At 48.7% G+C, this 136,332-nt stretch overlaps 1 protein-coding gene across 1 annotated transcript; it reads right to left on the bottom strand.

Annotated features, from left to right (window-relative positions):
- Positions 1-46,395: 46,395 nt before the first annotated feature.
- Positions 46,396-114,894, bottom strand: LOC149337077 (uncharacterized). The gene is made up of 7 exons (XM_089554318.1): positions 114,889-114,894; positions 114,106-114,192; positions 108,089-108,198; positions 91,382-91,571; positions 57,029-57,172; positions 52,627-52,718; positions 46,396-46,510 (listed from the first exon to the last, which is right to left on the bottom strand). The coding sequence occupies exons 1-7, from the start codon at positions 114,892-114,894 to the stop codon at positions 46,396-46,398; spliced, it is 744 nt and encodes a 247-aa protein (XP_089410444.1).
- Between the last annotated feature and the right edge of the window lie 21,438 nt (positions 114,895-136,332).

The raw sequence follows: 136,332 nt of genomic DNA, 5'->3' as shown, positions 1-136,332 counted from the left end.
GACGCAAAGACATGCGATACAAGATTATCGCTTTTAGCCGTGCGAAAGGTTCGTATTTTTATCGCTACGCGAAGGGCGTACAACACTTCTAGAGGAAGCTTATGTAAAGTACGTCGCACCGACCCATGAACGCTGAGGGAGAGGTCATATATCGAGAAGGCTTAACAACACTTTGCTGGCGAGGGCGAAGTTCGGAAGCGCACTGTTTCCGGTGGCTTTTCGTTCTTAATTTATCCACCGAAAATGTGGATGCCGTGCACTTGCGTACTTGCAGACGGTCTGCGAGGAATGCCGCTCGATGTGAAGGAAGCAGACGCCACGAAGCGGACGAGGCGCGCTTAGCGCAAAGCTGACCGGAGAAATAGAAGCCGCTTTTTATTTCGCAGCCTCTCACGCTGTATTCTGTATACCTTCGTGTTCAGCTTTTCATACGTTCGCTCTCCAATGCGTATTTTTGTGAGGGCGATTAAATTTTGTGAAGAAAGATAATATCTTTGTGAAGGAAGATAAAAAATTACACAGAATGATTACATCCCAGTCATTGATAAAGCACGCATTTGTGCTACGAAGAAGTCGACGATGAGCGGGCAGTGCAGCGGCATCAGCGGACGGAAGTTGATGAGGACGACTATCTGCAACCCGCAGCGCGAAAATTTGGTCCCTTTATTGGGTTATTTTCTTTTTACTCTTGGTACATGCTTTTTTTCTTATTTCGTTACTTACTCCAGCGCCTAAACTTAAGCTTGTTCGACCCCCCCCCCCTCCCCCACTCTTTCTCACCCTTAACCTCTCTGTCCCGGAAACTGAGTTGCCCACATTTTTTAGGCCATCCCATCTTTGCCACGAACAATTTTAAGTACAGGTAGTCACCGCTCGGTTGCGGCCAATCTCCCCTGCGGGTATATGCCATTTTTTGAGGCAAACAATAACAGATTTCTTCAGTGACTGGAGCCGTATCTCGATGTCGTGCTTTCTTGCCCCAAAAGGCTAAACTTCAACTATATAATGCATTATTTGCCCCGCACATGAGCTACTGTAGTTTAGTGTGGGCAAGCACGACAAGAGCAAATACTGACAAAATAATAGTTCTTCAAAAAAGGTACATTCGTAACATAGCTACCCTTAGCAAAAACTAATACGTTTGGAATATACGGAGGTCTATTTAAAATGTATTTTAAACATATTTTGTATTCATGAATGCACTAAAAATATGTAGGAAATACGTTTCTGAAATTTCATGCTTGGTATTCGAAATATATTTTTAAAATGTGCCAAAAATACCTCACTTAAAGCATACTTCGAGCACTTTTCAAATACATGAAAAAATATGCATGCAGTTTTAGCATCTTGTCAGTGTATTAAAAGTGTATTTTCGGAAATATGAAATTAATTCATCGAAAGTATACTTCAATTCTAGAAAACGGGCAGCCCCTGTAAACGTATATGTATGCAGTTTTAGCATCTTGTCAATGTATTAAAAGTGAACTTTCGTAAATATGAAATTAATTCATCCGAAATATATTTCAATCCTAACAAACGGGCAGTCCTTTTAAACGTCTTTGCACACTTCTAGCTGCCATGAACAGTCGAGTGCCAGAAATCGTGTTTCGGGAAATGGCATTTGCGTGTCGTCAATGTATTTGAAGTGTACTTCCGTAAATACGTAATTAATTCGTCCAAAGAACACTGAAATTCTAGCAAATTGGCAGTCCGCATTAGCATATTTGCAGCGCACTACAAGCTGTCGTTGAACAATCTAATGCTCAAAATCGAGTTTCGGGACATCGCATTTTGGTGCTGGCCATCTATTTAAAGTGTACTTTCGTAAATACGCAATTAATCCGTCTGAAGTATATTTAAATTCTAACAAATGGGTTGTCCGCGTAAACATATTTGCATTACACTTCAAGCTACCGTGGAACAATCTAGGGCTCGAAATGACGTTTCAGCGAAGAGTGAAAACTTTCCCTTTCTTGTCATCCTTTCGTTTATGGTAACTTCTAGCAGGAAGGTGATCACCACTTATACCCCTGCTACACGGGCGCTTCGAATGCCTTCCAGCCGAATGTCATCTAACGATGCTACATGTGTTCTGTCTAAGGGAGTGCTTGAAGATAATATTACGCCAATGAATATTAACCGCGTCAGCATGAAATTTCCCCGGGAGTGCGCCGATGAGGACGACTGCACTCATACTGTTGTTTACATCGCTTGTTTACATAACATAAAACGCAATCTGCGCTTTGGTTCTAATAAACAATCTGTTTTCTTTTTTACTGGTTGTACTCGTGATTGTTTACGCAGTGCTACAATGTGTGGGAAGCGATGATGCGATCGCACGCCTGAGAAAGCCGGGTTGTTGGCATCGCGCAGGACTGGCGCTTCTCGCTTCTTGTCCCGGCTTTCTCCGACGTGACCAGTACTTTTTTTTAAACTACTTTATCCAGAAGTATGTATGGCGACTGTTCGCTTTAACTGAAACGGCCTAACTTGTTATCCACAAGCTAGCGACGGCGACGACTGCTGCTGGCCGTAAAGCACGGTTCGGCAGTCTGGGTCACACCGGCGATTCCCGTTCATCGTACGCGTGCCCTGCGATGTAAGCAATAGTTTATTTCAGGTCACTGTTGCCAAAACTACACCTGGTGACCATTTGCATTCGCTAAAGCTTGTGATTCGCTCTTCACAACCGCCGAAATCACAGATCCAACCCTGCGAACTCGCTGGGCCTAGTCGTCGCGGAAGGGAACAGAGCCGTCGTCGATTGAAACTGATTTGGCAAGCGCTTATCGCTGGTGAGTGTTCAGGTATGCACACGTGAAATATAGCCGTTCGTTTCGCTCATTTAGAAGCGCGAGCATGCACACACCGCCGCCTCATCACCGTGCTCTCGCTCAGCCGCCGACAAGGCTGACCGTCCGCCGACCGGATTCGTCGGTGTCGTTGGCCTGAAAAACGTGTCCCTCTAGAATCATATTATAGTAAACTAGATATTTCACTATAATTACATGCTGTTGTTCAGCGTGATATATACTGTCGTTGTCGGACTAGTGTGACCGCCGTCGTCGTCGTCGCTGTACACTGAAAACGAGCTGAGGCTTTCGAATGCGTTTCGAAAGTGTCGTGCAGCACCGCGGCAGTCCATCGAGTCCGAATGTCATTCCTATTCTCGAATGCCATTCCACTCAATGTCATTCGAACATTTCCGTGTGAGAACGTGATAGCATTATACCAGCAAAAGCGCCTTGGGTACTTCTGGGTCCGAATAAGCCAGCGGATAGGACCCCGTGTGGCAGGGCAGACCGGCTCCCTTACACGCCCATGTATCTGTTGGTTGACAGTTCGACTCCTGACCTGTGCCTGACGCAAGTTTCAACTAGCAATTCCGTTCTCAATTAATCCCAGATTCGAACGCGACCAGTAGGGTACTTCTGCGATAATTTGGAAGCCCACAGTATTTGCGCAAAAAAAGGTATCACCGTGCAAAATAGTGCGTCGCTTTCGCTAGGTATATATACGGCAAGCCAAGTATAGCGCTTGTCGTAGGATTTGTTGTTTGCTGTGTCGCTGTCGTCTTCGTATGCTGTATGTAGGTATCTGCCGTTCCCATTCAATCACGTGACCTTATAATATCAGACTCCTGTTGATTAATGATAAATACCCGTGTACGATTTGTTCTCCAGTTGATGAATTAACCCGGGTCATTCCATGGAGCCGCCCAGTAGACTTTTTTTTAAGCCCGAGTAAACACATTTTTAATGTATTAAATGTATATTTTTAGTATATTTATAATGTATATTTTTATTATATTTTTAATGCATTACAAATATGCTAAGCGGGCAAAAATGTACTTTTCACGTATTTTTAAGAACGTTTAAAATATTATTCCTAGTATACTTAGAAAGCATTCGTATTGCAGTTTAAGCATAGGGACAAAAAAATGCGAAATAAATATGAAATTAATACAATACGTTTGAAATGCATTTTTAGCACATCCTCTTTTCGCTAAGGGTAACATTGACCGTCAGTCTACAACAAGACATTTATTTGCAGAATATAATATTGTTAGCTTTGACCATCACTATGAACATCGCTTGTTGCATGTTTTCTATTTTTCTCGACATGACATGACACTCAAAGTTTCCTTCTTTCTCTAGCGCTGCTGCAGCCTAGAGCTACTTCTTTAACTCGAATTTCCCAATCCTGGTTCGTTCCATTTTTTCGCACTCAGTACAAACTGCAATCATTAAAACACAACCTACCGGTCTTGCTAAATAAACTCAAACAAGTAACCTTCAAATCGCCAAAGCAACTACGAATACACTTTTCACAGTTGTAAATGAGAGTATGATTGCAATGACAAATATTCTACCATATCTTTATTTCCTTGTACATTTTTGTTCATAGCGTTGTGAATATTTTGTTGTGCTGCTCGGAACCGACGTCTGCTGTTGCCTTTGTAAACGGCTCCAGGGCCCAGTCAAGTTGCTGGCTGCAACTTTTAGCCCTGGACACCGTCCAATATTCTGGTAAACAAATATGAATTGAATTGAATTGAGATGAGGCGTGTTTGGCTGCCGCGAAAGCCTACTGGTCTCAGCCAATGGCGTTTGAAGCTGATTTGTTCGCGCCGACGCATACTTAAATCCCAGCCATGGGTATCGATGTTATTTGCTTGTCAGCCTCTTCTTCTGTGCCCTGGAGGTGCACATACGAGGTATGATTTTGTCAGACTCATAATATCGGGATTAGCGCCTTTGCACTGAAACTGACTTTAAAGAACCGTAGCCCGCAGAAACTATCTCGCTTCAGAGTGCACAGCTCCGCCGTACTGTACGTCTCATCTTGGGCGAGGCAGCCAGGTGCGCTCAGCGAGCGGCTTAACTATGATTTCAAAGCCAACTCTAATGGTCTCATGAGAAGGCTAAAATAAAAAATAGCGAAAACGTAAATGTGCAAGACAAGGCGAAACTCCTAGAATAGCTTTGCCGGAGCACATTGCTTGATCGCCAGGTAATGTTTTGTGTTTCTCTTTATTGGTCCTTTCTTTGCCCGGCGACTAGTCGATGTTATGGCAGTGTAAATAAATTAAAACATCACATGATGTACAAGGACACTGTAAAACAAAAGGGAAGATCAATAGTTTTTTTTTTTACTGCACTTGGAAATAGGATACTGTGTAGATCTCTTGTAAATTAGGCCTGCGAACTGCACTGTGCAGAGTAATGCGATAATAGCACGTACTTTTTAGAGCGCAGCTCTTAGGCGTCCGTTTCAGCGTTTCGCGGCGCCGCCGTTGTCTGTTGTAACCAGCAGTGAACACCCTTTAAGCTGCCAAAGCAATGGAGCGGGAGCTTGGAAAGGAGAAAGTAAAAGCGCCACTTCCTCCCCTCCTTAGCGACTGCCGTGCCGGTGGGGGACGTAGCTGTGCATAGCAACCATGACGTCACATAGTAGAGGTAGAACGAGCGCGCGTCCGTCGGCGGTGGCAGCTGCACCGCCGCTCCTCGCCAGACGTCTCGTTGCAGTCGAGTGAGTGAGACGCATGGCTCCGAAGCGGCCCAGTGATTCCGCGCCAAGCGGTTCGGGGAAGTGGCACTGGTTTGAGCACATGGCTTTCGTCAAGCACACTTTGGAATTTCCAAAGTGTCTTCGGTATTTTTTGAATACTGAGAAATACGAGTAAAATATTGTGGTGGAAAAATAATTTTGCGACGTGCGGGGAGCAGTGTTATTGCTTTTAAACGTGCATTAGTTTCGGATTCCGCGTTTCCGCTGCTTGGAAACGATAGGGTACGACTCTCCATCGACCACTGCTACTTTTTTCAGAAATCTGTAAAGATGACAGAGAAAAATCTGCGATTTTGATGGCTTTCTTTTCTTTTTCCGCACAGTGTAACCTGAACGCATACTTATGGATATGCCCAACTGGATGCTTATGCGTCCCTGTCTCATATCAGCGGAGGAGGGGGACTTGCCTGGACCCTAACATGTGCCCTTCGTCGCGGTTACCTTCCTCTGAGCGGCCAGTCTCATGTGCCACCAAGTAAAATGAGATGTCAATAGCCTTACTGAGCTGTTTAAATTCATTAGAAAAGTAAATGCATATTTGGTTCTTTTCGAAACTGTGCTCTTGTCGAAAACCTAGTTTCTCGGTGCGGCTTTCTCATTAAAAGATGTAATATGTGCGATGTAATGAGGTAGAAGCCCGCACAACTGACCTAGGAACAGAATATTAATATTAAAGCCGCGACAAAAGAAAGGACCCCATACATCGGTTGGAATTACAGGAGTCAAACCTCGCAAATTTGAAGGGTGAACTTGCAGACTAATTAAATGACAAACGCGGCAGCAATGATATAAGAACCTGGGGAAGGGGTAATAAAAACTAATTTATATAACACAAACGACAACCATGAAAAATGTTTAGATTCGTTTCAGCGTTCCGGACAGAATACTTGGAGGCGAATTATATCATTCCAACGTCCACTCGCGGCACCGCCTTCTCCAAGGCTCCAGCTGCTGACTTGGTCCAGTCAAATCACGGGATCGCATGAGGCGCGCTAATGTACGGGCTCGATATCCGGTATACCTGCTTTCTACTGTCGCTGGTATCTAGGCTGAAACCCAAATTCATATCTCAAGGACGATATTCATCACTACAGAGACGACCCAGTAAAGCCACCGCGTGAAAATCACACGGTGAAAGCTTGAAAAGAAAGATTGATGGGTTTCTGCAATTACCAGAAATAATTTATCGACAATGTGCTCTGAGACAGGTATTGATGATATACGAGGAAGCGCTGGTCTATTCTTTCAGAGCTGAGATTAACACAAACCTCGGGTTGCGCACTCGAATGCGGACTGTTATGAACTGCCAACCATTTTAACACGATTCGTGACAGAATTCCTCTCCTACCGTGCCTTTTGCGGCATTAAGTAGCCCTACAAGGAACCTAACTTCCCAAGCTGCGCGCCTAAACCCGGCAACCAGCACCACCTGGTTTTAAAATGATTAATCACGTTGTAGCAGGGGGCAGAGCAGAAGGTGTACTGCGGCTGGCATAGTCGCTGGCACATCTGTTTTCTGTCGCGTTCGTGGCCTTTATATCTCATATTTATTGTTAAAAATCCGCCCATGAAGTCGAGAGTACGGCGTAATCCCGTCTGGCCGGGGGATACATTTCAAAGAACACGGAAGCCGACCAGAAATGAGCAGATTTTGGTTCCACTTCGCGCGTAGTAATATATAACGCATGGACAGTGTGCGATGGTGCAGCAATGAAATGAAAGCGTAGAGTGCATTTTTCACCATGGCCAGTAGCCAGGGTGCATTCCGATTGATTGCAGAATCGGTAGTGCACTGGGTTCTCTCCTTTACGCGTTGCTTCAAGAGCAGGCAAGGAGGGGATCAGAACTTTTTGCTTTCTGTCATTTCTTTCCTGCGGGATATGTTAATTTCCAAACGCTAGTCGGCATCATTAGCCTGACAACGTCCACTGCACCAGAGAGGCATAACCCCTTACCTCTCCAATCAGCCCAGTCCTGTGAGAGTTGCGGCCCCCATTTTCTCTGATGTCAGAGAAATTCGACCTAACAATCACACGCGCAGACGAAGAGCTATGAGAAGATCTTAAAGAACTCTATCTCAGTTCACGCTATCATCTCATAGCCCCACTCCCGCCGCTACGACGGCCCCCTCTGTCGTGCCCTGGCTTATAGTTGTGTCAGCAAAACCACAGTGAAATTCTTAGGTCCTTTAATGATCACCGGGAATACTCTTTATTGCAAACTGAGCACATAGTTGCTTGTAGGTTGAACACCGAAGTAGACCAGAGACTGCAGTGGTGGGCAGCTAAGCTCTGTCAGTGATATAGTTTGAGACAAGATCCATCATGTGCCGGTGGAGAATGTCGGTAGCGTTGAAACTAAGTGTGAAATCTAAGTGACTAAACTCATGGTCCGGGACGACGTATCTGAGCACGAGCCCTTCCTAGAGTCGCTCGCATAAGCCATCGACGTCTTGGGGATTCGCGAAGATGTCAAGACCTTCATATACGGCGGCTGGGGCAGTAATCTCCTCCAACGGGTAAGTTGGCAGTGCGCCCTAAAAAAAAATATTCCGCTTAGTCGCTTTCTCCTCATCCATCCACGTTACCATTTCTAGGCCTAAGCTGAAGAAAGGGCCGGCTGGTGCGATTATGCGTTTGTGAAAAGCAAAACACATTAAATTAAATACGCAGACATCGACGAGTTCCTTCTCTGTTGGCGTCCGCTATAACCACAAGGCGGTTACATAGTTTTAAAAAGGTGAAGCATACACGCCATTTAAAAAATCACTTTAAAAGAATTTTTCACTTTAAGAAGCTCTTTTCACGGGGCCTGACTACGTCCCCTGCAGGGGAAAGGCCTCTCCTATGTCCTTCCAATTAACTCGGTTTTTGCCAGTTATTAGGATGCAGTAATGAAGCGAGCGGCAGTGATGTCTTCTGGTGTGGGCTTTCGTCTCAAATAAAACTATTTTTTCGCATTTACTTTTACAAAATAAATTACCTGAGGCTGCTGAGTGATTTAGTTTGCTCTTCTTTCAGTGAGAAACTTGTTTGCAAGTAAAATGGATCCAAATACAATTGTTTTAGTCCTTCATATGCTTGAGGATTTCTAAGAAATGCCGAAAATATCGTCGGAAATTGTTCACTGGCTACGGAGAAAATGTTCGTTACTGGCGCGAACGTTGTATTTTAGCAGACTGGTTGAAAGGGTGGTAGCGCAATCACAATCCTACGTTGGGCCTGCTACATAGCACCCAGTCGTTTCTATTGACGTGCTTTATACACCAGATACGGTCCCGTTTTTCTAACTTGCCTTAAACAAATCCCCAAAATCCTACTGTTTTGTTCAGGTTGTTTTCCACGTGGCTGAGGGCTAAATACCGGGGACATGCTCTTATATTGCTCAAAACTTGCGCCTCTTTTGTCGATTGGCCGAAAAATGAGGTAGCGCTGCTTTTGGCATGCATAAGGAAAGAATGAGATTCCTCCTGTCGTAATCCCCAAAAACAAAGGCGCGCCCTATTGGGCGCGATGTTGGAGATGCGACATTGCTGGATGATGGAAAGCTCTATATAAATCTCTTACACCTTGCGGGTTGTGGACAAGAAAGAGGTGATACATGGTTTCACTCTGTATAGGCAGAGTAAAAGTTCCACAGGACGCCTATATTGTCCCTATGATATCACTCTACAATATGTAGCTCCGTGGGAGGGTGAGAAAGACTATCCGGGGTCGAAATACAGTCAGGCCCAGCAATGTTTACGAGCTGCGCTGGCGGCACACCTCATCATACGTTGGATCCGAGCTTCTGGGAAGAGGTTGTGGCGCTGACTGCGTTGTTTCCGCCAGTGGGAAGACGGCCTTAGAGTCACCTATTCGCTGGGACACCAACAAACCGGAAAAGAGCAGCTTGAATGCATAGCGCAAAGTTCTTGTGCTATGGTCACTCACTGCTCAAGTTCTTTTTCTGACTGAGATCGCGCAGAAGCCATTAACCCAAAAAGCGTTGGCTGGAGTAGGTTCTCTGTGCAAGAGCCTGTTACTGTAGCTTTGTGCGAAATGCTTTGGGCGGCAAGTAATGTTGAAATCCCTGCCCTGCTGTAGCAGCGCCGAGCAAAAATATTGATAGTGATTGTTCATGAATGTACAGAGGACTGAACCCAGAAGTGTGATAATTAAATGAACCTTTTGTAGTACATTATTCCTGGTATGGAATAAGCAAACGCCTTTTGGAGCTTTTCATTGGTTTTAAAACCACAGAACACATTTTTTTCAAAGTCACTTTTGTATTCGTGTATTCTTGTATTAGTGTATTCTTGTATTCTTGTATTCTTGATTCTTGTAATTGTTTTTTTTTTGTGTCCACTCCTGCTTGGAGTCAGCTGACTCTGCAGTATTCCGAAATAAATAAATAAATAAATAAATACTCTTTGGCTCAAAAACATCATTCCTCAATTGACCGCCCATTTAGACACGTAATTGCTGTGGCCCACTCATATTATAATAGCTTGCAATACTCATACTATCACTCGGTTTTGAGGAGGCTGTTCTCCAAAATCCCTTTAATGTTTCTAAGCTGAAGTATTATTGTCAATTGAAGCTGGCATCCTCCTTGAGACCAATACTTTGGGTTTCAAATCTAAGCATGTGCCTACATAACGCGCTGACCAACACAACGTTCTGAGTCTCGAGTATATTTGCCCTGAAGTTTGGGAGCCTAGCTACTACGCTGATCAGGAAATTTTCACGCACAGGTTGGATTAGCGCAGAGGCTAATTGGACACCTTTTTCTAAATTCCTTGCCGCGCACAACACATTCCGGTGGCCGCTAACTGCGGCAACTTACGTTTACTGCAATGCTTTATTGCGAAAGCAATACTAGTTGCACTTTCAGCCCGTCGCGTAGCGAGGCCAGTAGCTACCATATTAGCATACTGGATTGGATTGTATAACCGATGCATCACCACAAGTCTAACCACAAGCACCACCACCAGCTACACTACCAGCTGAACCATGGCGTAGCTACGGATATTGCTTTCGCAATTACCGGGCTTAACCAAGCTAAGCCACGGCCATTTTTTGTTACCACCATCACCATCAAGAGCCCACGCAGTGTATGATGCAGTGATAAGTGTACCCGATCTCTCTATTTCAATGTTCTCTGTGCCAGGTAAGCATCCCACGTGCTAGAAAAGTTTCTAATCTCGTTTTACCACCGCACTGTCTGCTGGTCCTGTATATATTTCCTTACTTCCAGCAATGCTTAAACGAGGACTGAATGTTTCGGAGAAGTACATATGCTTATTTTTGCTGTGGTATCGTGGACCCACTGTGATGGACGGTGGCTAATCATCGCAGACTCAAACTGGAAGCCTGAATGGCCATGCGCATTATGTATTGTGTTAGGCTTTGAACAGCCGTAGGTGACCACTGCCTCCATTTTTAACTAATCCTTAACGACTGCTGCCGACCGGGATGAAACATGCATAAATACTCGAAAGGTATTTTTGAGGCATGCAGTCTTTCGGAATATGTCTACGGCGACGTATTTGTGCCCTCTTCATTCGTAACATGCTAAAAGTTTGGGGGGCCTCCACCAGCTCCACGCACCAAAAGGCCATCCCTTACATACTAAACTGTTTGGTGTTTTTTACTTTTTACCTAACGCAGTGAGATAGGTATATCCTCTGATAATGCGCACGTGCCAAGGAAAGCTGCCGACGCTGCGCTGTGAAGTTTGATATAATCGTTATTTTGATTAATTCGCACTCTACTTGCTCTGTGCCCCTCACCTGATGGGAGTTTATATGTGACCAATGCTCTTTCAAAATATGTACTTGCAGAGCGTTACAGGGACAGCGCGAGTGTTTAAAAAAATCGAATTTCAGATGTTATTCCAGTTCTTTGCTGCGTTTAGAGTTGTAGAATTCAGCGAGGTTACACATGTCAAAATAATCTAAAATACCAGAGGAGTACATTTACTTACCTGCAAGACTTTCGCAACGGCATCTCAAACAGACTAAAGTGAGCGTGGAATACTTTGAATTTGATGGGGGTTGTGCAATACAAAATGAGTAACAACAAAGATTTGTAGTGAAAATTGTTTATTTTGTAATGAACCGATCGTGGTCTATGAAACCGGTAGTATTCGTGTAGTCCATTAGGATGAAAGCCACATGAGGTCGTCGCACCTGAATTGTAACCTGTGGGGGTGAAAAATAAAATGATTAGTCCGCACTAGCTCTTCCTGTGATGCTCGACGTTTGACATTCTAGATACATTATACTAGTCATGGCGAAGAAATACGAACCAAATGCAGCGCACACCCATTTCAGAGTTTGAGAACGTGGTTTTAAAGCGGAAGCATTATAGTACCATTTCAGGAATAGGTAGCAGCGTATGTGTGTGCGTCTTGTGTGTGCCTGTACCCGCAGGCGGTACAGAAAATCCCAGCGAAGGCAAGAAGAATGAGGTGACGTCATCGATCGGCCGTATGACGCACACAGCAATCCGAGCATCGCTACTTTCGACAATGTTATACATGTCATCCCTCTTATATACCCGAATCTTTGTGACGCCTATGTGGTCCCAGATTATCCGACATCATCGGTATCAAAACAGTGAGGGAACCGTTTGTAGTAGAGCATTTGGGATGGTGTCATGCGCGCGTGACCGTGCGTGGATGGTGTCATACATCCTCGCTGTATTTCACTGCGGCCGGTTGTGAGAGTACTTGTGCAACGAACACTGAACCATCAACGAATACAGCTTCGACATCGGCACCGCCCGAAATGAAACGTGGTCGGCCGTGCAAATAGACAAACTCCCAAGAAACACGACAGCGTTTGATACGCTTTCGCATGCACACACATGTAAGCAGTCTGAGGTGTCCCTGCCAAGGTTATGGACGTTAGGAAACGGCAGAAGAGAGAAATGTCAATGGGATCACTGAGCACTTTGATGCAAACAGTGACCATGACATTAGCCATCTGTTCGGGCTCATTGTACGTTTCTCGACTCAACAAAAGCCAATAATTAAAGCAGCGCACTTGGAGAAGCAGGGCGGATCGCTGCTGCAATGCTGATGGGACTTGATATCACATTAAGGGAAAATTAGTTTCCATTAAACTTTTCTGCTTGTACGCGCATAACTCGGTCATGTAGGCAGAGATATCTGGACATGAGCGAAGTTTTAAGATCTACTTTGGATGGGAAAATTAGCTTCAAATTAAAATAACTACTCGAGAAAAGACGAGCGGGATTACATATACGGTTTCGGCAGTGCATATTCTAGATATCACATGTGTTGCTTGTTTGTGTAGCCATTGCTATAGTCATCGTCATCATCATCAGCCTGACTACGCCTGACTATAACTAATCCTGTCCTGTTCCAGCTGCGGCCACCTTATCCCAGCAAACTTCTTACTCTCATCCACACAGCTGACTTTTTGCCGCACCTTCTACAGTCCGCTCGTCTTGGAATCCAGTATGTTAGCTTAAGGACCACCGGTTATCTTGCCTTCGCAATACATTCACCACGGAAGCCCATTTCTTCCTCCTCATTTGGCGTGAGTGTCTGTAAAATACTGCTGTTATATACTTTGAAGTGATCTTGGTAGCTAAAGTCATTCATGATCTGTGAGAACGTGCCATATTTGCTCCAAATGTCTTATTCTTTTAGTTATTTCACTCCCGTGATCCGGGTCTACGACAGTACCTGTACTAAGCACACCTGTTTCCTGACCACATGAGCACCACGCTAAGAATTGTAGACTGCTGTTCTCGTCCGAGACTGATGGAGACTACCATGGTTATCTGCATACTAATTATAGACCCACACTACTGTTCTTGCTATCCGACTCAGCGATCATATTTCGTAGTTCACCTCTTGGATCGCTTACTAAGGCAGTGTCATCAGCGACTCACAGATTAATAAGGTATTTTCTATTAACACTTTCCCGAACTGTTCCCAGCCCAGGCTTCTGAATACCTCGTGTAAACACGTGGTGAATAACATCGGCGAGATGATGTCTCCCTGCCTGACACCCTTTCTTATTGGAATTTTTTTGTTAACTTTATGGACGACTGTGGAACACTGCTAATTTTATGCAGGACCCGCTATATATATCTTGCAGTATTGTTACATAAGGCTCATCTAAACTTTGATTTCGAAACGGTTGCATGATTGCAGTAATTCCAGCTGAGTGAAATGCTTACTTCTAATCTCTAGAGGTCACATGTAGGGGTTGGCCATACTCTCAGCATTTCTCTATCTCCTGATTTTGTGCATGCTGTCTATTGTCGAGTACCCTTTACTGAATCCTGCCTGTTCATTTGGTTGATTCAAGTCTAAGATTGTGCAGACCATGTTAACAACTACCATTGTAAATACTTCGGAGGCGGCGTACAGTAAAGTGAACGGTCTGTAGCTTTTCAAGTCCTTGACTTCTTTTTATGAATTAAGTTGATGCTAGCACTCTTCCGAAATCCTGGTGCGCCCGAGGTCATAAGGCAATCTGTGTACAGGGTGGCTAGACATTTAGCACAATCTCCCCTTCGTCCTTGCTGTTACCTGTTTCTAACCAGCGGCTTTCCGCTTTTTATTGCTTTTACAGCTTATTTAACTTCGTCTGTCTTTATTCGGGGGGGATGTCCCAGTACCTTACCCTACTGCCTTTCTGATGGACTTCCAGATTACATTGGTGAATGTATAGATTCATCTACTTTAACTCATATTGCCCGCTGGTGTTCTCAGGTGGCGCTTGAAAAGGAAGACGTTCAAGTGTCTCGAGCTCGCTGGCTGCCGTATTCTACTGGTTAGTGACCTGTCGCCCTATCACCCGTGACATATTTTAGTGCAGGTGCGGGGTAAAGATCTCTATAAGTGTCTCATACTCCTCCTGGTATCCTGGGCTCCAGTCCTTCGCTAGTGGACACCCCTGTTCACCGTGCTAGCCGGAGAAACCAAGGTCTACCTCGCGAACACGGGTCTTTGGAGTCTGCCGGAGCACCCTCCCATCTACCTGCCATGCCAGCTGCAGCCTAGTACACAATGCAGAATCCGCGACTGCCCAAACCATCCACTACAGTCAGCTCGAAGACGTCGTAGACTGGCTTGTCGAGTTTGCAGGCGTCGCCTCGTTCAACCAGTGGGACGACACCGCCAAGCTTCGAAACGTCTTCTTTAGTCTGGAGGATGGTGCACGTACGTGGTATGAGAACCGAGAAGACGCCTTAACATCATGACACGAGTTCCGCTGACGCCTGCTGGAGACCTACATCAGCACAGATCGTCGAGAACGGGCCGAACGTGCTTTGAAGTCTCGTGTTCAGATGCCGAACCAGAATGTAACCATGTACGTGGAGGACATGACCCGGCTTTTCCGGCCAGCTGACCCGGCCATGCCCGAAGAGAAAAAGGTGCGCCAACTTATCCGCGGCGTTAAAGAGAAACTGTTCGCTGGCCTCGTGCACTGTCCACCAGGGACTGTTGCTGAGTTTCTTACGGAAGCGGTCACGATGGAGAAGATGCTTCTGCGGCGGTCTACCACCTACGACAGGCCGGTACTCGCCGCTTCACTTCCAGAGCCGCTTCCTGCCGTCGGGGCTAACCCTGATCTTCTCCGCGACCTGATCCGCTTCGTTGGGTGCGAAGAGCTCCAGACGCTTCTCGGTGCTCCCCTGCCGACGGCCGGCTCTCTCTCTAGCCTCGTCGGCGAAGAGGTTCAAGCCTTCAGGCCTTCCTTCCTGTTTGTTGACCCGCCGCCTTTTCCCACGGAACACCGTCGGCCAACGTATGCTGAAGCCTTGCGACGTCCTGGACCCTCTTCGGCGCTGTATCCTCCGCCCAATCAACGCTCACTGTTCTCAACCCCCCCCCCCCCCCCACGTACATCGACAATCAACGGTCGCCCCAACGGAAGACGGACCTGTGGCAAGCCCCAGACCGGCGGCGTCTGTGCTTTCACTGCGGGGAACCCGGTCATCTGTATCACCAGTGCCCGTATCGACAGGTTTGGCTGTAGAGGTTCCCTGTCGACATGCCCCACCCACCAATAGATCAACAACCCCGGGAGATCGAGGACTACCTGGCCCAGCAGCGCATGGCGCCAATTCTTCAACGGCAGCCTCGGTCTCCATTAACACGCCGACGTTCGCCACAGCCCCAAAACTTCCCTTAGATGGCGCATAGACGGTCGCCAAGCCCCCGCCGGAAAAACTAAAGAGAGCAATTTCCGAGGGAGGTCGCTGGCAATCGATGCGGACAAGACCCCCCGATAGCGCGAACAGCTGACGAGCCCGGAGATCGATTCTCGTTGGATATACCCGTGCTTCTCGACGGCTATAAGGTTAGCGCTTTGGTAGACACTGGAGCTGATTTCTGGATTTTAAGCGGAAAGCTACCGGCGCTTCTAAAAAACGTAATTACGCCATGGTCTGGCACGCAGATTCGCACGGCTGGCGGATATGTCGTAACTCCGCTTCGCCTGTGCACGGCAAGAGCCCAAATTCGCAGCTGCACATTTGTTGTCAGCTGGCTAGTTTTACCTGACTGCTTCCGTGACTGTATCCTTGGCGTTGATTTTCTCCTGGAGTATGAAGCTGTTATTGACCTCCGAAAGCGCACTGTCACATTTTCTACCGAGAAAGCTGATGTTTACTCCGAGGACTGTCAACGCCGCGCCACCCTTCAAATTTCCGCCGAGAGCGTTTGGATTCGGCCACGCGCCAGTGTTTTGCTGAGTGTTTACTGAGACGGACTACGTGAGGGGACAGCGGTCGCAGAAGGCAACCTGTCCCTTTTGCACACCCACGGCATCTGTTCAGTGCGAAGTCTCATCTTTCTCCGCGACGGCTGGTCTGAGCTCCTGGCGACTAACTTCTCTAACAAGCCCTGGCATTTTTTTTTCGTGCTACTGCCATCGCATTCGCCGACCCGTTAGCGGAGATTTCTGAATGTTTAGCGTTATAAGCTGTTAGACCTGTGCGCCTATCCCTTGACGCTCTTGACATCAGTCCGGACCTCTCCGTGACTCAACAGCCATAACTACGTGCCGTCCTACTCGAATACGCTACCTGTTTCGCTTCTTAGTCGAAAGTCCGGCAAACGGCTCTTCTGAAGCACCGCATCATAACCCCCGACGATGCTCGCCCTATCCGTCAGCAGCCGTACCGTATCTCACCGAAGGAGCGTGAGGTGATCCAAACGCAGGTGAACGAGATGTTTTCAGATAGAATCATTCAACCTTGCAGCAGCCACGGGTCGTCACCTGTCGTGCTGGTGAAGAAAAATGGTGGGACACTCCGCTTCTGCGTTGATTATCAAAAACTGAACATCAACAAAAAAGACGGTTACCCGCTGCCTCGTATCGACGACTCGTTTGACAGCTTTCGTCCCGCTCGGTACTTCTCCTCAATTGATTTAGAGAGGGTACTGGTATATAGAGGCCGACGAGCGGGACCGCGAACAAACGGCTTTCGCGACCCCCGACGTACTGCGCGAATTTAAAGTGCTATCTTTTGGGCTATGTTCAGCGCCGGCAGCTTTCCAGCGGATGATGGATACCGTTCTCGCTGGACTCAAATGGCAGCCTTGTTTGGTTTATCTCGATGATGTCGTCGTATTTTCCGAAACCTTTGCAGAACAACTTGAACGCCTGAGGACAGTATTAGATGCCCTCCGATCTAATACTCAAGCCCAAGAAGTGCCATTTTGGGTACAAAGATTTGAAATTTGTCGGTCACCTTGTGAGTGCCGATGGCGTTAAACCCGACCCCGAGAAAACTGCTGCTGTCGCCGACTTTCCTGTTCCTACAGCAAAGATAATTGTGCAACGCTTTTTGGGTCTGTGCGCATATTACCGCTGCTTCATCGCCGACTTTTCAAAGATTTCCGCACCCTTGTACCACCTCACGCGCGATGATACACGGTTCGTGTGGGCCGCCCAGCAACAGGAGGCTTTCGCCGAGTTGCGCAGATGACTGCTAACAACACCTGTTCTTGCGCACTTTGATAAAGAGCCTGAAACCGAAGTCCACACCGACACCAACAACGTCGGCCTCGGCGCCGTACTCGTCCAAAACCAAGGTGGCGTGGAAAGTGTCATCGCGCATGCAAGCCGCACGCTTTATCGCTCTGAAACAAACTATTCGACAACAAAAAAGGAATGCCTCGCGATTGTGTGGGCAACCATGAAATTTCGTCCACACCTCTACGGCCGCCCGTTCAAAGTAGTTACCGACCACCATTCTTTGTGCTGGCTGGCCAATCTTCGCGACCGATCGGAGCGCCTAGCCCGATGGTGGTGGTGGAAAACATTTATTTACAGATAAACTTCGGGAGGTGAGGTATGAGCTGACCCAGAGGGGGCCAGCCCTCACAAGTACAAGGTGGAGGTCCCTAGTTCGGGACCCCAGTGGCGTCGGCCGCTGCCCGGGCTCGCGCGACCAGGGCCCGTTGGGCCTGTAGGTCAGAGCAGCCGAGCAGGGTCGCCTCCCAGTCCTCCTGGGTTGGGTTGGGGTGAGGGGGATAGCAGGGTTGGAGGGGCAGGCCCACACCATGTGGTAGATGTCCGAAGACTTCCCCGCACAGTGCGGACAGCTGCCAGAGAAAGAAGGGTCAAAGTGTTTGAGAGCTGCCGGGCACAGCAAAGTATTTGTATATAGGCGAAGCAGAAGCCGCTCCTCCGCCTTTGAGAGACCTTTACACGGGCGGGGATAAAGACTATGGGCAGATTTATAAAGTAAAGAAATGTCTTTAAACGAGTAAGCTGGAGTGAATTCGAGGTCCTGATCGTCGGGGTCGGAGGGGAATGTCCGGTGAGAGAGCGCGCGGGCGGCGGCGTCAGCTGCCTCATTTCCCTCAAGGCCCATGTGAGCAGGAGCCCAAACGATACGCCGGTGAGCGGGGTCCCCGGTATAGACGCTGTTTTGGAGAATGCGGTAGGCTAGATACGGTACCCAGCCCTGCTCGACGTTCCGACATGCCCCTCGCGAGTCGGAAATAATTGTTTTTGAATTGGAATGAGATGCAGCCAACGCAATGGCGACCTCCTCCGCGTTTGGTATGTCACGAGCTCGGAAAGTAAGGCCATTCACTCTTTTGGATTGGTGGACGACTGCGGCTGTGTACCATCCCCCATGGTGGTGCCTCAGGCATCCACGTAGAATACGCCGGGTTTCGATCCATAGTGGCGGGCCAGGGCTTCGGCCCGCGCCAGGCGCCGGCCATTATGGTACTCACGGTCCTAATGGTCCTCGCGGGAAGAAGGCGCACGTGGAGGGAGCATCTCCACTGGGATGGAATACGTACGCGCTTTTCCATGAGAGTGGTGTGTTGGATGTGTAGTCGGGCAAGAAGGCGGCGACCTGACGATGTCTTCGAGAGACGTGTGTATTGGTTGGTCAAGTGAGCTTCCCGGAGCTCCCAAAATGTGTTCACCATGCCCAGCCCCAGGAGGCGCTTGTTGGTCACGGGGAGGTCCAGAGACCGCTTAATAATTTTGCGGAGGATTACTTCGAGTGAATCCTCGTCTTGCTTCCGCAGGTGGAGGTATGGAGTCGAATATAGAATTCGACTGGTTACAAATGCATGCGCCAGCCGCAAGGCGTCCTTACATCGTAACCCCCCGCGCTTGTTAGAAACCAGGGCAAGTACACAGGGAAACAAGTACAACAGGGCGTCCTGTGTCGATAGGTTTGGTTTAGTTCATTGGTTTTTAACCACCCGAAGCAACTCGCGCTATAAGGAACGCCGTAGTGAAGGGCTCCGGTAATTACGACCACCTGGGTGTCGATAGCTGAGGGCGAAAGCCGAATTAAGTGTTAGGTAGGAGGTTGTTCTCTTCTAAGTAACTACTCAATCTCGTGTTGATGACCCTCTTTATGAGCTTCCCCAAACACGAGGTCAGTAATATCGGTCTCAGATTATCGAGTTTAAGGAGTTTGTTCGGCTTCGGAATCAACCGATCCTCGGCTGTCTTCGAGGATATTGGTAATGTCCCTGTAGCCCAATGCTGCTCGTTGAAGCATTCCACCAGCGAGGTGATGGTGTCATCGCTGAGGTTAAATAAGAGCTTCGCTGCTATCTGATCTTGACCTGGAGCTGCATTTTTCCTCATGGCAGCGATTTCTGCTTTGATTCCTTCTTTCGGGAGTGGGACGTCCAGCTTGGGATTCGGCATCCCTGAATACTCCGGCTCTTCCACGACTTGGTCGTGCACAGATACCTGGTCTTGAGCTTTTCCATCAACTCTGTGTCCGTACCCGGGGTGATGTGTACGATCTTCGTGAGCCTGTCTTTAGTGGCCGACTTCCTGCTGCTTAGGACACGGGAGAGCTTCCAAGTCTTTGACAGACCTAGGTTCCCCTGAAAACCATCGCAGAGCGAATTCCAGTTCTGCCTGGTTAAGGATATGGCGTAGGATTCAGCCTTTGTGTTTATCTCCTTTATTTTTTCTTCAGTGTGTGGTTAAGCCATTGTCTTCGCCATCTCTTTGTCAGTGAGTGCCTCGCTTGCCATAAATGTAGAAGGTGCGGATCGACAGCTGGGCAATCTTCTGTCGTGCAGACCTCTTTCGTAAAGGCTTTCAAAGTGTGCATGTAATCCTTAACCCATTCCTCTAGGTCGGTAATAGGGTTTGCATTAGATGCCTGGGCCTTTCTCCACCTGTCCCAGTTCGTAACTCTTGAGATAGCAGCGCACACGAAACAAGGACGGACAGAAAAGGGAACGAAACGCAGCGCTGGGAACGAAGCACCGCATGAAAAACCAACTAGCCCAAGAAAAGACAAGTCTTGAGATACCTATTTTGCGCTTGCACGCGTTTGTGGTTCTCTCCAGAGAGAGTGTGAAGTGATCGCTTCCAAGGTGCTGTTCGGTATTCTTCCAAATGGCGCTTTGTATGTTCTTGGTGAACGTCAGGTCCGGACGCGTATCTCTACTCACACTGTTTCCCAGCCTCGTAGGGTAGGTGGCATCGGAGAGGATCGATAACCCTTCTTGCGCCACTACTTCTTCCAGTTTTCTGCCTTTTGGTGTCGCCGCCGAGTAGCCCCATGAAGGGTGTCCTGCTTTGAAGTCGCCCCCAATCACGCAGGGGGCGCGGCCTGCCAAGTTCAGAAATTTCTTTATGAGGGAACCCAATCTTGCGTGCCTGTCTGCAGGAGGGCTGTAGGCATTCAATACGTGCGTGCTTGCCGGTCTTCTTTGGAGAGGAAAAATAGTAATAAAGCAATGCGCAATATCCGGCTCCAAAGGTTCGTGCAATATGGTAGTGCATAATTTGTGCACTAACGTGACAGTTAACTGCCCGTGCTGATAAGTCACATAGTCTTGAAGTTTAATAGGCATTAGGTGGGGTTCTTGAATTAGAATAGCTGCCCGTGGGTCAGATTCCTGAGATAGAAGGAGATTAAGAGCAGCCTCCTTTCTCCTGTATCCCCGGCAGTTCCTCTGCCAGATCATTACTCTAGGTTTGGCTGGCATGTTGAAACCATATCGGATGGCTCGTCCACGTGCATTGTACGAGCGAATTTGGACATATCTTTTGTACCCATGTTCCTTCCCAAGGGCAGAAATTGCCATCTCCGTGTATCATCTGTTGTTTGCAATCTGCTCTCAAATTTCTTGGAATTGGGCGCTCACGTAAATTGGAAAGGCTTGAAAATCCTCTTTGAAGGATCTCAGTTCTTGGATAGTTTGTTAGTAGACCTCGCCTAAGGCAAGCTGGGAGCTAAGTACTGCCTGCTGTTTTTGGTTTTGAAGAGTCGGCTGAGTTACTGGCGTTATTGCATTAGTGGTTGCTCGCTTAAGCTCTTGGTTTTGGGTTGTTAAAGCACTGACTTGTTTTTTCAGACTTTCTATCTCTTTTTTCAGTGCTGCGAACTCCTAGTTATTCTAAGGGGAGGACGACGGGAGGGGAAGCCACTCTGCAAAGCTCACCTTCGAATCTGAAAGCTGACCCTAGGACGTCTTCTTCAGCGCCCCGGTGGCCTTGATGAGGTTCTCTTTCCCTTGTTCTTTACCCACATCCACGTGACTGGCGTTCTAGTTAGAGCCTGTTGCCAGGCGTCTTGAGCTCGAACTGCCACGAGAGTCGGAACGAGAGTGGGCGACTGATGACGACGCTCCTCGCCGTCGCTGTGCAGGCTGCCTCTTCTGCCCCGGCCTGCTCCTACCTTCTTCAAGTTCCGTTGTTGATGCCGCGTTTGATGACGCGGTTCTAGCGTTCTTGTTCAGCGGTCTCTGGAATTTCTCCTTGCAGACTCTTCCATAAGTCTTGTGCGGGCCCTTGCACCGCGCGCAAACGCGTGCACACTCGTGCGTCTCATCTGCACTCGGCGTTCCACACGTCTGGCAAGCAGCCCCCTTGGGTTTCGGGCAGGCATCTGCTCGGTGGCCTGGCGTTCCACAGTTTATGCAAGCCGCCCTTGTTTTCTGGTGATGTAGCAGCGGCGCTCTGACCACCCGTAGTTGACCGTGAAGAGAACCTTCTGCCCGGTAAAGACGATGACAGCCGACGTAGTCTTGCCCAGTCGGCGCGCTCCCAGGATTGTATGGCTGGAAGAGGAGACGTCTTGGAAGATAGAGTCATGACTCACTTCAGGCTGTATATTATGTATTACACCCTGCAAACATCCTCTGGCAGGGCAACGTAAGCGGTGACTGTTATACTCTTGCCGTCGAGGTGCAGACAATTAAGCTTGGCGAGGCGGAACGCGTCTTCTTCACAGTGAGTACACACCATTATAATGTTCTGCTGGCTAACAACGTGCAGCGTTGGCTTTTCTTGTAGAGGGGTGTTGAGGGCTGCTTGGATCCCTAATTCTAGATCGTAGGAGCGGGGAGCCACAGATTGCAGGTCCACCGTACTTTTAGGTCGTGTGATGACTTTGTATCGAAAATTCCTGAGACTCGGTAGACGCGGAGGTCTCGGTGCAGGAGGCTCTCGACTTTCTTTATTCTCCGGCTTTTGCTTGGGAGGTGTGGATTTAGCTTGCGCAGCTCTGTCGTTGTTGCGTCGGGACCATAAGTTCCAGCCATGGCTTTTGTCTTCCTTCGGGAGATCCTGCGGGGGCATCAGCTGCTGCTGGGATGTCGGTATATGACTGAAGGCCATCTCCGTCGGGTTGTAGCCTCTTAAGGAATTCATAGTCGTCGTGGTAGTCATTAATGAAGCGGAACACTCACTGGCAAGTGTCGTTAGACCCAGCGGTGCGTGAACGCCATGCCGCGCATCCGCGGGCACACCTTTGTCTCCGCGGGGGTAAGGCACCCCAACCCCTTGGCCGTCAGGGTTAGCGATCTTCAAGTCGTGACGAGGAGTCAGGTAGGCTTTAGCGCCGAAAATCTGGGACTCACAGGCACACTGGTTGTACTAAGCGATGTGCGGCGTTCAAGGCAACCTGTGGATGCTAAATATACGGTGATGCAATATCTTAGTCCGCCGCAGTCGAAGATTGTGAGCGAAGCCGATGTATCGCACGTCCGCTCGTGACGAACGCTTGCAGGGCCCCTCGTGTAGTCTCCGAAGAATACTGCAGATTAGTGTCAGGGGCCATATATAGGGGTTGGTAATATTCTGCGCATTTCTCTATCACCTGATTTATAGTGTGAATGTGGTCAAGAAGTACTTGAAGCTGGGCTTGTTGGTTCGTATTCGTGAAAGACATGAGAGCGCAAAACGGGGACACGGACGAGTAAGGGAACAGGACGAGCGCTGCACTTTCAACAGGATTTATTCAGGGAAGAACGTTTATATAGCCTCTGCCCTTATCCATGCTCTTAATCGCAGACATTCACCTCTCACAGATGTGCATCAAGAAACAGCATTTCACTGTGGCGAATAACAACTGACGTGTCACTAATGCAAATATAATTAACAGGAATAAATCCTGTTGAAAGTGCAGCGCTCGTCCTCTTCCCTTACTCGTCCGTGTCCCCATAGGCAGGGACCGCTGATCCGGATCATGAGAGGGAAATAACTAGAATAATAAGAACGGTGTGGAGCGGATATCGCGAGTTCCCTCAGATCATGAATGACAGTTTACCAGTATCCCTCAAGGGAAAAGTATACAACAGCTGTATCTCACCGGTACACTCATTTACTGGGCAGAAACGTGGAGGCTAACAAAGAGGGTTCAGCTGAAGTAAAGGGCAACGCAGCGAGCTATGAAAGGAAAAATTACAGGTTGAAGATTCAAAGATCGGAAACAGGCTCAATGGGTGAGGGAACAAATGCGGGTTAATGACATCCTAGTCGAAATCAAGAGGAAGAAACGGGCTTGGGCAGGGCAGATAACGCGAACGCAAGGTAATCGCTGGTCCTTAAAGGTACCGGAGTGGATTCTAAGAGAAGGCAAGCGTAGCAGGGAGTGACAGAAAGTTAGGTGGGCGGATGAGATTAAGAACTTTTCGGGGATACGGTGGCCTCAAATGGCAAAGGACAGGGTTGATTGGCGAGACATGGGAAAGGCCTTTGCCGTGCAGTGGGCGCAGTCAGGTTGATGATGATGATCCGACGGGCAAAACACTTTTGCACTGTAAAGCCATGCGGATAATGCAATGTGCATTTGAAAGCGATAGAAAATTCCATACTAAAAGTGCAACCCTCAACACACAATAAACGCCTTTTTTTCTCTACCATGAAAACTATCATTCAACAAAAGCGTCGAAAAAAGGAAGGGTCCTGCAATCGATATTTTAAATGCAAACCCACCGTTTGAAGGCCTCGTCAAAAATCATTTATAAAGCTCAGAAACACCCATAATGATGTGAGCTCATCAGAAGTCGGCAAGGGGCTATAGCTCGCTACCATCTGAGGATGTCTGACGCACTTTTGTCCAGCCTTTCCGAGTTATCACGCGTTCTATTAATTTACTCGACAATGAGGTTGAGTTCCTGGATGGATACCTGTAGATGTGGACCATGTCTTCAATAGTGCTTTCCACAAGCACTCTTCCATGTTATGAACTGGAATGGTTCTCATTTCCTTCCCATTTTCTCGCTTTTATTCCTTGGAGTTTTATTAGGCTTTTGTTCGCTTGTTATTCTCATTCCTCATAATTGCATATCTCATTCGGCAATGGTCATTTCGCCTCTTCCACCCCAAATCCTTGTTTGAGCATGGAACCTTGTACCATACTGTTTTTATGTTTCTTGTTTTTGTCATTTTTCTTTTCTTTTTCACTGTTAAAAATTTTTAATTTGCCAGATATAGTTTTACACTTCTAGTTTGTTCTTGGATTAATTTATGTTAGCTTTTACTTCACTTGCCATGCTCATTCTTCAAAAATGTAATTCCTATTCTCCACTTTCATTCCGCCTCTCTTCACCACACGTTTGTCTTAGCGTCGATCCTTGTACACTCGTTTAAATTTTCCCTTTCATTTGTCCGGTTATTCGGGATAGTTTCGGATGTTATGTTTGTGCTGCGCAGAAACCGTGTACACTCCCTGAACCTTTCTATTTTTTTTCGATGTAAATATATTTTTTCATTTTTAGCCGAGTTATTTGTTGGGATATGAACTTTTGCACGTTTAAAAAAACGCTCATTAACAGTACCTAACTTTGAGTACGTGTTTGATTCATTTGTCTCCCCCCCCCCCCCCCTCGGCACCATGTTTTTCTTATTTACCACGCGCTGTTCATTTAAATGTGCTCTTCTTTGCGCATGCTCATTGACTGTGAGTGGTGATCGAGTTGTGCATATTTGACCTGGTGGCTTTTCTAAAATAAAGTTGCAAGTTAGCGCCTGTGCAGTTCATTTTCTGCGTCGTCCGTGTCTTTCTTGAGCTATGCTTTCAAAGAACTGTTACCAGCTAGTCCAAAAAAAGCTACTATTCAAGTCATGAACCCTCGCGAGGTTCATGAGGTTCGAGGCCAAGATCTCTACCATGGCCAAGAGCTACAGGCCATAGCAATGCTGAAGTCCATCCTGAGTGCAATCCGCGCTGTTCTGGCAGGCCTGCGCACGCCAGCGGCACAGAATGCGCTGCAAGTACAGGACGCGCTAACTCCAGTCCTAGCGGCGCTACAGTAGCAGGAACAATCTCTCCCCCAGCATTAACATTTGAGAGGCAGCTGAGGCAAGCCTCTATTTTCCAATGGAACGCCTGCGGACTTCAGTCCCGAATTTCGGATATTCGGCAATATGTATCGTAAATAATTTCCCCATCCTTGTCATTTGTGAGCCTAATGTGCCCAAGATATTGCGACTGTCAGGTTACGAGGCATTTGCATCTCCAACGCACCGAGGGAAGAGTAAAGTCATCGTCTACATTCGGCGGGAACTTACGTATGTGCTTCATCCAGTTCCCCCTAATAATGAAAGCCAGTACGTTTGTCTAACAGTGAAGAGGCGTAATCTCACGTTTACACTTGTTGGTGCGTATATGTCGCCATCAAGTCGATTTGACACTGCACGATTGAGTGACCTGATGGCGGTTACACCCGGCCCTTGGATCGTCATGGGCGACTTTAACGCTCACCACACCATGTGGGGAGGCGTTAGAATGAACATGAGGGGTCGGAAACTTGTGTCCTTCGCCTGTGACCACGACTTTCAGTGTTTAAATGACGGCTCCCCAACTTATATTCGAGGGACAACTTAGAGCAGCTGCCTTGACTTGGCTTTCGTTTCTCGATGACTTATAAACAACGTCCGGTGGTTTTCGGATATTGAAACCCGCGGCAGTGACCATATCCCTACATATCTGACCATTACAGGCCTTTCCACATGCACCTCTGCCACACGCATGCGACGCATCGATTGGTCAGTGTTTGAAGCACTTATGGACGATTCTTGCAGAGAAGGTTCATCCGCAAGTTTTGAAGTTAAAATTAAGGAGGCCATGGAGAACGCGACACGGTTATTCGCCCGAAATAAAAAGTACACGAAATTCGATATGGAATTGCAGCGCCTGCGATCACTGCGACGGAGGGCAGAGCGTAGGTACCGACGCACCAAGTCGAGCCTTGACCTCAAAGATGCTAGGCGAATGCAAAAGAAAATTCAGCGCAGAATTCAAGCTCCCCAGGCACAACGTTGGAGGTCATTCTGTGCAACGCTTGATTCACGGAAACCTCTGTCACGCATCTGGAATGTAGTTCGTGGCCTTCGAACATCCCCACACCAGCTGCACCCTTTCAAGTCTCTTGCACTCTTCCAACGACGTGGCCAGGTCGAGGTAGCTGAGGATTTCTGCGCTAGGGTAGCAGGAGCATCTGCCCCAGATGCAACGCTGCATTGCAGCGATGTTCCCGCTCCTCGGGATTCTCGGATGGACCTTCCCATCTCCGTAGAGGAACTTGACGCCGCGCTGGCTTGTTGCAGACGATCATCATCGCCGGGACCCGACGGTGTGCCATACACTGCACTTGGAAACCTTGGACAAGAAGCTAGGCGTGTCCTTCTGGAGTATTACAACAAATCGTGGAATGAGGGCACAGTTCCAGACGACTGGAAGTCCAGTCGTCTAGTTCCGCTCCTGAAACCAGGGAAATCGCCTCTTGACCTGACATCGTACCGTCCAATTTCGCTGGCTAGTTGCGTTGGCAAAGTACTAGAAAGGATGGTACTTACCCGAATTGAGTGGTGCCTGGAGCGCTACCGCATAAATCCGGATAAAATGTCCGGGTTTCGACGTGGACGCTCCTCAATTGACAACGTGGTCTACCTGGTGTCATCCGTCCAGCACCAGAACCATTTGAAGCGCTTGACCGCGGCATTGTTCCTGGATGTAAAGGGCGCATACGACAATGTAACTCACCAGGCTATTTTGGACGCTCTGAAAGCTGCCGAGCTTGGTGGTCGTGTATTCCGCTGGATAAGCAGTTATTTATCCAACCGATCTCTCTTTATGCAGACAGAAGATGGCCCAACATCGTCTGATTTCACTTCCCGTGGAGTCTCGCAGGGTGGAGTGCTCAGCCCAACGCTGTTCTATTTTACACTTGTTGGGCTCGTTGATATACTACCACAGTCGGGGCAACTCTCAATCTATGCGGATGACATCTGTACCTGGGCATTCGGAGTTACGCGCCCGCAAGTTCGAGCGAGGCTTCAAAAGGCGTCAAGTATTCTTGCGGCCTACCTTCACGAGCAAGGCCTACAGATTTCAACCGAAAAGTTTTCGCTTGTAGCCTTTACACGAAAGAACATGTCTCCTTATACCGTATGCATAAACGGCACAGCAATACCCTACGTAAAGAGCCATCGGTTTCTGGGAGTAATCATCGAGCGAAATCTATCATGGACCCCCCATATTTCATAGATGAAAAAGAGACAAAAAGCGATTTCTCACGTTCTCGCCTTTCTAGGGGGAAAGCCGTGGGGAGCGAGGGTGCGGTCGATGATGCAGCTCTATAACGCCATATTCATGGGATTTCTTCGCTACAGCCTCCCTGCACTTGGAAACATTCGGAAAACAAACATACGAAGTCTGCAAAGCGTCCAAGCTCAAGCTCTCCGGACTTGCCTAGGATTGCCGAAATGTGCCTCTACGGCCGCCTCTGTACTCATCGCCAAGGAGCATCCAATCCCTACCTACTTAACAGTTGACGCACTGAGGGCACATTTCCGACACATCTCCCGGGTTCCCTCTCACCACCTCGCCATTCTTCCTACCACCAGGCCGCGCACATCGTTTACAGACATCACTGACGCACATCGCGCCATTCTGCTGTCCCAACTTACACCCGCCTTTAGATCGTCCTCGCCACTTTGGAGCCTTCTTTCAATACCTGGCATCAGGAAGAAGATCGACTTATCCCCGATAGAACTGGAACAAGTCACTCTTGAATATTTTCATGAGCACCATGCAAACCAGGTGCACGTTTACACTGACGGCTCAGTGAACCCTGTCACTTCTTCTGGCTCAGTGGTCATCCCCGCAAGAACTATAGAAATTAGAGTTAAGAGAGCTCACCACACTTCTTCGACCGGTGCAGTACTCACAGCTCTTCGTGCCGCCATTTAACACATCAGTCAGAAGCCCCCTCAGCGGCGGTATAATTTCACAGACTCCAAACCTGCCCTCCAAGGCTTACAAGCTGGTCTTCGCCGTGCAGCCCATGAACAACTGGTCGCAGAAATTCGACAACTACATCACTCTGCCACCAACAAAGGACATGGCATTATCTACCAATGGCTACCAGGGCACAGCGGCATAGCAGGCAACCACCGCGCGGATGAGGTCGCACGAACTGCTCACCATGATGGCGATTTTGTGTCGATACCCCTTTCGAGATCAGACGCAGCGGGCAGGCTTCGCGCACTTGGGCGGGACATCACGCTTCCCGCGTGGAATTCCGGCCGATTCTGGAATTCAAGTCTAAAATCCTTGGACCCAGATCTGAAGCTCCGGCTTCCATCAGGCCTATCACGACGTGAAGAAACTTTGCTGTGTCGCCTCTGGCTTGGTGTAGCTTTCACCAACCATTACTCTTTCTTAATTGGTATGGCTGATACCCCTGCATGTGCCATCTGCGGGTATAATGAAACTATAACCCACATCTTTGTGACTGCCCTGCCTACAGCACCGAAAGGCAATCCCTCAGCAGTGCGCTGGACCACCTGGATCCATGCCCACTGATTGAAATGAAGATTCTCGGCCACTGGCCGCGGCGATCGTCGGCGGTGAAAGCCTCCAAGGCACTGCTAACCTTCTTGCGGACTTCTGGCCTGCACGATAGGTTGTGACTTCACCGAATGCTGACTTTTTAGAGTGTCTTCAATTTTCTGTTACTCCCCTTTCTCTTTCATTTTCTTATCCCCTCACTCCTTTCCCCCCGTGTAGGGTAGCAAACCGATTATTATTCAGGTTAATCTCCCTGCCTTTCCTCTTCTACCTCCTCCTCCTCCTCACGAAGTTAGACTTGGAGAGGATTTTTGCAGAGACCTACACAATATTCGATGTAACCAAGACGACAAGAGAGGCAGTAGTGCTGAGCAATGGGACATTCCGGCATTAACCAAACAAGAAGTAAAGAAAGCCTCAAAGCAGTGGAGCTCGAGAAGCAGCTGGTAAGGATCAGGTAACAGTCGATTTGTTGCAGGATGGCGGGAAAATTGTGGTATAAAACCTGGCTATACGAGATGCTTCATGACCTGCAGTGTGCTAGAATTTTGAAACAATGCTAACATTATCTGAATGCATAAGAAGGGGGACGTAAACTTGAAAAGTTACAGTCCGACCAGTTTGCTGTACGTTGTATACAAGGTATTTGCTAAGACAATCCCCAAAAGCATTATTGCAACCGTAGACTTCAGTTAGCCAAATCATCAAGCAGCATCTCGTAAGCACTACTCAGCAGTAGCTTACATTTTTCACTATCAGTAAGGGGACAGAAAATGCGGATATTTTAGCAGAGTATAATGGTGCACTTGGAAGCCTGGCCCGAAAATATCCTAAGGGCGATTACGGTACTCCATAATGCGGAATTTGTGCGCTGCTCTGTCTGCTTCGGCGGCGCGAACGAATGGGTCCTCCTGGCGGCGAAGCTTCGCTGTTGCTTCGGCGGCGCGCACCTCTGGATTCTGGCGTCGTCGGCGCTGAGCCTCAGCTTTGGCAGCTCGTTTAGGCGCAGCGGCAGGCGAAGCATTTCTACCAGCTGTGTCGCTGATTATTCGGAAACAACTGATTGGGACTGTTGAGACGAAAGCCTTACTTGCCCCATGCAGCCAAAGTCTGTCTGTGTCCGTGTTCCGTCTGTGTCAGTGATAACACTCGATGGTACCGGAGAAGACCTGGGGCCTGGCTACTTCCTTCGCCGAACCTTGACAGAGGCTCGCATAACAGATTGAAATCTGGTGAGGGAACGCGTTGAGCGCAGGGTGAAAACGTTGAGCGGAGAGAACACGGTGATAGCTGGGACGAGACACAAGGAACATTGAGACATACCCGAGCGCTTTCTAATGTTGCTTGTGTCTTGTCCCTGCGCTCTTCCCTCACCATGGAAAAGAACCAACTGGCCCGCCAACTCGCTCTTCTAAAGAATGAAACACGCTGACACGCTACTAAATGGCCTACTCCTAAATTTCTAGAAGCGGGCGGCGCCGATGAGACAGGGAGCAGGCGCCGCAGCATGAGTTAAGTTGCGTCTGCTTCCCTTTGAGCTTCGAGGGGGCTAGAACCTTTTGAAATGTCTGCTCACGCGCGCCTCTTCGCCAATGTCCCGGTGGTGGTGGTGGTGTAAAAAATTTATTTATACTATTTACAAAAGAAGTATTGCTTTGACCGTGCCTGAAGGGCCTGGCCCTCACAATCGCCAGGAGGGTGTGAGGATCTGTGAGATTGCAGGTCTTATTTTACACAAATACAAAAGTACAAACAATAAACGAGGCGGCTTTTATAGGAAAGGATACCAATTTCAATATGAGAGTGAAAAACGGAAAGGAACAAGAGAGCAAGGCAACAACACACGGGAAAAAACACACGGGGGAACAGAACAAAGTGCTTACAAAAAACACAGGAAAAAGAAAGTCAAAGAGGAAAGTCACACTACTTGTCTCTCAATCAAGCGTCGAGCGGGGAGGACTGGCTGGGTGTCGGGCAGTCAAGGAGTCTCTTGGCGTTCCAATATCGATGCAACGCTACCGCAGCGTCGGCGTCTGTGGGCTCCCAGCACGGTTCCCAGGTCTGGTATCCCGGAAAAGCCACGTAGGCACCAGAGGCGGCCTGTGTGGAGCAGCTGACGGATGGACGGAGAAGAGTGGCGCCTGGGCCTGGTGGTTGAGGTCTCGACGATGGATGTCCAGGTCTGGTGGCCCGGACGTCTGCGGCTGAGGCCCAAGCCCGGAACTCGGGTAGCCAGCAGAACTCGTCCACGTCCGTCGCCCACCGCGCTCTTCTCTTCTCTGCCCCGTAATCCTCTTCGACCTGTCCCGGCGTACCCCTCCGCACGCGCTCCTCGTGCTTTGTCTTCTTCTCCTCACGAACGCCGCTGGGTGGCGCTATCTCCTTACAGAAGGCCCCCTCTTCGGAAGTTTTTTCCAAGGGAAAGAACTCAACTTCAGGAGAGCGACACCAGACGCGTTCGACGATCGCAACACAGAACACCGCACCACAGCGCGCACACTACACGCCACACATAATACGATGGTCGTCAATGCTCGAAGCGTACACAGACATTCGCACACACAGCACAGAGAGTATATGGAAGTATATAGAAGGCAAAGAAACACGGAAGGCATAAAAAGTAGGTAGCCGACACTCAAAAACAAACATGAACAAACAAAGACAATGCTAACAAGAACAGGTGTGGGCTACATTCTTTCGTATTCCATTCTTCACATCAAAATCACTTCACCGCCCCGAGAACTCTTTCAGCTAGTACTTCCGTTTTCCTTTGTGAACCCGGTTTCTCCAAACCGACCTCGGTCTCCACCGTGATTTTAAATGTTCCCGTCCTACGATGTTATACACTTTGTGCCGGTCGTTGTCCGCCGGCACCGATGTAACAACGGCGTCATTTATTTTGTTCTCCCTTTCCTTCGACACAGTCCGTTGACACTTATCACACGATCTGACATAACTCTTAATGTCAGCCTGTACACCGGGCCAGTAAAACTCACTGAGCAGCCTAGCTATTGTTTTCCGTATTCCTTGATGGCCGGATAATGCACTCTTATGCGCCAACATAAGGAGTTTCGTGCGTAAGCCGTTCGGTACCACCGCCTGCTCAACGACTCGGCCAGGACACACTTGGTATGTTCGGAAAAGAACACCGTCATCTGTGTCAAAAGAGTGGGCGCTCTGTCCCTTGCCACGAAATATTTGCCCCAACTTCCTGCGACACACCTCTAAGGTCGGGTCTTCTTCCTGTTTGAGGCGAAACTCCGGCCGTGACCAGCCGAGTGTGTTAAGAGTGGGGCTTTTGCTGCTCTCTGAAACCTTTGCTGTCACCGTAAGAGGAACATCGACCGCACCCGTAATGGCAAGGGAAACTGCCTGATCAGTGAGAACTGGCGGGTCAACCGAGAATGGAGGTTTAGCGCCAGGGACATTGCCTATTATGATGTCGTACAGGGGTGTAGACAAGCACCGCGCGATGGCCTTACCCGAAAAGTATGGTGAGGAAATCACCACCTCCGCTTCCGGAACTTCTACACGGGTCCCATTGGCCAAGAATAATGTAGCCTGTTTCCCTGTAAGCGCCGCTGCCGGTACAAGGGACTCACGCACAACAATGCCGGTGCTGCCCGTATCCCGTAATACCGAACCAGGCTGGCCGAACACCTCACCGTGCGCCACGGGCACAGCAGTTTCCACCGGGTTGGAAGGACAGACCATCTCCCCCAACTGGCCCTCTACGCGCGTTACCTCTGCAGGGTTATCGGGATGTGAATATCGAGGTGTCATGCAACAGGCGGACTCCTCACGATCTCCTGGTCTCTTAGCTTTGCATGACTGGGCATCATGTCCTACCTCGCGGCACCAGGTGCAATACAATTGCTTCGGCTTTGTCCGACAATCCGACGCCTTGTGCCCAGTCTTCTCGCAAAGAAAACATCGAAGGCGGGATTGTGAACGTGAAACCTCGTCCTTGGCTTTAACTATCGTGTGCTCACCCTCCTCTTTAAAGAACAACAAGTTATTTTGCCGCTGTGCTTCGAGAAAATGATCGGCAGCCTCCGCCACCTTGGAAACTGTCTTGCCCTGCCGCTCACGTAAGAAAAGGGCTAAACAAGAATGACAGTTGCTCAGAAATTACTCGCTCACGACCATCTCCCGAACCACCTCAAACGTGCGGCCTTCTCCCCGCATCTCGACCCAACGGTGAAAGAAACTCAACAACCTGGCAGCATATTGCGAGGCCGTTTCTCCATCCTGGGGCTTGCTCTGGCGAAACTTCTCTCGGTACCCTTCCGCGGTGAACCTAAACCTCTGAAGCAAGGCAAGCTTCGCTTTGTCATAATCCACGGAATCCTCAGGCGAGAGCCTACCGAAGACCCTAAGTGCCTCGCTGCCAAGGCACAAGCTCAACGCCGTTGCCCACTTTTCTTTTGGCCAACCCTGCCCCGTGGCCACAAGCTCAAACCTCTTTAAGTAGGCATCGAGGTCATCCCGCGCTTCATTGAACTGTGGTATGAGGCTGTGCGGGTTAATGGAGCTGGTCGATGAGACGCTACGCTCTCCACGGTCACTCAGAGACTTTGCGCCACCCTCCATGAGCCTTATTTGTAGCTGCAAGTTTCGCGCCTCTAACTCCAAGCGTTCCTTCGCAGCCTCTCGCTCCGTCTCTAAATTCCGCGCCTCTAAATCCAATTTCTGCTTCGCAGCTTCGCGCCCCGTCTCCAAATTCCGTGCCTCTAACTCCAATTTCTGCTTCGCAGCTTCACGCTCAGCGGCTCTCTCTTCCCGTGCCTTACGAAGCTCGTCCTCCACCCACGCTCGCAACTCCGCGCCGCACAAGCCCATGCGCTCGCCTAAGGCAACCAACTCTGACGCGCTCATACTATTCCTAAATTAACACAACAGGCAAAGAAATAATAACCGACCTCGTCCTGTCGTAGTGGACGCCAAATTTGTGAGGATCTGTGAGATTGCAGGTCTTATTTTACACAAATACAAAAGTACAAACAATAAACGAGGCGGCTTTTATAGGAAAGGATACCAATTTCAATATGAGAGTGAAAAAAGGAAAGGAACAAGAGAGCAAGGCAACAACACACGGGAAAAAACACACGGGGGAACAGAACAAAGGGCTTACAAAAAACACAGGAAAAAGAAAGTCAAAGAGGAAAGTCACACTACTTGTCTCTCAATCAAGCGTCGAGCGGGGAGGACTGGCTGGGTGTCGGGCAGTCAAGGAGTCTCTTGGCGTTCCAATATCGATGCAACGCTACCGCAGCGTCGGCGTCTGTAGTAGTAGTGAAAACGTTTATTTTTTTTTTTTCAGAAGGAAGAGTTAGGGAGTAGGGGGATGGGGATAGATAGATGTGGAGCTTCAGTGGTCGGTCTTCCCTAGTCCAGGATCCCGTTGGCCTCCGCCGCTGCCTTGGCCCTCGTCACCAGCATAAGCTGTGTGCTCGGGTCGGAGTCAGCCAGGAGGGCCTCCCACTGCTCTAGACTAGGGCTATTTACCTTTGGTAGTAAAGGGCTTTTTTCGCAGCCCCAGGTGGCGTGGTACGTTGTGGCGTAGCCCCCACACCACACGCACTCTTTCGCGTATCTGTTCGGCCACATTTTGTGATACATGGCTCTGCTTGGGTATGTGTCTGTTTGTAGTCGTCTGAGCGTGGTGGCCTGCTCTCTGTCGAGGATATCCGCCGGAGCCGAGTACTTCTTGCGCGCTCCCAACAACGCCTTCATTGCCTCCCCGTAAGATTCTGGCGTGCTGAAGGGTTCGACAGGCAAACCCGCCCTCCGGTTCGTGAACCCTCGGACAACGGTGTCTGCCATGAGATTTCCCTCAACCCCAGTGTCAGGGACCCAAATGATGGTGTGTTGAATGTTTGTATTGTTTGATCCATGTCTGTGTTGTTTTTGTTGGAAGAGAATGTTCGCGGCTTTTCGGCCGATCCTTCCATCTCTGCATGCCCTTGCTGCAGCCTGAGAATCCGTGGCTATCCAGTAACTCAGTTCCTGCCGATTGGCTTCAGTCAGGGCTAGAGCTATGGCGATCTCTTCCGCTGCTTGTGTTGTCCTTGTGCGCACTGATGCACCAGTAACTATATTCCCATTGGCTTTCACTACTGCTACCGCCCTAGCGTTTTCCTTCGTTCTGTACTTGGACGCGTCAACATACAGAACCATCTGTTTCTTGTTTAGGAACCTGTCCAACTCCAATGATCTCGCCGCCCGTCTTCCTTCGTGGTTCTTCGGGTCCATGTTTCTGGGCACTGGTTTAACCAAGAAAGTGCTCCTAATTTGGCTGTCAATGTCTGTTTTGTCTTCGCCCTCGTCTTCTGCCGGGTATCCTAGCTTGACCAGTAGTGCGCGGCCAGCGGCTGTTCTTTTAAGTCTTTCCATTTGAAATCTGAGCATGGTTTCGCTGTGCTCCTCATAGGTGCCGTACACACCCATGTTCATCAGCTTCTCTGTCGAGGCGCAGGTCATGACGCCTAAGGCTTGCTTATACGCCCTTCTGATGCATGTTTCCATTTTGTTCTTTTCCCCTTTGTTAGGTTGTAGGTACGGAAGCGCGTACGTCATCCTCGGTATGATGAGCGCAGAAGTGATCCGTAACGCATCTCGCTCCTTCACCCCTTTTCTCTTGTTCGTAATCCGGCTTAACATTCTGCATATCTGTTTCGTGGAGTGTTCCAAGAGCTGGATGGTATGGTCCCGTTTGCCTTTCTCCTGCAGCCACATTCCCAAGATGCGAAGCTTATTTGTCCTTCTTACGGGTTGTCCACCTATCTCTAATTCTATCGTCCCCCTGTCCTCTTTATTTTTGTGAAGTCTAATAAATTCTGATTTTTCTGGGGAGCACTGCATCCCGCTAAATAAAGCAAATTGACCGATCTCATCCGCCGCTCTTTGCAGTATTTCTTGCTTGTTTCCCGTCGATCCTTTTGTCGTCCACACTGTTATGTCGTCCGCATAAATAGAATGTTCTACATCTTTGATGTTTTTCAGTCTCCTAGTTAGTCCAATCATTGCTATGTTAAAGAGCAAAGGTGAGATGATGGATCCTTGTGGCGTCCCTCTGTTTGGCGTCGTCTTCTTTTCTGACCTAATGTTGTTGATGCCGATCGTTGCTGTTCTGTTAGACAGGAAGGCCTTTACGTATGCGAAGATCCTCTCCCCACAGTTTGTTGCCGAGAGTTCTGTGAGAATGGCATTGTGGCCGATGTTGTCGAAGGCCCCCTTGAGGTCTACGGCCAAGATTACGCCTTCTCGAGTGCCCGATATTTGTTTTAGTACCGTGTCTCTTAACTGGAGCATCACGTCTTGCGTGGAGAGCCCCGTTCTGAACCCGAACATGGTATCCGGAAACAGACCGTTGTCCTCCATGTAAGTGCTCAGTCTAGTCTTGACCACTTTCTCGTATAGTTTACCGAGGCATGAAGTTAGTGAAATGGGCCTAAGGTTCTCTAAACTGGGTGTTTTCCCTGGTTTAGGTATCACGATAATCTCAGCGTGTTTCCACTCCGCCGGGACCGTGCCCCTTTCCCAGTGCTCGTTGATTAGTCCAGTCAGACTTTCGATTTGGTCATCACTGAGGTTTCTGATCATTGCATTTGTTACTTGATCTTTTCCCGGTGTTGTGTTCCTTGTGAATGACCTGGCAGCCGCGTATACCTCGTAGTCTTTTATCGGTTCATCCAGCTTCGAGTTCCTTGTCCCTGAATATCCCACGGTGCAGGGTGGCACTTGCGTGCTTCCGACGTACCTGGACCAAAGAAAATCTGTAATCTGGGCGTCCGTTCCCTGAAAATTGTGCGTGATACGTTCTATCGTTTTGCTGTTTTCTCTTTTCGATTTTGTCGGGTCTATGAGGTGCCTGAGCAGCGCCCATGTTTTAGCGCTACCCAAGTTGCCGTTTAGTTCATTGCAAATTTGGTGCCAATTATCTCTAAGTAAGTGTGCAGTGTGGTCTTCTATCTCCTTATTGATTTGAGCTATTCTGAGTCTCAATTTCCTGTTATGTTTTTGTTTCTTCTATCTTTTCGTCAGTCCCCTACGATCTTCCCAAAGATGTAGCAATCGTTTATCCGCACGTGGAAATTCATCGGTGACCTCTAGCTCCGTAGTATTGTCTCTGTGGACCTCCCGTAGTCGTTTGGTCCACTTTTCGATGTCCGTTATCGCAGTTCTTCCGGCTTCATTCTCCAACTGCGCACGGAATTTTTTCCAATCTGTGATTTTTGTCTTTCTCTGGATTGTGCTGAACCTTGTAAGTTTAATTTGCGTTTGAATTACGTAGTGGTCACTTCCGAACTGCTCCCCGGTGTTAGACCATTCGTAGTCTAGGATATTTCCTATGATGGTCAAATCAGGGCTAGTGTCTCTTGAAACGCTGTTTCCGACCCTAGTAGGGTATCTGCTATCAGTAACGATTTCCAGCCCGTGCGTGTCCACTCCATCTAGGATGGTTTTTCCTTTCTTTGTATTCATCTTGTAGCCCCACTCTTTGTGCGGAGCATTGAAATCTCCTACAATCACAAGGTGGTTTTGTTTTACCAGGCCGATCACCGCTCTAATGATTTCTCTGAAGTCATGTCTCTTCTTGCGCGGTGGTGAATATATGTTAAGTACGAATAGGCTCTTCTCCCCGCGCTTCTTAGGTATTACCTCTATTAAAAGGTGTTCTATATCTTCTTCTGGTGTCGTGTGCTTGTGCGTAGTGACCCCCTTCTGACATAAAATGGCCACATTTTTAAATCTTTCATCTACTATGGTGTCGTAGCCGACTATCTTCGGCGAAGTGTTAGTTTCTTGCAGCGCTATTACAGTGGGAGGGTGTTTATGCTGCATTACATATATGTTGAAATCGGTTTTTTTTCGAAATCCTCTACAGTTCCATTGCCATGTTGTAAATTTTTCTTCTGCGTTAGCCATGATGTGACACTACTGCTGCGCCGCGAAGATCTTCGCGCTTTCGTTTAGGTCGACCTGTTCCGGTCCTCTCTTGTTTTGTCTCCTGAACAGTTCTGCCAATCTCTGATCGGTCGCGTTCAGTCTGCTCATGATTTGTTCCAGCGTCGTCAAGACTGTTTTCTGTTGCTCCTGTATTTGGTGTAGTGGTATAGTAGCATCTATTTCTTCCCTTACTTGCGGTTGTACGGCTGCTGGCCCCTGCGTGCTTGTTTTCGTCGTGGGCGATTGTACTCCGTGTACTTTTCCTCGGTTGGTATCATTTTCTTCTCTTTGTTGTCGCTGTTCAATAAACGAGAGCCTCCTTTTTAGTCGTTCATTTTCCTCTCTAAGTTCCCTGTTTGTTTTTTCTAGAGCTTCGAATCTAGCCTGTATCGAATAGTCTAGAGCAGTGGGATAGACTGGAGACTCGCTCCTAGACTGACTCACCTTCTTGGACTGCTTGGTCTTCTGTTTAGATGCGGAAGCGCCATGAGCGTTCCCTCGAACCCAGGCGTTGTCGCCACCGTGGTCGGTGGTTCTCGCGTCTGCTAGCCCCGGAAAGTCTCCCTCTTTGAAGAACGGCGTTCGGCTTCTGCTGCCGCCGCGCCTGTTCCGAGACGCAGATCTCGAAGATCCGTTCTTTCCTTTCGTTTCGGCTTCCTCGCTGTCGAACCACCGCGGCCTGTGGCCACCGTGGTAACTGCTTTCTTTTTTCTTGCCTTGCCGGTTCCGCTGGCCTTTCCGCTTGAGACGTCTCTTACATCCTATATCGCCCGTGGCGTGAGCTTCGCCGCACCACTCACACCTGGGCTCCCCACACTCGTGTCCGTCGACGTTGGCACGTTTGCATCTAAAGAAACTGTTCATTCTAGCTTTTTCTGACTTGTAATCTGGCAACCTATGTAACCTATACTCGCTCGACAAGGAGCAGCCTTACGGCAATAAACACCAGTCGTTGCTTATAACTCGAAACAATGGTGTCGTCATTTGTGCGCGTCTCTAAGTTTACACAAATTTATGGTGCCGAAACCCGGAACTAAAACGCTGCAACGGTGCGTAAACAGCAAGGCCATTAAGTCTCGGCGGGACAACGAATTCTGGGCCATCACCGCAACGATCCTTGGAGGTGAAACCACCTTGGACTGAAGGTTCCAGGAACGAGGCCTAGGAAAGCCACGCCCGACGCTCTAAAACGAGGCCTGGAGACGCCACACCTGAAGCCAAGCTTGGCGCTACGACCACGACCGACACTACAACGAGGCTGAAATGGAACGGCTGAAGAAGAAACGAGGAGCCTTGAGATCCCTGGTGACAAAACTGATTTCTGAGGTAGATTCATCTTTAGAGGCGCACGCTGACGAAAAGACTCTGAACATACTGTCAGCGAGGCTTAGCGCCCTTCAAATACAGCTCAACGAGGTGGACGCTGCTATCGAGCCACTTGTGCCGGATGAAGAAGCCGAGGAAGACTTCACGCGTACAATCGCGTACAACGACAGAATCGTCACCTACGCTGCAAAACTCAGCCAACATGCCGAAGCTCAGCGAGCGAACGCCAGTCCAGGACCGGATGCTACACGGGCGCCTCGCGACGGTAACCGGAGCGGTGCCGGCTCAAAGGTCAGGTTGCCGAAACTCGAGCTGCAACGATTCAGCGGCGCCGCCACGGAGTGGCAGCCCTTCTGGGAGCAGTACAAGCAAGCGATTCACAGCAACGATGCTCTTTCCAACGGCGAGAAGTTCTTATATTTGCAGTCAGCGCTCACTGGGAGGGCTGCAGCAGCGGTGGCCGGGATTCAAGCTACTGGAGCCAATTACAACACTGCCATCGAGCTCCTGAAGGAGCGCTTCGGACGCACAGATGTGCTAATCCAGGAGCACCTCACCCAACTGCTGGACCTCCCGACGGTACGAAGCGGGCAGGAGGTAAGGGACCTACGTCGACTCTATGACCACATGCAGCGCAACATAGCCGCTCTCACGGCGCTTGGCGTCAAAACAGACAGCTACGGCGCAATGCTTTCCTCCGCGTTGCTAAGAGTACTGACAAGCGACCTTGTAATGAATTACCACAAGCGTTGTTCAGCAGCAAAGCAAGAGGATATCCTTTGCATTGCAAGTCTGCAAGAATTTCTAAAAGAGGAAGTTGAGAGCAGGGAGAAGGCGGTGCAGGTTGGTCATCGGGAAAGCAAGAACATTAATGCAAAACCACGATTCGATAATGGAAAGTCCAGAGTTTCAAAGATTTCAACGGCATCGCTCTTTTCCGCCAGTGGTTTGAGGCAGAATGAGCCCTGTGCATTTTGTGCCGCCAAAGATCACGTGACCAAGGAGTGCCAGACCTCGCTTTCTCTCGAAGAAAAGAAAAGGGCATTGCGTCAAGCAGGCCGATGCTTTCGCTGCTCTCTCAAAGGGCACACGTCGAAACAATGTCGCAACAAAGGAGTGAAGTGCAAGATATGCGGCAAAAGACATTTAACTCAAATGTGTGATCCTGCGTGGAAACCAGTTAACAGCTCAGCAACCGAACTGCATTCAGCTACAGGGAAGAAGAGCGACAAGGCTCCCACTGTGCTGCTCCAGACTGCCCAAGTATGGGCAGAGGGACCGCAACGAAGCACTTTAACTCGTCTCCTGTTTGACGGGGGTAGCCAGAGGAGTTTTGTGACCGAAGAGCTCTCGCACCAACTCCAGTTAGAGGTTGTGGGAGAAGAAGACATCACCATTTACCCCTTTGGAGGAGCCGGAAACGTTATTAAGCATAAACGGAAGCGTGTCCGCGTTTGGCTGAGAAGTCAGTACAACCGAAAGCAACACGCTATCGAAGCTTTGGAGATACCCGAGATCTGCTCTGACCAGCTGACTCTTCCCGAAAAGGTCATCGAAGGAGTTCAAGCAGAGATAAATGAGCTTGCAGATGTAACCGTACCACCAGGTTATCTGACGAGAAAAGGCATCGGCATTCTTATTGGTTCTGATTATTATTGGACTCTCACCTCTGGCCACGTGCGAAAACTGCAAGGTTCATTAATGGCACTCAAGACGGAATTCGGCTGGACACTGCAAGGTCCTATTCCTTTCAGTAGTTCGACCGCTAGCTGTTCATCCGTGGCTGTGCTGCGGGCCAGCATGAGTGACGAGGCCCAGTGCCTTTCAGCTGACCTTAAGTCGTTTTGGGAGCTCGAGAGCATGGGCATTGTTGAGCCTGTTGCCCAACAAAACGAAGACAACGACATCATCAAAGAATTTGCCTCATCTGTCAAGCTTGTTGACAGGCGCTACGAAGTCGCCTTACCGTGGAAGCAGGTTAAACTCAACCTAGGCGATAACAAGGCAGTTGCAGAGAAGCGTTTGTACACCCTGACCAAGAAGCTAAGGAGGGACGAGGAAATGATGCATGAATATGATGCTGCGATACGTCAGTACCTCCATCAAGGGTTTGCCGAACGACTCCCAGCAGAGGAAGGCAGCAGCTCAGAAAACAGAATTTATTACATGCCGCATCGGGCAGTTCTTAAGCCTGACAGCCTTTCCACCAAGCTTAGGGTTGTCTTTGACGCATCATCCAGCGAGCCAGGAGGTGTCTCTCTAAATCAGGTTCTGGAGGCTGGTCCTAACTTGAACCCTGATCTCCTGAAAGTCTTGTTAAATTTCAGAATTCATTGCATCGGCATTACTGCAGATATCGAAAAGGCTTTCCTGCAGATAGCGGTCCGTCGTGAGGACCGCGATGCGATGAGATTCTTATGGTATGAACAGATGCCGACAGAAGAAGACCCAAGGCCGCTCGTAGAGACCTGGAGAATGACAAGGGTGCCCTTTGGAGCCACGAGCAGTCCGTTTCTTCTAGCCGCTACCTTGCGTCACCACTTGGCGACAACAGGTGTTCATCCCAAGACAACGGCAATAATTGCTGAAAACCTCTACGTGGATGATCTAATCACTGGAGCAGACTCTGAACAAGAAGCAGAAGACCTTTACCACGAGGCATTGGAAATTATGAGTCTAGCGAGCATGACACTCCGCAAATGGAACTCGAATTCCAAGAAATTGCTCCAACTGTTTGACGACGACGGGATAGGAGGTGCCCTGGACCAGGTGGAATGTCCGACAGCAAGTGTGTCGAGAGTGTTAGGACTTGTCTGGAACAAGCACGATGACTGTTTGGGATTTTCGTTAGAGGCCGTATTGGACCTCCTGAACCAAAACAGCAACACAAAACGCTTTATTCTTCAGGCGTCGGCTCGAATATACGATCCTCTTGGGCTCATCTCCCCAGTCACTGTTACAGCCAAGTTGATGTTTCAAAAGCTCTGGGAGTTGGGAGTTGAGTGGGACGCACCCCTACCTGAAGAAGTACAGTCATCTTGGAAGGAGTGGCATTCACAACTCCACCACTTGACTGAAGTAACCGTACCCAGAAGATACGACGGACTTCATAATGCCGGCAGGATTGATATTCACATTTTCGCCGATGCTAGTCCGAAGGCTTACGGGGCAGTTGCATACTTGCGTGCCTCGGGAACCAAGGCCCCAGCCGTGACTCTGATCTTATCCAAATCGCGGGTGGCACCGATTAAGAAGCTCACTCTTCCCAGGTTGGAATTGATGGGAATGCTGATAGGCGCAAGACTGAAGGAATACTTGATGCAATCACTGAAACTACCAGTTGCCAAATGGCATCTCTGGAGTGATTCTACAATTGCGCTTCATTGGGTTCGCGGGTCAGCGCAACAATGGAAGCCTTTTGTGGCCAATCGGGTGCTGGAAATTCAGCAGCGAACGGATCCAGAAACCTGGAATCACTGTCCCGGAGCAGACAACCCTGCCGACTTTCTGACGCGAGGAGTGAGTCCCCAAGCCCTCAAGGCAAACACCGTTTGGTGGAATGGACCTACTTGGCTCAGAGAAACGCCCATCGCCTGGCCAAGGCACGAAAATGACGTTGATATGGCCGCAGCAGATGAGGAGAGAAGATCGGTGCAAGTACACAACGTAGCAACACAGGAAACTGTCTTGCCGCTGGAACGGCACAGCTCCCTCTCTAAACTTGTTCGTGTTGTTGCATGGATGCAGCGATTCTTGCACAACTCAAGGAACCCTCACCAGAAACGTAGTGGATATCTCACGGCGGAAGAGGTCGCCCAAGCACAGACTTGTCTCATAAGTCAGGTGCAGCGAGAGGCCTTCGGTGAAGAGCTGCAGTGCGTACGTCGCGCATCACGCTTGCCCTGCAGCTCTCCGTTGCGGGATCTGAAACCTTACTGCGATGAGGACGGAGTGCTAAGAGTTGGGGGACGTTTGAGTAATGCTGGCCTCTCCTACAACATTACGCATCCTATAATCCTGCCTGCCGGTCATCATTTCACCGAACTTTTAATAATCGCCAACCATCGCCGCCTTCTACATGCAGGCGCACTTGAGACTCTCACAGAGCTGAGAGAGCAGTTTTGGATAGTTCGGGGAAGACAGATGGTGAAAAAGATCTTGAAGAAATGCTTGATTTGCAACCGATTCAACAGCCGCCCTGCCACGGAGCCAGTTGCCCCTTTACCTCGTGACAGGGTAACCCAAGCTCCACCATTCGAGGTGACAGGCATTGATTTCGCCGGGCCGTTGAACACAAGGGATCAAGGCAACAAGAAATCATACATCGTCATATTCACATGTGCAGTCACCCGCGCAGTGCACCTAGAACTGGTGACTGCCATGTCTACGCCCAATTTTCTGATGGCATTCAAGAGGTTCATTTCCAGAAGAGGAGTCTGTCGAGTAATATTTTCGGACAATGCTAAGACGTTTCAGCGCGCTTCGAGAGATCTGAAACGGCTGTGGACAACGCTGCGTGGCACAGAGATCCGAAGTTATTTCTTAGACCACCAGATAAAATGGAAGTTTATCGTTGAGAGAGCCGCCTGGTGGGGCGGATTCTGGGAGCGAATGGTTCGTTCAGTGAAGACTTCTATGAAGAAGGTTTTAGGCAACAGCTTCTGCACTTTCGAGGAGCTCGCTACAGTCTTGACCGAAATCGAGGCCGTGATCAATTCAAGACCCCTGACCTACGTATCCGCAGAAGCTCACGAGCCGGAGCCTCTCACTCCATCCCATTTTCTCGTCGGAAAGCGTTTAACGTCCTTGCCCCCGGGCTGTAGCACAGAGTCAACGACTTCAACACCGGGTCAACTAACTCGTCGCTGGCGATATCATCAAAGTTTAGCTGATCACTTCTGGCGCAGGTGGCAGAAAGAGTACCTCACAGGTCTTCGCTCCGCTCATTTTGCTGTGCCAAGCTCATCTAGTGCCTTGAAGAAAGGAACTCTTGTGCTAGTTCATCAGCCTCATCTGCCCAGGCAGCTATGGAAAACCGGAAAAGTGGTAGATGTGCTCGTCGGACGGGATGGGTACACTAGAGCCGGCATGGTGCGCCTACCTGGTGGGACCATCCTAAGAAGACCGATCCAGTTGCTGTACCCCATGGAGACTACGCACGAATGATCTGAAGCTCATTCCGGGGGGAGTATAAAGAAACTGTTCATTCTAGCTTTTTCTGACTTGTAATCTGGCAACCTATGTAACCTATACTCGCTCGACAAGGAGCAGCCTTACGGCAATAAACACCAGTCGTTGCTTATAACTCGAAACAATGGTGTCGTCATTTGTGCGCGTCTCTAAGTTTACACAGCATCTAGGACACTGCGGAATGGGTTCTGGTTCCGGGCAGACGTCTGATCGGTGCCCCTGCAGGTGGCATCTGAAGCACACCTGCTTCGTAGGTTGGTAAGGGTAAACTCTGTACAGTTCTCCCATCACTGCGACTGTCTTGGGCAACCTCGGTCCGTCGAACGCGATGAGCGCTGACTCTGACTTCCCGAGCATTCTTGCGTAGACTGCACGAATTCCCGGCGTTGCTACTTGGATGTGGTTCATTAGGATTTCTTGCTTGGTGCCGGCCATCACTCCATGCACCACACCCCGGACAGTTCCCTCCGCCGTGGAGCAGTAGGCATTGAACTCGAATTCTTTGTCTCCGAGGCACAGCTTCCTCGTCTTTTGTAGAGCTTCTGCCTTCGCGCCATCTGGCGTCCGGACTATTATTATGTTTGAGATGGCTTTCACCGCGACAAGCATGTCGCCGATGTATACCAGATTGCATTCCTTCACCAGGGCTTGTATGTAATCGCTGGGCTTGAAATGTCCCACTCTTAGGTTGTGGCTCTTCGGTCGGAATACGATTTTGTATCCTCCTTTCGGGAGCTGTACGAAATCTCGCCTGTTACCAGGGAGTGTCTTCAATTGGTTGTTTGCAGCGGACGCCGGCGGCGCGTTCGGGACCATGGCGTTCGGTCCCGGCGTCCCAGGTGTCTGCTGCTGTGGCTCGCTCGTTCTCACTGGAGTCTTGTTTGCCTCCGAAGGTGTACTTGCCTGACCGGTAGCTTTCCTATCCTTCTGGGCTCTGCGCTCCACTAATTCCTTCATCACTCGCCACGGGGTCTCGTTGACTGGGTAGACTCTTGGTTGTTCTTGCGGTCCCCTCGTAGCTCCTGCGTTGTTGGTGCTTGCAAGCTCCATGGCTTGGGGCTGGTCCGTACCCGGATTATTTTCAATAACCGGGGCCGTAATGTGTGCCGCAGTCGATGCTGATGCCATGCCGCCGTCGAGGCTGCTCGGCCCCGGTAGGGCCAGCGAAGCCCATGCGTCTCCTGCTTCGGCCACGGCCGACGCTACGTCGGCGTTAGGTGTAGCGTGGCTCTCGCCGCCTCAAGATTTCAATGTCCCGTAAGTGGAAAAATATTCTACTCACAGAGATAAAATTGGTGTCCAGATGGTCCTCGTAACTTCACGGAGCACATCCAATAAACGCTTTGCATTAAACTGGTGTTTTCCGGTCAAGAACACTGACGATTCACGGAGCCCATGCAGAGCACGTCCGCGTTCCCGCGCAGTTGGGTGTCAACCCTCCTCGGCGTCTGTGGGCTCCCAGCACGGTTCCCAGGTCTGGTATCCCGGAAAAGCCACGTAGGCACCAGAGGCGGCCTGTGTGGAGCAGCTGACGGATGGACGGAGAAGAGTGGCGCCTGGGCCTGGTGGTTGAGGTCTCGACGATGGATGTCCAGGTCTGGTGGCCCGGACGTCTGCGGCTGAGGCCCAAGCCCGGAACTCGGGTAGCCAGCAGAACTCGTCCACGTCCGTCGCCCACCGCGCTCTTCTCTTCTCTGCCCCGTAATCCTCTTCGACCTGTCCCGGCGTACCCCTCCGCACGCGCTCCTCGTGCTTTGTCTTCTCCTCACGAACGCCGCTGGGTGGCGCTATCTCCTTACAGAGGGGTCCCTAGTCCGGGAGCCCTGTGGCCTCCATGGCGGCCCGGGCTCTTGTCAGCAGGGCTCGTTGGTTCTGGAGAGTTGAGCAGCCGAGCAGGGCAGCCTCCCAGTCTGGATAGAGGAGGGCCGGGACCATGCACCGGTACGCGCCAGTGGGACAGACCGCCTCCCGCGCTACACTCCTCCCCTCCCTCCCCACACGCTCGGTTACCCCTTCAGTGCCTTCAAAGCCAATGCAGCTGAACCCACGAAGGTTTGAGGGTGCTGTCGATGAAAGGCGATCCATAGGGCCTCAGAAGTCAACACCGACTATTTAAAATATATGCAGTCCGGCCACGCGGTCGCGAGGGTGAGTTCCGAGTCGCCACCAAGGACAAAGAGGTCATGCACCCAGCACGCTCTCCAGTGACTACCGTCCTGTGTGATCCCCGAACCACACCCCAACCTCAGCCAGGGCTGCTTATACGCACGTGTGCAGGATTCGCTCATGAGTTCCGGAATGAGAAGCATCACCAGGTAGTGGCGACCGGGAAGGATGATAGAAAGCGTACTCCCGATAGAATTGAAGTTCTGTAGACGGCCAGCGACACGAAGAAAAGACGATTCTGACGCCAGCGTCGTCGAGGAAATGATGCAGCTGAGCAATGCGAGGCGATGACACTACACTACCTGCGGCCTACAGACCTTCGACTTTGAAGGGGAACCTCTCGCGTTGCACATGACGGATTCAAAAGTCTCCCGATGAGTGAGGATGCGTTGCAGAGGGGTCTATGAAGTGAAAAGAAAAACCCAAGCCGTTAAACGTCGCAAACAAGAGCAGCGACTGTAGTGTGCCACTTTAACGAGGTAGCCCGGTGGTAAATCGTTCACGGCGCAGCAGACCTGCATACACTGGCAGTGTGGTTGAGATTGTCTCTGGTTTTGTCTTGGGCTTCCGCGCAAAAAAAAAAATATTAGATATTGAAATTAACGTCCTGGTCGTCCTAGCGATGGACGTCATCTGCCTCTATCCCGTGCGCGTTCGCGCTAGCTCGAGGCGGGGTGCACTTGCTTATGAATGTCTGCAGTGATTATTATTATGGGTAGTTTTATTGTTGGGGGTGATCAAGAGAAGGGTGCACAGCGGTGCAAGTGCCTCCATTGTATGGACCAGCGCAACGGCGCTGTGCGTAGGAATGGGATTAAAATGACTGGGGGGAGGAGGTATTAGATGGGCAAGAGGTAAACGAAAGAGCGAGATCGTGAAGAGGGGTCAGAGAAAGGCGCTCACATTCACTGCCTCAGTGTGTGCCTGAAGGAGGTTGAGGGTGCGGCGAACGTTGTCGCCAGGCAAGGAGAGAATAAAAGCTTCTCGAGACAGCCGCTAGGAATTCTGAGGTTGCAATACCCTTACCACAGGGCAGAGTGGTCGGCAATGAAAACATGGCACTCTATGCAGGTGTGTCATAGAGTTTCCACTGTGCCGTAGCGTGCACAGATTGGATCAAGCTCGTTGTGCAGTCGGCGACATATTTACGCCGCCAGCACGCACCCTATGTGCAGACGGAGTAGGAGAGCGAGGTTAGCGCGGACAGGGGACGCTGCAAAGAACCTAAGACACCTAAGTGTAGGCACACCGCGGCCACACTGGAATCGGGTTGGTTTAAAGTGGCGTGCCCCGGTGGAGTAAGGCGCGCATTGTCGAACGCGCACACACTTGAAGACACAGGTATAGAAGCCACTCCTGCAGCGGCCGCTGGCTGATTCATTCCCACTAACACCATTGTGGGAAGGGAGCCACTCCGGAACAATATCACAACCGCGACCATCAAGAGCACTAATGTTTTCTGAAGGGCGAACGGCAGCGCTCGCGTCATCCCGGCGGCGCAAGTATTGAAGCACTGCTCTCGAATCCGAGAGCAGGGTAGCGCGTGAGTGTTGCGTTGCCTGAAGCAGGTAATCACACGCAAAATGGAGCGCGGAGCTAGCTTTGCAGTGGTCGAAGTTGCTGCGCACAGGAGGTGGCACTGTCTTTCTCAGCCAATTTCGGGCGCCACATAGGCCGCTGCTGCGGACTCTGCGCTATGGAGGATCGATCCATCTGCGTAAATTAGCAGGCGACCCGATGATCATCATTTATACTAGCCTCTGGTTTTTGCAGCAGAGCGCGGTGGAAAGGATGGCGCTTTGATTTGACTACTGGGAGAAGCGCCCTGATTTGAAGGGAGAGGCGGCGGATGTGTTGCGGCACAGGTGACTCCCGGACGAATTCACGAAACCAGTTCGCCATGCATTCAGTCCAGGACTGCAGCAAATGCACTGCAGGGCAGGCTATAAGAGGGCCGCAATAAGGAGCTTGATGTGCGCGCTTGGTGCAGCTCTTGGCGTTGTGCGCAGAGTGAGAGCGGCCAGGTGCCAGTTTCGGCGTAGGTGGCGCTAACATGTGCTCGGTACGGAAGCCCGGACAATTGGAGGGCGGCAGAGCGCTATTGCGCGTTTCGTCTTCGCCACCGTGCGGGGCGCAATTCCCCTCGCGGATGGGCGTAGAGCGCCTTTAATGTTGTGAGATCTTCGAACATGAACATGAATTTTTCCCAGTCTTATATACTCCGTAAATCAGACTCTCATTACGGGCTAGTGGCTGTTACCGGTTGAGCTAAGGTACCAGAGTTAATTATGAATTTGAGATGGTAGAAACAACTTAGTCTACCTGACCATTTTTTCCCTGCATAAATGTTTAATTACGAAAGCAATTTATTGGCAAGACAATTTGTGTCAGTTTATATTCTTTGACTTTATTTTAGGATTAAATAACGGTTACTAACTAGGTAGTTGTTATGTCCGCAGTTGCCCCGAAGATACAAGGCGTTTGCGAACACAAAACTATTTATTATCGCTCGACTCAAGCGGTGCGCGCTGGCGGCCGCTCATCGGCGCGATCCGAAGTCTTGTCAGGTCTCCAGACACGGCTGGCCGGTGCTGACAGGAGAGGGCTGGGGGGAAAGGAGGAAGGGAACGTAGAGAGGTTCGTCGGCCCTTCGTTCACACGCGCAACCGGAACACAACACCGCGGCGGGAGTTGCACACTGGCTGAGCGGTTCGTTTGTCCCCCGTCTATGCGTCTACGCGCAAGACACAAGAGTAGTAACTAGCGACCATAGTTAGTAAAAAAGTATCAAGGGCTACTTTTACTAACTATACCTTGAAAAGGGTAGTAAATAGCTGACAAAAATTAGTAAAACGAAGTCAGAGTTAGTAACTGCAGCACTTACTACCTTTTTACTAACTTTTTTTAAGAGTGCAGTGGACACATTGTGTTTTGTTTGTTTGCCGCTCTCTCTTGTGGTAGAGCACTTAAAGTGCAATAGTTCTTTTATTGAGAAAGCAATACTACTTGCACTTTCACGCCTTTGCCGTGCTGCGGCGGTGACCGCCATCGTGCCGCGGCGGTGACCACCATTGACCTTCACTTGACCTTGATTGCATTAGATTGGATTATATTAGATTGGATTGGATTGGATAGGAGTGGATTGGATTGGAGTGGATTGAATTTAATTGGATTGGATTGGATTGGATTGGAATGGATTGGATTGGATTGTATTGGATGGGATTGGATTCGTTTGGATTGGATTTGATTGTATAACCGATGCATCACCACAAGTTTAACCACAAGCACCACCACCAGCTACACTACCAACTGTACCATGGCGTAGGTACGGATATTGCTTTCGCAATTACCGGGCTTAACCAAGCTAAGCCACAGCGAATTTTGTATTGTAATCTCTCTCAAGTGGAACTTTACTGTAAGTGGAGTGTTTCTTGAAGAAGGAATATGTCTGAAATATTAAAAGCTGTCTGTAATTTTACATATGTGTCTTGCTCGCGTTCTTTGCCTCAATCTATTGAAAAGCTGAAACAGCTGATTAGCTGCGCTCAATTTTCACATTACGAAATAACTTAATCGTCGGCAATATTTTTGCGGTATTTTTGTGTATTTATGTTGTATTTTTGCCATAGTTTTTCAAGGTACGGCATGACAATTGCGGCGCACGTGAATAATCGCCACATCTGTGTCAGTAACGCCGACGTGCACATTTACTGCAGTGCACACTCTCACAGAGGGGAGTGACAATGTGTGCAAGGCCGTGGCGCACGTAAACAGCGACGTGCGGGCGGCCCGCAGTTTGAGATCAGTTGAGGCAGGGGGCGTCGGTGCATTCTGTTAGAGAGCACTCAGTTGCACTACTGTATCCCACGCATCCACGAGCTCTTGCCCATGCGTGTAACTCTCTTGAAAATGGAGCACATCGAAGTCAGATCCCGGCAGGTTCTCTGACAGTTCGGCTGATCAGTGGCGCAAGTGACGGCACTTCCACTCAACTATGCGCGGCCGGCAGTCTGTTAAGTTATGCCTGGTGGCTTAATGCTTCCTGGGCAGCCAGATCGGCTTTGTGGAGGTGGCGGGAAGGAGCCTGTTCTGATTGCTGCTCCAGAAGTGCGCGGACATCTGCCGCTACGCAGTGAAAAAAATTGCACCCTTAAAGGTGTAGCGCTCATGGCTGCACCCTTTCCACTCCCTCATTTTTTGTTATTTTTTTGGAAAAGGGTGCGCCGAGCACATTAGCACCTTTAATGCACCCATGGACCCTTCAAAACTGCACGGGTGCAAGGGGGTTGTAGCTCCTTCGGGTGCAAGGGTGCGTAAGGGTGCATGGTATTCTTTGACTTGCCGAACAACATACCAGTAGAACCATAAAGCGTGCTTTTAATATGATGTGAGCTATTCAAATTTTCCATTAAAAGACAGCTGCAACCTTGATGCGAGCAGCTATGATTGGGATCTGCATCCCCAGAATGTGATAATTAACTGAATTATTTTAGCTGAAGGGCTAAGCGGCTCTGACTCCAAAGGGGGGGTCGCTGAAATGGCATACATAAACTTGAGAAAGTATGCAGAGAAGGGTATCTGTTGTTTCAGCCGGCGTCTTGACTTCGGCGGACGCGGTTGTTGCAATGCGCGTCTGTTCTTTCACACTTTCTTAACTCTGCTCTATCTGCGCGTGGCAGCGGTGCTGCCTCGGCTTGTGCCAGTCGGCAGGGCCGTGCACTTTCCTGTTCATCCTTACAGTCGCAACACCAAATGTGACTCCACAGCAAGGAGGTTCAGAAACACCGTGGGACACGTATCTGTGGTTATTATTATTATAATAAAAGATGCATAGCGCTAGTGCAAAGTTAGAAAAGGTCGTCGGCAGCGTTTCGTAGGGGGTGTTTAGCTTCCATTCAAGAGCGCACCCCAAAAAAGAAATTGATAAGCGCCTTTTAAAGCAATAAAAACCTATAAAACTTTCAAGCAGTCGGAAAAAGGGTGTGACAAGCTTATTTGCACTCTTTTAGACAGCCAAAAAATAAGGGTGCAACTGTAACAGTCCCACCCTTGCTATGGGTGCGACGAGCATACTTTGCACCCTTTTGTCAGGGTGCAAAGGTGTGAGTTATAGACACGGAAATTCACCCTTAAGGGTGCAAATTTTTTTACAGTGTAGTGCCGCAATGACAGCTTCTTTTTGCCCCTGCCTGGAATTAGGACAGGGTGTTATGGTAGGGTACTTAGGAAAGTGTCCCTGAATGCTGTTCCAAGCTCAGGTGCATTTGGAGCGCAGACGGGGGGTGCGGCAGAACCTAGAGGGGCACGCGAGGCTAACTGTGATGTAGCGTCTGTTGAGGCGTCGCCACGAGAGGCCGCGTCTACCTGCAGAGCGGTTCTGGAGAGGCGCTTTTCATTAGCGCCGCGAATAACATTTGCACATGGGAGCTGTTCAAGGATGGAGACTGCTTGGTCTTAAAATAGGTCGGGAGAATAAGGGATCTTACATAGCTTGACGCACCATTGTATTTAGAGCTGTGGAAGTCAGTATGTAACCTCATCTATTTGTAACCATCGAACACAACTACATTCTCCTTTGAAGAAAGCTCTCCTAGACTTCACATCCTTTCTTCTGCCTTCCCGTGAATACAGGGGCTGGAGAAGGCCAACACGAACTTGATGTCTGCCGCTACGAACAGCAAGGATCACTTCAAAAGGTTTATCAATATCTCGTCATGCTTACTACAGTTCCGCGAGCACAAGCACAATGACCTGGTTTTATTCTCTTAAAGAAAGGAGGGCGAAATTTAGTCCAACAGACTTGCCCTCAATCCCCACGATTTCGCTTTTCCATCGAGACATGGTTCCAACAGTCGCTTACTTTGTGTCACCTTGTTTTTCCGTGTATGTACCATGGGCGAAGATCTTGGACGTCGCCATAGTGAAGTTTAGGTTGGTTTCAGGTATATTTCCCTAGGTGGAGGGAAACACAAGTTAGTATACTGAAAGCAGAACAGAGTCTGACATAGTCATGGCAGCATTGTTAACCTGGTGTGCATAATATTTAAATGCGCCTCATTACCTAATCAGAAGTGACTGATCAGCTATCTAGTTGTTAATTTTATAGCTTGTTTTTTTTCAGTACAGACGTTACACGACACAAGAAGAAATTGACATTTTAGAATTTTAGAGCTTGATTCCACGCTAGGGCATTATAGTCATGGCCGCTGGATTTCAAAATGGCCATCTCCTTAAGCGCTTCCTCGTTCCGCTGTTCGTTCTCAAAACCACACCCCGACAGAATCATTCGGTATAGAACAGCGGTGCGCTGCCAGTGCCGAGGCAGGCGGCACGTCAATGCAAGTAGCGCGTTACCACCATGGGTGCAATGCATCCTTGCCTGCATGTTACAGACAAGCTTACCTATTCAACTTTTTTATATGGAATTATCAATATATCGAACTACTCATGATGCCCTAAGTGTTCGGTGCGTCTGGGTTTGACTGTATTTGCAACCTCCAGTTTCGCATTTCAGCACGCAATACCTCTCGAAAACCTCTTGTATGCAGAGAGAAAACAATGTTTTGACAGGAATAAACTTTACATCCGAATAGTATCTAACAAACAAAGTCACCATTTCTTTATTCTTTGAGCTAAAAAAAATAGATGACGTCTTACAATATACTGATAGCAGCACTCGTGTTTTGGGTCGCGTCCCTGATCATCCACTTTTCTTTGCTTCAACTTTTCCTCAGAATCGACAGCGCTCTGGGGTTTTTACCGCCAGAGCATTACACGCCCCTTTACGCAGAAAATCCGGTGTCGGAGTGTTCAGCGAAAGCTGCGGGCATATTCTTGTAGGCTGTGTACGAAGAGCAACCTAGAAGGCAGGTGGCCGCCGATCTTTTGGCGTCATCGCAACCCGTCCACCGGTTAGTGAGCAAACTGCCCAAAGTGGTGGGTGGAACTTAAATTAATCATTGGTAGCTCGAAAAACGCAACATGGGCTTCGTAATGCCCACCGCTAGGAGCACCTGCCATCGCAGGGCAGTGGCGCATAGTTTAACCACTCACCCCTGCGCCAGGAGAGGTATGAGGTCTCCCAGGAGTAAATGAATGTAGGCAATGACATTCTGCATATACGGCAATAAGCCCATTACGCTATCGCGACTTACACATAAGGCGGAGCTTAAGTGTCCCCCTCCTTTCAAGTACTGTGACCGGAACGACCAGCATCCCCCTCCCCCACCTATTCGAGCCAAAAAAGATGGTATGACGCCAGCATGTGCTATACATGACGCGCTGGGGCACCGCCTCCGAAGAACAATAAAATTGTTTGGCTTGCTGGCCATGTTGGAAGATGACGCCACTTGACCTGTGCTCTAGGGTTCGCGGGCATTACCTGATGAAGGCAAATGACGCGGCGCTGGCGCCTAGCTTATCATGTGCTAACAGGACAGCGCTTGCTCCTCTCTGGATGCAGTGCAAAAGTTAGGCTCCGTAGCTTCGACCAGCACGAGGCCACGAAGACGCTCTTCACGGATGCGCTGCTCCGGTGGCCGCGCAGCACGGACCGCCAGGCGAGCTGATAGCCTCTCCAATGTTCGTTTAGGTGTTTTCCTCCGTTCTGTCGTCAAGGTCACCAGCGGCGCGCCGACAACGGGAGCTAAAATCATTTCATGCCTAATAAATTGGCTACGCGTGACGGCACGTAAAGAGCACCAAGAATCGCAGTGAAAGCTGATATTTCTGTGCAGCTAAGGGGATATATGGAACCTCCTGAGGCCGCTAAAGCACCCAGCTGTGCCATGTAGGCTGCTAACCTTGCAGAAGTTAAGTGGCAGGGGAAGCTCCTCTTCAGCAGCCAAAAGATCTGGCTAATACAGATGGGCAAATTCCGGCTCTTATGAGCCGCCCTTGATACACTTCGCCCTTTCTGGAAGTGATTCATACTCCGCCTTTTTCACAAGACCGCTCTGCGCGTGCGCACCTTTTCTCCTCGAGCTGCGCTGTTTATGCTAGTTTGGGGCGCATGCGACAGATGGCAACTGCTGTCAAGCACAAACTTGACATTTCGTAGGCACAGCTACCTCTTCATGGAACCAGATCGCGCCTACGTCTCAGAAGTGCGTTTGTTTTCAAACAGTAGCAGGCGAATTTTCGCCATTTCCCAGAGGGCCCCATATCTTCTGAAAATGGCGGCTTACGCCTACTCTTGACGAGTATAGGCTGCCATATGGTATGCTTTTGTAATCTATGAAGGCTTGGCTAGAAATAGCCCAATATTTATAAAAATCTCCCAGGCCGGTAACTTTGTGATCAGGGAATAATTACACTTTCCGTTCACCTAAGCGCACCGATTTGGCTACAGAGAATAGGTACACAACTTTTAGGAAAAGTCCGCCCAGATCCACCGTTCGAACACGGGTCCGCCACCTGTCCAGGGCAGTCTCTTAGCAACTAACCGAACCAACTTTCTGAGCTACGATGTTAGGCAATAAGTGTGCACATGCACAGACAGCCGTTTTCCCCTCTTATGTTGTCTCTGAAAACAGTCTATTTGTATGAATTACTCCTCAGTTTCGCAAATATTGTTCGAGCTATCAGTTTAAAGTACATAAAAATTGTATCTATGTTTCAAAGGCATTTTTACTTACAATACTATAAGCCCTTTGCGGGCTGTTACAGAGTAGGACATAAAATACAACAAAAGAAAGGCACCTTATAGAGAATGAAGGCGCGCAATATATATATATGATATACACATTAGATGGGACAAACAGAATTACCCGGCGCCTTAACCGCAGTCTGACCGATATGCTCACCATGTACAGTCTTTGTCAAAAGTTTAGAGCCCATGGGGTTTACTTCCTAGCCCTGCAGTGGGACTCCTGAAGCATCCTGGGAAGTCCTACCCATTGAAGGAGGCAGAACCGGAAATCTTCTTACCCACAGGAAATTTGGAGTGGTGTAGATGCATCACGAACTACATAGTGAGGCTCAGAAGCAAACCCCCTGGGCTCCAAACTTTTGACAAAGGCTGTACGTTTCCCCAGATCATCGCGACTGGGACCTCGTTTTCCCTTATGTTACGTTCGCGTACAACTCATCCCGCCATGATGAAAGGTTCCTTTTTTGCGTACAAATTTTAGCCGTCAAATGTTAGAGTATTCCCTTCCATCGTTACTTAACTATCTGCACAGTCATAACATCAATTTAGAAAATATTGGCATGTCAATGTTGAAGACTTTTTTTTCGTCATAATAGAGATGGTACCTTCACTAAGAATTGTATAATGATGATGTATTTTTTTTCCTGCTCTTTATATATGTATTGTGCTTATGCTATCTTGCGACATGAAAATGCAATATTCTTATTTTATTATTTTGCTTCAGTTCGTGCAGTGCCCTTGCACATTTATTATTTTTTATTTTTTATTTTTTTTGTGTAAAGTGTGTCCGGAAAATTAATCACTACATATGTAAATACGTTGCGCAACCGTTGTATGCCTTGTAAAGAGGGGCTTGAACCTCGTCAAGTGAACTATTCTTCACTTTTGTTCGAGCCCCTACCGCTTTGACGGAGATAAAATCATATCAAATCATAATGCCGGTAACTCCCCTTTTTACCTTACATATGGCCGCCAGCCCCAGTTGCCCTTGGACACGCTGCTGCCTACTCCTGCTGCTCCGCCACCCGAATACTACGCCAGCGCCTATGCTGACCACGCCCATTAACTTCCGCAGTCCCGACTACAAGTTTCCCAGGCCTCCCAGTAGTTCTGCTACGGCCATCTCCGCATAGCCTCTTCCCCTCCTGGCTCCCTCGCCTTGCTTTGGTCCCAATCTTTGGTCCCAATGGCGATGCATATCTAAAGAAAATAGATGAGCCCGAACGCAGGTGGGCTCTCCACTCCACATAAGTACCGCGGGTGATCCAAAAGTACAAATTATTCGCACCACTGATGTACCGCAGGAAATGCAGTCGACGCTGGGAATAGTGCTTCCACATTTGGAATTTGGAATTCGAGTACCTGGAAGCCTCGGGCAGACTTTCATGCCGTGCTTTCAGGCCACGAGCCTAGCTGGTAATAATGACAAGAGAACGCAGCCGCCTTGAGCCGTCAACAACCTGGAAGCCTAGGGGAGACTCATGGCGTGATTTCAGGCCACGAGCCTAGCTGGTAATAATGATAAGACACGCAGACGCCTTGAGCCCCGTAGCTGCATGGCCAGGGATGCAAGAAGAATGTTTTGGCAAACATGAATTACTGGAACACTCACCGTTAGGGGCGACTTGCCGTCACTCCTCGTAATATGTAAAGAGAGTATGTCCGCTGTGCTACAGTCACTGTAATGACTGTAGAAATATTTTAAGAGATGGAATTTCGTTTTAGCCTCTCCGATCAAACGATCCATGTAGTAGCCCTAGAAAATGAAAAATATGAGGAAGTGATTCACCACCCAGAAGGGAAGCATGCAGTGGAAAAACGGGGAAGCGCAGCCTCGGTACTAATCTTACATTGATTCCATGGTTAAAAGAACTGACCCGGCATGCGGCCCCTGGAAGAAATGCTGCAGTCAATTACCTGTATGGGACCAGCAGAGTACTCCAATTTATAGATACAGGAGACATGTGGACAGGAATGCGCGCTGCACGGCGTGCCTTTTTCAGCCATCTTGCTTTATCGCCTTCGCTAAAATCTATCGCGTTCGAGTGATTTGTGTAATATGTCGCAAGTGAGACCTGCTGCGTTTACCTCAAATTCCCAGGTACGTCTCCGCTCCGTGCCACCAATGTTTTCTCCGTCGGTTTTAAGTTTTTGAGGAAGACGAGGTTTTTGTGACGTCAGTCATGGATGAGCCACCTGAGGTCACACGGTACGGTTCGCCTGGAGTAGCTGACCCATGGAGGAGGGAAGCGGGAGGTGCGGCTATGGCTGGCCTAGCGTCGCCTCGAGTAGCGACGGAACATCGGAGCGAGGTATTAAACGAAAGTTTTACTTCGCCGTGTTCCTGGAGTACGTCCGACTCCGTCGCTTTGACATTCATCGACCTTCAGCCGCACCAAAGCTACGCCGGCTCAACCATTTGGCTAGGAAAGTCACTCGTTGCTGTGGTTCCGCAGCAGCTGGAGCCGCCGAGCATGCGCTCTCCCGCCGTCAGACCGCGTCACTCGTCGCGTGCTTAGCCGCTGTTTAAAGAGGAGCGCAGCGCTCCCCTGGGCAGTGCGGGCTTCGAAATAGATCCGAGCGGCGCTGGGCCATCTCGGAACGTTACGCAGAGGACCTTGCAACGTCGTCAGCTACGGGTATGTGACCACCCGCGAATATTGACGACTTTCGCTTTGTAAGCAATGTTTAGAAGAGTTAATTAAACCTGCTCTAAAGTTTTATAATTAATGCAAACAATTCTCCAATATTATTCAGAAAACATATCCCAAGTTTTCCGCCTCTTGCCTACAATTTGGTCTTCATCAGCCTGACTGTGCCTACTGTAGGGCAGAAGCCCCTCCCTATCCCCCCAATTAATCATTTTTTGGGCAATCTACATCCACCCTAACCCCTATATCGCCAGTGCCTTTCTGTCCAGTAGAAACATTATTAATACGAAAGCGTTACTAATCCCATTGCGATAAAAGCCTCCGGCACGTGTGTACTCGCAGATATCGCAAGAAAAAAAAGAAGAGTGGCATCACCAGGTATGACGCACACACCAAGCCGATCACCACCACTCCAGACAATCCTATGCACGTCGTTCGACTATAAATGCTCGCCACTGACCGACCTACATGTGGCGCCAGTTTTCGCGACGTTCTTAACAAATTCTGATGTTACCATGTGTCGTACAGCGTTTCGGGTGGTATCATACGATTTAATGTTGCATGCAGCAAAAACTAGCTATAAACGTTGCAGGCTTGCTTTTGACAAATAGTCAGTCCGACGACATATGCACCTTAAATTTCATGCCTTTCAAGGTTTTATTACCAAAACTGTGATGCAACTTTTCGTTGTATAGCGTCCTGAGCGTGTCATACGCATGCCTTTGTCCGCTCCTGGCATGTGTGTGGTTGGGTGCCAATGTGCCCAGGGAAAGTAATGATTTCGCATTCCCGCACAAAAGCTGTCCTAAATGCGTGTGCCAAATTTCGAGATACTGGGAGTGCACAATCAGAACCAAAGTAGCATCGCTATCTTGTTCAATATATTTATTTTATGTTAATCTGTACAATTGAACGGTGCGGTATTAACTCGCGGAACGGAAGCGCTCTCTCTTTTGGCTGTCAAAAGGTAAATTTTCTTCCCGTCTGGGTACAAACGTAGGCCTTTCTTTTGGTGCGTAGTCTGCTTCCCACAGTGATTGCTGGCTGGCGCCGTTTTTTAACAAATAAAGAGCTGGATGGGTGGTAGTCAGGAGCACCTCCTTTGAAACTGAATGGGGGCGGGCTTAACCATGCTCGTTTTCTTCCTGTGGTAGCTGTTAAGCACCAGTTACTGGTTTTCGTGAAGTAGTATTGAGTGCAACCGGCGGGTGAGTTCAGAAGGGAACCACAGGGAGGGCGGTTACCGTCAAATGAGGAGGGTATGCCAAGCGAATGAATGAGCAACCGGAGTGTTGTTATGACTGCAGTCGTCCGGTGGGCAATTGCAGAGGAACGAGGGTATGGCGACACCTTAGGAATGTGTAACAGGACAGTGTGAAAGGAATTAGCGACACATTGCGTAGGTCAGCTTTGGCAGCGACGCCCAGGCTTTGCTTCGTTTATTTTCTGCACCTCGGCACTCTTGTGTGCGCCAAATTTTGTGATTTTGTTTCACCACGTCAGACAACTGACGAATTGCTAGGCATGTTGCTGTTTCAATAGAGTTTGTGATCACTTCATTTAGTTCTGTACTCCGACTATCGAAAGCTATTTCATCTGGGCTCGCCTTTTCTGTATCCAGTGCCCAGTCTGGTAAATGTAGCTTCCAACGTAGTGTCCTTGTTGGGATGACTTCTAGTGCCGATGCTAACCTGATTATTAGAGGAAGGTGATCGCTGCCGTATGGGTTGTCGATAACATCCCATTTACAATCGCTAAAAACAGAAAGTGACCTAAAAGAGAACTTCCGGAACTTATTTTTCCCGTGCTAGGAAAGCAGTACTTCTTTTCTGGCTGTATTTAGGTGGCAGACGTTACTACTTAGAATAAAGTATTATAGAACACGAACTTTTGCATCAGTGTGTATATTTCTCCCAAAATCGGAATGGGCATTAAAATCCCCAACTACCAGGTATTGCTCGGGTAGATGTTCCAAAACGATTTCTAAATCATGAAGTGTTACTGTTAGGTGTGGGTCAAGATATATGGTACATATTGTGATTGCTTTATAATGAATGACGGTGAGTGCAACTGCTTCGTATTTGGTGTTGAGTTTAATTTCGCATTTTCCAACATAAGCCTCGGTGACAATAGCAACACGTCTAGACAGTTTACTCGCTTGCTCTCGGTCACACCGAGAGACATTATACTTGTTTAAACTGTTGTTTTTTTTTGTTTGGAACCTAAGTTCATCTTCTATAAGCATAAAGTCACCAGGGACAGTGTATTTAAAATCACTTTTATGTCACTGCAGTTATTTATTAGTCCTTTGCAGTTCCACCGCATCAGGGATGCCATGTTGAATCATTTCTTGAAATGCAGTTGAAGACTAAATAGCCGGGTTTGAGGATGTCGTTATTGGGGCCTTTTCTTTTTCGCCCAAAGGAACTGTGCCACCGTTGCAGCGGGTGCGAGATGTGCGTTGTGTCGACCACCTCACTAGAGGATCTGGAGGCCCGCGGAGACACCGCGGGAGTACGGTCTGTGAGCCTCTCCCGACTGGTGGAAGCCTTGCGGGTGGCCGACTGAGGAACCTGCGGGCCCTTTTATAGAGGTGGCAGGGCAGCCTTCACTGCGTCTGTCCGGGACTGGAATTGCGCGGCCTCAGGCTTTGCCTAGTCAGTGGCCGGGCACGGTATGGTACGTGTGCTACCCCTGCACACCACATCGGCGAAATTTGTTTTTGCTGCGAGCCTGAAAGTTGAGTTGAGTCACTTTTGCAGCTTTTGTGCTTCTTGATAGTTTATGATTTTTGTCTTCAGCGTTATTATTTATTTCTCTCTCTTTTAGGTCAGACACGGCCTCGAGTACGCGGAGTGAGCCCCTTCGCAGTTCGCGCACAGTGGTGCAGCGTTGCACTTTGCAGATTCATCATCAGTAGACGAACATTCGGCACATCGTGGCTGCTGTTACAGCTGAGGGTCATGGCCGAATATTTGACACTTGAAGCATCCTCTGGGATTTGGAATATACGGTTTTACAGTTGTCGTTAGATACCCTACTTCTATGGAATCGGGGACATAGCCGGAGGCAAAGGTAGCGACTACGTGTATTGTCGGTATTTCCATGTTGTCTTTTCGAAGTTTGATACGATGGACATCAGTGACGTTCTGGTCTCTGAGACACTCTAGCAACTATTTTTCAGAAATACTGCGGAAATCATGTTCTGATGTTCTGATTTTCTGATATTTCACTGTGTTTAGTGATCGATGAGCAGTTATGGATACAGGAATGTCTTCAAAGGAAACTGTGGTTGAGAGTTCGGAGTATTGTACTTTGTGTTGGATTTGAAGAAGTAGATCAGCACTGGATGTCTTCGTCACCTTGCAGCCCAGGCCCAGGGCATCACTAGGATATTTAGAAACAGTGAAATGAGGCATTTTCCTGGCTGGTTGCTCAGAATTTTCACTATGTATGATGAGGCACTAAGTAAAAAAGTTCTTTTGTTATTTTGCAAGAATTATGCTATTACATCAGTCCACTCTTTTTTTTTTAGGGCGATCATTTTCTGGGAGGGGGGGAGCCATGAAATATAGGCTTTTTTGTCGTGGTGGTAGCCAAACAACAAGGAGCCGAATGCTGACTAACCTAACCTGACTAATCCAAACGCAGAGTAGACGGACATCGCGCACGTAATCTTCTAGTTGGCGGACAAACAGAATAAAGGCGCTAAGAAGAAGAGCTTGTTCGTCGGGAACATTCAAAGTATGCCCAAGCAAAAGCGGCTGAAGTTCGAACTCTTCAGATGGGCAAACAAGTTGGCCGGGAGAAATACACTGGTGATCCTACGAGATCGTAATCCAAAAACAAAGAGCTTGGCTTACCAAAATCAAATCAATAGAGGACAGCGCTACTGAAGGAAATCGAAAATTGTGGAATGGAGCTGCTAACCGATCGTAGAATATCGACAAGGAGAGCGAATAGCGTGAACCAGGACACCGGCCCGGACCTGACGTTAATCCGAAATGGGGAGGGGGAACGGACAAACCTCAAGTATCCGGAGAGTGACCAATATGTACTGAGCATAAAAATGGCAGCATGAACCATCAAGAGGAAGATATGTAAATACAGAATCACGGACTGACAGGCCTTCAGAGAAGAAAAGGAAGAAAACCGGCCAGGCCTAGAATCCACCGCATTACGGTGCAAGAGGCTGAGGGACATCAAGGAAAAATGCATGCAAACGGTGGACAGAATACTGAAGGCGCCGGAAGAGAACAACCGACTCCCGGGCCCGTGGGAAGCCATGGGAGGGGGATAACCAAGAGGTAGAATCAACAAAAGCATGACAGAAAGTTGATGCTAGCGATAAGAGAAATCACGGCGGAAGCCGAGGAACGCGCCACGCAGTTTTAAAGCAGAATTTGGAACAGTATAATCACTCACTCAACCGAACCGTGGGTACGGCTAAGACCTGATGTATCCTGACAGCGCTCATAGGTCCGACAAAATCAAATACGGGAATCGGGAAGCCAGGACCACAGTGATCCAAACGTTCCAACGAACAGATGAAGAGCTGGTCGAGGAGATCAAGCTCAAGTGTTATGGGGGCCAAGGACATCTAGGAGCCGGGGTCAGGCACTACAGAGGAGAAGACAACGAGTACCCAGACAGGCCCATAGCCAAAGAAGTATGCAGCGGTCGGTAAGGCTCGAAAGAACAAGCTAGTGAGGGCGGGTAAGATTAAGAACGCCATGATTCGGAACCCTAATGACGAGGCGATCCAGGAGCTCGCGAATCTGAAGAACAAGAATCGGATGCACAATACGGTGCCGGAGGAACGGAGGCACGCGGATGCGCGCATTATTACCAAGTCTAAGAAGAGACTGGCCACAGAAAATCTGACGCCGATCTCGGTAAAGTCTTCCCTCGGCAAACTGCATGACGCATCATATTGATTAATTTATTGAAATACCTACAGCGCCTTACTGGGAATTGTTTAAGGGGTGTAACAGAAATAACATAACAGGTAGCAAAGTGCAAGCATGAAAACGCGGTGTTATGGGCAGAAACAAGAAGACATTCAGCATCGTATTGAGAAATATAACGTGGATATAAACGAATGCAATAATCGGAAGAAATAAAACAAATTTTACAACGTATTGACAAAAATTTGAATATTAATTATAGCCGTCTCAGCATATGTATCAAGCACAAATCAAAGCATCAAGGCACAAAAGTATCAAAACAAATAGGAAAAAGGTTGCATGGCGCACAGAACGAAATCCAGCCCTATCCGCAGAAGCTTGCTGCCGTTCGAAATTTTGGAAAATCACAAGCCCTCAAAGGCCTTCGGAAATTACTCGGCTTGTTGTCATAATTCCGCCACTTTATTCCCGTTTTTTTTTTTTTTTGGGGGGGGGGGGGCAGCCTGCTCACTTACTCTCTTCTCTTCTGCACTAGGACTTGCAACTTGTGTGGACGACCTCTCAACCAGTAGAAATTGTTCTGGCTTCGGCACCTCTTTTACTTGGAAAAAACAGCGCTAAGAAGGACAAAGAAAACAGGACTACAGGACCGGCGCTGACTATCAACTGAAAGCTTTATTAGAAACAACACGCGATATATACTCCATCGACAACCAAGAGCTCATGGGAACACCAAAAGCTACAAAGATACATCAATCACCTGGATCAAGATACTTTAGTTCACAGCCATGAACTGTTACAGAGGGGATGCTCACGCACGAGTCACTGTTTTTTTTTTTTGGATATGAAAGTCTTCACTGGTTTCTCGTGTTAGTTTACCTTTGCGCTTGTACAGGATCCTAGTTTCATTAAAAATGGGGGTACATGATTTTTCAGAAGAATCAGGCTGGTTATTCTAGGAACAGTTCCTGTAATGCAAGGCCAAGTTTGACGGCGGAGCCCCCTTTAAAGAAGTGTTGTGGTCTTTTAAGCGGGTGTTCAAGTACCTTCCTGTTTGACCTATATAGGTCTTCCCGCACGTGAACGCCACTTGATACACAACCCGTTCAGCACAAGGGACAAACCTCAGGTCATGCTTAATCTGGCCACCTTTGTTGTTTTTCTTCGTTTCTTTTCCTCTTCCCTGGCCCTTCTATCTACAATGGCGCACAATTTGCCGAGCTTGTTTGGTGCCGAAAAAAGAACATCAATGCCATATATGCTGCCTACTTGCTTCAAACGGTGTGACATTTGGTGAATTTACGGTAGAACAACGAATTTCTTTTTTTCCTTTTTTGAAGGTTCCTGTGGTTCATGCCTTTTGACCCTTTTAATTATCTAACTGCAAGCAAGTAATAAAACATCATTTGGAAAGCCCGCACTTCTTAGCCTCTGAACCTGCTGATTAAAACTTATACTGATAGCATGCACGCATGATTTGGCTATGGCAGCACCTAAACAAGAAACTGCTATCCCGTATTTAACAACCCTGGAATGCGCTGAACGAAAACTGAGCAAAAGCTTCTCTGGTCTCTGAAGGAAGGACCAGCACACGTGATCTTGCTTCGTTGCCAATCTTATTCTAAAAACTGCAGCTCGTTGTCGTGAGGTTTTTCAAAGGGGAAGGTTAGTCCGTGTCCGCTTTTGTCGAAAATCTTTAACACCTTATCGACCTGCCTATTGAAGTCATGATGTTCGACAAAAACAAGATAAACATCCACATATCTAAAGATGCGTTTTATACTGACGCCCAAATTACTTTTAATAGCCTTATCTAGATAACTAAGAAAGATGTTACTTAGAACAGGAGCCACTTTTGAACCAATACACACCCCCTGTTTTTGAGTGTACAAGTTCCCTTCCCATTCAATAAAGGCGGACTTAAAGGGACTATGAAACAAATTAATTGAGATTATGTAAAGATAGGCAATCCATCACTCGTCACTCCAGCGCAAGAAGTTTTGAGCTAGCATCAATAACAACGAAGTTATAGGCGATTAAAAATCACCCTCCACCTCTCCCCCCTCAACTCGTACGCGCGGGGCACCATAAAAAAATAAAGAAAACAGCTCCGGGACTGGGCTCCGCCCATGAAAACGTCATTCTCTGACGTTCGGTTTACAACTTCCGGTTGTCGCACTCCCGAGGAGTAGCGTGCGTCGGCAGCGTCTCTCCGGTCTCGGCGCTTTCTTGGATTGCGGCGCGCGTCGGGTTTCTTAGCTAGTTGGCAGAATGGACCCGGACCTGTTCCTGGCTCACACAATGTTTTATTTTTTTTTTGTGCGCTGGTTCGGCCGTCACACCGATGCTGCCAAGTCTTGGCGTGAAACACCGTGCATATACTGAGCCTAGCTGTCGAATGATGTTGGACACCCGGCTGCGGGATCGCAAAATTGTGCCGCCTGACTTAGAAAACAAGGAACATACGGTATTACGGTCGTAAAACGGACGGGAGAGTGAAAGAAGGTCGGGACCGAGTCTGCATGTCGAAGCAGCAGCCGAATGTGAACCGCAGCAGTACGTCGCCGTACCCTCCGCGACAGCTAAAGCTTCGAATTCGTCCTGTGCCCTAAGTAAATGCGGCACCTTTTTTTAAGTTCTCGTAGATAAAATTGTCTTCCATCGCAGATCATATCGTGTAAACGTTCATACCGATCGCTGTAAGCTGGAAACTCACCTTCCCGGCGGGAAGAAACAGTGTCGGCAGCGACTTCGGTCGAAGCTTCAGGTGCTTGACATTCATGCCTGACTGTCGAACGAGCGCTGGGTTATAGTAGTAAGCGTCAGGTGCGAAGTGTCGACCGCAAACGCGGAGTCTTCGGCGGGCGTGCGACGCTGGCAGGCCGATGCGCTCCATCCAGGCTGCTCGCTCACGCACGTCTCTAGGAATAACATGCCTGAGTTCAACACCTCGCCAGTCACTGGGTTTGCAGCCGACGACACAGCAAGGCGTATTCATCTTGGGCGGTCGAAAAAGGCACTGCGAGTGGCTCCCGAACTCGCGACAGAAAGAGGCGGCAGAGGTAAATTAAAACCATATGCGCGAAGGCAATGCCCTCGCTCGCGCTTGCCCGAGGGGGTCGCGCGGCAGCTCGAGCAGACGATTTTCACCGCTACCGGAAGTGTGCCCGTGACGTCGAAGCTGCCGCGGCTCTAGCGAATGACAGCGTGTGGTGGCCTGCCGACGTCATGGGACTAGTGACGTCTGTTTTCCCGATTTTGGTTTCAGAATTGCTCCCTACGAAGACACCAAGCGGCCCGCGAATTTTAAAAAACACGATTTTTAAAAATTCATAATAAATTTCCGGCTCAGTTCCGAAGACTCATACTTGGTGTCAATGCTTCTGAGCATCACTTCTAACATTTACAGGCGGCTTTTAATTCTTTTCATGGTCCCTTTAAGATAAAAAGACAAAAGCTCCAAAAAGGCACCCACAGAGATCCCGCATTTCGAAATGAAATCACTTTCATCATTATCGTCTTTGATACACTTGCTAACATATTCTAGCAGGCTATTGTGCCGAAGTGAATAAAATAAGTCCTGAACATCTATGCTGAACATACTGCACAAACCCGGATTATGACACTTCAAATAGTCAACAACAGCCAGGGATTTAGACACAAGAAACGGATCAACAATTGTTAGTGAACTAAAGTTTTTCTGTAAGAAACTTGACACCTCATATTGCCATGTTGCTCTCTCTGTACCATACAGCGGAATGGAACATCGGGCTTGTACCATGTAAAAACTAGCTCAACTCTCCGTTTTATTGAAGTTTACCTCTTATGCGCCACTTTGATCCTACTGCTGCCACAGGGATCCACAGGGATGCCAGTGGTTTTGGCCTTGGGGTGGTGCTTTTCCAGATTCACACTAGTGCCGAACATGTAATTTCGTATGCCACTCGCACATTAAGAATGTGCGAGCGCAACTACAACGCAACTCAACTGGAATGCTTCGCTGCTGTCTTTGTTCTCAGCAAGTTCCACCCGTACTTGTAAGGACGTCCGTTTACCATCGCAACCGATCATCATTCCCTATGCGGGCACATAGACCTGCGCGATCTGTCTGGTTGTCTGGCGCGTTGGGTTCCGCGTTTGTGGGAATACGACTTTTCTCTCGCCTACAAAAGTTATCGCCGCGACACTGATGCGGACGGCTTGCCGAGCCGTCCACTGCGAAGTACATCTAGCGTGGAGGAGGACTTCGAGAGATATTTATTTATTATTTATTTACACATACTGCAGTCATAGAGACCAAGCAGGGGGGCAACATTCAAAAAGCAAAAATAATATCAAACACTACGCAAATACAGCTATTTGTATTTGCGATCCCAACCGCTGCCAGACAGAAAAACTTTTTGATGAGACCACGAGAACGACTTCCATTGCAGCCGTTTCTTGCTGCCTAGAGCACGAGAGCGCAGTCTAGGCCGTTCACCCTTGAATACGGAATCCTGTTCAAGAACCATGTGGTCTCATGGTGCCGGCATGCTTTTAGCTGTCCCAGAGTATCTTTGTAATGATGCGCTGCACACCATGGTCGACAGTATCCCGTCAGATCATCTTGGTTTCTCCCGTACACTGCACAGACTTCGTCACCGCTTCTACTAGCCCAACATATATAAGAACCCTAAACGATACGTCGCTAGCTGTCCTCAATGTCAACGTCTAAAGCTATGCACAGCACCTCCAGCAGGCTTTCTACAGCGAGTCAAGCCACATCTGACGACTTTGGGAAAAGTTGGCGTCGACCTGCTTGGCACTTTTCTCAAGAATTCGGAAGGCCGCTACCTTCTGTGCCGACTTCTGGAAGTAGTAGTAGTACAAGTATAAGACTTTTATTCGACCATAATTTATAGGCCGAGCATGTCGACCGCCTGGGCGACTAGAAGCCGCTGAGGGTGGGGGGAAGGAACCCGACTGCTGAGCAGCCGGGAAATAGAAGAGGCAATGGGCCAGGTCCGCATAGATACAGGGGCAGTTGGGACAGGAAGGGTCCGACCGATAGCGATAGAGGAAGAGGCGGGACGGGGTGATAACTGCATTCATCTGAATGTGCCGAAGAAGGCGAGACTCCGGCACCGTGAGTGATGGATGAGGGGCAGGGTAAATGCGTTTGTCGAGGCGGAGCTCAAGGTAGACCTCCTTTATGGTGCGGCGAAGGGTGAGTCTCCCACCGTCCTCCGAGGGCTTGGGCCAGGGGATCAACGGTGCCCGGAAAAGTGTGTCGCGGGCGAGCTGATGGGCCAGCTCATTGCCGTCAATCCCTGAATGCCCAAGGACCCAGCAGAGGAAAACGATGGAAGGCTGCAGTGCGGAGACCGCTCGTTCGACCTCCTGTTGGAGAGAAGGGGTCAGGGTGCGTTTCTCTATGTCGTGTATAGCGGCTTGTGAGTCTGAATAGAGTGTGTACTCTTGGAGAGAGCGAAGGAGGGCAAATGACAGGAGGGCATGCGCAATGGCGAGGACCTCGAGGGACAATGCGTCTGGAAGGTGTAGATACGGCCCGCTGGTGTGGGTTTCAGGAGCAGGGAGGTGTAGATGTTACAGGGCGTAGCCGCAGGAACCTCGAAATATGTGGAAACTACAGCCCTTGTATTAGGGAAGGCATGTGATGTGTCATCTTTTCTTCTGCACTCTATTATACTCTGTCATGGTGCTCCTCGTGTTATCAAGAGCTCCTTAGGCTGTGCGGCTCTAACTACCGCCGCTACACGCCCTGCCACCCACAGATTAACGGTCTTACAGAGCGCACATAATGAACCCTCACAAACAAACTCTCCATGTAAGTGGCATCGGATGACCGGAACTGGGATGCCGTGCCACCATTCGCGACCTTAGCTGACAGCATCGCGATGCATCAGGTCACCGGTATTATCCTTTCTACCTGTTCTACATCAGGATCTCGCGTGCCTTTCTGGACCATCTTTCCCTTCTCGTTTTACGAAGACGTCTCCACCTATGAGTTATTATGCCGCGCTGAAGAAGCGCCCCAGATTATCTCGTTAAGCCTCAGTCTGCTGCCTCTCTCGAGCAGACCTGAGCGATGAATGGTCGATGCGACGGTTAGTGAGCTGACGTTTATGTACAATATTTACAAGGCTTTTTACATTAATGTACAAGGGCCGTGAGCACAACGGGCTAGGACGAGGCCCTGCGGAGAGCGTCTCTCTGGCACGATGGCGTGTCTGCTGCCCGTCTGCTACTGCGTCTCAGTGCGGCTTGTGTTCTGATAGCCGCCGGTGACCGTTGCTTTCCTCTGCACCAGGCGTTCCTCTGAACAGGCGTTCCTCCGCTCCAATAGGGTCACGCCACAGGTCACCGTTCGGATTGGCTCCAGCCGACGCTAGTGAGGAGGAGGAGGAAGGGTCTGCGCCGGCGAGCCAGTACGACTCGTTGCAAGCCGTGCCATGGCGGCGAGTCCGGGCTTGCTTTGCGCGACGGCGGTCCCACGGCTCTGGTTCCCAGACAGGCCAGCGGAATGAGGGATCAGGCACAACAGCACCCCCGCAGCCAGACAATGCGCCACGAAGGCGAGCTGCTTCCGCGTGACTCGGATGCGGGGCGCGCTCGAACACCAGGCCGCTCCAAGTTCCCGTCCGGTGTTCAGCCGCAGGTGGCTCCATGCTCATTTCCGCGAACAGGCCCCGCTCGTCAGGACAGGATCGCTGTTCCTCCGCCTTGTCTCCCAGGTGTGTGGACCAGCTTCGCTCGGTCCTTCGGAAGAGCTTGGCTGCTCGGCACCGGTCGTTCATGATTCTGCACCTTGCCAAGAATCGATCGACAACAAACAACACCCAACACGAGCAAATGCCCTCTGCCACCTGTCAAAACGCCAGTCTTCAATGCCACAAAAAAACTCTACTAGCTATATTTCTGTCCCCTTTTTGCTCCCTCTTCAACAAGAGGCACATGTGAGATACCAGAATCTTAAAGTAAGTAACTCAAATGGCAAACGCATGTAACACACGAAATCAATGAATCGACAATATATTTAGTCTCTTGAGATCACTTGGTTCAGAAAACGCACAGCTTAGTCCACAAAAGAGGTCATTAATTTTGCCGGGATCTACGAGCGAACTTGACAGCTGCTCGCAAAGCGACAAAATGTAAGTCGCGAGAGGAAGAGGACAGCCTTGCTTAGAACGCATGGCTTAGAGCGTCTACGTCAGCGTTTAAATCGCTTCTAACAGACGCTAACCAATACTCGCTACTATGGAAGCTAAAGTGTCTGCCTCTTTCGCTGTAGCGGCATTTTCCTCTCTCTCTGTATTTGTCCTTCCAGTTTCTGCGGGATGTACAAGAGAAGAACAAGTCATTTTCTGTCACTGCCAACTTGTCCCTCTCCTTCCGCTTCTCACGCCAGTCGCGGCGTTCAATTGCGAGTGCGCAACGCTTCCGGTTGGACCATCCTTTCTTTTTATTTGCTCGTGGTGGCAAATAAGACCTACCACGAATCTTCAATTTCATGCGCACTCGTCCTTTTCGCTCGATGCGAGGTCCGCATCTACCCGGCCTTTTGACTTTCGGCCTACAAAATGGCATCGTCTCAACTCGCGGCTGTCCATCCCGATAACTATGCTTGGCGGAGCGCTTAGACGCTTCCTTCTGGCCAGTTAACTTATTACCTCTGTCACTACGGCCCCGTACAATCTTTCGCTTCATGAGCCACACACGCGTTTTCACTGCGCGCGCGTGCCGTGTTGTGTGGGACCGTGGTTTCTCCCGTGACCGCAGCGAAAAATGACAGCCTGCATGACAGCCTGTGCCCTCGCACATTTCTTTAGTTCCGATTCTAACGCTAGTTTCGGGGTTGACAAAGTGACGGACTTTGCTGCAGTCACTTTGCCATTGACGCTGGCGCTTCCGATGGTGGCAACGCGTTTCTGCGCGTGTGCCCTTTCTCTCTTTTCGAAGGAACCACTCTTTCTTATGCCTGCCTTTCATCTTTCGGTGGCAACTCTCTTTCTCGTGCTTGCCTTTCCTCTCCTTTCGGCAGCACCACTCTTTCTCCTGTTTGTCTACCACCTTGTGGTGATAGTCCACTTTCCTTAACTGGCGGTTCCTTTCCTTCAGGTTGCCGCTTGCTATCTTGAGCTTTCCTCTAATTTTCTCCTGTGGAAGCTCATGCTGCTTCTGTCCCCTAAATTGCTGCTCTCTGATAATATCCCTCTGATTGAGAGCCGATTCACGTGCGCTACTTGGCTCACGTCTGTCTTTGGCGCCTTTCCAATATTCCTCAAACCTGCGCTCTTCCGCCTCAGCGTCCCTGAGTACACATACGTCCTCATCTTCCTCGGATAGAATGACGTCTGCAACCCCCATGTCGTCTGGATGGTTCTGAAGTCCACTACCGTCCAGCACCTTAGTGTCTTCAGGCGCAGACAAACCAGCGTTCTCTCCCGACATGAGTGCTGGCACGCAGCTCTCGCCAGGCTCCTGACGCGTTCCAGCCGATTGCAGATGACGGTCTGCCATGCACTCAGTTGCGGCGTTTCCGCTACTGCAGCTGCTTTCCGGAATGTGACTAAGCTCACAGCGCTGCGAAAGCACGAGACGCGTTTTGCATCGATCGCCGTAAACACTAGCGTCCAACTTAGCGTCCTCAAACTCTATATGCGTCCGAATCCGTTGACCGAAAGTGCCACGTTTCTGCGCTTCTGCCGAAGGCGATGCACAACACAGTGTGTCATCCTCTTTGACTTCGCTAGAACTGGCACTGGCCTCCGTTTCTGCCGAACGTGATGCACAACACAGTGTTTCATCCTGTTTGATTTCGCTAGAACTGGCACTGGCCTGCGTTTCTGCCGAACGCGATGCACAACACAGTGTTTCATCCTCTTTGACTTCGCTAGAACTGGCACTGGCCTGCATTTCTGCCGAACGCGATGCACAACACAGTGTTTCATCCTCTTTGACTTCGCTAGAACTGGCACTGGCCTTTTCATTAATGTCCAGCCGAACATCCTCTCTGCCATTCCCTACAACTCCTGCTTTTGACACGCTAGGAGATCCAATTTCCTTCAACTCCGCTCCAATCTCAATGGGCGAGACGTCTGTAACTGAGTCGTCCGATGCAGTGGCTACCTTATCCGAAGATACAGAGGTTTCCTCAGTTCGCGAATGCAGAGCGTCTTCCACTGTTACAGCAGCAGTTACATCTGCCACGTACGGACTACCTTCCTCTGTGCCGCACTGGCAGGACTGCTCCACAGCTATGCACTCCACCTCTGTGTCATGATCGTCCGAACCTTCCGCATTTTCCAGCCATTCTAAAATGTCGGATTTTAGCAGGTAGGGAAAATCGTAAAACGATTTGGTACTATTTTCCTCTCGCTGGTACCTTTGGGGAAGGTCCGCCGGTGACACGTAGTAACATTAGTAACATTAGTAACATTGACATTAGTGACATTAGTAAAAAGCCTTTCAGCCCATCGTAGTCTGCCAAGCCGCCGTGCAACAGGCGCTTGATAACTTCATACGCTTCGCTGGAAAGAAGGGCTACCAACTCCTGTGCCCAACTATTCCGCTCAACGCGCTTTCTCTCGCAGACGCGCTCAAACTCCGCCAGATACTTCGCCATATCTTCGGCGATCACGAAGGGCCGTGGCCTGTCTCTCGGCTGCCGGCCGTTGGTCTCATGCAGAACGGACAATGCTTCAATTCTCTCGCAACTTATCCGATGCCATCCACTGTTAGGATCTAGGCATCCCACCGCTGCCACCACTGTTACGCATGGTGCGTCTCACCGTTGCCACCACTATTGCGACTTCGAGCGTCTCAGTCTGCTGCCTCTCTCGAGCAGACCTGAGCGATGAACGGTCGATGCGACGGTTAGGGAACTGACGTTTGTGTACCATATTTACAAGGCTTTTTACATTAATGTACAAGGGCCGTGAGCACAACGGGCTAGGACGAGGCCCTGCGGAGAGCGTCTCTCTGGCACGATGGCTTGTCTGCTGCCCGTCTGCTACTGCGTCTCAGTGCGGCTCTATTCTTATAGCCGCCGGTGACCGTTGCGTTCCTCTGCACCAGGCGTTCCTCTGCACAGGCGTTCCTCCGCTCCAATAGGGTCACGCCACAGGCCACCGTTCGGATTGGCTCCAGCCGACGCTAGTGAGGAGGAGGAGGAAGGGTCTGCGCCGGCGAGCCAGGACGACTCGTTGCAAGCTGTGCCATGGCGGCGAGTCCGGGCTTGCTTTGCGCGACGGCGGTCCCACGGCTCTGGTTCCCAGACAGGCCAGCGGAATGAGGGTTCAGGCACAACAGTGTGTTGCTCGTGGAAATATATTGTGGAAGAGTTTTAACCGGATTTCTTTTTTTTCTCTTCTACAGAAAGAACCATCCCAGATTTATACTTATTTTAGGGAAGCTCTTGCAAGTTGTAGTTTGAGGGGCAAAATTGTGTTGCACGCCTTTCGACACAGTCTTTGTCTGCAATGCATGCTTTTTTTCAGGGTCCCAAGCAGTGCATCTGCATTCTAAGGTAGTGCGCACATCAGAAAAAATAATGTTTTTTTCTTTTATATGAGCAGCAGTTTGCCTGTAATTCCCTTTTAGGAGGCTAAGTACACGGCCATCTATAGCTGCTATATGGTAATTCCAGGATAAGTTGTTCTTGCAGTGAACACCTAGGTATTTTTAATTTCACCCCTACTGACAGCTTTTCGCCATCGAGAGAATTTGTAGAGTGTAGAATATTGGTTTGTCAATTGGACAGCACTGCTTTTGAAAAAAATCTGTTTTATATTCTATGTTATCCAACACAGTAATACACAGCAATACAGCGTCACATTCACTTTGCAATTGTACACCGTCATTTAAATGATTGATATCACGGTAAAGGCGATCATCAGCAAATAATCTGAGACGGCTTGATACCTGGTCACATCTATCATTATTTTAAAAAAGCACACTTTTCTATGTGATGAGCTCGCTCCGTTAAGTACAGCAGTCTGTTTTCGATCATAAAGACAGTCATACGTAACTGAATGCTCGTAATCGAAAACCTGTAATTGATTACATTTTTCTTTAGTTTTGTAGCCGGTTACTTTTTCAAACGGTAACGTTTGGTTAGGTTTATTGGGGTTTAACGTCCCGAAGCAACTCAGGCTATGAGGGACGCCGTAGTGAACGGCTCCGGAAATTTCGACCATCTGGGGTTCTTTAACGTGCACTCACATCGCACAGCGCACGGGCCTCTAGAATTTCGCCTTCGTTGAAATTCAGCCGCCGCGGCCTTGATCGAACCCGGGTCTTTCGGGTCAGGAGCCGAGCATCGTAACCACTGAGCCACCGCGCCGGGGCGGTAACGTTCGGGGTAATTTAGTTACTCTTTTTCTGTAATCATTTACCGGTAATCAATTACGTCTTTGGCAAGCGGGCTACTGGGAGAAGCATCTGTGACGATGTGCTTACGTCAAATAGTTCGGCCGCGCACGTATTTGCGCATGACAGCCTCATCTGCTGCTCTTTCAGTGGTCTTCGTTCCTACTGTAGCTGGCGCCATCCATGGATGCTTCTTGCAATACGTCGTGTCTAGCTAATATGTTGCAATAAAAAATTCTGCTTTTTACTAGCGCTCTAAGAAAGAGTCCCAAGATAGCGTCGACGATTAGAAGGAATACTCACAAGACGCGCGCTGACTACACATTGATTTGTTCAGCTTCGAAGGGAAATAACTTATATGTACAACCATCACCTGTGCAAAACTTTTCTCATGTCATCTAGCGATAAAACACATCTCTGTACAGTCACTCCGTATTAACAGCACATGCCACTATTATAAACAGCTAAAAACAAGAAAATAGATGTAGAACTTGCCTATAAAGTGGAACAAACAACAGCTAATGTACATTTATCAACAAAGAATTGTATAGCTTTCAGCGAGGCTTTGTCAAAAGAGCAAAACGGAATTTTTTTCATGTGATCTAGCGATAAAACATATCTCTGTACAGTCACTCCATATTAAAAGCACATGCCACTGTCCTAAGCAGCTAAAAACAAGAAATTATATGTAAAACTTGCCTATAAAGTGGAACAAACAACAGCTAATCTACCTTTATCAACAAAGATTTGTATATCTCTCAGTCAGGTTTTGTCAAAAGAGAAAAACGCAAAATGCGGAAGCAAGGAAGCACTGTAGACAGTTAAAACCATTCGCGGCAAAGCGATGTCAAAAATTAAATGTGTCTATGCGAGTCAAAGGATAACCAGGACATGAAAATCTAAGACGGCAGGAAGCATCTTGCACAAAAAAAGAAACAGCCAAGAAACCGAGGCTGTGCTGACACACTTCTCTCCTGCTTTAGAAATAAGAAAGGAGGATAATCTCCCGCTCCAGTTTGTATTCGCGGATGCAGGAAACTTGGTTTAGTTCAAGAGCGGTTTACAACTACAGCACTTGCAGTGGTATGCCAAGAAACCACCCTACCGTTATAGAACCTTCCCGCTTGTCCATTTTAAGCACTATTGCAGGTGAGGGGGATCATAATGTTACCGGAGAAATGGTTACTAAATAAGTGAACGAATCGTGAACGAAGAAGTGCCAGTGCGCTGGACGACGACGACGTTGACAGTGGGTAGCTGGGCCCTCCTGAGAACATCATCATCGTCTGAGCTGAGTGCTGGCCATCTCAAAGCAGCCGCCAAAATAGACTTACCTTAACGGTAGTACCGTAACATCCCCGTAAAGTCTTTTGGTGGAGGTCGCGGGTTCGAGCCTACATGCCGACGACCCGACGAGCCGACGAGCCGAACCGTCGAGATGACTAACGACCCGGCGCCTCCGTCTCCGCCTTCCACGCCAACTGTCGTCGTAGCCCACCCTCGTGACCCGGGCACATTCTGCGGTACGATGGCGTGGACGTCGAGGAATGGCTCTGGCTTTATGAGCGTGTTAGCCAGCACACCAGGTGGGACGCCACGCTGATGCTGGCCAATGTGATATTTTATCTTGCCGGCACCGCACGCGTCTGGTTCGAAACCCACGAAGAAGAAATTGCCACGTGGGATGTCTGCAAGCAGAATATATTACCGCGGCCAGGTTTCGCAGGTATCTGCTCTTGAAAGAATTCGCAGCATCAGCTCTGACCTCCTCTCCCGAATTCCGGCATCTCCTTTACCCGTGGTGCAGTAAAGGATGGCGATCACGCAATCTTGAGGTTTCCTTCACTCGTCTACGTTGTCGCGTGCCTCTTTTAAACTTCTACCTTTATAGATCTGGTCTGGCGGTCTCCCCATTGTTCCCGTTCGGCGGAGAACCCGAAACGATAGATCATTTCTTGTTGACTTGCCGCCGTTTCTCCTCTTTACGGAGCCGCCTGCTGGAGCTTCCGTTACGACAGCTTGGTCTAAGTCTGTCAGCTGGGGTTGCTCTGTCTCTTGGGGCTTCCTCCCTTGGGCACAGCAACTGGAATGTGCTCTCCGCCATGCAAAACTTCCTTACAGACACTAAACGGCTGCCGTCTTAAGCTCTGCTCTTTCTCATGATCAGTATTTCTCTGGAATGAAAGCTTTCTGAAACGTGGAATATTTAGCCCCGTTCTCTATTTTAGTCACCGATCTCACAGCATTTGTTTAACCTATTTCAATTACACATCTGAGATCCTTTCATTTATTTCCTAATTGCTATTATTATCATGATTATTTTATTTTTCCCCACCATTATTTTCTTGTTTAACATTTTTTACACCTATGAGTTGCCGCCTGTGTCTTGGCCAATCCCCCGCAGTGGGTATGCGCCATTTTCTAGAGGACAACAACAACAACAACAGCTCCGCCCAAACGGCCACTGAATCATATATTACATACATCCAAGACGTCTTGGCACTGTGCTGAAAGGTCAATCCCAACATGACCGAAGACGATAAGGTAGGCCACATTCTTAAAGGCATTGCCGACGATGCCTTCCACCTCCTTCTATGCCGGGACTGCTCTACGGTTGAATCCGTTCTGCAGGTGTGCCGACGCTTCGAGCAGGCCAAGCACCGGCGCATTGCACACCGCTTTGACCGCCTGCCTAACACAGCTGCCAGTTCCACGTGCGAGGATCTGCCAATACTGAGGCAGCCTTCAAACCCCGACAACGTGACTCGCACCGTGCGCCGTGAACTGGAGGCCCTGGCTCCTGTTACGACCAACGCGCCCTTGTCGGACAACACCCTCGCCACAATATCGCTTATTCAAGCTGTTGTCCGCCAGGAGGTCGCCAACTTGGGCATGCCTTCTAGCCATCGTCCCGTCGAACCTCGGAGTGCGAGCCCCATCTCTCCCGTGGTCGCTACCGCTACGGCCCGCAACACCTTCGTCCCAAGTTACCCAAGATATCGCAACCCAGATGAGTGGCATACCCCTGACGACCGGCCGATCTGCTTCACATGCTCGAGCGTAGGCCACATCTCTCGCCACTGCCGCAGCCGTTGGTCCGCACCTCCCCAACCTTTGCCCTACGTTGACCGCCGTTATGACTATGGACCCCGTCGCTTCACGCCTCGGAATGAGCCACCCAGCGCCGCGTCCCCCCGCCTACTCGTAGAACCAGCCGCTCTCCCTCCCCGACAGCCCACCGTTCCCGCTCACCTCATCCGCACCGCAGTTACTCACCGTGCTCTGCCGACCGCCTCGCAGGAAACTAGCCAGTGCAGCTCCTGGAGGTGATGCTGCATTGGTGGCCCGACCTGAAAATCCTCTACTGACCCAGCCTTCGCCCTGTAATCTGCTCGATGACTTTGTGGACGGTGTTCCTGTTTCTCCCCTCATTGACACTGGTGCCCAGGTCTCGGTTCTTAGCTCATCCTTTTGCCGTCACCTCAAAAATGTCCAGACCCCTGCCGCTTCGCCCACCGTTTCCGTTGCCGATGGCAGCACTGCTGCCGTCACCGGCCTGTGCACTGCCCGCGTCACTGTTGCCGATCATCACATCCCAGTTTTGTTCACCGTCCTCGAACACTGCCCTCACAATGTGATCCTTGGTGTAGACTTTCTAACCACTCACTCTGCCCTTATCGACTGCTCCAGCGGCTTCTACGATTGGACCTCCCTCTCAGCTAAGCCGACACACCCTCAAGTTCCACGCCTCGCCTTCGCTCCACCGAGTACGCTCGCCTGCCCCCGACTTTGCCATTTATCTGCCTATGTCACCATTTCCTGCGGTTCCTGATGGGGACTATATTGCCTGCCCACTCGCCGATGTCGTTCTCTCCCGTAATGTTGTTCTCCCGCACCTCATCGCGAGCGGCACCTACCTTCCTGTCCTCAACTTCAGCTTGTCACCACGAGTTCTTCCTGCAGGCATATCGCTTGCTACTTTGTCTTCTCTCACCAACTGTACCATCACTGCTCTCTCACCTGGACCGCCTTCTACTGTCTCTCAAGCGCCCGACATCCCGGCCAACGTTCCGCAATCCATTTCTGCGATGATTGCTTCTGACCTGAGCCCCGAGAATGCACAGGTTCTTCACAACCTTTTGGTGTCCTACACGGACATTTTTGACTTCGCTTCTGCTCCTCTGGGTCAAACATCGGTAGTGACTCACCGCATTGACACCGGCGATGCAAGACCTATACACCGGAGGCCTTATCGTGTGTCGCTACCAGAACGCCAGGTCATCCAGCGGGAGGTCGACAAGATGTTGGCCAACGTTATCACCGAGCCTTCGAACAGGCCTTGGGCATCTCCTGTCGTCCTCGTGAAAAAGAAATACCAAAGTTGGCGGTTTTGCGTCGACTATCGTCATCTCAACAAGGTCACGAAGAAAGACGTCTACCCCCTTCGGCGCATAGATGATGCCCTGGATACATGGCGCCCGCTACTTCTCTTCCATCGACCTTCGTAGCGGGTATTGGCAAATCTCTGTGGACGCAAAAGACCGCGAGAAAACAGCTTTCGTCACCCCTGATGGTCTTTACCAATTTAAGGTTATGCTCTTCGGCCTTTGTAACGCCCCTGCCACATTTGATTGGATGATGGACTCGTTACTCCGCGGCGTTAAGTGGACGACCTGTCTTTGTTACTTAGATGATATAATTGTTTTCTCGCCCTCGTTTGAAACCCACCTGCTTCGCCTTTCGTCCATCTTGGCACTTTTCCGCCGCGCAGGTCTTCAACTCAACTAAAAAAAATGTTCTTTCGGCCGCCGCGAACTTAAAGTCCTCGGCCATTTGGTGAATGCGATTGGCATACAACCTGACCCTGATAAAGTTTGTGCCGTCAGTGCTTTTCCCTGTCCCCGCTCGCCCAGCGATGCCCGCAGCTTCATCGGTCTCTGTCCCTACTTTCGCCGTTTCGTCCCGAACTTCGCAGCCGTCGCTCGCCCTCTCACCAATCTGTTGCAGAAAGGCGTTCCTTTTTCCTGGGGACCAGAGCAGGCTACTGCATTCTCCAACCTTATCGCCGTCCTCTCCAACCCTCCTGTATTGGCCCATTTCAACCCGTCTGCTCCGTCTGAAATTCGCACCGATGCAAGTGGTCACGGAATTGACGCCATCCTTGCTCATCGACAACGCGGCCAGCACTGCGTGATTGCGTACGCAAGCCGTCTTCTTTCTTCCGCCGAGAAGAATTACACCATCACAGAACGCGAGTGCCTGGCTCTTGTTTGGGCCATTGGAAAATTCCGCACATACTTGTTCGGCCGACCATTCACTGCTATAACCGACCACCACGCCCTGTGTTGGCTCTCCTCTCTCAAGGACCCTACTGGCCGTCTTGGCCGGTGGGCACTGCAATTGCAAGAATACACCTTTTCCGTGGTTCACAAGTCCGGTCGCCTCCATCAAGATGCAGACTGCCTATCACGCTATCCCGTCGATCCTCCTTTTTTTACAGACTGTGAGTCGGATGCCTGTGTCCTCTCCATCTCCGACCTCTCCCACATTGCCGACGAACAGCGCTTGGATCCCACCCTCACCTCTCTCATCGACCGCCTCAGTACAGACCGGTGCGACACTTCTCTGGCCCGGTTTTTGCTGGACGGGAACACGCTGTACCGCCGCAACATGCCACCTGATGGCGCTGAGCACTTGCTAGTTGTTCCCCGACACCTACGCTTCACTATCCTCACCACCTACGGCACCAGATGACGCACCTACGGCTGGTCATCTTGGTGTCTCCCGTACGTACGACCGCGTGCGCCGGCGTTTCTTCTGGCCAGGTCTCTACCGCTCCGTCCAAGGCTACGTGGCCGCTTGCGACCTCTGTCAGCGCCGAAAGAAGCCCGCTGTCCTGCCGTCTGGACCACGGTGGAAGAAACAGACTAGGTGTCTGAACGCGGCGGCCGCGCCGGCGACTTTTTTGATCGTAGTTTACGCCTCTCTCGGCAGATGGCGTGGATCGTTGGGGGGTCAACCGTAGCACCCGACGCGGCGCGCGGACCTCCACAAACATTCGCACGCGCGTAAGAATGACCAGTAATTTGCCCGATAAACGAGGTCTGTTAGAAAAGTATCCGACCTTTGGCCGAAGAAAAAAAACTGGCATAACTGGAGCGTTGGAAACCTAATAACCTTCAAAGTAGTCTCCTTGGGGCTCCATATACATCTCCCAGCGGTGCTGCCATTGTTGGAAGTATTCCGAAAAGGCCCTTTTCGGAATGGAATTTAGTTCTGCTGTCGTTGCAGCCATAATGTCCTTTCTTTTCTGAAATCGCGCTCCTTTCAATGGCCACTTGATTTTAGGAAACAGCCAGAAGTCGTAGGGGGACATATCAGGAAAGTAAGGAGCCTGTTGAACTACAGGAGTGTGGTTTTTCGCCAGAAAAGTCTGAATCAAATGCGAGGAATGTGCAGGAGCAATGCCGAGAGGGATGCGCCAATTTCTTGTTGACCTCAATTCCGGTCTCTTGCGCCGCACAGCACCAACTAAGCAATGGAGGACATCCCTGTAGTACTCTTTAGTCATTCTTTGATCCTGTGGGGTGAGTACTCGTGGTGTGCCACACAGAGGGAATCAAAAAAGCAGTCAGCATCACTTTGACATTGCTGCGCACTTGGTGGGCCTTCTTTGGTCTTGGTGACGTGGAATGCGTCCTCTGTGACGACTGGGATTAGGTTTCCGGGTCGTACCCGTACTCCAAAGACTCTTCACTAGTGATTACGGCGTCGGTGAAGTCAGGGTAACTGTTTGTGGAATCCAGCATCTCCTGTGAGACTTCAACACGAAGCTGCTTTTTCTCCACCGTCAGCAGCTTCGGCACAAATTTCGCCGCAACTCTCTCCATGGTCAAATCTTCGGGGATAATGGAATGTGCAGAAAAATTGCTGATGTCCACCTCTTCCGCAATTTCTCGGATAGTCACACAATAGTCCCGCATCACCACAGCGTTCACTTCGGCAATTACCTGGTAATTTAGGCATGTTGATGGCCGACCGTAGCGTGGCTCTCTCTCCACAGATGTGCGGCCGTCTTTAAACCAGTTGCACCACTGCTTAATCTGTGTGCTGCTCATAGCATCATCACCGAAAGCCGTCTGAACATTTCGAATGGTTTCCACTTGGCTATCGCCAAGTTTCTGGCAAAATTTGAGGTAGTAGCGCTGCTCCTCTCGCTCCGCCATTTTCCTTGCAACAAAAAACCGACGAGAGCACTGCGCACTGCCTCACTCAAACGCTGCTTCCCAGCGACTGACGCTATCGGCAGGCGGGAAAAAATTCGTGCATGCGCACGAGGGTTCAAGGTCAGCTGCTGTAAGCGCGCTTGTTTCATATCCATCAGGTGTTCGCAAAAAAAAAAATAAAGTCGGATACTTTTCTAACAGACCTCGTATGTCTGTATACTAGACTAAACGTCCGGCAAGCCTTTGTAAGCAAGCTTAGGTATATGCTCATGATTATTTCAGCTTAGAAATGCTATTCGTACCTAAGCGTGCTGTGATACTCGTAAACGTCCAATATATCGACCGCAATGGAATCGCCCGCGTGTTTACTAGTGCTCAGCTTGTACAAACGCAAAACAATCTGGCTTGTGCGGAATGCAGAATTCTTAGATAGAAATTTCCAAACACGCGCAATTAAGGTGTCAAGAAATCCTAGTCGCGCATGTCAAATACGCTAGCTCCCGATAACGGAAGGTGATCGTTGGTTCCCGCTCGGTTTTGTGTCAGACATTATTGATCACGTAGGTGCTCGCTTTCCAATTCCATATCTGCGCGAAAATAGTGGCCCCACGCAAACTGCGGGCTGCCGCGTGTTCCCGAAATGCACTGTCTCCACTTCTGCTTTGCCGCCACAAGCGTACAGGCTCGCGAAGTAAAGTTTGAAGGCCGTGCTCTCGAAATGTTTTATAAAACAACCGGCTACAAGACAAGACGGATTTTATTTTTCACATTCATGCAGACGTCGCTAACACAATATCACATCGGCGGCCGAATTTCGATGAAGGCGAAATTCTAGAGGCCCGTGTGCTGAGCGATGTCAGTGCACGTTAAAGAACCTCGGGTGGTCAAAATTTCCGGAGCCCTTCACTACGGCGTCCCTCATAGGCTGAGTTACTTTGGGACGTTAAACCCCAATAAACCAAATCAAACCTAAATTCAGGACTGCAGTGCTTTTCAAGGTGTTTGGCATTCTAGACAAGCTTTGAAAGCTTCCTAAGATGTTGCATTTTCGCTTTCGAGTCAATTTTTGTCTCTTTGCAGACCTGCGTCATTCGCATAGCAATGTAATAGTGCAACAAATTTGCCATCATATCTTCTTTATGCTCCTCACATGGGAACGAGAATGTATGCTTTGCTAGCATAGCTTCAATTGTTACCTCATACTCATGTGTGTGGCATTTTGCTGAAATTCTTTTTCAGCGATCTGCAGCAAAGAAAAAATCCTGAGATTTGGGTGCAGGAGCCCACCTCTTGTCTTACATTGCACAAGTGTGCTTTCAGGCTGAGCATGGACCTCAGTTTCTTCAACAAGGCTCTGTCGGCATGCGGGGCAGGTTGAGCCCTTCAACATTTTTCTGCACATAAACCCAGCCAGGTAATACACAATGCAGTCAGCAACCTCTGGCTCTGCACATACCTCACCAAACGCTTCATCACACTCAACCTCCGCGGCAACCAATCCATCCAGTTTGCATTTTAGCTGCTTAAGACGAGTCTCTTGTTTTCCGTCCATTTGGACCGCAAGCTTTAGATCAGCCAACGTAAGCATATGCGTTTCCCGAGCTTGCTCTACCTCGCAGTTCCCAAGCTTGGGTGGTTTGATCAGGCTATACACTGAAAGCATATTATATAGCTGAAGAAATGTGGGTCAGGAGAAATGGTCATTCTGACCGCCTGCTTGGCGGATTGTCCCCCCCCCCAAAAAAAACGCTCTAATACATCCTGGTTAAATTTTCCAGTCAGTACGTATCTGAAGCCACACTGTTTGAGCAAATATCTTGTCAGCTCTAAAGCTGACAAAACTGTGGCACACAAGCCTGCTATAGTCTGCTTTGTCAGAAAATTATCGGGACATATCCTTCCGGCTACCACTTCCCCCTCCCACTTGTTGAGCCAGTACAGGAAGGAGGCGAGAACTCTGAGATCTTTGCTGCCTGCACTGATGCCTTCTTTGGGATGATTGCGATGGAGTGCGTCAAACAGATTTTTAAATTTCAAGGCGAATTCTACCGTGCCTTTAACATTCTCCAGTCCCACTGTTTTCCTTGGCGAGTAAAACTCCAGCCCGCTGGCCACAATTCGACTGAACAGCTGGGTAGCGAGTTTTACGCGCATCTTCTCCGTGTTCGACGGATTAATATGGGCATATGTGAGCTTGTGGCAAACACGCAAATGTCCAGGCTGGCTTTGGTCTTGAACAAAAAGCTTATCCTAGTGTGCCCATTGGGCACGGCCACCAGGAAAGTTTAGAACCTTTTGGGAATGCAGACAGTTGCGCACACACTTCACAAGATGCGGAGCATCCGAAAAGACAAATATGCTACGCTTGTCATCAATAGGGAGGAACGAAACAGCTTTTACCCATCACACAATACACATGAGTGTATGACGGAAAATATAATGGGCAAAAAAAGACACGTGGCACAAAAACAACCGCAGCGATCACTACCACTCCTCCAAATGCAGTCGCCGGCCCACACGCCGCCCACACGCCCGCTGACCCCCTAATCTGCTAGCGCCATCTCACGACGCTCCCAGAAAACACGAGCCGACGATCGTCAACATCAACGTTACTAGACTGTTGGTCAACATCGCCTGCTGGAAAGGCGCTCTCGTTCAGACACCTAGTATATTCTTCCTCCGTGGTCTGGACACCTACAGCCGATTCCCATCCCGACCGACCCGTTTTGTCGTGTTGGGCTTGATTTACTTGGGCCCTTCCCGGAGTCCTCGGGGAACAAGTGGATTGCCGTCGCCACCGATTATGCCACGCGGTACGTTATCACTCGCGCCATTCCAACCAGCTGCGCCACTGACGTCGCTCACTTCCTTCTGCACGACGTCATATTACACCATGGCGCTCCCCGTCAACTCCTTACCGAACGTGGCCGCTGCTTCCTCTCCCGAGTTGTTGACGAAATCCTTCGTTCGTGCTCCGTTCGTCACAAGTTCACCACGGCTTATCATCCTCATACGAACGGCCTTACGGAACGTCTCAGTTGCAACGCTGACAGACATGCTCGCCATGTACGTATCCGACGACCACCGGGACTGGGACATCAGCTTGCCTTTTGTCACCTTCGCCTACAACTCTGGTTACTGGTTACTCGCCCTTCTATCTTCTCTTTGGACGAGACCCCTTTCTGCCCTTCAATACTCTGCTGCCCACAGCCGGCCCTGTTACTACATACGCGCGCGACGCTATCGCCCGAGCAGGCGCCGCCCGCCAGGTTGCTCATCACAAGCTCTCCGCCTCCCAAGAGGCTCAAAAACACCGCTACGATGGCCTGCACCGTGATGTGCGCTAGCCTGCCGGATCTCTAGTCTTGCTGTGGCTCCCATCCCGTCGTGTGGGGTTATGTGAAAAACTTCTGCCGCGCTACACAGGTCCTTATCGTGTATTACGGGCAGTGACCGACGTAAAGTATGAAATCACGCCACTGCACCCAAAGTCGACGTCCGCTTCACTGACATCCGAAATCGTTCATCTGGCTCGCCTTAAGCCCTATCACCCACCCTCGACATCACACGCCTAACACGCACCGGGACGTTGCCTTCAGCCGAGGGGGATAGTGTTACCGGTGAACTGGTTACTAAATAAGTGAACGAATCGTGAAGGAAGAAGTGGCGGTGCGCTGGACGACGACGACGATGACAGTGGGTAGCTGGGCCCTCGGCGTCTGAGCTGAGCGCTGGCCATCTCGGAGCAGCCGCCAATATAGACTTACCGTAACGGTAGTACCCTAACATCCCCGTAACAAAATAGATAAATTTGATCCGGCATTTTGTGCAGTAAATGACGTGTTTCTAAGCGCATGACTCGGGCTTTCCATCACGAAGCACTCCACACAACTTGCCGAGCTTGTACGAGCCACAGAAAACCACGCAGATGGGATAACTATAAGCCATCTTAACATTGTGCGACAGCCTGTGGAAATACGGAACAACTTCGCTGTTCGATTCATGCTTCGCCTTTCTGTCTCTGTTTTTTGTTTTATAAAGCAGGCTTTCAGAAATGCTGGAAATAAATGCACTCGAATAACCAGCACTAACTAGGCGAGCAACTTGATATCAAAGATTTGACTAAAAAGGTGCGGGTAAGATTTATTGAGAGCTTCCTGAATTAGTTGCAGCTCGTTTTATCATATCATATTCAGCGCTATCTAAAGGAAGAATACCTTTCTTGGATCTGGGGTAGTAGATCCAGCCCACATGTTAATCAGACAACTTGACGAGGACATCTAAAAGCTGCATCACGTTGTGAACAGAAAATTCACAGCGGAACTTTCGTCAACCTAGAAATGTGCTATACATATTGCAACCAGATGGCCCCAGGTGGCATCAGAAGACAAAGCGGTGAAAGTTGACTCACGCGTCCTGAGAGCACGTAGTCGTATTCTCTGAAACCTTTGACGAACATCTTAAACGCCTGCGGACTGTATTAGATGCTCTTTTTTTTTATTCGAGAAGTGCGCCATGAGGCATAAGTTGAGAAAAGGGGGTGTGGAATGTAGGTTACAGAAAGTTAAAAGAAGGAGTGTAGACCAGTTTCGGCGAGGTACTCGCATAGGCTGCTGGTGAAGTGATTGTCCATGGTCCACTTCACATAGTCCCCGTCGCGGTTCCACCACAGGCCGACCTCCCTGCGGTCGGCTAATTTAACGCTCAAGCCCGAAAAATGCCACTTCGGCTACGAACAACTGAAGTTTCTAGGCCACGTTGTGAGCGCCGCCGGTGTCCAAACCGATCACGACAAAACTGCCGCCGCGGCCGAATTTCCGGTTCCTACCACGAAGAAAGCGCTGAAACGCTTCCTTGGTCTGTGCGCCTACTACCGTCGCTTTATCGCCGCCTTCTCCCAAATTGCCGAACCCCTGACCCGTTTGACGCGTGACAATACCCCGTTCGTGTGGACTACCGAACAACAGAAGGCTTTCACAGAGCTACGCCGACGCCTGCATACCAGCCCTGTACTTGCTCACTTTGATGAGGAGGTTGCCATCGAGATCCACACAGACGCCAGCAACATCGGCCTGGGTGCTGTCTTGGTCCAACACCAAGATGGCGTGGAACGCGTGATTGCATATGCGAGTCGCGTTTTGTCTCGCGCCGAAATTAACTACTCTACCTCGGAGAAGGAGTGCCTCGCGGTTGTGTGGGCCACGATGAAGTTTCGACCCTACCTCTACGGCCGCCATTTCAAAGTCGTCACAGACCACCATTCCTTGTGCTGGCTGGCCAATCTACGGGACCCATCAGGCCGCTTAGCAAGGTGGAGCCTCCGCCTCCAGGAATTTGACTACACCATAGCCTATAAATGTGGACGCAAGCACGAAGATGCCGACACGCTCTCCCGCGCACCAGTCGACCTAACTGATGACAGCACAGAGGACGACAGTCGTTTCCTTGGAATGGTCAGCGATTCCGACGTAATGGCCAGTCAGCGAGATGATATCACCTTACGACCCGTCATTGACCATTTGGAGGGCCGCACTGCTACCATACCACGGGAGGTCTCCCGGAACCTCTCCTCTTTTTGCATGCGCAATGGTATACTGTTAAAGAAAAACTCTAGCCACGGTGACCGCGCCTATCTCCTCGTCGTACCGGCAGACCTCCGTGCCGACATCCTTTTTGCCTCTCACGACGAGCCCACCTCTGGTCACTTGGGGTTTGCACTTACTCTCGCTTGAGTACGCAATGCCTATTATTGACCAAAGCTTGCTGCCACCATCCGCCGCTACGTCCGAGGTTGCCGTGAGTGCCAGCGCCGCAATTCACCTCCCCTCAAGCCCGCGGGTTTACTCCAACCAGTTGTACCTCCTCGGACGCCCTTTGACCAAGTCGGCATGGACCTTCTCGGCCCATTCTCCCTATCATTGGCCGGCAATAAGTGGATAATTGTCGCCACAGAATACCTGACACGCTATGCCGGAACTAAAGCGGTGCCGCGTGGCACATCGTCTGAAATTGCGCAGTTCTTCATGCATCGCATTGTTCTGTGGCACAGCGCCCCGTCCAGCGTAATCACCGATCGGGGAACGGCTTTCACAGCGCAGCTCATGCACGAGGTATTCAAGTTGTGTCATACCAGCCATCGCAACACTACTGCCTATCACCCGCAGTCCAATGGGCTCACCAAGAGACTCAACAAAACTATAGCAGACATGCTCACTATGTACGCACACGTCCAGCATAAGACTTGGGACAAAGATCCTTCCATGCGTGACTTTGCGTACAATACGGCCGTAGAAGAAACCACTCACTTTACGCCATTTCGCCTTGTTTATGGGCGCGATGTGCATACCATGTTGGATGCCATGTTTCCATGCACTGCCGACGACCGGGCACTCACGGCACACGCCGAAGAATTTGTCCAAAACGCGGAGTGAGCCCGCCAACTCGCCCGCATGCACATCAGGAGGCAACAGGGCACAGATGCACGCCGCTAAAGCCAGCGACACCGCCACGTCGAGTACCAGCCGGATGACCAAGTGTGGGTATGGACCCCTGTGCGGCGCCCAGGCATGTCGGAAAAACTCCTATGCCGCTACTTTGGCCCCTACAGAGTGTCGGGTCGCGTAACAGATGTGACTTATGAAGTTCTGCCCGACGGTTGCGTGCTCAGTGCGCGCCGTCGACCCCAGCCAGAAGTGCACGTACTGCGTATGAAACCCTTTTTCACGCACTGACGGCGCTTCCACAGTTGTTTCGGTTTTTGTTTTTTTTCGCAGGGGCCCGTTTTCCCCTGTCATTTTGCTCCTTCGATTGTTGTTCCCCTACTTCCATCAGTTAGCTCGCGGCGTCGTAGTGGTTTTTCGTATTTCTTTTCTTTTTTTTCGGGAGGGGGAATAATGCCACCAGATGGCCCCAGGTGGCATCAGAAGACAAAGAGGTGAGAGGGCTCACGCTCCCTGAGAGCTGATTCTGTTAGCGCTGCTGGCGAACGGTGTCTCCTACCTTGGTTCCGTGAGAATATATAGAATTTAAACAGTATCATTCACCGTGCGGTCAAGTTGCACCTCTTGTAGAAAAGAAAAGTGTTAGTGTACGCAACGGTAAACCTTCCTGACGTGTATGCCAATAAGGTTCGCTTGAATTCTTCGATCACTCACTGACAGGTATATCTCGCACAGTTCTGGAGCAACTGAGGAACGTGTACATATTCCCTTCTTCTGTAAATAAAACTGATCACCGAAGCTGATCGCTGTGATTTCTAGATATAATTAAAGCACACCCAGCATAGAACGAAACGCGGTGCTTAGTAGAAGACGTTGAAATTGGCATCGAAGCATTGAGCAAGCAAGAGCTTATGCGCAACATCTTACCCTCTAGCGCTTACATCAAAAGTGTTCAGTGTAGCGGCTGATACCTTCGCAAGGAAAAGGTTACAAAATCACCAATGACAATTTTGAAAATAAAAGTCCTGTTGAAATACAATAACGTGTAAAAGATATCCAAGCAAGCCGCACTAGTTTACAGTGGTTTGAGCATGCAGTAGAACAATAAAGTTCGAAGAAAAGTAACGTAGTACTTAGTAATAAGCCTCCCCGCGGTGGTTCGGTGGTTACGGCACGGGGCTGCTGACCCGAAAGACGTGGGTTCGATCTTCGCCGCGGCGGCGGAATTTGATGGAGGCGAAATTCTGGAGATGTTATTCTGGCGAGGACTGCGCGATGTTAGTGCACGTTAATGAACTCTAAGTGGTCGAAATTTCCGGCGCCCTTCACTACGGCATCCCTAATATCCTGAGTAGCTTTAGGACGTTAAACCGCAATAAACGAATTAACCAACTTAGTAATAGATTACTGTTTTGTAATTATTAAGTTACTTTTTTGAGGCAGTAATTGACCACTGTAATGAGTTACATTTCAGATAGAGTAATTGTAATTGTAATCGGTTACTGATTCTCTGCAACTGTACAAGATTGGCCTCAATCCACTCAAAAAGAACCGCGAGAGAATGAAGTGGAGCAAATTTTATCATTAACTAATTATGTGCTACAGAGTCGAACTGTTCCTTGAAATCTATAAAGATACAACCAACATGGGCATGCCAAAAGAGTGACATGGTACAAGTAATGCAGCACCCTAGTCCGTAGCAATGGGGTGTAATGCTGGCCAGCGAACGCTGTGAATACCGAAGTCTGGTACAGCGTGCTCTACTGGCGGCGGAAGCAAGTGGAGCCCAGGAGCAGGGGCACCAACAAGCGCTGAAGGCTCCTAGAGAAGAGCGAGCAGCCGCTAAGAAGAATACTTTCTTAGAACAAGAAAGTTATTCACTCACTCACTCCGTCTCCAAATAAGTTTTAGCTTTCATTAGTCTGCACGTGGCAAAGAGTGTGGCTAAGGTGTAGCCGTACTAGCCCTGTCCACATTCCTCGTTGTTCCTTCAGTCTCAAACACATTCTGGGGCACAGTTTCGATTTTGCATTACCGGAATAAAATTATGAAAAGTAGCATTTTTTCTTCTTTAGATGATTAGAGTGTCCGGTAAAGCCGTTAAGAATCAGTTTTCTTCCACATCAAAATTCAAAACCCACAATTGCATCGTGGCACCTTAGAAGCAACCAACTAGCGGCAGGGCTCAGAAGCCGGATGGAAACGAGAAAAGTGCGAGGTGCATATCAAGAATGCATTTTGACATTACAAGGGACATCATACGATAAGCACTTATTTCTGTCTTAAGGGAATGACACGATAGCGTTCTTTTCAGCAGCCTGGTGTCCTCTTTGTATATCACTTCGCAAACACGGGCAGAGATATTTTTTATTTATGGTCTTCATGACATTGCTTTTTCCTGTTTTTTTTTTACCACAAAAACCCATGGCCTCTCTCTAACAAAGTCGATTAAACGTTATTAGTTTGATCAATCTATTGTGCTCCTTCCCACGGTGCTGAGTTTCTGCTGCGAACGAAGTGCTTGGCTGCTCCCGATTTACAGAATGGAGCGCCGGACTGTTCGTGACTTCAGTGGTGGAGGGATAGCGTACCCGATTCAACATGGCAGGGGCAGGGTGCGAGTCCCAGCGTGGCCATTTTTCTTTTCAGCTCGGTTGCGCTTCTTTGTTGAGAGGCAAGGCGTAGTGATGGCGCAATGACGTCACGACCCTATACACCAAGAAGGTGTTGTGTAGGGACGTATTTACTTTTGGACTGTGGTGTCATTTTCTCGTGTGGCATCATACCCTTGAAACCACAATATGACATCTGTCGTCTACGCGAAATAAGATTCGCAACGAGGGCAAAGACGTAACACGAATGCGAAATTACTGTACCACATATACAGATGTTCGCGTCGAATGCGAAGTCTAAAGCTACCACCTTAAAAGTGAGACTGCTTCGGCCTCGCGATCGGTGAAAACCGTGAACGCAAAACATAGCGAGCACACTGATCAACGCCGGCCTCTCAAACCAGCCCTCTACGAACTTTCCGATTGCCACCTACACCACAAACGCTGGGACAAAGCCGAGCACATCGTTACTTCGTTACTTCATTCGGAGCGGTACGTTCAAGCTGAAAGCGCACGAAAGAGGTGACTGCGCAACTGCGTAACACCTCACTACTCGACGCCGTCAGGGCTATCCCACCAGTCTGGTCTCCATAACTGCAGGTCGTCAACTGGTGACCCTTGGCACAGGTGTTTTCATGACGCAGCCTCAATTTACCACGCCGTTAGTACACCAAAGCGGTCGTCATCGATAGAGACGTGCTAGGACTGCGGTAACGAACGCATAAAACCTTAAGTGGAACGAGATTGTCCATGACTTACCTGACACTTCCCGTTGCTGGTAAATCTGAACTCGATCCAGAAATAATCTCCGACTTTGGGGATGTCAGCCTCTTTGTGGGAGAAATGACTTTGCCCGCTAGCTATGATGCGAATATCTCCTTTGAACATAGTATATTGGCCGATTTCAACGTATGGCTTGCGAACGTGGTGGTTTATGCAGTAGCGGAACCTAGGAAGAGAAAGGACACATAATCCTGACAACATAATCTGTTTCATTGATCCTGGTGAGTTTAAAAAACATCTATGTATACATTTGTTTCCATAGTGATGTTCCAAATGTACGACAGTTTCATATGTTCTTAACGTTGTTTTCCCATTTACCACTTCTGTTGCCCTTGGTTACTTTTTTTTTCTCGTGTTCGTGTTTCGCTTTTTTCTCTCTATTTTCGTGGCTGATGTTATTTTAACTCCGTTTTGTATAAATTTTGTGTCCCTTTCTTGTATTCTACTTGTACCGCATGCTTGTACTGATATTACGGTTTTTTCCATCTGTATATACCTTTTTTTCGATTTGCCCCCCTCACCCAATGCTCTTCGGGGCCTGTGAGGTACTAATAAATAAATAAATAAATAAATAAATACACAATACTTGAATAGCACAGGTAGATTCCAACCCAAACATGTTAACAATGAGTGTGAGCGCTTTGGCTTGCGTGCTGTCAGGATATTAATGTACTCACCCAAATCTCTAACACCCACGACTTTTATTGCATGCTATCCAGGACGCACCGATGGCGAAGAGGTAGAGCATCCGCATCGCGCGCAAGATGACTGTGGGTCGAATCCTGGTACCGCGCAATTCACCACCACATACAAAAGAAATCCGCAATCTGGTGGAATTATGCAACAAGGCTGGAAGTTGGGGCTGATCCTGGTGACCACAGCTGACAATGCACTTCTTCAGAGAACAGGATTTATCCACCCTGGTCTCCAAAGTGCCAAATAGCCAAGTACCTCCTATATGAATATTAAGATTAACCATCGGGCCTCACTCTACCATCTGCTGAGCAATCGCCCAAAGTGGCAAAACCTGTGAAGCAGCGGAGGGTGCTAAGAATCTGGTTTAAGACAGGGCTTCATTGTAAACTGAATCTAGCAACCTTTAACGCTAGACACTTTTCAGTGAGGCTTGTCTAGCAGTGCTGTTTGATGAACTAGCGAGTGGCCGAATGGGATGCGTAATACTGAGCGAGGTTAAAATTACGGGTGAACTATATTAAGTGCTAAAAGGTGGGCTCATACTACGCCAACTGAGTTTAGTGAAAAGACGGGAACCAGCTGTGACATTCCGCATCAGTAAGGATAGAGCTGGAAGTATAGAGGAATTCTATGGCATTGACGAGAAGGTGTGGTTATATTTGTTCACCTTAATTGAAGGTGGTACTTGCTTACGCGTCTACATCCAGCCGGGATGACCAGATAGTTGAAACCCGCTATGAAGACGCGTAGTTGGCAAACAGTGCAGTAAAAACACAGTAAACTATACCGGTTGGCGACTTGATTACCAACATAGGCAAGAAGCAGGCTGGAGACCAGCCAATGGGCATCTATAACTTAGATTCTAGCAATAGCAGGGATGAATTATTAAAGCGAAACCATTTTATGGCTCATGAGCAGCGTCGACAGGATGTGTCACGCTATCACGAATTCATACCAAACCGAAAATGCAATCCATATCCATCCAACAAGCCAATCGATAATTAAATCTATTATCCAAGAAGGCAAACCACAATCCACAATTTAATCCATAATGCAATCTATAATCCAACAAGGCACGAACTGTCGTTGAAGAAAAATAAGAAAAAAATGTTGGCGTCTTCTTAGGCGCGTCTATTGAATGCAGAGTTATCTTAGAGACGTGTCTTCGAGATATGTACTGTGGCGTACATGACTAATTATGAGTAGACAAATTAAAGATCTCACAATAGGTGGTGTTCAAACGACGGCGGACATTGCGTCTCGGCGATGATTTGTCACGTGAATTTGGACTTCCGGGTCGTTCCTGTGATTTTTTTTTTGTGCGCGAATTGCTTGCAGGCGTGCGATTTCGGTCGTTTTTGCTTAATATTAGCGCTTAATACTAGGAAAATTGCTTAATACTAGGAAAAAGGATGTTTAGCGCTGCCTCAAACTGCAGCAACTTCACTGCAACGGTATGCCACATGTTCAGAGTGCCATCAAGAATAGGGAACGGCACAAACAGTACGCCGCTCTGAGACTTTGCCGCCAACGGCAAAGTTTGAGAGCCTTGTGAAAGTTGAAGCATTCGGTCAAGTAGGTTGTTTTCTCTGATTCAGGAGCACCAATTCTCGCCCCGAAGACTTCGGCTATGTTCCACAAGCGTTCTCGCATGACGGCAGCAGCACCGCGCGGGCTATGTTTGCACATATATGCTGTTCGACCTCCGTCAGTACAGCGCGACAAGGTGTTAAAATACCGGACGATTTATTCATCACACATTGTACTGTATGCGAGTAGCTCGAATCCATAGCTAAATCTTAAGGCGTACGTGGTTAGTGTCGTCAGCTGCCGAAACGCTGTCACCGCGGCCACGTACGCCGGAGTCGCGTTCCCTGGCACTGTTTGTTGCACTGTCAAGGTATGTTTACGAGCACTTGTAAGAGTTATAAAGTGTTATATGAAGACATAATCCCTATTTTTATGCTCAAACTGTAGCACGTTTTCTCCAATAGGATAGCCTACATAAGCATGCAGCAAGTGTGGAAAATTATAATTAAGCAAGCTGTTACGGTTAAGTTCCCTGTTTGTGAGGACCCGCATGCTGCAGTAATGTTTCTTCGTTTCCGTGTGCGGAGAGGGAGAATGACAGACATGTGATCGCATTAGAAAGTGTTAAGAATTATTTACCGCTTTTCTTCCCATACTTTCAGTCAGTATGTTATGAAAAGCCTCACTTCAGGATAAAATAACTTTTAAAATATAGCAGGCAACATAGTCTGGCCGTTTCTCACCTTTCATTTTACAGAACTTAGAATTGACGTCTGAGAGAAATATAATAATACTGAACGGTCACTGTGCAGCAAAGTATGATTTGCAAACTGTCTAGGGGCTGAAGAAGCATGTGAAGTAAATAAATGTCTACGTTTAAAACTTACATATGTGACGCAATGCACGTTTGTATGTAGTAATATTGCACTTAATGATTGTGAACGAGATTGGTGATTTCAAGTGCAACATGCCAAAAGGAAGGCAGAGGCTGGTATAGTGGTTATTGGGTGCATAAAGATCAAGAGTAATAATCATGTTATAAAACTGCTCGCGTTAAAAAGTCAAAGAACACGTTGTGTTCACAAACATTCCAGACTTTTTGGTATAGCTAGTGTCTCGAGGATGGTTAATCAAAGTCAATTAATATGCAAGCTGTGCCACATTGTTAACGCCAAAAGTAAAACTGGATGCGCATTCCTTTTGTTCAACGTTTCAGAGGACTTAGTAACAGGAACTTGTAGAAAATGCTGAAAACAACTCGGATAAAGCTTCTGTGCGTGCTGCAAAAGCCGAAACATATTTTTTTACCCTCAACCATAAAATTTATTAATATTAACAATTTGTCACACAGATCACCTGCATTAAACTCATTCATTATATGCAGTAGAAAATGCGCTGCAAAAGGTTTTGTAAGACAAAGATCACATGTTATTACCCACCGGAAAAGAAGAGTTTCGCGTTAAGAGCTCAGAAACTTGCTCCTCTTGCAGTGCAACAGTAAAGCTGCATATTTCAATCGCTTGTCGAGCTTTTGGCTGCTGTTTTATCAGAAGAGGAAGGTTCCGGGCTAGTTGGTAATGCATTTACCCTTGTCACACGGACACTTTAGATCATTATTGAGTCAATGCTCATCGAACTTAATGCAGATCGACGGTTGTCAGACGGCTACTTTCAAGCGCAATCGAGCTCTATCCTGCTTGACGCGATGGCGGCCCCTCAAGAGTGCTTGAGGTTCCAAGCACAATCGAAAGCACTCTCGCTCTCACGAAGGTACAAAAATAAACGCTAGTTAACAAAACAAAACTACAACTGTTGTCGTTGTAATTGACTAAAATGCAAGACAACATTTTCAGGAACTATACCTGCTTATATGCAAACATATTTATAAATAATCCCGACACCACACTCCAAGCTTCACCGTCAGTGTAAACAACAAAGATGGCGTCCTCCTGCTCGTCGACGCGCAAACTGTGGAGCGAGCGCGAGACAACCGCTCTCATCGACAGCTGGCTAGACCGCCTAGATAATTTGCGGCTCCAGAAGAGAAACGCCGTAGTCTACGCAGAAATCGCGGAGGCGTTGTGGACCCTCGGATTCCATCGCACAACAGCAGATACAGAGGTGCGTCACACGTCTGGCTACGGATTTGGCTGCCGCTCCCCCCGACTGCATAGTGTTGCCGGCCGGACATCACCTTCTTATGGCTGTTGGAGGAACATTTGGCGCCACCTAACACACATGAGGGAGCATTGAAAATGCCCGTGTAGTACCGGATGTTTCAAGCGTGCTCGAAAATCTCGATGCAGATCGAGTTCAATGATCATCGAAAGTGCCCGTGGGACAGGGGTATAAAATGAATAAACTGCACGAACACGGACACGAGCAGAAACGACACACACGCGAGCGCTCGTGTGTTTGTCTATACTTCGCCATATACTCCTTTAAGCAGTCAAGTACTTCATGCTCTCCCAACCTATATATTGTTACGTACTCAGCTGGCACTGAGCACGTCTGGGACGTCTTTTCAGAGGTTTTATGACGGGGAGGAGAGCTCAAACCAGCCAGGCCGACCAACTTTGTTTTCCTCAACCCTCCGATCTCCTCCGCTTCGTCGTCGACACAAAGCACGTTACACTTCTCCATCCGCAGACGAAGCCACTCGCGGCGAGCAAAGCAGTGTCCAGAGGACTGAATCGTGTCAGCCTAGCATCATGCTTCACCTGGGTCTTTCGTGAGCATCGGCCACTGTCAGTAAGGCGCGAGACGACGTAGTTCAAATCACTGATGCGCTTAAGCAACACAATAGGGCCAGTGTAGTGGGACAGAAGCTTCTAACACAAGCCACGCTTCCGTAGTGGCGTCCACAACCACACTCGATCGCCAGGGTCACAGGAGATGGGCTGGTGACGGGTGTCGTAGCGGTGTTTGGAGTGCTGCTGTGAGTCCAAAATGCGAAGGCGGGCAATTCGACGCGCTTTTTCAGCTCGGCAGAGTGTGGCGGCGATGGAAGGCTCGTTGTGGATAGAAAAAGGAAGGATGGTGTCGATGCAGCGACGGGGAACGCGAGCGTACACAAAGTAAAATGGGCTGTAACCAGTTATTTCATGTTGGACAGTGTTGTACGCATACGTAATAAAAGGGAGGATGTCATCCCAGTTCTAATGGTCAGAATCGACGTACATTGCCAGCATAGTGGTGAGGGTGCGGTTTGTGCGTTCGACGAGGCCGTTCGTTTGTGGGTGATACGCTGTTGAGTGACGAAAATTGCATTCGCCCCTACGAAGCAGTTCTTCCACAACATCCGCGGTAAACTGGCGCCCATGATCACTGATGAGAATGCGTGGACGTCCATGACCGAGAATGAGAGAGCGCAGGTGAAAAATAGACACATCAGAAGCAGTGGCGGACGGTATGGCGTCTGTTTCACAGTATCGTGTAGGTGGTCAACACATACGATAACCCAGCGGTTGCCATTCGCAGACCATGGAAAAGGGCCTAACAATTCGATGCCTACTTGCTCAAATGGTGTGGTCGGAGGTGTGATAGGGTGCAGCTCGCCTGGCGAACACGACGTAGGAAGCTTAAAACGCTGGCACTGGATACAGCTGGCTACGTATTGTTGAATCGTTTGGCGCATTTTGGGCCAGTAAAACCGTTCTTGTGTGCGGTGAAGGGTACGAGCAACTCCCAAGTGGCCAGACATGGCATCGTCGTGCATCAGTTAAAGGACAGGGATGCGAAGGCTTTCCGGCACGACGAGAAGAAACCGTGCACCGCCGGGTGTGAAATTCTTCTTGTAAAGTAAACCGGCGCGAATACAGAAACGGGCAGCAGTGGAATGACTGGCGGAGTCGAAAAGGGCCTTTAACGTCGTGTCCTTGCGCTGTTCAGTCTTGAATTGGTTAGGATCAGGAAACGTTGGTGATATAGAAGCGAGGTAGGCGTCGAAGTTGTCGCCGTCGCAACAAGTCGTCGGAAGCGGCAAGCGCGACAGACATTGAATAGGTTGGGGCAACCGAAAAGGAAATAAAAATAATAGGCCCCTGCCTGCACCGTTTACACACAACAGGCTTAACCCAATTGAAAAATAAAAGAGGAGGGCCGTAGGCAAGTTGTAATTTGACCACCCGTGGGTGGAAAAATAAAATATTAGGGAAAATGCTACATTAGCGACCCACAGCCGAGAGAGCGGGCCCGGGGAGGCTCCCCTGACCTCCCCTGGGAAGTAGCGGAAAGGGAAATTGGACGTGGGAAGGGAATGGGGACAGCGAGTTTTTTGCTCTGATCCTTCAATTATCTCGACTCCATTACTGGCCCGCCTGGCCAGGACAGGGAGAGCATCGAGATTGCCAATGGTGCGGCCACACTCACGGGATGCCCGACCACCCACCATGCGCAACGGGCTCCGACCGTCGGAGACAGGAAAACCTAACACGGGGTCAGTAGCTACCTGGGGCTCCTCTCGCACACTAGAAGGCCTTTCCCACCTGCCGGCTACTAGCCGTCGAAGGTTTTTCGCGGTTTTTCGGACACCGGAAGTATGTGTGATAGTCCCGATCGCCAGTGGAGGTCCAGAACGTCAACGGCCTCGCGGCCTCAGAACTGGTCGCTCCGGGGGGTCCATCTGTGCTTCCTCCAACCATCCATGCACTTATTTCCTCCCCTAGCTTACTCTTCTCCTACAGAGGAGAGAGTGTTCAAGGCTGGGCGACCGGGCCACTAACCAAGAACGTGGCTTAGGATGAGATGACCTGGGCCTACTCCACCGGTACTCCACACATCTTCGGTTTTCGCCAGACTCTTACGAGGCAGTACTAAGCCCTCATCCCCCGGCATCCCGCAGGCGGTTAAGCCTGCGGCCGGCCGTAAGGCCGCTTCCCCGAGGCGGCGGTCCTCAGAGCCTGGCCACTATGAACCCCCGCGCGGACCTGGTTTCTCCGTAACCAGAAACCGACGCGTCGGTAGCCAGACTTGCACGCCCCCGCGCGCAGAGGAAGGAAGGTAGCATGTATTTGAAAACCTTTTGGCGTTTTGACATGCCTTCCGGGCCGGATTTCGTGGGTCCAACCTGAGTATAAACCCAGGCCTGCCTCCGCTCAGGCATCGGACCTCACGTGCACCACTGGCCCTCACAGTCGTCTGGGAGTCGCTGCCACTCCCATTGGGGGTTTGCATCCCCAGAGGATGGGTCCCGGCCATCCCATCCCCACTGCTGGCATTGCACCGAAACAAAGCCTAGTAGCCGAAACTACACCGGCCCGTATTCGGTGGCGGGGGGGGGGGGGGGGGGGGCACGAGCAGGCTGCACAGTCAGATTTCCCCCCCAGCTCGACAGACAGATATTAGTGTGGGCTTAAAAAATAAATAAGAAAAAAGTGCCCTGCCCGCACCGTCTTACGACACAACGGGCTAGCGCGACAGACATTGAATAGGTTGGGGCAACCGAAAAGGAAATAAAAATAATAGGCCCCTGCCTGCACCGTTTACACACAACAGGCTTAACCCAATTGAAAAATAAAAGAGGATGCCCGTAGGCAAGTTGTAATTTGACCACCCGTGGGTGGAAAAATAAAATATTAGGGATAATGCTACATTAGCGACCCACAGCCGAGAGAGCGGGCCCGGGGAGGCTCCCCTGACCTCCCCTGGGAAGTAGCGGAAAGGGAAATGGGACGTGGGAAGGGAATGGGGACAGCGAGATTTTTGCTCTGATCCTTCAATTATCTCGACTCCATTACTGGCCCGCCTGGCCAGGGCAGGGAGAGCATCGAGATTGCCCAATGGTGCGGCCCCACTCACGGGATGCCCGACCACCCACCATACGCAATGGGCTCCGACCGTCGGAGACAGGAAAACCTAACACGGGGTCAGTAGCTACCTGGGGCTCCTCATCGCTCACTAGAAGGCTTTTCCCACCTGCCGGCTACTAGCCGTTGAAGGTTTTTCGCGGTTTTTCGGACACCGGAAGTATGTGTGATAGTCCGCGCCAGTGGACGCCCAGTTCGTCAACGGCCTCGCGGCCTCAGAACCGGTCAGACTGCGGGGGGCCCATCTGTGCTTCCTCCAACCATCCATGCACTTATTTCCTCTCCTAGAGCGCGACAGACAGTCAGCGTCGGCGTGTTGACGGCCACTTTTGTACACGACAGTGAAGTTGAACTTTTGTAGCCGTAAAGCCCAGCGGGCAAGTCGGCCGCATGGGTCACGGAGGTTTACGAGCCAACAGAGCGAATGATGATCGGTGACGATGGTAAAAGCATTGCCGTACCGGTAGGAACGAAAGCGCTGCACAGCATAAACTACCGCGGACACTCTTGTTCGGTAACGGTGTAGTTCCGTTCCGACTTGCTGGCACAAGCTATCACATGCTGTTCTCCGCTTTGGCGTTGGATGAGCACAGCGCCAACTCCGACACCACTGGCGTCGGTGTGAACTTCGGTCGGAGTAGACAGGCAGAAATGGCGCAGGATAGTGCCCGAAGTTAGGAGAAATTTCAGATGGCGGAATGCAGACTCACACTCAGGGGTCCACTGGAATGGCACGTCTTTTCGCAGAAGGCAGGTGAGAGGGGAGGCGACGTCGGCAAACCGCGGAACAAAACGTCGAAAATACGAGCATAGCCCTAAAAAACTGCGAAGTTCCTGTGAAGTTGGTGACAGCCTCAACTTTCTGGGGATCCGACCGGACACCGTCCTTATCAACCAAGTGACCGAGGACAATTATTTGGAGTTCACCAAATGGCGTTCGAGTCAGTTGGCACTGAGCACGTCTGGGACGTCTTTTCGAGAGGTTTTGTGCCGGTACGGAGAGCTCAAACCAGTCAGGCCGACCAGCTTCGTTTTCCTCTACCCTCCTATCTCCTCCGCTTCGTAGTCGACACAAAGCACGTTATATATATATATATATATATATATATATATATATATATATATATATATATATATATATATATATATATATATTGTAACGGCATACGACCTACGCTAACCAAGAGCGCGCTGCGGTATACAAATAAAGAAGAGGCGCGGGGCGAGCGCGAGGGGAGAGCGCGCGGCGCTAGCGCGAGAGGTAGAGAACGAACGAGAACTGCCGCGGCCGGTTGTGTCTGGGTCTCCTGCACCTCTCTATGCCTTTCTCTGAGCGGGCCCGCCGTCCCGTAACATTTGGTGGCAGCGGTGGGATCATGCCGCTCACCCGCTCCCAGAATCAAGTACCCGACGTGCCAGTCGACAGGACTCCGCCACCAGCCGACGGCGCCGACGACGCAGCGGCCGGCACCGCTAGACCTGGGCGCTCGGAGGGGCTCGGTTCTCCGCAGCGGCTGGACGCTGGTATTGAGCGCCTCCTCGATATTGTTACTCAGCGGATGGACGCATGGGAGGCCCATCTGACTGCCCAGGCTGGGGAGATGGAGGCGATCCGGCGCGACTTCCGTCGCCTTCTGCCAGTCGAGCCGAACACTGGTCCGGTGCCTCTGGACGTCCCCGCCGCCGCTGTACCCGGCTCTGCCGTCGCTGTACCTGCGGTCGTAGCCGCCAATAGCGTGCTCGGCGCGGGCGCATCATTGGACGTCGTGGAGTTGCCCACGTTCGACGGCACCATTTCGTGGGATGCTTACCGCATCCAGCTGGACAGTATTGCGGCGGCGAGAGGCTGGGACGAGCAGATGCAGGCACGGATGCTCGTCGCCAAACTGAAAGGCCGCGCGACTGAGCTGCTGCAGAACGTGCCGCCCGACCAGCTGGGCTCTTATACTGTCCTGGCGGGCCTCCTCGCCGACCACTACAGTGCCTCAGGTCACCCCCGTGTTCAGTACCGTCGCCTACGAACCCGCCGTCAAGAGCTCGGGGAGACATACCAGGACCTCGCCGCCGCCATTGAGCGCCTGGCTCTGCAGTCGTTGCCGGGGACGCTTCAGAACGCCGTGGCCCTGGTCGGAACCGAGGCATTCGTCGACGCCATCCGACTCCCTGAGGTGCAGCGCTTGGTCCGCTCTGGGCGTCCTGAGTCCGTCCGCGCCGCCATGGCGCTCGCCGTCGAGGCGGAATTGACTTTGCTGGCCACGCGGGGGTCGCCACCGTCGTCCGAGCACAGCGTCCCGGTGCAGACTCCTCGATTCTCAGTCCCCACAGCGGCCTCTACCCGACGCAGGCGTAATGACACCCGCACGACCTGCTTCCGCTGCGGCCTGAGGGGACACTACGCGAGGGACTGTGCTGGCCCTCCGACGTCGAAAAACGATTCGGTGGAACGATGCCCCCGGATAAAGTCCGTCCCCGCACTCCTTAGTTCGCCGCGTCCCCTTCTTTCGTCGGCTTCGATGACAACTGAAGCTCCCTACGTGCTCGTTGACGTCGCCCTGCTTGATCGGCACGTAGTGGCCTTGGTCGACACCGGAGCGGCTGTTAATGTGCTCTACAAATCGCTTATTGTCAACGCGCCCCACCTGCTTCTTCCAGCCGCCAAAACCCGGCTCGTAGCTTTTAACGGCACCCCGGTGGAGCAAGTCGGACGTGTTACCGTCAACCTGACAGCACTCGGAAGGACCATCTCCACCGATATTGTTGTCGCGGACAGCCCTATTTGACCAGTGGTCCTCGGGTGCGGGTGGTGCCAGCAAGCCGGAGTCGTTCTCAATTTTACCATCACAGAACCAGGTGCGAGCCAAACTCTGTGTGGGCAGGGTTGGCTTAGCTGGATTTCCAGCCTCGGTGTCTCCCTGTGGCAGTTCCTGGTGTCGGCGACCAAGCGTGCTTCAGGATCTGTGCGCTACCTCGGAACGAAGTGGCCACGTCGAGTCAAGCCAGTCGATGTCACTACCGTGACTGTGGCGACCGCCGTGACTCTGCCACCGGGTGCGGCAACTTGGGTGCATGCCAAGTCTGACAGTCCGATCACAGCGGATGTGATTTTCGAACCTACCCGGTGTTCGGCTCCAGCCCGAGAGATGACCTCCCCTCGAAGCCTTCTGTCTGTGCTCAATGGAGACGCCCACGTGTTAATGCTTAATATCAGCCGCGCACCGCTCGTGCTGACTCCCGGCACGCAATTGGGTGCAGCGTCAGTCTTGGACTCAGAATCACCGGTTGCGTCTTTGCAGCATGACAAACCATCTCACCACACTCCAGTGCTGGCGGTCCTATCATGGGACGCATTTAACTTTGGGCCCACCCTGACCTGCGCGGAGCTCGCCTCTCTGAAGGCCTTGCTGCTCGAGCATCGCAGTTGCCTTGCTCTAAGCGCCGGTGAACTCGGGTGCACTTCCTGGGCCCAACACCGGATCAACACCGAAAACTGTGGGCCTGTTCATCACCAACCTCGCCGTGTCGCGCCAGCTGAACGGAGAGTCATCCAACAGCACGTTTGCGACATGCTTGACCAGGGAATCATCGCCCCTTCTTGTAGCCCTTGGTCCTCCCCTGTCGTCCTTGTGCGCAAGAAGGATGGAACACTCCGCTTCTGCGTTGATTACCGCAAGTTGAACGCTATCACTCGTCTAGACGTGTACCCGCTGCCCCGCCTCGACGATGCACTTGACCGCCTGACGGGGGCACGTTATTTTTCCACGCTAGATCTGCTCTCGGGCTACTGGCAGGTGCCTGTTCACCCCGATGATGTGGAAAAGACGGCATTCGTGACTCCCGACGGCCTCTACCAATTCAACCGTATTCCCTTCGGTCTCTTAAATGCTCCAGCCACCTTTCAGCGCCTCATGGACCGCGTCTTAGGCCATATGAAGTGGACTATGGCGCTGACGTCATTGTCTATGCGCCCATGTTTGATGAACACCAAAGGCGACTCAAACTCGTCCTCGAAGCCCTTACCTCTGCTGGGCTTCGCTTAAAACCAAAGAAATGTTTCTTCGGTTTCGCAGAGGTCACGTACTTGGGTCACGTTGTGAGCCGGCATGGCATCCGTCCCGACCCGGAGAAGCTAAAAGCGCTTACGGCTTACGAAGCTCCCACCACTGCCAAGGAGCTCAAAAGTTTCCTCGGATATGCTTCATACTTCCGTCGTTTTATACCCAACTTGGCCAAGTGAAGCGCCCCGTTGACCGCCCTACTGAAGAAGAATGCAGCGTGGAGTTGGACACCGGCCCAACAGCTCGCGTTCCTTGACGTCAAGCACGCGCTCCTCGAGCCTCCTACGTTGGCCCATTACAACGAATCGGCCCCCATCGTCCTCCACACGGATGCCAGCCAAGATGGGCTCGGCGCTGTCCTTCTGCAGGAAGACGAGTCTGGTGACCATAAAGTCCTAGCTTATGCCAGCCGCCAGCTTTCCGACGTTGAGCGCCGCCGCCACTCTTCAGAACTCGAGTGCCTCGCCGTTGTCTGGGCCGTCGAGAAGTTCCGTCCCTACTTGTACGGCCGTCACTTTACCATCGTCACAGACAATAGCGCTCTGACTTGGCTGCAGTCTGCCAAACACTTAAATGCCAAGATTGCACGCTGGTCCCTGCAACTTCAAGAGTATGATTTCACCATAGTGCATCGGCGCGGCTCTGCACATCAGGATGCCGATTTCCTTTCTCGCCACCCTTGTTCCGTGACGGCTTTGACGGACCTCAGGAGTGCGCAAGCGCAAGATCCCGACGTTGCTGCCATAATCCACTCCCTTGGCACCGCCGTCGGCGCAGGTCTCCGAAAACTGCGCCGGGTCTATCAAATGAAGGATAACCTCTTGTGTCATGTGAAGTGGTTCCGTGGTCGACCACCCGTGTGGTTGCCAGTGGTGCCGGCAACACTGCGGTCGCAAATCTTGCGCGGCCTACACGACGCTCCCACGGCTGGTCACCTTGGTCGCAGCAAAACCTACGCACGAGTGTCGGAGCGCTTTTGGTGGCCTAATATGTCCAGAGACGTCAAGGAACACGTGGCGTCCTGCTAGACGTGCCAGTTCAGGAAGTCATCCACACGAGTAACCAAGCCACCCCCGCAGGCGTTTTCGCCGCCGAGTTCACCCCTTCGAACTGGTTGGACTGGATCATTTGGGCCCGTTCCCGAAGACACGCGCCGGAAACCGGTATATTCTGGTTGCGGTCGACTACTTCTCCAAGTGGTTCGAAGCACTGCCTGTTCCCGACACGTCGTCCGCTCATGCCGTCTTGTTTGTGGAACAACATCTTGTTCTTCGGCATGGTGTGCCACAACGCCTCATCACGGACTGCGGGAGCTGCTTTATGTCCCAGGAATTTGAGCGTTCCCTCCGCTCCTTCGGCATTGCGCATTCCACTACATCCGTCAATCATCCCCAGTGCAATGGCCTCGTGGAGCGTGTCAACCGCACCCTTACGGATATACTCGCCTCCTACGTTGCTCCGTCCCACACAAACTGGGATCGTTTTGTTTCTACTGCAGCTTTTGCACTCAACACTGCGGCTCAAGAAACAACGCATGTCACGCCGTTCTCAGTCGTCTATGGCAGAACGCCCTCCATCCCTCTCGACGCGCAGTTGTGCCTTCGCCATCCTACTGCGTCGCCGACTGACTGCGCCCAACGACTTCGTTCCGCCCGCCTCGACGCTCAGCGCAACCTTCTCACAGCCCATGCGCGTGCGCAAGTGGCCAATGCCGCAGCACCACCACTTCCCTCCTTCCGGTCCGGTGACTTGGTCCTCGTTCGCCGCACCATCCGCGCGACTGGCCGTGCCGCGAAGCTCTTGCCCCGATAGCGCGGCCCTTACCGTGTCGTTGCACGGCTAGGCCCCGTTACGTACCGCCTAGAAGACCTCCCCGAGCTTCGACCACGCGGTGTGCACCACATTTTTCCCGAACATGTCTCCAACATGAAGCGCTATGTCTCCGGCACCCACCGTGATCCCGACTTGGCTCCCACGTCCTCCCTAGTGCCGCCCTCCCGTACCAGCACCAGGCCTCCCTTCCGGAATGCCGCCCCATAAGTGGAGCGCTGTGCCGTGAACGCAATCCCAAGTCCCGCGGTGTGCCCGTCCCGACTGGGCACATCGAAGCCGCAAACGCGAATACAAATGCCATCGCCCGACTGTGCCGTAGGAACTGAACGTCGTACTAAGTTTGAGTTTAACGGCTTACTGGAACCACTTTCCGAAGGCGGGCAGAAGCCCTCGCAGTTTTCGTACGGCGAGGAGTCGCCTACAAGCAGCCCCGGGATCCACAGGGACCGTTTGGTGTCAGACGAGACTGTCGTCACAACGTGACAATGCCTCCTGCGCACCAAGCTGCTCCGGTGCGAAGAACCTCAGCCCGGGCTCATCGGGACGAGTTCAATGCCGCCTGCAAAGCGAAGCACGCGCTAGGGGACACCAGCGGTGTCTTCTCCCTCTCATCTTCCCCCTCTTCTTCCCCCCCCCCCCCCCACGGTCCCCCCCGGTGGAAAGATGTAACGGCATACGACCTACGCTAACCAAGAGCGCGCTGCGGTATACAAATAAAGAAGAGGCGCGTGGGGAGCGCGAGGGGAGAGCGCGCGGCGCTAGCGCGAGAGGTAGAGAACGAAAGAGAACTGCCGCCGCCGGTTGTGTCTGGGTCTCCTGCACCTCTCTGTGCCATTCTCTGAGCGGCCCCGCCGTCCCGTAACAATATATAGTGAAGTATTCGCTTCGTTAAAAGAAACGTAATTATTCGACTCGACGTTCCCAACGGAAGACCGATCTTCTTCACGAGTGGTTTGTCTTTGCTGATGTTTCCTCTTTTATAGGGGTTGGGCACAAAACGGGTGAGCGAGAAACACAAAGTAAATAGCAGGAAAATACACATACAAAAAACAAAGGAATAAGCATGAAGAGAAAAAAGCCGGAAGTGGGACCCACACGAAAAAATTGCAGAGTGCACACAACATGTAAGCAGTAGGAAAATACAATGTCCAGATGCGGCCTCTGCTTTCGTCAGCACCACAGGCTTGCTTATTGACAGGCGTGTCCAGCTCTGAGATGGCCGACAGGATGCGTGCCCACGCAGCAACTTTCATGGAAAAATGCGGGAACTTGTCCGTCCTCCTAGCAGCGAGAGCAGGAAATAAAAGATATCTTGACCCCACAACAAGGCAGCAGAGAAAGAACGAAAAAAAGAGGGAGTGAATAAATTTGCACGAAATCTCCCTAAGTCAAGCATAAGCATAGCAGCAGACGGCCAGGAGCAGAGAAGAGCCTGAACACATCTCAGCGGCAGCCAAATAACGAGATGAAAATAACGTGTGGGAAAGTGGAAGAACCAAAGACTGAAAAAGCATGTATGAGAGAACAGAAAAAGTTAAATTGCTCCTTGGCGTCAGCTTTATAGGCTTTATTTTTTGAAATAGCACTAAGTTACACCGCGTAATTTGCAGTTGGCGTGAACATCCCACATATCATCTTCGTCTATGAGGCCTTCCGGTGGCGTTTTAAAGGATGCCTCATGAATGACAAATTGATTTCAGCCGTTTATATTGCCCTCTTTTCAGCATAGCAGTTAGGTAAACTGTTAAAAGGGATTTCAATGCAGTAATAAAATATGGCAGCAGCTTTTTCAGTCACCGATGGAATTATGGCAATAGATGAATTTTTCCAGCCGTTGATTTCCTTAATAAAAATTAGCAAGCTTCCATCAGCCAGTTCTACTGAGAAAAATACGACTTCATGTCAACCAAAACAACAACAAAGAAGGTCATTCGATGCAAAACGTACAATTTCTGGGAAGCACGCCTATGAGTCGCGATACGGCTTCACATGAGAACCCATTTGAAGAGTACAATTTAAGTACGTGAAGTATACAAGGTATACTGGCAGAGTTCGCTGTATGGGACTCTGAAACTGGATACCCACGTACTGTTCAGAAAACTATTTATTCTGCACATGTTAACATCATTTCAGAAACTTAGTTCACCCCACATCGATTGAGGCGACGGCTGGTGACTGCTGCAAGAATTCTGTGTGCCTGATTTGTCTTCAGAAATGTGGAAGGAAAAGCCGTCGGAATAACCTTCACTGGTTAGCTGTCAACTGAGCAAGGCTTGGCGTGCAGAAGCAACTAACAAAGAAAACGGCTTACCTCATTTTGTAGCGGGAGAGATAAGCATACGGGCCCTAACTGAAAATGCTCAACCCCTGCGCCTTTAGTGCAAAAGCTTGTGAATTCGAGAGACGAAAATGAATCTCCTGAAGGAGCTTGATAACATCTGACCGGAGTTCTTAGAAGGGACCATATTTCTCGGTACCAGCGATTACTACGTTTAATACTTTCCAGATATCTCTGTTATCTCCATCTTAGGTTCTTCCTGTGCCATTGCTGATCAGGTGGAAGAATCGCCACAGCCGCCTCCGTTTACCAGTGCCAGCGCGTTGTGTTCATTCGCTCAACCGCTCACTTAATTAAGCCAGCTACACAGTCTGGCTGCCGAAGACGTCAGCTTTTTTTCCTTCGATGTTCATTAGCGCCAAAACACATCAGAGGATTTGCAGTCTGCCTAACAAACACTTAGGATGAATATCTCCGAACTTACGATCCATCTGGGCCGGCCCCCTGGCGCTGGTGCAGGAACAAGTGTACAGAGAGCCCGTCTTCCAGTTTGCAAGGCAGATATCTTTCCCAGTGCACCAGCTTCAAAGGATTCTGTGGAAAAAATACCATGTTCAGGCGCTACGGGAGACGGGTTCCGCAGTTAATTTTTCTCCTCGTAATTTCTTATATCTGCACGATGCGGTGGTCCTTTGCTTTAAATGACTGTTAAACTGATATGACATGTCTTCAGCACTGAAATCCCCGAAGAGCGCAGTGCATACAATAGCATTCCTCCCACATTGATAGAGCAGGCGACAGCGCCAGTAGTCATTGCATTCATTACACAACTGCTTGAAAAGATTGTGTTGCTCCTAAAACATATGTTTCATGCTATTCAAATGGAGCTGTTCACGCAAGTTAGGGTCCACAGTCCTCCTGAAAGGATGGTAACCTTTAGAAACAGGAAGTAGTTTTAGAAAGGTCGATGTCTACGCAATTTTATGGCGTTGTAAGACGTGAGAAAAGGAACACGCCGCCAACGAGTTAGAAAAAATGGAAATACATCGAAAAACTTTCGGCCACGAGGCTCCCATACTGAAAGCGCACAGTTAAATTATAAGAATGATGTGGTCCCAACTGGCCCCAGCGCACAGCCCTACAGATCGACTAATTTAAATAATACTGGAGTGCACATTACAACAAATCTGGCGTATTTAGGCAACATTTATTACATCAGATGCTTGAGAGGTATCCTACATTCACAGGGTGCAAATATCAATGAAAAAAATCACTGATGGGCAATTTAATCTCCCCATAAGGGGTCATAACCCAAAGAGAGCTCTTTAGCAAGTACCTGAATATATGAGACATTGACGAGAGTTTGCAGTCCAGTAACAATCAATGTACGAGGGTCCCCTGCACAATGTTGAGAACATTCCTGAGGGGCATTTTTTTTTTAGAAATATGTCGCGTAAAACGTTGTGTGAAGCCGCAATGCGCTGGTCGTATTATTTTTTCTTTCTTTATAGCTTTTCGCGCACAGTTGGAAGAAGTAGAAGCGCGTTTATTTGACCACATGTAAAACATGTCCACAAGGTGAGTCTAAAGCAGGAGTACAAGCAATGGCTCCTGACAAGGCCTACACCTCGGATTACGAATCATGACACCGGTGGCTGGACGCCAATACACATTCAAAGCAGACACGAGTTGAAATGAACGCTCACAGGAAAGTGAAAAGTTAAATTAAAACGCAAGAAAAAGCAGAAGAGAGTGACAGTTGAAAGTTTTGAAAAGTAAAATAATAGAAACAATGAAATGTCTTACAAGTAAAACATCTAAATTCTAAGAAACACTTTACGAATTAAGTATACATATTATAGTAGTTAAAAACGCTGTTAAAAGAAAATTTTAGAATCTGAGCAAAAATACGAATGATAATTCTTTAGTGTAAGAACAATAGTTTTTCATAGAGAAAAATGTGCAGGACGAAAGAGCATATTCAGTTTCTTGCTTAGAGAAACGCGCACTGCTAATATCTTGAGCAGTTTCTACAAGAGGCTGGTACGTATTACAAGGGATAACAATTTGGCTTGGTATGGTTTGTTTCCCAAAGTTTGACGTGGACATCGCCGGGGATAGTAGAACCGCTCGTAAAAGAAAATTTTATCCTCAAAATATAAGATTTAGGGAAGGAAACGAAATCCTGTTTGTTTTTCTGGAAATTAACAATCACCTAACTCAGGTTTTACCAATGAGAAAGATTTCGGATACAAAAACTTTGAAAATATTTTTTTCGTTTGCTGGGCTTGCGCACAATACACGCAGGCCGCTTTTCTGAACAACATGAACTGGTGGGCGAGTTGGTCTGACATATGTAGTGAAGCAGCGCAACGGCACAGGGGCAAGGGAAGAACGGGGCAAACACAGCGCTGAACTTACTACAAATGTTTATTGCGGATGCTGACAGTATATATATAATAATTTTTTCAACAGCGCATGCTACACGAGGACACAAGACGAGGAAACACACGAGCGCTGAGCGCTGTGTTTCCTCCTTGTGTCCTCGTGTAGCATGCGCTGTTGAAAAAATTATTATGAATAACCAACTAGCCCGTGAGCTCACCCTGTTCAAGTATATATATGCAATTTAGCACCTTAGAAAAAACAAAAGAAACAGAGAAGAGCGGAAAGTTTAAAACCCGGTCACTATGCACATGCAGCTGTATCGCGTGTACATCGATCATATGATATCAGATAGTTGTTCTCTTTCAACGAGATGGCAACGGAAGGAGTGCTAATACAATTCGCACCCAGCTTCATGATTTGAGATGCTTCGATTATCTCTCGTGTAAGTTTATCCTTGTGTTTGGTAACTACTTCGCTGTTTTTGAATACTCGAATACACTCACGAAAGTGAATACCTATGTGGCGGTCCGCGTTCTTAACGTTGTTTACATGCTCCCTAAGTTTTTCATTTAGACAACGGCCAGTTTGGCCGATGTATGAACCACCACACGTCAACGGGACTTAGTACACCTCGTTATCTTGGAATTTCACATACTTCATCTTGTGGTTTTTCTTGCCATCATGACCAGATTCCGATCTTTTATCCGGGCCATTTACCCTCACACACAAGCCACTCAGTCTCACAGGTGCCGAAAAAACATCAACTCCAGCCTTCTCTTCTCTTCAAACTGTGGGACACAAAATGGACATAAGGTATTACTGCCAAATTTCCTCGTTTGCAATGAGGGACAGCGTTGCCCCCCCTTCAGCTTTTTCAAAATTCTTTCTGCTACTGACACCAGAATATGAAGGGGGTATTTCGCATCTGTTAGTCTATCAATCTGATTGGAGAAACTAGAATCAATTTTGTGTGGGCTGGATTTTTTCATGGTATTTTGAAAGCAAGATAACGTGTTGTATTCAGTCCTGTTGGCGTGTGGTGGTTCGTACGTCGGCCAAACTGGCCGTTGTCTAAAAGAAAGTTTTAGGGAGCATGGAAAGAACGTTAAGAACGCGGCCCGCCAAATAAGTGTTCACTGCCGTGAGTGTTCATGTTTTCCAGTATTCAAAAACAGCCAAGTAGCCACCAAACACAAGGATAAATTTACACGAGAGATAATCGAAGCTTCTGAAATCATGAAGCTGGGTGCGAATAGTATTAGCACTCCTTCCGTTGCCATCTCGTTGAAAGAGCCCAACTATCTGATATCAAATAATCGACGTACACGCGATACAGCTGCATGTTATAGTGAATTGGTTTCAAACTTTCCGCTTTTCTCTGTTTTTTTTTCTAAGGTACTAAAGTGCATATATATGCTGTCAGCATCCGGAATAAACATTCGTTGTCAGTTCAACGCTGTGTTCGTCCCTTTCTTCCCTTGGCCCTCTGCCGTTGTGCTGCTTCACTAGATATCTCTTTTTTCGGAAATCGAAAGAATTTATCAAGACTCATTTGATTGCAGGTACTTTACAGGAGATTGCAGTATACAAGATTGAAAAGATTTCTTTCGTTAGCTGTGCTTGCGCACAGTACACGCAGGGCTCTTTTTGAACTGGAAAGAATATATGAAAATCGGTTTTATAGCAGGTGCCCACACGAGATCGCAATATACAATATTGGAATGAACCAGCTGTGGGAGAAGATGCCTTATACGATAGATCAGGCTATATGCTGTTCACATGATCTGTCCAGCCCCGATAACTGCTGATCGGTAGACCAAAAGACCGGCAACGTGCACTTGTCCAATTTTCAAGTTATTAAACTGTAAATTGATATGGTGGTACAATGCCTTATTTGGAACAGGCTAAATAGCATGTACTTCTTTACTAATAAATCTTTGGCGTGTAAAATGCTTTTCGGCCACCTGAAAGTACGCGCTGGGCTGATTTTAAAAATAGTAGCAATTCAGAACTTCGACAGTGATTGTTGAGGTAGTTTGTGCTCCCTCCTTGTTACGGCAGGCAAGCCTGTACTCAAGGCCTAAAAGCTTGCTATTTCTGTGTTTGTCTCTCAAGATCATCAGCTCATGTCGTAACTTGGCAATGGGAAATTGTGCAATGTGCACGTCATGCGTATATAGCACTTGTCCCAGCGCTCCACTTATGCCATGTGCCTAAGGTGTGGTCACAGGTGATCTGCAGAGGCTGCCATCTGGTTTTGCTGGGAAACAGAACGACATTCCACATAATTGAGAAATTTCTTGGGATAGCCACACATTTCTATCCTACGGCGCACTTCCATCAAATCCGATACATGATCTTGACACGCAGATTTTCTCGGCCTGCTGATTGAGCGAAGCCCGTAACATTGCGTTTGTGGCAGGCCGAGTTTGCAGCGCTGAAATGCAGAGGCCTTGTGGGCGTTGTTCCTTAAGACTTAAAACGAAAGGTGGGGCGGCCATCTCGCTTCATGTGGCCGGTCAGAAATCAAGGTGGACCTCCTTATATGGGCCTGATGCCGAGTTTTACCCGCTCCACTTTTCTGCTGGCTGTCGGGCCGCCTTCGCCATGTGGTCATGCCGCTTGTTAGCAAAACATCCGCATTTTATGAAACAATACGCACTGACTTCAAGGCTGTGTGATACCACGGCGGACAAGGCCTACTTTGTGTTGTCTTTAGACGTGAAGGCTCTCTTTACCCGCGTCCCAGTTCATCTGGAGGTAACTGTATACATGCTCTTTCAGCTCGGGGAGAGAACACCTATCGAGGCGCAGCGTGTTTTAATGCCGTCGAAAGAGTCCCTGTAAAATACGTACGTCTTCGATCGTGACACATTGCACTCCAGGTTCATGGAGCTGCAATGAGCACGTCCGTTACTCTCAAGGGAACACATAATCGTGGAGGCCATAGAAAACCGGACTGTGCCCTCCTTTGAACCTCCGCCTAAAGTGTTCTTCCGATGCACACATGATTGTTTTTGTAACATTAAAACGGACACACTCACTGTCTTCACGGAGCTCCTACAGAGCATGACAGAGGCCACTAATTTTTCAGGAGTGGGTTGGTGAGTCACAGCCGTTTTTGGTAATATCAGTGGGGCCAGAAGGCCCCCAAAAATTGTTCAAAGCGTTTGGAATGGGCGCCCACACACAGAAGGACTTGCATTTCAATTCTCTGAACCTGGCCTACCACAAATGTGCTGCTCCGGCTTCATTTTCTAAGAAACTAGGGAATTGCTGAAGACCTGGAGAATGCGCCTCGGACCTGAAGGAAAGGTGCCGTGAGTTAACGAGCGGCGACTACCCCAAACAATTTGTGGATTTTGCGGAGCGATGCTCTGTGCACCCTGAGAAACCGATTCCCAACCATTTCAGGTTACCTGTCACCATACCTTATGTACCTGGCATAAGCGGAGTGCCGGCATTCGTCCAGCTTACGTGCTGTGTGCCCGCTGCCTCGTTTCCTCCCGTAAGTTACGGAACGAGTTGATGAAGTCGTAGGACAAACTAAAATGCGAAAAATTTCCAGACTGTGCGCACAAGATCTCCTGCACTGGATGTAACCGTGCTTATGTAGGCGAGCGCGGCAAGTTGAAATGTGCGTGAAAGGACAGACGAAAGGCGCAGTATATAGTTCAGCTATATCAAGTGCACATGCGGTGTTGCCAGACTAGCTACAGCACGATATCTGCTGGAAGATGCTTCAATCATCGATAAAGAACGGAACGGGCTTTCACGTCAAAGCCTTGGGCACCTGGTGAAACAAACCACAGATACATTGCCACGAAGGCAATCTCTCGCCAACGTATGCAAGCTATCGCGGGTGACTGTTCAAACACACTCGTCGATTGTCACGCACTGTAGTCAGTGAACAAGGCTTCTGTAGTGACGGCGAAACGCCCGTGTTGGTTTGAGCAAAACCATTGGTCAGTGCTTCTTATTTAGTTTTGAAATTAACGTAATACTCGACGAAATTAGATTTCGTAAAAACTTAAATTTCATCCGAAACAAAAGTTTGTTAAAATGATATATTTGAGAAATGATGGGAAAATTGCGTTCTGAATAAATACTCACGTCGAATATCAAATGATATCCCTTTTTAGTAAACACAGATTTCTGCTTTGCCACTATATTCGCCGGGTGGATACTCTCGGAAAGCAGCTGCAAAATGAAATAGGACGAACGTAAACGAAATTTTTTCATTCGTGAACATATCGCTGGCTTCTAGGCATAAGGTGTGTCTTCTTATCGCAAAGAATTTGTGCTTTGAAGTGGCGAAAACTGCTGTTCGTCCTGTATGCCAGCGTGTTTTGCCGGCCACAGCTACGATAGCCGCTGTCACTTTGAGAAACCCCAATTTACGGCAAGGAATAATTGGACTATAATAAAAGGTTGACAGTTCTAATTTGCATTCATCCGCGATAGCTCTGAGGTGGCTTAAACATCAATAATCATGAAGCAGGGCTTAGAGGGAATATCGTTCTCAACCAATCATTCTTCTGAACAAATAATACGTTTCCAAAATGCCTTGTCCAGCGCGACGTGAAGAGCCCACCTGTTTAAAGTGTGAGTGTTTGTTTTCGCTTTTTTGTTTATTTCAATTACATTATGGGCTCTTAATATAGTCCCGAGCAGAAGAGGCATAACTATGTTCACATAAACCAACATATCAGAAAGCGAAAGCAACATGCTGTAAATGTAAAGAAGGCAATTCAAGAAACACCTAAACTCTTCACTAAGCAGCTAACATTTCAAACTGAAACAAGCACCATGATTTGATTATATACAAAAGTAATTTGCTGTTTCATGAATTGTAAAATAAATTGATACGAAATATATATCTATTTGATTGCTTACCGGCATGGCGGTGTCGAAAAGATAGCTTGCTCAGCAGTGCCCACCTGAAGAAGCAGTAAAAAAATACGAAACACCATGCCATATAAAATATATAGCGTTGCTGGTTCCAGAAATGAATAAATCAAAATAAAAATTGCCGTGACTGTGGATCAATCCCGCGGCGCTACAAACAAAAAGCCTCGCAGGCTACTGCACGAGAACACTATTCCTTCGCCGCATTTTTTAAAAAAACATGCTGCGACGGTTTGGACATGCCCAGGACCGTGGCATGCTCAAATGCCACGCCAGGGCAAGAGAGGGATTGTGCTTTTTATAGCCGGAGCGCGTAGAGCTGCTCAGATATTATCTGCAGCGTCACACAGAAGACACGCTATGTTGCGGGTCCTGGCAGCTGTTTCCAGGTTCTAATGAAAGCGGTCGAGCCCCGAGCAAGAAACTATCTCCGGCACCTGAAACACGCTTCTTTACTTCAAGTCCATTGCAACTCCTCTCACTACTACTGCTTGTACTCGACGCAGTAGACTACTATTCACATCATCTCATTACCCCCAATTTTAAAGGTGCACTGAAGAGGGATCGGAACTCATCTTTTGCCGCGGTACTCTATCTACACGTTGCGAGCATTCCTAGAATCTTTGAATTTTTAACCAGTGCGGCCGATTTCTCTTATTTACATCAGATTAACGTCCGGCGCCCGCCTTTTTTTTTAATTCCCCCAAGATGGCGGGAGGAGACAACCAACGCATGCAGTACCTTTCAAACGCTCGGGGGGGGGGGGGGGGGGGGGGGGGGGCTTTGCTTTCTCTTTTATTTTGTTTTTTTAGTTTCCCGTGAATAAATCGATCAAATCAAAGACTACATAGCTGCCAGTTAGGCACACGGAAATAAAAATACGCGTGGAGTATGCTTTCGCCGATCACTACGTAGCCCTCCGTCGATTGCAGAGCCGCAAGCCGCCACGCGACTTGTTGAAAGGTTTGTTTACTGTTCCCACCGTCTGCGGGGAATCCAAAAATAAACAACAGGAGGCGAGGGGGGCGGGATGTTTAATCGGATTTGAATTAGGGAAGTCGGCTGCAGAGAAGAACGCTCGGAACGGGTAGATCGAGTTCCATCGGTAAAAATACGAGTTCAGATTCCTCAGGTTCCTGAAAGAGGAATCTGAACTCGTGCACCTTTAAGGTAGTTGCGGGGTTACTAAGTAATGGGAAACACGCCACAGGTACACAACGGCAAATAACATTCCTTTAAGTAAGCAGTCACGGGTGTCAGGTCGTTCCAAACCAGGATATGTAGAACTTCACACTAGAGCACTGCACGGGCCTCAATCTGAGGCCCGAGCCCGGCCCGGGCCCGTGACCTCAAGCCCGAGCCCGGCCCAGGCCCGTGGCTTCAAGCCCGGGCCCGGCCCGGACCCGCTAAATTATCGCTCTAGCGAGCCCGGCCCGGCCCGTGAATCCCGGAGTGAAGCCCAGCCCGGGCCCGGCCCGTTTCACAGTAACGCTCGAGGTATACAGCTCACTCTGAGAAAGTAGACTGCTACAACAACGATAAGGAACTGGCCGACAAAGGTTCTGAAACCGCAGTTTGGCTTCCTGAAAGTTTGTTCTATTTAACCCAGAAGGAAGTGATTAAGAGTAGTGTTCGCCAGGCCCGTCTTTTGGACAGTGATCTCGTGTACGTGGGCAACAATAAACTCGGAAGTTCCGAGTGATAAAGAGGGCTGCATACACGCGTAGTAGTCCACTTTGCGTTCCCCCATGATTTTAATCAGTTATACTCTGCCGCCCGCGAAGTACAAATATTAAAGCTGCCTAGATAGCAGTAGGATGACATTGTTTTAGTGAGCGCGATCTCACAGGTTGAGCTCATAGCCACTGGTCGCCTTTCAGCAGAAACGACAAGCTAAAAGGCTTGAGTATTTCACGGTATGTGTTTGAAGACTATAAGCGTCCTAAACTAATATGTTCTTCCCAAATACATTTCTAATAGTGTAAGGTATGTTTTGGGATGACGAACGATCAATGGCCAATTAAGGCCGATTGAATGTTACTCTTACTACACCGCGGTGTGAAAATAAGGAAGTAAATAAGTCAATAAATAAAGCTTAGTTTTTTCCTCAGCGCGTACTATAACTCATAGCTCATCCATGTCGCTGCTTCAATGCCGCAGTTGCGTACTTCACTCTGCAATAGTGAATGAAAAGTCGGACACCAGCCGTTTCTGTACGGACCCAAGCCCGGCTCTGGCCCGCAGCTTTAAGCCCGAGCCCGGCCCGGGCCCGCAACTTCAGGCCCGGGCCTGACCCAGGCCCGGCAAAGCCAATCATGTCCCGGCCCGACCCGGCCCGCGGGCCGGGCCGGGCCCGGGCTTTCGGGCTGACCCGAGCCCGTGCAGTGCACTACTTCACACAGGAGCAGAAAAAGAAAATTGAACACAGCATACACACCAGAGCGCGCCTGAACAAAAGCGTAAAAGGTGAAGCGCGGCGAAGGGAACAACGCCACACTCGACCTAGGTAGCCGACACCTACACTGTTAGTGCCTTTGAAGTATTCTACACTAAACGAAAAATCTTTCAGCAGCAATCTCCAGGCAAGCTGTCCTACGTCGTCCGGGGGGAGTATGTCGGCTGCCTCCAACACGTCCAATACGTTCTTCTTCACGCATAGCTGGTCCATGTACTTGAACGTGAGCGGCACTTTTAGCGCGCCTTCTTTGACTCCCGATACGAGCACTTTCCTCGCTCTGTACTCCTCGCTTAATAGGGCCTTAGAGTAGGTGCTGGCTGTTCAGAGGAAAGCGTGGTGCGTCTCAGTGGTTAGGGTTTATTGTTACCTATCATTAAGCTATGGTTACACTAAAGACTACACTTTTTTAAAGTGTAACGCATTTATTTTCAGTCTTCATCTTGTTGTTTCTCAATTGCCACAAAGACGGCCCGATGGTCGGTGAAGTATCAAGCAGGCGTCTCAATGGCTCCGATACAGTACTTTTAGGCGAAGATTTGTTGTTTTTTTTTTCTTGTTTTTTCTCTTTCTTGTTCTTATTCTTGTTTTTGTTTGCTCGTTATTCCTCCGCCTCCTCTGCTGGCTGCCTCCTCTTGGTAACGTTCCGACGACGAAGCCTGGCTTCTTTCAGTCTCTACGTCTCACTTTCAGTATATGCCGACGAATCCCACCGGGCCGCTTCTTCTATAGATACGATGCAACGCCGGCTCCTCCTCTGTTAGTGCAACGCGCTTTCACCGGCTCCTCCTCTGACGCCATGCCAGATGGCGCGGCGAGCGGCGCTGCCAGCTGCGGCGGTTGCTAGGCAACGGCTCAGCTCGCGGTGTGGCTACCGGCTACAGAGAAACCATAGAGCGAAACGGCGAGAATGCGGCCAATGTAGCTCTCGCTACAAAAGGTAATCTCGGAAAGCTCGCCTTGTTCGCCGTCAAAAGCATCTGAAAATTGTGTATCACATAGGGTAAAGTCATGTTGAGGAAAGCCGTAAGACCTGAAAAAGGCAATGTAAGCCACCAACCTGCCTTCTCTTCTGAATTCCCATCGTTCAATTATGCCCTTGTTCTTTGATGAAATTCCTCAGCTGACGCTAAATTAGGATGTGCCCCGGATATTTTCATGTAACGACCGAAGCCTTCAGAGGAACATAAATCAGTTGGTAGCAAAGTTTTCAGGCCATGAATCAGATTTCGACTAAATTGTGAGCGAGACATGGGTTACCGGCACATCAATTCGCACCTATCCTAGGATACAAATTGTCTTCACCAGGAAGTTCACCTACTCGAGGAGGTAGAGTTGCAGTTTTTGTGAAAGAAATCAATACTTTTCAGGTAGTACTGACTCTTAGGATAGCTAATACTTTTATTGAAGGTCTATTTATTAAATATGAGTGCGGACTAATTGTTGAAACTGTTTAATGCCTCCACCTTCTGGATCATCACTATCAGGTTTTATTCATCATATGATCATCATCCTTCTCAGGTTTACGTAATCTTCAGTAATGCAATCTGCATTGGCAAGCAAACACACCAGAAGTGTCATATTTGCAGGTTACTTTAATATAGATATAAGAACTGATCCTGCATTCCACATTTCACAAAAATTCAATTACAGAGCCAAATCGTTTCGGAGGCCATTCTAGTATATTATTAGATCATGCACTTACCTATAGAATGTGTGCTATCGGGGCTGAAGCCTATTCTGAGCGAATAGCTGATCACATACCAAGATTCGTCATTACAAAAACCTATTTGGACGACACCCTAATCCAAAATTCAGCGCCAGTAGCAACCAGAATTATATATTCCTCACTGCCTAGAAATCTGCAGCTTCCGAATCTTCATATCGACTACGACATCATCGCAAGTGTGGATGGAGGAAATTGGTACTCATGTTCAGACGGCGGCTTTTCGTAGCTCTTCTTATACAAAGTGGATGAAATTCCCCTATTTGGCCATGAATGACAATGCGCATCCTTTCTGTGTTGATATTGAAAGAAGCTGGGCATTCAAAATGGAAGAATCATAAAATAATATGTTTTACTGAAGCCAATAAAATCACTTTAGAAACATTTTTGTCACCCTAATGATCAAAAAAGAAAAAAGAAAACTGTTAGTCACTCATTCATAACGTGAGCGCAAACATATGAGTAACCTGTGCGATTGTGAATAAAGATCTTGGACTTCTAGAACAATGCATGTTCCCTCCAAACTTGGACCCGGGAACTGTGGATACTTTTAATGACTATTTCATTATTCAATCACCCATAGCGGCTTCCGAACATCCATTCTTTAGTGCACCTTTAAGGTAACTAAGGAGGGCGGATCGCGGAGAAGCAACACCAAAGGGGGAGAGTAGGGCGCATCCCCACATGATATACACGTTTTTGACGTGCTTTCATAAGCACCTCCTATCCGCAAAGTGCCAGCACTAGGAGAACCTTTAGGCCCTCTCATAAACATTCGTGGCGTTTTCGAAACATTGCGTTCTGACCGCACAACCGCAGTGAAATGCTTGTGTACGACGAGCATATGTTTATTTCGAGAGCAACATAACGCCATTGCGGCAATGCACTGAAATAAAATCTGTGCACGCCGAGAAAGCGGCTTTGTATGGGAAGGCGAATAACTGCTACCGGCGCCCCGGTATGGCTCTAAGCTAATAGCAGGCTCTCCCGCTATGGACAATAATCTTCGGCAACGGAACCGATCCAACAGTTTTAGTGGGAAAGCACTCATATGCTCACCAACACTGAACAAGAATCTTGTCACCGTACGTACGTTCACCATACGTGCGTACTTGCATGCGTACGTACGACATTGCTCCGTTGCCTAGCAACCCGAGTTACTCGACTAAGCTGCGGTAAGCTCGGAGGATCGTCGAGCAAGCTGTGGGAGAGGCTGGTCGGGAAGAGCAGCATTGGTCGCACAATGCCTACGGGTGGCTGGGATAGAAACAGCCACCTTTCAATGCAATGACGCAGCTCTTAACCGCTCTGCCACTGCGCTGGTAGTAGTTGTATGAGGACTCGCCGCCACCTATGAATTTTGAGCAGAAAATGACTAAGTGAGGATATGTCTGGATGTATGGGCATTAACTAAGTAAAGGTATCTCATTCCACCCTTACGGAGGAGCTCAAGTGCCCCCTGCAGTTGAAGAGCGATCAAATACATCTACTTCATTTCAATACGTCAAACCCCAAGCATTTCTTTTGAGGCGAAAATCTTTAATGCCTCATCGTTGTCGACAGAAGGCAGTCAGCAGAAGCTTGTCAGCAGAAGTATCACGCTTTTGACTGGTGTCCACCGTGATGTGTGAGACAGTTGGGGAGTACTTTCCTTTCCTAAAGTACAATGTTCCTTTTCTTCATTACGGCCCCTCTTTCTCTGTCTTCTTTCACTCACACTTCCTCCCTTCCTCTACAAGCGGATGACGGGTGTTCACCGAGATATATGCGACAATTACTGCGTAGACAGTTACTGCGTAAGGCATCGCGCCTAATGGTTGGTGGCGTTCTGTGGACTCCCTAGCGGCGCTACAACACGCTGACGCGGTCCACACCTAAATAAGAAGCTTAAGCGTAATTAATTATCAGTTGATTAGTGTATTGCCATTAGTCAGTAATTTGTCATTACTAAGTAATTAGTAATTAATTATGTGTGACAACATCAAGTGGTGACATTACCAGTGCCAAAGAGGCAGTGAAAGTGGTGCGGAAAACGCTTTCGCTTACGCTCTTTAAGGCGCGTTCACACTTGCTCAAAAATCCGGCGAGCGAAGCGGATTCACTCGTCGCAAAAACTAGGACCTGTTCTCACTTGTTCACACTCGGGAGAGGCGGATCCGTCCCGCCGCTGCTGTTTGTCGCTTTTCGGCACCACGAAGCTGCTGGCGGCATACACATACATACTGAGAAAAGAGGATAAATTTTCGCTGTCTACGTACCATAAGCGTATGAATGCTTGCAAACATTAAACGCAAGCGCATTCTCACTTTTAGTTCAGCATATGCTAGCGCAGACGCAAAAATAAACTCAGCCTATAGTGGCTCCAAGAGGTTGTCAGGGCGGGAACCATTACTATCAACAAACCGACTCTGCTGTTAAGCCTAGAAGCGGCAGAATCCTCACTCAGAATAAAAAAAAATGAAGCACATTTATCACTTTTACGTTTTCTTAGAGGCGAGGAGAGACGAAACGAAATACCTGTGCCCCAGTTATGGCCAGTGAACGCACTGAAAAGCGCGGCAACAAGGAGGATTCAATCCGAAGCGAGGGGTCCGGCTTCGAAGGGCGCCTCATATTTGTCGCCGCGCGGCGGAAATCGGTCGGGACCGATCCGCCCCGCCGCGAAGCTTTCCGCCACGCTCTACTTCAAAAGCAGCCGAATCCGCTTCACTCGCCGAATTTTTTGGGCAAGTGTGAACGCGCCTTCAACCTAAGTCAAAGTGTCTCCTAAATTTTTTATTCGCGGTTTTGCGGCGTTATCTATTTGGACTATGCAAATAGAAAGATCACTTACTATATTGAAAGCATATTTACCGTTCTGATTTCGTTGGAGGTGCAGAAAACTTGAAATAACTTGTGAACTAAAAAAATGACTGTGGCTTAGCTAACGTAAAACCTGAATATCTCGAAGCGAGAAGCACTCGCTGCTTTTCAGCGAACTCCCAAGCTACCACTACTGGATCGCTGTTTCTGCGCCGTCCGACTGTTGCTTCTTCTTCTCCTTTCATGTTGAGTGTCTACGCCTGTTCTATGGGCAAGCGCGCCTTATATACCCCTACTTTCAATTGCGCACTGCGCACGGCTGCGGCTAAAGGTCAAACGGTGGCGAGGAGGAGAAGCGGCGACGCACATGCGCAGTAGCCCGTGGCGGCGGCGAAAGGTCAGGCGACGGAGTCAGCTGCGGCGGCGGCGACGGCGGGCACCTGCGCCGTGCGTGACGTAGCTCGGTTTCGCACATGCGCAGAAGTGGCAGTTCTGGCCTCCGGCTCACGCGAAGCGCGATGTTGACTGGCCTAGTGAAGCTTTTCCCTTCAAAACAATATCAGAGGATGCCATTGTGCCACGGTTGAGAAACACTCCTTGAAATACATAAGGCATAATTGGTGAACATAAGAGAGATTTTGCCGATACCCGTGCTCTTCAAACATTTAAGAGCAAAAACTAAGGAATTATACACTTGTCAACGACGTGCATGAAGCACGAAAGTGAATTGTAGACAATGTTTGCAGCCACAAGCAGTAAAATTGAACACGTAATGGAAGGCAGCTATGCAGATCCAGCGAGGTATGCACATGCCTTCGTGCCGATGGGAATAAAAGCATGTACTAAGAGTTCTGGCATTGTGTCGCACAAGTACACTTAGCCTGGTTCATTTTTCCACCATCTATGAATACTTTACTTCCCTTTGGTGGCAGAGCATAAATGAAGATTGCAGCCTACCAGAATTAGAAGTTTATACCAAGGATGCACGTTAGTTATGCATGCATGTGCATTCACTTAAACAGAATGCAGAAATCAAGCGAACACTACCAGGGACACTACAGTGTGCAAAAAGGCGCAATAATATGCATACCGACAATATACGTGAAGGTATTGTCATCGTACATAAGAAATCATTGACGTTTCTTCTGAAATTGAAAACTGAAAAATAGCGAGAATTGCTAGTACTTACGCAGATTTCAATGGTACTGCAGACACCCGATACCGGTTCCACCACTCCGTATATTCGAAATGCGGTCAGGCCGAAATCAGTTCGAGTGCCTGGGAAAAGCCGCAGATACCCATATTTCCATCACTCATTGTTCACGAGGAGCCATAATTTAGCTTCACATGGTGCTGTAGCTAAACCACTCCGCAGATGAGGCGCTCTCTGACAAAATTATTGACAGCTGCAAGCAAAAATTCGGGGGCACTTTGACTGTCTAAAGTGGGTAGAGGCGGAAGCGTTTTCCGCACCACCTTCGCTGTTTCTGTGGCACTGGTGGCGTCACATATAATTGAGTACTAATTACTAAGTGATGGCAAATCACTAATTAATTGTTAATTACTGATTAATGCCTGAATACTAATTAACTGCTAATTAATGACGCTTAAGCTTCGCCTTTAGGAGTGGAGCGCGACAGCGCGTTGTAGCGCTGCCAGGGAGTCCACGGAACGCCACCACCCGTTCGGCGCGATGCCTTGCCCTTTGAACGCAACGCTTTTTGAGGAAAGGAAATGGCGCACTAATTCTCTGTCATCTCGGTGGACATCTGAACCGCACCGTAGAGGAAGGGAGGTGGGAGTGAAAGAAGATAGATAAAGAGGAGCCGTAATGAAGAAAATGAAAATTGTATTTGAGAAAATGAAATTACGCAGTAACTGTCTCACATATCTCGGTGGACACCCGTCAAAATTCAGGGGGGCACTTTTTTGACCTAAAGTGTGGTCAGCCGCCGCGGTGGCTCAGCAGTTACGGTGCTCGGCTGCTGACCCAAAAGACACGGGTTCGATCCCGGCCGCGGCGGCTAGAATTTCTTTGGAGGAGAAATTCTAGAGGCCCGTGTGCTGTGCGATGTCAGTGCACGTTAAAGAACCCCAGGTGGTCGAAATTTCCGGAGCCCTTCACTACGGCGTCTCTCATAGCCTTAGTCGCTTTGGGACGTTAAACCCCGTATACTACCTAAAGTGTGGTCACTGATGTGTGGTTATGTTAAGCTTCGCCCCTAAGAGTGGAACGCGACAGCGTCTTGCAACGCTGCTAAGGAGTCCATAGAACGCCATCGCCCATTCGGTTCTACGCCTCGCTCGTCGGTAAATTGGTTTTTGAGGAAAGGAAATGTATCTGTCTCTCATTTGTCGGTGGACACCTAAACCTCGCCGGAAGGGAATGGAGAAGGATGAGAGTGAGTGAAGACACCGTATTCACTAGACGCGCCTTTGTTCATTCCAAACCATCGAGCTGGCATGGCGGAGTGGATAGCATGCTCGTCTCTCACGCCGAAGACCGGGGTTCGATTCCTGAGCTCGACCAATTTCTTAATCGCTTTTATTTATTTATATGGCCTGACTAGTAAAGCTAGTTAGGCTAATTGGGTAATTAAGCAATTAACTAAGCTCAGTCCCACTTGGAGCATCACTGTACGATCGCTTCAATTGGTTGCATGGTTACTAGCCAAAGTGCAATTGGCCCCGTTTGAAATTCGCGCACTGTGACGTCACGACCGTTTCCACCAACTGAAAAGCGTGACATTTTCTGTCGACAACTGCTGCTTACAACGATGAGACATTAAAGGCTTCCGCCTTAATATTCTTGGACTGGCAGCTGCAAGCGGCACAGCGCGCCTTACTGTGCTGTGTTTAATGACACCTGAGAATCATGATTTTTCCAGCGGGAACACCGGAAAGAGACGCTGGCGTGGCCTGGGCCGAGAGCACTTGCCTGTGCTATGCTTACTGATCGCAGTAAACAGTCATCTTCCTTGGGGCATTGAAGATTAAGAGAGGTACAGGCTTGGTGTTAAGGGCACCTGGCTCCTCTTGCTTAAAGGGACGAAAGGCGAATGCAACCAATTTTTGTCCATAACAAAGTACACGGTGTTGAACTTTTTATATTCCGCCGCGGTGGCTCAGTGGTAATTGCACTCGACAGCTAATCCGAAAGACGCGGGTTTGATCCCGGCCACGGCGGTTGGATTTCAATGGAGGCAAAATTGTTCTCGTTGCGAATAAAAGAAGTGTGAAAAGGAAAGTGCACGGGCCTGCTGACTGGCTCGAGCCGAGCCACCACCGCTGCCACGTGCAGATAGAGGAGAGTTTAAAGATGAGAGCAAAGAGTGAAAGAGGAAGAACAGACGCGCGTCACAACAACTGCGTCCGCCGAAGCGGAGACGCCGGCTGAAACAGCAGATACCCCAGGCAAGAGAAGACTCCTGGGGGTAAAATCAAGGAGAAAACGTCTCTGAAGATGCTCCCAAACCGCAGGAAAAAGGACTAGAGTAAAATAAAGTTTTTCCTTCCTTCCTTCCCAGGCAAAATTCTAGAGGCCTTTGTACTGTGCGATGTCAGTACACGTTAAAGAACCCCTGTTGGACAAAATTTCCAGAGCCCTTCACTATGGCAACTCTTATAGCCTGAGTCGCTTTGGAACGCTAAATATAAATAGAAACTTTTTATCTTAGTAGTCATCCGGCCGAAAAGACGTAATATAGCTGACAAACGTCAATTTCTACACTTTCTCACGGCTCGATTCTTATTTCTGACGTTAAGAGCAAAAACGCACTGCGTAATCCCTGTTCGCTAGTGTATGGCGGTGCAGCCCAGGTTCAAAGATCCGCGCGTAAAAAAAAAATAAATTAAAAAACGTATGTCGACCCCAGAGCAATATTATCGGGAAAACTACCGGTGATGGAGATATTTGATTGATTTTTAGAATGTTTATAAAACGTTTTTTTTATAAAGGTAGGTTTTCTCTGAATGTATCTTGTTTTTGAAGAGAACACTGGAAAATATCACCACGGGAAAGCTTAAGGCTGTCATAGGCATCACTTTTGCTTCCAGGCGACAAAAATCAAATGACGCGCCAGCGTCACCTAACCAAAATTCTTTCACCGTAGTGTAGTGGTCTTACAAGGTACGTTAGGCTCCATCTGATAATTAGGGTGGTTCGTTTTCGGGTAAAGCCCGATTTTACCCGATTTTTGCACCCCGAACATGTTCCTAAAATATCGGGTAAAACCCGATTTCTCCCCATTTCTGAAACAATTCTGCCCACGGAAATGCTGTGCCTCCAGTCTCAGACAAAGAAGAAAACCAGTTGACATTGTGGAAACTGGCAGCCGTATACTCGATCCGTTCCAGAAGCGGCTGCTGAGTCAGTCGTTTGATGACTACCAACCTCTCTTTATTTCCGTGATGGACGATGTAGGCTCGCTTCGCGAGGAGTTGAACCGCTACTTGCTGGAAGCAAGCCCCACAAATGAAGGTGTTGAAGTGATGAACTATTGAAACGACGCAACTGGGCGTTACCCAAGGCTAGCAAATGCAGCGTTGTCATTGCTGTGCCTAGCTAATGGCAGCTGTGACGTTGAGCGAACGTTCTCTCAGCTAAGGTACCTGCAGAGACCAGACAGGTCTTGGATGGAAAGCGAGATGTTGCGCATGCAGATGATTATGTATGTTAAAAAGGACGTATAGGGCGTCGGTTACCAGCCCTCGTGAATAAAATGTTTCTTTTCTCAAAACTGACCGTTGCCTCTCCCTGCGAGTAATAATTAATTACCAAAGAAACGCCAAATTTTGCAATAATTTCTTGAAAGAAGCCCAAAATATAGTACTTATGTTACCCACCGGTTAGAGCAAATGGAATAAATTATTAGTTTGCAAATTTAACCCGACAAAACCCGAACTTCGGAGATTTTCTCCAAAAAACCCGATTTCTTCCTTATTCTCAAGCCGAAAAATAACGCCCGATTTTTACCCCCCGAATTTGAAAAAATATAAAACCCGAAAACGAATAACCCTACTGATAATGTGTAAATAATAAACAGAATTACATAATCGATAGGAGAATTTATTTCTTACTAGCAGCCTTGTTTAATATAAGTTAACATTTTGACTTATACAGCGTCACACTCATCAAATGTTTCCCCAAACCTGGGCTCCTCATGCAACTGGCGAAAAGGAAGCAAATAAAACGCTTTCATTGTGTTTATTCAGTAGATTCTACACTGACTTTGAACATCAGCATACACGGGACTCTCTACGAAAAGAACCGCTAAAAATGATCCATTAATGGGAACAGCATGAGCTTGCGACGCGAAATGAACCTCTTGGCGGAAGATATAGTAAAATATTCGCCTGGGATTCCCGACTGCCGGTTCAGCCGTGAAGAATATTAATCAGTGACCATATTCCTGATGATGCGCACGAAACACCGACCACAATCTGGAATCTCCTGGGAACTGCTTAGCTTCAACACTGATGTTTGCATGGCAGCGCTTGTCGTGTCTGGAGCGGCAGCTGGGGCAATACCAGGCGAACAGACAACAAAGAAAGGAAGAAACAAAAACAACGCTTGGTGGGCGAACAAAAATAACAAACATGATAAAAATTTGAACAGTGCATTATGGAATTCATCAAAAAAGTGAATACAAATCAAACACAGATGAACAAAAGGAACAAGCAAAATTAAAGAAAAGGTAAACATTATGAAGGAAAAAGAAAAATATATGTCTAGGAGTCAGGTGGAACATTTCCATAAGGAATTTAATTAGAGCACATGGGAACACAGGAGCGAAAAAAAAAGAAACAAAGTGACTTTCTTCATGATTAATTAACAATCTAAGGAAGTGTTGAGAGGCGGTTCAGTATGTCAGTGAAACTGCATTATTGGTTAATTGATAAGGATCCTATCCGTTCCGTGAGCTCAGATAATGTGGCTGCAGTTATGATTGAGGGATCAAGGCGGTACCATTCTCTGATCATGAGGGGAAAGTAGGAATACATGAACGTGTCGTTATGGCATGAGTATTCTGTTATCGCGCATGCGTGCTTATGCCTCGACGGACATGATTGTGAGAAAGATATGTATTTTGATACGTCTATCTTGTAGTAGTTGTGCATCAGGTGAAATAAAATTTGAGTCGTGCTTGTTGCGCTCTTGATGATAGCGTCGCTAAACCCGAAATAGCCCCGAGGTTAGTTGGTGAATCAGTGCGCTTATATTTGTTGTGTATAAACCGCAATGCTTTACGCTGTACTTTTTCCAGTTTTGTTACATTAGACACTGGATGGGGGAACCAAACTGTGTTAGCGTACTCTAAAACTGGTCGAACGAAAGTAGTATATGCGAGAAGCTTGGTCGACGTGGGTGCGAGGCGCAGACATCTTCGAAGAAAAAATAGTTTGCGTATTGCTTTCGAGGTTATGCTAGCAATGTGCGCGTCCCATCTGAGGTCAAAAGTTAGTGTGATGCCTAAGTACTCGTACATATGCTCGTGAACTTTCGTCAGTATTCTGCCATTAACAAAGCACGGGAAACCATAAGGTCGCTTTTTTCTGGTTACCGTCATGCAAACAGATTTAGTCGTGTTTATCGTCATTTGCCATGTTTTGCACCATTCGGTTATTTCGTTCAATGAAACGCCGAGTGAAATGTGGTCTTCGTAGCTGTTAATTGTTTTGTAGATAATGCAGTCATCGACGAAAAGTTTGATGCTAGAATCAATATTATTAGTTCATTCATTCATTCATTCATTCATTCATTTATTAGGTCTTCAAAGGCCCCATTTAAGGGGTATTACATGAGGGGTGGGCGGGGAGTACGGCAGTTATGAAAAAAAAATGATTTTCGATGGCAGTCTTGAATTGTTGAAGATCTTTAAGGGAAGCGATATGGCCGGGAAGGTCGTTCCAGCCCAGGGCAGTACGGAGGAAAAATGATTTTTGGAACGTTGTGGTATGGGCGCGCTCTGGGTAGACTACTTTTGGATGGCTGTGACGGGATAAACGATGGGCTGGGCGGATGAGTGCGTTGTTCGGTGGCAAGCTGTGAAAAAATGTATGATAAAGAGAAAGGCGAGCTAGTTGACGACGGGATGCTAGGGTACGTAGTTCAAGTTGAGATTTTAGTATTTTAGTCGAGTTGCACTAGCGCGATATGAGTACTCTGAAAGAATGATGGTTGGTTGGTTTATGGGGTTTAACGCCCTAAAGCGACTCAGGCTATGTGAGACGCCGTAGTGGAGGGCTCCGGAAATTTCGGCCACCTGGGGTTTTTTAACGTGCACTGACATCGCACACTACACGGGCCTCCAGAATTTCTCCTCCAAAGAAATTCAACCGCCGCGGCCGGGATCGAACCCGCGTCTTTCGGGTCAGCAGCCGAGCACCATAACCACTGAGCCACTGCGGGGACTCTCTGAAAGAATGAATCGTGAAGCGCGATTTTGAGTATATTCCAGTAAATTCGACAGGTTGGTTTGGTGAGGATCGAATATAGAACTAGCGTACTCTAGTTTAGGTCGGACAAGTTATATATAGGCGATTAGTTTGACGGAGGGGTGCTAAGGAAAAGTTACGCCGTAAGTAGCCAAGGGCGCGATTGTCTGAGTTAGCTAATATGACTGTGCCAGGATAGATCACTGGAGATATGGACACCTAGGTACTTAATATTGCCGGTTTGAGTTATGGGACAACCGTAAAGGAGGTAGATGGGAGGTGAAAAGAGACTAAAAAGGTTTTATTGAGATTTAGTTTCATGAGCCAGGTGTCGCACCACTCTTGCACTTTGAGGAGGTTGTTCTATAGGACGGCTACATCTGGTTGGTTATTTATGAAGCCGTATATCACAGAATCGTCGGCAAACAGTCGTATGTTAGATGGCATGTTATTTGGCAGGTCATTAATATAAATTAGGAAAAGAAGGGGAAATAAAACAGTACCTTCAGGCACACCTGACCGGACATGGGAGAGAGCGGATGAATGGGAGTTGGGGACAACAAACTGGAGACTGTTGGTTAGAAAACTACTGATCCAAGTGAGCACACAAGGGTCTAAATTAAGGCATGACAGTTTGAGTAGCAGGTGACGATGCGATACTTTGTCGAAGGCTTTCTCGAAATCTAAAAAAATGCGTCAGTGGGCGTATTAAGGTCAAGGTTGGTGTGAATATCATGAAGGAAAAGAGCAAGCTTTGATTCAAAAGAGTGGCCTTGACGAAAGCCATGCTGATTGGGGTGGAAAAAGTTGACCGTTGAAAGGAAAGATGCAACCTGAGAATAAATAATATGCTCCTTGATTTTTGAACAAACACTTGGGATAGATATTGGTCTGTAGTTGGTGGGGCATGAACGGTTACCTTTTTCGAAGGCAGGAACGACCTTCCCAATCCTCCAGTCAGCAGGAATGGTACCACTGGTTAGCGATTGCTGAAATATGAGTGACAAAACAAAACTACTGACTTGTTTAGTACTTTTAAGCACTTTGGCAATAATACCATCTGTTCCCACGGCGGATGAATTTTTTAGTTTGTCAATTACATTAGGAATACCGAACTGGTCGAAGGTTATGGGATACATTTGAGGATGAGCATAATTCGGGGGGAAGGGAGGTGCACAAGTGTATCATTGGTGAAGACAGCGCAAAATGCATCATTTAGTACACCAGCAACTTCGTGTTCAGGAACATTATGGAACAAAGAAATACTGGTTGAAACTGAAAGATGGATTGTTTTCAGAACTGTTTTGGGTCGTTACTCAGCATAGAGGGCAGAGTGTTGTTGAAAAAATTGTGTTTGGCGGTATATAAAGATTTTTTTGTACTCGCTGGCGGCACGAAAATACTTATCGCATCCAGCGTCGTTTTTATAATGCTTTGCAATGCGAAAGAGCCTTTTTTTCTTGTTATTAAAACTCTTTAGTACTGAATTGAACCAAGGTGACTGCGCACGCTCTGTTATTGTGATAGTGGGGATGTACTTTGCGATTAGACGGAGCATTTTGGTTTTAACAAGTTGCCAGTTAGTATCAACAGGACGCTCTTGATAACTGGCCGCGAAGGTGTCATAAAAAGAAGCCAACTTTCTATTCTTACCTGCATAATCCCCTTCACCATAGAGAGTCAATTTTTTCTTGTTTTTTTGCTTCTGAGTGAACTCCTATGTTGCTGTCCTAAGTTATCCTAAGTTACTGTCCTAAGTTTATCCTAAGTTACTGTCAAGACCATGTTACATATCAGCACGCATTGATCACCGTCATAAAGTTGGAATCCCATCTTGTCACACCAAATGTTTTCATGACTCATCCATACCCCGAACTTTTGTCAGCTGGATCACCTTCCCCACGACACCGCAGGTATTTCTGATAATATTGCATTTCTTAAAGTCCTTAATGTTTCTTTCTGAGTATGTGTCGCTTATTACTGTATAAAAATTGGTTTGGTTTGGTTTGGTTTGTTTATTGGGGTTTAACGTCCCAAAGCGACTGAGGCTATGAGAGACGCCGTAGTGGAGGGCTCCGGAAATTTCGACCACCTGGGGTTCTTTAACGTGCACTGACATCGCACAGCACACGGGCCTCTAGAATTTCGCCTTCAAGAAATTCAGCCGCCGCGGCCGGGATCGAACCCGCGTCTTTCGGGTCAGCAGCCGAGCACCATAGCCACTAAGCCACCGCGGCGGGGTATAAAAATTGCCTTTCACTGTCTACACACTGGTTTAATGTATCGCCACTGCATTCTAATCTCATTGCCTTCCTGTGTTTTCACTTTGTCATGTATTTCTGGTTTATTTTTGTTTTCTCTCCTTGTTGCTGCTGTTTAGGCTGAATTTTTTATGTATTCCCACTCCCCTCTGTAATGCCTTCGTGCCCTGAGGGTACAATAAATCAATAAATAAATAAACTGCAGTGGAAAGAGCTACAGATTACAGCGTGATCGCTCAGGGACGGGAGAAAGACAAGCGAAGAAAAAAAATCGGCATGGGTTGTTAAAATGAGGTCCAGGATATTAGAGAAGTGGTCTGTAATGCGAGTAGGTTCTGTGACCAGCTGTGATAGACCGAAAGTCAGACACGTGTTCATGAATTCACATTCGTTGTTGCCCTTTCACAAGGTGGAAGCGGGGTTACTCCAGTTTATCGAGGGATAATTGAAGTCACCAAAAAGAACGACGGGGGTATTATTATACATGGTTGTTATAGCTTCCAATGATTCGTAAAATAAAGGTAAGAAAGAATCGTCGTTAGTTGGGGGTCGTTGATGAAAATTAAAAATAACAGTGGCCCTAACACGGATCCTTGAAGTACACCTGATATCACGGAAACTGTTGCAGATTCCGTGTTCTGAAAAAGTACGAATTGTGTCCGGTGAAATCCGTGAAATCCAATCTAAAATTTCTCCAATCCACGATGGCACCCCGTAACATTGGTATCAATTTGTTGTTGCAGACGCGATCGAATGCTTTAGAAAAGTCCAATAATATAATGTCAATCTGACTACAGTTATTGATGACAAATGCAAGGTCATGCACAACCTCTGTAAGCTGAGTGACGATTGGTAGCCCACGATGAAATCCGTGTTGGTTTGATGATAACAGATTGTGAGTATCAAGAAAGTTTGTAAGGTGCTTAAGTATAATATGCTCCAGCATCTTGCAAGCCGTGCTGGTGAGAGATATTGGTCTATAATTCGATGGTAATGTGGAATCTCCTGTTTTGTGTATTGGTATAATCTTTCCATTCTTCCAGTCGTCGGGTAAAGTTGATGACGAGAGAGATTTGCGAAATATCAGACCCAAGTCTCTGCTGCACCATTCTGCGTATCGTTTCAAGAAATTGTTTGGGATATTGTCTGGTCCGGGTGATTTTTTAGAGTCAAGCGTGAGTAATAGTTTAAAAATGCCCGCATCTGATATGATTAAAGGGTCATTGCATGATGTTTGATTGCCATAAATGTCCGGGAGATTGCCGTCATTTTTTGTGAAACTTGAGTGAAAAAACGTGTTGTACGCATTAGCATTCTTAGCTCTATCCTCGAGACAAGTCGGATAACGAGTTTTTAGTTGGGCGGAAATGCTTCCAAAATCTATGCCGGTTGTTTATCAGAAAGTTGGGCAGCGTTAAATTAAAATAGCGCTTCTTGGCCTGTTTGCCTATTTCTCTGAACTTCGCGATTGCGCACGCTAGTTTTGTAGTTTTAGAGCGGCATGATCTATAAGTTTTGATCAAAATACGCAACCTTTTCACAAGACGTTTAGCGTGGATGACATCCTTTGTTACCCATGGGCTGTTTCTTTGTGGACGCTTGTTTTTTAGTGGAACATGAGTAGTTATGCAGTGTGAAACCACTGTCTTAAAATGAAGCCAAATCCTGTTAATATTGATTGAGGGGTCGGAGCCCATTTCACTGACGCTTGAAATTTATGTGCTAGTTAAGTTAATATGCTGGCATCATCTACCTTATCGAAGTTCAGTGTTCTCTTTGCATCAGATCGTAATAAACATAATGGTATGTTGTGACCGAAAATGCCTTCGATGATTTCTGTCTGTGCCTGGTGTACTGGAAACTGATCCCTGAGTAGTATAAGATCGAGGATATTGTCTGCTTACCCTTGCTTGCGCGTAGGTTCTAGGATCATTTGGTGGAGATTAAAGGAGAGCATTAAGTCAAAAAGAGCTTATGAGGATGATGATGTGCGTAGAAAAAAAAAGGTAAGACAAAACAGCGATTTATTAAAATAAATTAGTAAACGCAATCATTAAATTCAAACCTCTTGAATAATGCAAACAAATACAAGAACACAGCATCAGAATAATCAATGAAATGTAAAAAGTGACGTGCAGCATAATAAAACCAAGAATAATTTGGCGATTCATGGTTAAGATGAAGGAATATGTAAATACACAGAGCCCAGAGCGAGCGAGGCAAGCCCCTCTTTCTGGCTAATATTTAAAAAAAATGACCTGCCATTACCTAGGTAAATAAAGAGAAATGTCAAATGAAGACAAGTTCTCTAGCTTAAATAAATGCTGAAGTACTTCAGAGTTAGTGCCATAAAAACACTGTCATCAAATATCACAATATCAAATATCAATGAAACGAATAGTACTTGACAAAATATGACATCATTCTTAGAAACATACAACCCAGCTGAAGACAGCATTGCTGAAAACACACTAAACGCAACCTCTAGGGCTATAATTCACGTGTGATGCAAAAGCTTTTCATACACAAAAAGTAATACAAAGTATTAAACAAACTTACAGGTTAAAACTTGAGATGTACTCACTAAAAATGAACTAAGATGCCAACACACGGCACCTGTACATGACCAAGGTGGCAGGGCTTGCACTCCTTCCAAATGCCTCCTCAGAGACAGCCATACATTTCCCTGAATGGAAACATCCCACAACTCATAATTTGTCTTTAATAACACTCTGATCTACATAGCACAAGCAAAACTGCAGTGTCAATAAAGCTTACAGAGAGGCTTGGGACAGCTGCATAAATAGTCTCTGTGCCTCAAAACTACAAGGTCGCCAGATCATCTTGATGAAAGTTTATGCGGCCCTCTTCGCGGGGTTCCACTTTATTAAAGTGAAGCACCAATAAGCACGCACTTCTAGTACACTTCTAAATATAATGCCGCAGCTCGTGGGACGTGACGTATCGCTGGCAGCTGCTGTTTTTCGCCAACCATAACACCTCAAGTCTGAAGCACGCAGCCAGAAGGGCCCTCTTGTGCTGCCTCATGGGCTGATGACGCACTTGAAAATTTCCTGGCTTCCAAAGCTGCATTTTACTTTTCACCTTCTCTCTTACTGAGATCGTTTAAATGGATGCGGATATGAAAGGCAGTGAAACGTTGTATTATGTAAGCCATAATGCTGCGACACTGTCAAAAATGTACACCACTTGCAGGGCTCATCGTTATGTCTAGCAACCGTTTTGCATTGTTTGTTTGCTTGTGCAATGTAGATGCGTGCTTTACAAATATGCTTTCGCACATCTGTAACAATGACATAAGACTGATTTGAAATACCAAGACCACCATCTTTATAAGACTTGGACCGAATGAACTCTACGCATTTAGCATCATTTTGCGGATCTACTATAGACAGCTCAGAGGTTGCATGCCGTGCTGTTTTTCAGCACAGATGAAGCAAAGTACCCTGCCATGTATACGAATGCACTCTCTTCTGTGCTGCTCATAGCAGTTAAATGTCGTGAATCTCAACTGCACCTTCAGTGAATTTGTGACACTGTCTGGCAACTTGGACCGATAATCACCAAAAAGGTCCCCGTCATTAATGTCGTAGCTTCCTTTTTTTGCAGGCTTCAAATACTGAGAAACACTGATGACATGAAGGGTGAGCTTGCACTGATAGGCTGTAGGGATTGTATTCCTCGCACGAATCACTGAAGAGAGGTTCTGAAGGCTCTCTTGTGTAAAGCGAGTTGTGAGAACAAATTTGTAGCCCTGCTTATTGAGTATTTTAGAGTGACAAATGCTCGCTGTGCTAAGAAGCACACCATTTTTCACAGGTTTCCATGAACTATCAGTTATTTTTGAATGTCCAGAAAGAGGTTTACGAAGAACCACATAAACCTTACGGCCTTCTCATGTTTTTCCTTTTTACTTTGGCTGAACTATGCCGATTGCAAGTCAAGTCAAACCATTTGTTTACTTGCTTTAAAAAAAAGGCTTTGGTTCGGGCTTTGGTGCTTAGCAAGCCATCTTCAACAAGCTACTCAATAACACACGCAGTCTAGTGGCTCATGAAATCTGCTGCTTGGGCTACCTTTATTTCGCAAAATGGCATAGAGAAATATGCATCGCACTTAGATGTGGTGTCAGTTTGTAGGTTTCTCCTTTTCCGGTTTGACCAATTCTATCACAGGCCGCATGTGAACAATATTAGTTGGTAACTTAAACTCCTGAACAAGGTTATGTGGCAGATTTACGGCCTGTAGTCTACAGAGGTGATTCCTGATGTTCTTCAGCATGTGTGGAACCTCTTCTAGCACACATATTTTCTCTGACCGCTGATCTGGGTGTTGTGTCGAGTATGACACCATGCCATTCCTTTCTGCCGACACACCAAGCACTCTCCATCAAGCTCGGTTCAATGCACCCATGTCGCTAGTAATGGCCACAGCATCCAGTCTAATAGCACTACACTTCTTGATAATCTCGTGCACAAGATCTGCGCATTCACTGCCTTTGAAAGATGATCCATTGAAATGGTAGCCAACCACTTTCTTCCATCGTGTAGAAACACCTCCTACCATGAAAGCTATGCAGTGGGTGCCTAAAACAGGATGAACTGCTTTCTGTCCTAGAGTCGTAAAGCCACACACACTTTGTTAGCTTCGGTCGTATTCGAGGTTGTCATGCAGTTGCCGTTCATCTATCATCAGAACACATTTTCTTCCATGTTGCTTAAATGTTGCCA

The sequence above is a fragment of the Amblyomma mixtum genome, chromosome 7 (genome assembly GCF_055824585.1).
Source record: "Amblyomma mixtum isolate Tamu chromosome 7, ASM5582458v1, whole genome shotgun sequence".
NCBI lineage: Eukaryota > Metazoa > Arthropoda > Arachnida > Ixodida > Ixodidae > Amblyomma > Amblyomma mixtum.
Note: the sequence above shows the minus strand (reverse complement) of the source record. Positions and strands in the feature narration are given on the sequence as shown.

What these genes read in the sequence shown, in the direction of transcription:
- LOC149337077 (XM_089554318.1), bottom strand. An exon ending in ACGGCAAGTCGCCCCTAACG is followed by an intron (nt 52,719 to 57,028) that starts GTGAGTGTTCCA and finishes CCCTCCACCTAG; the next exon opens with GGAAATATACCTGAAACCAA. An exon ending in GAAAAACAAGGTGACACAAA is followed by an intron (nt 46,511 to 52,626) that starts GTAAGCGACTGT and finishes TCCTCTATCCAG; the next exon opens with ACTGGGAGGCTGCCCTGCTC.